Source organism: Ipomoea nil, unplaced genomic scaffold (assembly GCF_001879475.1).
Source record: "Ipomoea nil cultivar Tokyo-kokei standard unplaced genomic scaffold, Asagao_1.1 scaffold1264, whole genome shotgun sequence".
Lineage (NCBI taxonomy): Eukaryota > Viridiplantae > Streptophyta > Magnoliopsida > Solanales > Convolvulaceae > Ipomoea > Ipomoea nil.
In genome coordinates this window covers 35,810-179,988 of record NW_017617692.1, presented here as the reverse complement: position 1 = coordinate 179,988, position 144,179 = coordinate 35,810, and the positions used below count along the sequence as shown (strand labels likewise).

Here is a 144,179-nt window from a genome sequence, read left to right as displayed (position 1 = left end):
GTTCCTTGAATTTGATACTCATCTAGGTGATCTAGTCATTTCCTATTTACTGATGATTTATTAGGGCCTCATCAGTAAATTCTCTCCTTTTGTTAAATTGCAATTCATAGATACATTCATGAACTGCAATTCAATGATTGACATAAGTACCCTTGATTATTATTATTATTATTATTATTATTATTATTATTATTATTATTATTATTATTATTATTATTATTGTATAAGGACATTTTAGTCTTTATACCATCTTTTTCGTTTTCATTCCCAATAATTTTTCTATACCAAATAATGTAATTTGAATTTTTACTTTATTCACACTTTATTCTTTTTTCTACCAAATTACAATTCTTCTGTTAGAGTTATGGGATTGCATGATGTGCAAATTGAAATTTTACTTTGTTACAATGCATAGTTGAGGGTTGTTCCTCGAAACACCCCATTAGAGGTGGTGGTGACAATAGTAGTGATGGCATTAGTAGAGGGTGATGGTGATAGTGGTGGTAATGTGAGTGCGTTAGTTGAAGGTTGGCATTTCAATGGTGGTACTTATCTATTTGTTGGTGGCTAGAGGAGTGGAGGGTTGGGGTAAAATATACATTTTTAATATACTAAATACGGAGTATATATTATTTATGTTCTGAATGTATATTATTGATAATATATAAAATAATATACCTTCAATACTCAAATAATATATTTTCAGTATATAAATAATGTATTTTAATTTTAATATATTAAAAATACATTTTATTTATGGGTATCATGGTACATGGGAATATTGGATGATTGTCACGTTGATGGAGGTGGGAAGATTAGAAGGCTCTAGCCATTTGGATCAAGGTGGAAGGAAGCCTAGAGTTTCTTTGCTTTATTTTGATGGGCTTTTGGGTTATAAGCTTTAGTTGGCTTGTATATTGAGTTTGCAAAGTGTTTTTTTAATTAAGTGAGTAAGAAAACATTAAAGAAAATAAGTGAGGAAGAAAAAGGGCAAATTAGATCATGCACTAGGGATTGTGCGCATTGATCTAAAACGACGTCGTTTCTATAAGTTGAGGAGTTGACGCAACAGATACCGTTCCGTCCGTTCAGTTTCGTTACAATTTTTTTTTTTGTTTTGTTTTGTTTATGTGTATTATGTTAAGAGTTTATGTGATTATGTTAAGAGTTTTTGTGTATTATGTTAGGAGTTATGTGTATTCTACTATACAATTATGTACATACAAAACATAGAATTGTGCACCCTGGTGCACGATATAACGATTGAAGAAAAAGTTATTTTAACTACTTAATAGTAAACGTGACAAGTAAAATGTGTCGATGGAGCACTAATAAAGCTTTCATCATTTTGACAAAAATAATGCTCAAATATGTTAATGAAGTATGAAAATGCAATTGGTCTATCCAAATGAAAAAAATTACAATCACATTCTTGAACACTTCAAAATTATGTAATTAAATCAAAATTAACATGTTTCTCAGGTTATTGATGACGTGCCGATCATTTTATTGAAAATATTATTTAAATTTCTTTTAATAATTTTAAATAAAATAATTTTTTTTTAAAAAAAAAACACCTTCGTCTCCAGCAAAGACAAATTATTTTTAAATTGAATTTTATTTAAAATTTTAAAATAAATTTAAAATGATATTTTTAAAAATAAAATAACCGACACATTCGCGGTAACCCAATGAACATGTCAATTTTAATTTTATTGCATAATTTTAAAATGTTCAAAGACCTAATTGTATTTTTTTTTTTTGATTTGGACAACACAATTGTATTTTCGCATGTTTAGCATTATTTTATTTAAAAAAAAAATATAGCAACGCTGTAATTCTTTTTTTAGTGTTAGCTACTAACTCTATTACAATGTAGTATTTGTTCATATATATTTTTTCAACCTATTAAAGCACAAAGAATGAATATCACCTCCACTAGAAATCGAATTCATGACCCGAGATTCACATCATGCCATGTGAAAAGAATAGTGTTGCTTTCCCATTGTGAAATTCCATGGTTCCTCTCGTTGACCAACGTCGGAATAGTCGAACTTGGGATTTGACCAAACTCATGATTCAACCACCCACGTCAAAATTTGAAAAAACTCCTCTCTGCAATTACTTTCAACATCACATGATCCAATGCCATGTTATTATTTTATTTATTATTATTATTATTATTATTATTATTTATTATTATTATTATTATTATTATTATTATTATTATTTTCATTTTATATAAAATTAAAAAAAAAATTGTAATTGTGATACTATTTCTACTGTCAACTTTACTTTCTCTCTCAAAATTTAGATGTTGACATTTTCATTGAGACCTACAAAATAAAAGATAATTTTAAAAACTGTATTGATATAAGACCATTCTCATAATTATTGTTCTAATTAAATGGTTCAATGTATGGTCTTAAAATGCACTCTAAAATCAAATTGAAGGAATTTTCAAAAAAAAAAAAAAATTGAAGGAAAGTGTAAGTGTATAACTATATGAGTATTACAGGTCTTAAATTGTTTCGTAAAATTAGACTGAAAATCCCTCTGGACAAAATTCTCAACAAAAATTTGTTGATACGTTACTAAAATTGTAATAATTGTCATAGCTAGTAAACGTAACAATCATATCCTAGGCAAACAAACACCCGAACTCCCAAAGGAAGAATTCCTTAATCCTTAAACTTGTCTAATCACACTATCATTTAGCAAACATTGCATGATAGATGCATGCACCCTCACAAATGAAATATAATGGTCCCATGCATCATTATCCAACCATTTTTGAAACATTATGGAGTCTGACATTAAAGTGCATATCACAAAATTCCTTGATTACTTTTCTCATTTATTTTCTGCTTTCAGCTGCGCTGTTTCTTAAACTTTACAGGAACATATACAACAACATATTCTTCCCTAATTGCCATTTGTAAAAAGAAAAGAAAAAAAAAAAAAGTTGGTTGCAAAACAGCAACTAAATATTCTCCCCAGCTGTATGTGTGCTGTTAGGTTGGATTGATACTATGCCGCTAGCTTTTATAAAGACGCACTACGTACGTGTTCCACAATGCATGCATGCATACATGCATAAGCTTTCAATTTCTTTATCTTTAATTCCTTGGTGGATTAACTTTAACTATTCCATCAAGTTAATTATACTAATGTGACTATTATATATGGTGTTTGGTAAATAGATGTTAGCTGATCGAGTCACTACTGGAAATTATGGAATTTCCGACCACTTGAAAGTGATCTTAAATCAAGTTGAAACAAAAAAGTGGTCGAAAATAACAACAAAGGTTTTTTCGGATACCAAAAGTGGTCGGAACAAGGCTTTCGACTTGATTTAAGATCATTTTCAGGTGGTCGGAAATTCCATAATTTCCAGTTGATGAAGCATAGCACACCTAATGAGCTAGCCAAGTGATTCTTCTTCTCTCTGTTTCTTTCTGCTGTAATAAGCCTTGAGGGCTTTTTTTGTCTTTCACCCTAGAGTTAGTTATAACCGCTTTTCTTATCTGTTGTTCTCTTTTCTCTTTGTATAAAGCCTGTGGCTTGGCTAGCTTGTAAGGTCGAGATTCACCATATATTCTAAATAACATACTGCTTCCATTCTTACACCGAGATGAAGCTCTCAAACCCTAGCAACCATGCAACACTGTTTTGATCATGGTATCAGAGCAGAGAAGAAGCTACGCTGCTGTAACAATGGCGCAAAATGTAGCAGGAGGAGATGATCGTGGTAATCAGCCAGCCGGATCATTGAATCAAAACCAGTTGAATCAACACAGTGTTGAATTCGACGATCCTTACTATTTACATATCACAGAAAATCCAAACACCATCCTAGTTTCTCCAATTTTGAGTGAGACTAACTATCCATCCTGGAATCGAGCTATGAAAATAGCGTTAGAAGTAAAAAACAAATATGATTTTGTCAGTGGAGCCATTCCGAGTCCTAATGAGGGAGATCCAAGACATGCAGCATGGAGAAGATGCAACCGCATCGTATGCTCTTGGATCCTGAGATCTGTCAGTCCAGCCATAGCTGAAAGCATCATGTACTTTGACAAAGCTTCGGAAATATGGAGTGCACTCAATCGAAGGTACTCACAAGCTGATCCTCATAAGATATCTGAAGTACAAAACGAAATTTATAAGAATGTGCAGGGAAATTTGTCTGTGAATGAGTATTTTACCAAGTGTAACTCTCTGTGGCAACAATTGAGCACCCTGAGGCCCTTGCCTTTGTGTGAGTGTACACCTAGATGCTCGTGTACTCTCATGGAAAAATTGCAGAAAGAAAGAGAAGATGATTGTGTCATTAGATTTCTGGAAGGTCTGAGTGAGGAGTATGAGCCTGTTAAGTCAGGGGTCCTTGTCATGGATCCTATGCCAGATGTGGAAAAAGTGTTCAATATGGCTTTGAAGCTAGAAAGGAAAATCAAGGGAACCATTAATCAAAAGGCTACTGACCTAATTTCAAGCTAATGCAACTCAAAACAGTGGTCAAGCACAAGCTATAGATGAGCCAAATGTTGTGGCTTACTCATCATCAAACAATAAGAAAAAATTCAGCAATAATGGAGCAAAAAATGTGCCTAAGTGCACATTCTGTGGTATGTTAGGACATACTATTGAGAAGTGCTACAAAAAGAATGGCTATCCACCAGGGTGGATTCCAGGTTATAAGACTAAGTTCAAAAGCAATCAAGATGGACAGCATTCCATGAATACATCTGTGGATCAGGTTGGAGATATAGGCTTATCTGATGATCAGTTTCAAAGGCTGGTGGTCCTTCTTCAAAATCAGAATAAAGCCAATCAGACACCTTCCAATGCTGCTGTTGCTCTCACCAACCATGGACTCACAGCAGATTTTAAAGAGCTTGCTGAGAATCATAATGAAGGTAACCTATACATCAATGCTTTTCAGAATTCCCTTGATGTGTGGATACTAGATTCTGGTGTCACAGATCACATTACATGTTCATTAGAATATCTTGAAAGCAGTTATCAAGTCTCTGGAATCTCTGTTAAAATGCTTAATGGAAAAACTGCTGAAGTCACTCATGTAGGGAAGGTGAAATTGGATAACAATATCTTATTGCAGAATGTACTATGCATCCCAACTTTTGCTTTCAATATAGTATCTGCAAGTAAACTAACCAAACAGGCAGAATGTAGAGTCATTATAAGACCTGATTATTGTGATATTCAGGGACCTCTTGGAAGAGTGGATGGTTTTGCTAAGGAAGAGGAAGGACTCTACTTGATTGCTAGACCCCCTGTCAGATTGAGAAAACCGGATCGGAGCCTGATAAGGGAGTGAGATCACAGTGTAATAGCATTAGCATTGATGTATGGCATGATAGACTAGGACACTACCCTGTTAATAAGATCCCCTTCTTGAAAGGAATAAACATTACTCTTCCTGCTAGAACTGTTGACATGGTTTGTGAGATTTGTCATTTTGCCAAGCATAAAAGGTCAATTTTTCCTATTAGCAATTCCAGAGCTCAGAAATCTTTTGATTTATTGCATATGGATGTGTGAGGTCCATTTGTTGATGCTTCACTAAAGGGTGAACACTATTTTTTAAACATAGTTGACGATTTCAGTAGGTTTATCTGGTTGCACCTAATGAAGAATAAGTAAGAAGTTAAGAACATTTTCTAAAACTTCTGTAATTATGTCCAAAATCAGTTCTCTGGAAGTATCAAGGCTATTAGGACAGATAATGGTACTGAATTCATAATGCCTACTCTCCTTAATGAGAAAGGAATCATTCATCAGAAGTCATGTGTGTACACTCCCCAACAGAATGGGATAGCAGAAAGGAAACACCAACATGTGTTGAATGTAGCTAGGGCACTAAGATTCCAATCTGGTTTGCTTACAAAGTTTTGGGGTCACTGTGTGTTACATGCCATATACCTCATAAATAGACTCCCAACTGAAGTCCTTGATGGAAAAATTCCCTTTGAGTTAATGACTGGAAAGCCTGTTGATTACAGTCAACTCAGATCATTTGGTTGTCTTTGTTTTGGTGCCACACTGCCACATGAAAGGACCAAGTTTCAACCAAGGGCAAGAAAATGCATATTTCTGGGATATCCAGCTCACACAAAAGGTTACATTCTATATGATATAGCTGATAATTCTATTTTGGTGTCTAGGGATGTTAAATTTCATGAGCACATTTATCCCTTCAAAGAGGCAGCCTCTGCAAAGCCAGAATCCACAAAGGATGTGATGTTCAATCCTTCACTGCCCCTGGTTCCCACATGTATAGACAGTGAGTATCCTCTTTTGAGGCTAGAATTAGATGGCCATATCAGTAACCAAAGTGATGAAAGCAATGAAGACATCACAATTGCTCTTGATTGGGAAAATGGGGTGACCAATGAGACAGGAGTTGATCATAATGCTTATACTACAGTTGATCAGCAGTGTGATGCTGAAACATTAGATGATCATAGCTCATCAAGCCATAATGACAGTCAATGCCTCAGGAGATCAACAAGAACAAAAAGTGCACCTCTCAAATTACATGACTACTACTGCCAACACCTGTTTATTGACTGCTCAGAAAAAAGCACATCTCCATATCCTATCCACAAATACACCAGTTTTGATCCCTCTTTGTCTAGAGTTTCTACTGTCTCAACTCCATCTGAACCTCAGTCCTACAATGAAGCTGTTAAAAAAGATGAATGGAAGAAGGCCATGAAATCTGAAATTGAAGCCCTTGTCCAAAACAATACTTGGATACAAACAGACTTGCCTGATGGAAAAATGCCTATTGGATGCAGATGGATTTACAAAATCAAGTATAAAGCAGATGGATCTATTGAGAGGTATAAAGCTAGACTGGTGGCAAAAGGATATACTCAACAAATGGGGGTAGATTACACCGAAACCTTCTCTCCTGTGGCAAGAATGACAACCATAAGAACCTTCTTGGCAGTGGCTGTGGCTATGAATTGGGAAATCCAGCAGCTTGACATCAATAATGCTTTCCTGCATGGGGATTTGCAGGAAGAAGTTTACATGGTCCTTCCACCAGGTTTTGTGAGTGATAGACCTAATCAGGTATGCAAGTTGCTTAGATCTCTATATGGTCTCAAGCAGGCCAGCAGACAGTGGAATGCAAAACTCGCTCATGCCCTTGTGACTGATGGCTTTTGTCAGTCTACTGCTGATCCTTCCTTGTTCACAAAAAGGTCAGGTACATCTTTCACAGCTCTACTTGTATATGTGGATGATATCTTGATAGCTGGTACAGATTCAACACAGATCACAAAGCTGAAACAGTTCCTGGATCTTTCCTTCAAGATAAAAGATCTTGGCAACTTCAATACTTTCTGGGAATTGAAGCTACTAGAAGTTCTAAAGGCATTAATCTGTGTCAAAGAAAATACACTTTGGACATTTTGAAGGAGAATGGGTTTCTAGAAGCTAAGCCTGCCAAGACCCCTTTCACTACAGGCCAAAGATTGAATACTACTGATGGGAAGCCAATTGCTAATCCTGAGCATTATATATAGAAGACTTGTTGGGAAACTTCTATATCTGACTAACACTAGACCAGACATATCCTATGCTGTACAACAACTAAGCCAGTTTGTAGATAAACCAAGTGACATCCATCTCATGGCTGCACACAGGGTGCTTAGATTCTTAAAAGGATCACCTGGCAGAGGCTTATTCTATGCTGCAAATTCATCTGTTAAACTGCAAGGATTCTTAGACTCAGATTGGGGGACTTGTACTGAATCCAGAAAATCCATCACTGGATATTGCATCTTTCTAGGGAACTCTCTAATTTCCTGGAAAACAAAAAAAAAAAAACAAGCAACTGTGTCTAGATCATCCTCTGAGGCTGAATATAGGGTCTTGGCTACTACCACTTGTGAGATCCAGTGGCTTACTTACCTTCTCAAAGATTTGCAGGTTCACATTGATGAGCCTACCATTTTGTATTGTGATAACAAATCAGCAGTTTCTATTGGAGAAAATCATGTCTTTCATGAGCGTACTAAGCATATTGATATTGATTGCCATGTGGTGAGGCATAAAGTGCAAGAAGGGTTGATCAGACTCCTTGCCATCCCTAGCAACAAGCAACTTGCAGACAGTTTCACTAAGGGGCTGTCAAAACCTCTATTTGATGATTGTCAATTTAAGCTGGGCATGCAGGACCTCCATGCTCCACCTTATGGGGGGGGGGGGGTGATGAAGCATAGCACACCTAATGAGCTAGCCAAGTGATTCTTCTTCTCTCTGTTTCTTTCTGCTGTAATAAGCCTTGAGGGTTTTTTTTTTTGTCTTTTCACCCTAGAGTTAGTTATAACCGCTTTTCTTATCTGTTGTTCTCTTTTCTCTTTGTATAAAGCCTGTGGCTTGGCTAGCTTGTAAGGTCGAGATTCACCATATATTCTGAATAATATACTGCTTCCATTCTTACACCAAGATGAAGCTCTCAAACCCTAGCAACCATGCAACACTGTTTTGATCACCAGTAGTGAGTTAATGAGTTTGACTAGTTAATAGCATTAGCTGATATCTGATTACATGCAAAATGACTTTCTCAAAAAGCTGCTTTGATAAGCTTTTTGAATTTTAACGTTTTGGAGCAATAAACTGTTACAAAAAGCAAATTAATCAAACACTAATATTGGTTGTTTAACCAAATCAAAGAGCCAATGCCCCACACTGGAGTTCGAATTTGAGACCTCTTATTTGAAGGGTCACAACTATATATGCCGCTCGACCACAAAGCATTTGACAAATCAAATAGCTAATATTTGTTAAACAAGTCAAAATTAGTTGATAAGCCGATCGAATTTTACGTTTATTGTTTTAATGTTTTAACATTTTTCTTTATTGAATAAAAAAAATGGATGTGGATAGCCATGGCCATCCAAACCGTTCTTTGGATGGCTATGGTTGTCTAACGACAGCCACAACTGCTACAATAGAGATGAACAAGGATGAAATTGTCCTTATTGCAAATTGCACTACGTGTTCCCCAATGCATGCATGCATGCATGCATAATCTTTCAACTTCTTTATCTTTAATTCCTTGAATTGGTGGATCAACTTTAAGTATTGGAATGTTGACATCAAATTTTGTAGTATTTTCATATTATAGATAGGATAAATCTCTTATTGCTGGTGTATTAACATTTCACTAGTAGACCTCTTTTTGCTTATTTGTTATCTGTTGTTGCAAGTTATACTGATGTGACTATTATGCATGTGAACTCCACATATATTGTTTTAATATTTCTTTTAGCTTTTTTATTGAATAAAATAAGGCCATCCAAACCGTCCTGGCTGCCACAATAGAGATGAACAAGTATGCATCAAATTGTGGGTAAGTTATGGTGATTTACCTCCTTACCGTCATTTGTCTGCTAAGGTTATAAGATAGAGTTTACCAACTACACAGTACATTTTCTGGGTGTGGTGAGGGTCTTTCTCATCACTAAAAGAACAATGATGAAATTGTCTCAAAACCCCACAATACGATTGATAAGGCTCGATTATGCTGTCTTGTCCACAATTTGTCACCCAAAAATCAACTAAGCTACTCGTGCAGGCAAGTATTAGTTATACGGAATACTTCTTTATAGAGTTCGGGGTCTTATACGAAACCTTTTTTTTGTTTTTTTTTTACTGTTTGAAGGTGTAGTCAAACTTATACAAATAGTTTGAAGATTTATCTAATTCCTTTTCCTTTATCAAAAAAAAAAAAATCTAATTCCTTTTCCAAAACAATATAAAATAATATAAGATCACCACCTAAAAAAATAAATCACAAAAAGTGTAACGATTTTATGTATAAAAAGAATAAAAAAAAATCAAAGGATAATCACGGGACCTTCGTTCAAGTGGTGTCACGTTGCTGACCTTTAAATGACCAAATTGGGCATATCGCCAATGGCTTTTAAAGCCAACAAAGTGGTGTCACGGTACCGCTCCCTCCTTCCTTCCTAGAAGGTGTAGTTTAGTAGTTGACTCTGCTTAAATAAATAATTTTTTAATTTTTCTCTTGGTCTAGTCGTCTAGGGATCAAAGAAAGTAAAAAATGCGCTGAAATATGAGTAAAAATAGATTTTTTTTTTTTTTTTTGGTTCAATAGTTTATACTAAGATTATGATTGTAACAATCATAAAACATTTAAGATTTAAATATCTCTAATCTAACTAGAAAATAATTGCATTAAGAAAAGTTCTATTAAAATTGACTTTATTTTTTAACGATGCAGTGCGTTCTAGTTCATTGCCGTTGTATATAGCACCTATACGGCTATACAACAACATTGCACCAAATATATAAATATATATATATATATATATATATATATATATATATATATATATATATATATATATATATATATATATATATATATATATATATATAGATAGATAGATAGAGGCGGGTTCAGGTGCGGCAGTGTCTTACGGTACGATTATTTCTTACGGTGCGACAACACCAATAGTTCACCAAATATGCACCATCAACGTTAGGAAATACACCACACAAAACAGAGTAAACAGAGCCCTGCATCACCAAACACACACCATTAGGTGTGAGTAAAAACACCATACACTGTTCGGAAATACACCATTGGGGGTGGTGAGTTATATGGTGTGTTTTTTTGAGTCTGTGATGTATTTTGTGATGTTTTATTACATTTCATTGGGGTGTGTTTTTATTACACTGTTGGTGCATATTGTTAACACTGTTGGTGTATTATGAAATTTGACCGCACCGTAAGACCCCGCCGCATATGAGCGCTCTTCTCTCTCTCTCTCTCTCTCTCTCTCTCTCTCTCTATATATATATATATATATATATATATATATATATATATATATATACCAAAATACCCATCTCATAAAAATTTAGAGAACCAATGCTATTTAAGAAAAAAATTATAATTTTTTGTCATTAAGTTATATATTGAGTAATTATTGTTTTCGTATCTAGTTCCTGTATGTGCTCACGTTTCATCTTTAAAAGTTTATCCAAGTTGCTTTCTTTCATCTCTAGGTTTTGAAGAATTGTTATTTGTAATTCTTGAAAATTTCTCATTTTTGTCTCAAGACATTTTGCACTATAATTAGGGATGAAAATAGTAATTATCAAAGAATTAAGGACGAAAAAAATAACATAAATAAAAGGTTAAAGAGAAATACGAACGAGCACGAATAACAAGAATTAGTTTCTTGTAAAAAAAAAAAAAAAAAAAAAAAAAAAAAAAAGAACTAGTGACACAAATTAAAAAAAAAATCAATAACTCTAGAACAAAGATTACAATTCTCCCTTAATATTTACGACTAATTGGATAAAACATTATTTTTCTTGATAATAATATGAAAAAGATCCATGAGAGTGTATCTGAGAAGACACTAACAAATCTTTAATCAAACTACTCCATACAAATAAAATCAGTCTTGATCTATTTTTTGGGTGTTATTCATAATATCCGATCCATTGTCGAATCAATTACTAATCACTTGCTAAATTATAGTCTTGATCTATGATAACTTATTAAAAATGTTAATTATATTTTTTTAAAATAAAATTAAGGATCTCACACTAAACTCTTTTTTTTTTTTTTCTTTTCTTTTTCTCCAATACGAAGGGTTAATTAAACTTTTCCAAACGGTTCGAAGATTTATCTGACCTCTTTTCCAAAACAAAATAAAATAATATAATATCACCACATAAAAAAATAAATTACAAAAGAATATAGCGATTTTGTGCATTAAAAAAAAAAAATCAAATTCAACACCTTTAACATCAAACTGGTGTCAGGTTGCCGGCCTAAATGACCAAATTGGACATATCTCCAATGGCTTTTCAAAGCCAATTTATTATTATTAAATCACCCCTCCTTACTTCCTTCCTAGAAGGCTAGAAGGTGTAGTTCAGTCTTCAGTAGGTAACTCTTGGTCTGGTCATCTAGGGATCAAAGAAAGTAAAAAATGAGTTGAAATAAGTTACACTTGTGTAAAACATTCTTATGAATTCTTATTCGATAAGTTGTGTTAATATGCTGATGTAATATTAATTAGAAATAAAATATTTGTTATTTATAAGGAAAAACGTAATAATTTTTAGGACAAATTTAATATTTTTACATTTTGATGTGAAAGTATAATTTTTTTAATCAAAAATATTATATATTTTTCCGTAATAATTCATTTTACACCATAATTAGAGATCAAAATAGCAATTACAAGAGAATTAAGGACAAAAGAAGTAACCTAGACGAAACGTTAAGGATCGAGCAAGAACTAGGGATAATAATAACAATTATCTAATAATTTTGGGAGGGAAATTACAATTATCTCTAATATTTTTGAAGATTGAAAGAAAAATGCTATTTTTTTTTATAATAATATTAAAAGGGAGCCCATGCAGGCATGGATGAGAAACAACACCTACATGTCTTTTCTCAAACTATACCATACGAACAAAATCATAATCAATGAGAACAATAGTTCGGAGAATAATCTTATTATTGATTAATCTATAATATTTAATGTATAAATATGTATTTATAAGAATATAAAGAGTATGTCCTGGTCAAAATAAGAATGATAAATAATACAAGAAATTTTAGCATTTTCATAATACAGAGTCTTAATATAGCCTTCACGGTAACTACCCTAGAAAACATATGTTGAAGAAAGGTCTAGCCACTATGTTTAACTGAGTTACCATAATTTACATCCTCCTAGATGTCTTGGGCTGTGATGTGGGGACCCTTAAGGTTGGGGATTTAACATGTGGGAATTATGTGTTGAAAAAAGAAGGAATAAGGGTCAAATAAGTCATTGAACTGCACACAATAATGCAATAATTATGCCACTAAACCTTAAAAAAAAAAAAACTACAATTTAATTTCTAAACTAATCAAATTCATGCAATTAATCTAATTTTCAGATTTTTCAAATTTCTAATAGGTCACCACAAATTTAAAATATTTTTTCAAAATTATTATTTAAAAATAATTATTAAAAAGAAAAAAAGAGCGTCTTCCCCTGAGACGAAGAGTTTCTTCATATCTGGCCATGGAGACTTTAAAAAAAATTAAATAATTAGTTTAGAAAAATATTTTAAATTTGGGATGACCAGTTAGAAACTTGAAAAATCTGTCAATTAGACTAATTGCATAAAATTAATTATTTTAAGAATTTAGATTCAGTGATTTATTGCATTATCAAGTACCGTTAAATATCCTATTTAACCCTTATCCTTAAAAAAAAAAAAAAAAAAAAAAAAAAAAAAAGTGGGGGGAGGGGGGGGGGTGGAAAGGAAGGATAATTTCGATTTTCCAAGTATTTGGGAAATGAGGATTGTTTAAAGAAAAAAAAAAAAAATAGAATTATCGTGGTCGTGAGTCGTCAGATTTGAATTGAAGTTTCCAGTGTATTGATTTCCCGGTTTCTCCCACACTTCCTTTTTAAGAAAGCAATTGACCCCACAGCCCAACTACTAACTGGACTTATTCTTCTAGACGCATTTACGCATCTTTAAATCTCACGCGGAAATTCCCACCTTACTAAAACCCTCTCCTCTCCTCTCCTCTCCAACAATCCCACAATTCTCCCTTCAAACGTTAATTAATTCTCGTAAGTTCAAGAATCCCAGGAAACAAGAAATTCAGCAAAGCGAACCCAATAATATAATGTTGAAGAATCCGGGGTCTTTGTTCTCCTTCGGGCGGCTGAACAAGAAGCGCTCCGCCGCCGGCAGCGGCGGAGACGGCGGCGGTGGTGGTGGAGCGAGTCATAGCTCTGGGTTGCGCTGGAGGTTGAAGACGAAGAGCAAGAAACGGCCGTTCAGGTTTCTGGTATGGTTTGTAGACAGTGTTGTTTTCAAGATTGCTTCGTTCTTGGAGGCTGTGGTTTTGGTGTCTAGGCTCGCTTTCTTCTTCCTCTTCTGCGGCTGCCATATCTGATCCAATTCTCAGATTTTACTTTCTTGAACCTCTGTTTCTTTGGTCTTTCGATCAAATTTCTTCAATTCTATGTAAATAATATATATAATTAAGCTAATTTGATATCATCATCAGCTTTGCCCATGCTCCATCTTGTACTTTAATTTGTTTTCTACTTCAATTCATTCTTTGGCAATTACATTGCTTAATTATAAAGTCCCGCCCAGTTCATTCAATGCAGTGGAATATGCCCGGCAAATCTCATTTTCTACTCCAACTTTTATTCTCACACACATCATCTTAGATATATTCTCACACACATCATCTTAGATAATGTAGACACTTGTATTGAGACTCACATGAAAAAAATAATTTATAACATCATGGAGTAAAATTTAAGGAATAAGATTTGAGAATCAATGTAGTGAACTCATATGCATGTATGGGGTTAATGTGTTTACGCAAATTATTTTGTGGACCAGAGTTCCTTAAGGTGGACCCGAGTCTAAAAGTACACTATTTACATATTGAATATTCACAATTTATATATTGAATGTTTAAAATTTACATATTAAATATTGACAATTTAAATTGTAAACATTTAGTATGTAAATTGTGTATTTTAGACATGAGTTTATATTGCAAGGTGGGTCCGAGTCCATGGTATAACTGCTGTTTTGTTTCATTGAGCTATTTATCATGGATTCAAAACTTGACTGTTGGGTCCCGAAATGGGCCAGATGTGTGTCACAGTTTGATTTTTGTTAACATTTTATTAATTATTTGTTGATTCCATAGCACAGTGTAGCACATATTCTTTTTAGTGCGATTTAATTAGCTCAAGTTTTGTGAGTGAGTTAATACTAGATTTAGTCCTTTAACTTCACCTACTAAATCATTTTTAATTGTAATCTACCATTGACTTCACACTCAACATTGCCCGTTCACATGAGAAAAACTTACTGTGAATTGTAATTGGAAAGCATGCGTTTAATACTTTAGGACTAAATTTGATAGTTTTAAAATTAAAGTCAGTGATTAAAATTGAAAATGAATGACAAAATTCGAAATTCACTCTTTGTAAACTATAACATAAGAGTGGAATTTGCCCCGCGTACATCTTCATATAACGGCAGTGAGTTTCCTTGTCATTAAAGTATTAAAAAAAAAAAAAACTTAGAATGTTATTATATGATGACAAATTTATATTGGTTGAAATAATGGATATAGTTAGTTGTATTATGTTTGTGCAGAGTTGCGATTCAATATTTAGGCTATGTTTGGTTAATGGGTTTATACATTAATAATGGAAATCAAAATTATAGTTAGTTGTTGGTTGACAACATTTAAAATACAACAATGGATTTGATAAATCCTCCAATTAAAAATTTCATTCCCTAATTAAAAAGGAGTATTATTTTCTCTTATTGGTAATATAATTTTAAGTTTGGATTAGTATTTTTAGATTTTTGTTTTGATTTTTTTTTTTGTTTATAGTGATGCTTTCGATGTCATTATATTAGGATCAATTGTCTTGATTTTTTTTTTTTTTTTGTATTTTTAAAACATTTATTCTCATTATCAAGTCATACATAACCAAATATAAATATTGATAATCATTCTAATTTCACAAAACTCATTACCATTGTCAAGTGTTTAATTCTCATTCTGATTTTGATTTTCATGTGCGAATAAAACACACTATCAGTTAATGCTGGGCAGTCATTGTTTGCCGGCTTCAAAGGAAAATTTTTCATTATAAATTATACATATATATAAAATTAAAGGATGTGTTTTGAAATTAAAAAGTGTATAAATATATAATCTAAAAGACTAGAATATTGAGCTGTTAATAGACGTTATTATTACGGTTGGAATCGGATCGAGCGAGGTTGTTTTTGTACCAAATGGAAGGTTGAAGTAGCCTCTCAAGTAATGCTTGGTCGGAGGTTTATCCTATCTCTTAAATTGGAGATTTTCCATAACTTGAGCTCTACGATACACCATGTATATATGATTTTAAAAAAAAAAAAAAGTTGCTATTTTGGGTAACCTGATAATTACAATATTTCAAATTTTACTCTCCGTAATATTTTTGGTATGAGTCAATCAACTATGGATAATATAGGATAATTTACCTTCTTGTAATTCTTTGTTGGCAAGGGTCACAAGCCGAGTTTCATCCTTTGAGTAGTGGTTTCTCGTAAATTAAAGAATGATGTTATATTTCCATCCTAATTCCTCTTCTTACTTTAGGCGTCAATAAAATTATTTTTGTCCATTGACTACTATGAATTGGTCAATCCCACCCAACGTTAAAAAGAAAAAGAATATATTTATTAATCGAATATTGTCTTTCAAAAAAATAAATTTTTTTATGACGCTAACAATAGATATAAGCATGATATCTACCATCAAAATGTTACAGTCACATAAGAAATTAAAGTAAAATCATGTGAGAAATGTAGTATTACTCTATCATTAATAAATTAATCAAATCATTATAATTTTTATTATTTGGCAAATTAAACAAATAAAATATAATCTAAGTTATAAATTATATTTTGTACTACGTGGTCTTCGAGGATTAATAATTCCCGCGATAATAGTGATTTATTTTTATAAGAAAAGGATAAAATTAATGTATTAACTCAAAAACTGAGGATAATCTTAGGGATCGGACTAACCTCCCAAATAAGACGTACAAACTGAGAGCTAGAAACCTAACTAGAGCTTTATGTTTTAACTGGTTTGTTGACAATAGTGAATTTTCTTCTTCTACAAGAAATCATTTTATTTATATTATCTTACAAAAGTAGTTTTGGAACATAGTCTTGCGCACACATACCGTTGAAACCATTTTATTTATATTATCTTACAAAAATAATTATATATGGTACATAGTCTTGCGCACACATATACCGTTGGTCAAATACGAGTATACCCCACTACTATAATATAATAAAATAAGTTATGAATTATTTAGGTAGGCCGGTGACGCGGTAAGAAGTTAGTACATTTCATGCACTAAATTAAAGATGTAAATGGCATTTTGTAGGTTTGAATCTTCGAAGATAAGCGGGAAAATAAATCATGAGATATGTCTTTTTTGGTAGGATTTAAATTTTGTATCACATAACTATTAACAAAGTAAGGAGTTCTTGCCAATTATCATGTAGTGTGATGACATCCCGGTTAATCATGAGTATTTCAAAAAAAAAAAAAAAAAGTAAGGAGTCTTTACTTCATTTATCTTTTTTTTTTTTTTTTTCATTTTTTCTTCTCCATTTCTCCAGTTTTTCATTTCTTCATTCCACCAGTTTTACATTTATCTAATTTTCTGATTTTATTAAATACAAACATCCTATAAGCATTATTTGTACATAATAATAATAATAATAATAATAATAATAATAATAATAATAATAATAATAATAATAATAATAATAATAATAATAACAACAGCAACAACAACAATAACAACAACAACAATAATAAATGAAGCGTCAAAATCTAAAGGCATTGTTCACTCGTGTCTTTCTATTTCTCCATTTGGAGAAGTTTGTTTATGAATTCTCCAAATTCATTAAGCGGAGAATGGAGATGGAATAAGAATTTGGAGGAGTAAATTTAGTAAACAAGTTTTTCATTTTTCATTTTTCATTTTTCATTTTTCTACCTCTATCTCTCATTTTCTTTCTTTTTTTTTTTTTTTTTTTCCAAAAAATCCTCCATTTCTCCACTTTGATAAATAATCCCTAAAATTTATGAAACTATTTTAGATTGGTTGAGCACTTGAGCAGTTAAACTATGCTCTAGTGCATAAATGGTATTTTATACATTATTTATATAAAGTATGATAATTATATTTGATACTTGATATGGATGAGAATATAGATTGTTCTGTATTCAATCATAATGTCTGAGAGTACAAAGAGTGAATATATAGATACTAGATAGAATCCTAGTCTAACACGAATAATATAGTCCTAGTCTAATATGGATAACATAGTCCTAGTCTAATATGGATAACATAGTCCTAATATTCCCCATCAAGCACAAGGTTGGCTAGCCAAAACATTGAGTTTGTCACGGAGAGAATTAAAACGAATAGACGAAAGAGACTTGGTGAAGATATCTACTAGTTGATCCTTGGTTGAAATAAAGTGCACCTCTAACTCCTTTTTGGCTAATTTATCGCGAACAAAATGATAATCAATCTCAATGTGCTTCGTGCGGGCATGAAACACTGGATTGGCACATAAGTAAGTAGCTCCCAAATTATCACACCATAGTCGAGGAGGAGACACAGGTGGGATGCCGATCTCGTGTAGCAGAGAAACAAGCCATGTAACCTCAGCAGATGCATCAGCCAGTCCCTTGTATTCTGCTTCAGTTGAAGAACGTGCTACTGTTCGTTGCTTCCGACAAACCCAAGATATAAGATTACTCCCCAAGAACACAGCAAAACCACTAGTAGACTTGCGATCATTCGGATCGCCAGCCCAATTTGAGTCAGAATAGGCGTGAATATCCATCTACGCGGACCGAGAAATACGCAGACCAAAATGCAGGGTGTCTTTGACATATCGTAAGACTCTTTTTAGAGAGGCCCAGTCCGTAGTAGTGGGGGCATGCATATGTTGACACAAGAGATTAACAGCATAAGACAGATCAGGACGAGTTACCGTAAGATATTGGAGAGCACCAGCAAGACTTCTGTATTGTGTTGGATCGGCATAGGGAGTGGCAACATCGTCGGCGGTTTTCGTGGTAGAGACAGGCGTGACCACTGGCTTACAGTCCACCATGCCAGCACGTTTGAGAATATCCTTCATGTACCGTTGTTGAGATAAAAGCATACCACCAGATAACGGGACAGTTTCAATTCCCAAAAAGAAAGAAGGCACACCCATATCACGAACTTTAAACTCAAGTGCCAATTTATTAATAAGAGCAGTAACACGGTCTGAGTCAGACCCCATAATCAAAATGTCATCAACATACACCAAGAAATAAAGACGAACATTATCACGAAAATAGATAAAAAGAGACACATCAGTCTTTGAAGGCGCAAATGTAACAACCCAAAAAATTTATTTTATAAAACCAATTTTAAAAAATTCCAAAATAATCATTTTCACTCCATTAAATTTTTTTGCGATCTATTGGTGTTTGAATAAATTATTTTTGTCACATTTTAGATTAATTCGACACCAAAACTCATTTTATTCGAAATTCTTAAATTTTCGGGTACTTCGCGTACCAAGTTTTAAATCGAGAAATCAATCTGAGTGAAACCGAGAGAATTCAAAAAGACTTTAAACAAGGGTTCATCTAGATAACCTTTTGAGAAAATTCTTTTTAACACCAAAGTATTTAAAATAGCATTTCTAGTGGAGCATGGTGGACCACTAGACATCCAAAGCCTTTCCTATCTCATCTTTTACCCATAGAAATTACTCTTTTGCCCTCACCCAATCATTTGCTTTCTACCTAGGGTTTTGCACCCTATATAAACAACACTATTCATTTGTTAAACTTTGATCTCCAACCTTGCCTCTCCCAAACTTGTGTCTGATAGAAGCAAAAGAAGAAATTGCAGTAAGTTTTCCTTCACTCATTCTTCATCTTAGCTTAAGGTTTCTTCTCCTTTTAGCTTTCAATCTGTGAGGCTTCTTAGTCTTGACTTGTGTTTGAGATGTTTAGGTGGTGAAGGAGGTGGTGTTTGAGTAAAGAGGAGGTAGAGATCCATACAAGAAGAAGAAGCTACAAGAGGTATAACCCCATGGGCTCCCTCTTTGAGTTTTGGCTCTGTGAAGCCTTTGTTATTGAGTAGAAATGAGTAGGAATTATGAGATTTTGTTGTGTTTATGCTTGGAAGTGATCTAATATTTGTCTTTGAGTGGTTGAGAATGTTTTGGACTTGTTTGGTTTGATTTTGCAGATGAAAATGGCAACTGGTGCACACAGATCAAACTAGCGGCCTTAGCCGCGGCCCATCAGGAGGGCCGCCGGCTAGAGCCGGAGTTTCACGGGACTAGGGCACGGCCTTAGAGGAGGGCCGCCGCCTAGTCCCGGTATTGTAACGGGGCACATGGGGCGGCTCTTGAGGAGTCCTGCCCCAAGTCCCTGAGTATTGATCTGGGAAGAATTTGTGCAGTGGTCGGGCCCTTGTGGCTCAGCTACGTGTCATTTCGGGCCAGGTGTCACGGGCCCTTGTGGCTCGGTACCTCGGGATCGTCTCGACACACGTTTTGGCTTTGATTTTGTTGATTTTGGATAAAAAATGAGTATGTTATGAAGGATTTGTTGAATGATTTGCTACACAGTACATATTTTGCTAAGTTCACTGTATATGAGAAATGCTTGACTATGTGATCTGATGATATTTTTGTATTAAGTAGAGAAGCATGATCATTTGAGAATATGATTTAATATGAAATCATGACTAAAATGTGATATTTGATCAATGAGAATTGAAGCATATTTTGTTGGTAGAAACGTATAGAATTTGCAATGTTGCAAACCGAGCATGATATTATAATCTTGAGTATTTTATGGTTTATATACATGGTTTAGAAGCATGTTATAGAGTATTTTGCATCTCACATATGTCATATTTCAAAAATGCATAAGGGGTCAACGTTAGCCCAAGTATTACTTTAAAAAAGTCATGGGCATGTGGTATATCATTCTTTGTTGCATTGAGGAGTAATAGAGTTGTTGCATACATGAGATTGATGCATGAGAGATATATCTATGTATTACCTATATCGGTGAGGTTTTGGAGGATCCCGTTTGGACTATGTCCTCTCGGATGAATTTATGGACATTGCGGTCCCAGTATATGTAACGCGGCGTATTCCCACGTTACGAGGTCAGAAACTGCCCGCCAGGCTTGGAATCCTGGTCAGGGGGTGTGCACACTAATAGTTCGATACCTGATTCCACAGAGTGAGAACCACGAGATTGGTTCCGTAGATGATAAGAGATATTGGGTCGGATTTACGCCGCTCCCGATGAGGCAATTCACGCTACGGTGAAACCCTGAGCCGTCTACGAGTGAGAAGAAAAGAAAGTGAGTCAAGAGAGACTCAAGAGAAAAGAAAGTGAGTCAAGAGAGACTCAAGAGAAAAGAAAGTGAGTGAAGAGAGACTCAAGAGAAAAGAAAGCGAGTCAAGAGAGACTCAAAGAGACCTCCACAGAAAGTACTCTATTTTTACAACGAGTGTACATGTGTATATATTTATAGTATTGCACGAGATTGCATATGAGTATGAGTATAGTATTGCACGAGATTGCATATGAGTATGAGTATAGAATTGCACGAGATTGCATATGAGTATGAGTATAGAATTGCACGAGATTGCATGTACTATAATATTGCACAAGATTGTATTTGAGTAGAATATCGTATGTGTTTGTATAATGAAAATATTGATTTAAGTTTGTACATCGAGCATGAACGTATAGTCATATTTGAAGCCTTGTATATCCAGTTTATGAGATGAGAATTTGAGAGCATGAGAATACCTATTATATAGTTTACTAGCATGAGATTACTTGTAAGCATGAGTTGCTTGTTAAGTTTATTGTGAAGTTTACATGTTGAAGTATCTAGGTTGTTAAGTCTTATGTTTTGAAGCATGTTTGTTGATATTATAAGTTGCAAGCATCTAGAAAGTATATGATAGATCTAAAGATGTATATGAGATGAGTTTGTTGTTTACAAGTGAAATCAAATGTTTTCAAAGTATATTCTATAGTACTTTACAGGGTTGAGTGTGATTATACTTAGCTTCGTGCTAACGGGTGTTTTCCTATTTGTCTATGTGTTGCTTGCAAAACCCCTTTCAGGTGGGCCCAGCAGTGAGAAGTGATCGAGTTAGATTAGTCTCGTAGTTTGAGATGTCTAAACTCTTATGCTTTGTTGATGACTTTATTATCCAGATTTTAGACTTATGTTGATTTGTAGACTTTGATGATGTAGACTTTTGGGGTGACCTTTTTCCCCCTTACGATTTCAGTTATATTATGGATGTTAGATATTTAATTTATTTCTAGTTCTACCCCTTAGCCTGTGCAATCACCATAGAGTGGTGGTTGTGGCGGTGACATTCCCACTAGTTATCTTTTAGCTATTTATTTCCGCTGCTTAGTTTATGATAATCGTGGTTTAGATTTATGATTAAGAGTTAGAAAAGTGGGGTGTTACAGCAAAGCCCACAAAGACTAGAAAATCATGTAGCCTTGTGAACCATGCACGTGGAGCCTGTTTGAGACCGTAGAGAGATTTTTTAAGCAAACACACATGATCAGGTAATGACCGATCCTCATAACCAGGTGGTTGGCGCATGTAAACAGTCTCAGCTAGCTCGCCATTCAAAAAAGCATTGTGAATATCCAACTGGCAAATAGACCACCCACTCGATACAGCTAAAGATAAGAGAAGATGTACCGTAGTGGGTTTAACCACAGGACTAAATGTCTCAAAAAAGTCCTCTCCAACAACCTAATTAAAACCCTTGGCCACCAATCGTGCTTTATGACGTTCTATTGAACCATCGACCTTCCGTTTGGTTCTGAAAACCCACTTGCAACCAACAACATTCATACCTGGTTGAGAAGGAACAAGACTCCATGTATGATTATGAACCAAGGCATTGAACTCTGCGTCGATTGCATCACGCCACTCAGGGAACTTGACCGCCTGAGAGTAACAGGTAGGCTCAGACACCACGGTGGAAGTAGTGGTTAAGGCAACATGTTGATGCAGACCCGAGCTACGAGTGTTCATGCCATGCGACCGAGGAGGTGGAGTGGATCGCCGAGGACGCCCGCGCGGTCTGCCGCGCTGCTCAACCTACTGGTCCGAGACAATCCGCTCACTCGATGCGGACTGCTCGTGACCAGCACCGTCACCATGGCCAGAAGCCAACACGGGCTCGTCAATCTGCCGAGTGCCATCAACAAAGGTGGCCGAGACATCATTCCCTCGGCTCGTCACAACCGGTGTGGTGGCCCACGGTTCGGACCGTGGCTTAAGAACCTGCGAGGCAATAGGAGAAACAAAAGGAAACACAGCCTCATCGAACCGCACGTGCGACAGATAAAAACCTTGTTAGTGTTAGTATCTAAACAACGATAGCCACGATAAGACGAGGGGTAACCCAGAAAGACACACGGAATGAACGAAATTGTAGCTTATTTCGATTATATGGACGCAAAACAGGAAAGCACAAACAACCAAATACACGCAAGTAAGAGTAGGATGGGGGAGAACGATGCAAACGAAAGTGTGGTGACTCGTCAGACAAAACACGAGTGGGCATTTTATTTATAAGATAGACAGTAGTCTCAAAAGCATAGTCCTAGAAACGAGAAGGAACAGATGCTTGAGCCATTAAGGACAGTCATGTCTCAACAACATGACGATGCTTGCGCTCCACCCGTCCATTCTGTTCATGATAGGCACAAGATTGCCTGTGACGAATACCTAGAGAAGAAAGGGTGGGACCAAGCTTCTTATATTCTCCCCCTAAATTAGATTGAAAAGAAATAATCTTGCGAGAAAAACAACGTTCAACAAGTGACCGAAACTTATCAAATATGCCATATAATTCAGATTTGGCACGCATCGGATAATACCATATATACCGTGTGTAATCATCCACAAACAACACAAAATATTTAAAGCCATTCACAGAAAGTAACGGCGCAGGGCCCCAAATATCATAATATATTAATTCTAAAGGATTTGTACTAGTAGTTTCAACACGAGATAATGGAAAATGTGATGATTTTCCCAATTGACAAGAGGAACAAACATTGGGAAGATCTTTCGAATTAAAAGTACTTACAGACGAAGACTCTAAAATTTTGCGTAAGACTCGAGTGTGCGGATAAGACTCGAATGTGCGGATAAGACTCGAGTGTGCAGATGCCCCAACCGCATATGCCAGACAAAAGAGGAACGCGCAGCAACGAATGCAGCTGGAGCAGGAGAGGACGCAGGCCAGGAGTACAGGCCATCAGATGCATGCCCTTTAAATAAGACTTTCTTGGTCAAAATGTCTTTCACAAAGAAACAAAGTGGGTGAAACTCAAAGAAAACATTATTATCTTTGGCAAAACGCTGGACAGATAATAATGAACTAGAAAGATCAGGAACATACAAAACATCATTTAACTTAAAAGACCTAGAATTAGTGGCTAACGAAGCTGAACCAACATTAACAATAGGCAAACCTGTACCACTGCCAACACGAAGAGTCTCAGGGCCGATAACCCGTTGCAGAGGTCAACAAAGAAGGATCGGGCGTAGCATGGTTGGTAGCACCAGTATCAGGAAACCACTCATGTGGACCACCCGAGTCATCACCAGAAACGGCTACATTCGCCTGAGGAGCCGATGAGGGTGAAAAATGCTGAGAACCCGGAGCCCCTGAATATCGCCGTAAACAATTGGCTCCTGTGTGACCGAAACATTTACAAATTTGACACGGATCATCATAGCGCCAAAAACAATTGGCTCCCGTGTGACCGAAACCTTTACAAATTTGACACGGTTCATCATAGTGTCATAAACAATTAGCTCCCGTGTGACCGAAACCTTTACAAATTTGACACGGTTCCGTCGCCGCCGAACAAGTTCTCATTGTAATCATGGAACCACATCAACCAACAATTGTAATTAGCAACACTCTTAAGCGCTAAACCCTAGCTCCATGAGAGAAAACCTGGAAACTGATACCAGATGAGAATATAGATTGTGTTGTATTCAATCATAACGTCTGAGAGTACAGAGAGCGAATATATAGATATTAGATAGAATCCTAGTCTAACACGAATAACATAGTCCTAATCTAATATGGATAACATAGTCCTAATCTAATATGAATAACATAGTCCTAATAATATGAACACTACCAGTTTTTTTTTTTTTTTTTGTCATTGAAAGGTGATTGAAAATTGAGTGTTAATGGACGAAAATCTGAATAGATAGGTCAATAATTGACGGACGTGGCCACCAAATTTCTAATGATTCGGTGTTCAGACTTCAGAAAGTTTTAAAAATAAATCACGATTGTAAAAAAAAAAAATGGAGTTATTATTCGATATACAATCTAATTCGGGAGGTATGAACTATGAAGACAATTACAATCCATCACCTTAAGTGGAGCATCTTAATGGTCTTTTTCCAAACGTTCACTCCTTGATTAAGATATCTTTTAGTAGAATTTAATGATATACACTCATAATCAATTTGACCAACTACAACGAGGATAGAAATTCCCATCATAGTCGTGCGTATTAAATAATCAATTTTGATTCTAATTATAGTCCAATTAAAGGAATAACTAATGAGAAATCAACACCCTCCATCATAGTTAGACACATCAACACCCTCTATCATGAGAAATCAAAGGTTAGGATTTTACCCTTTCTAAACTTTCAAGTTTGCAACTGTGGACCACAGTCTAAAAACACATAAAATACATTTTTCTAACTCATAAAATACATTATCTTATTCCAAAAAAAAATTATTATTCTAATACATATAAAGTATATTATTCTGCCAAGGACCTTGTGGTCTAATGGCACCAAATTGAAGTCCCACATGGGAAGTTGTGGGTTTGAATCTCAGGCACTATTAGCTCTCTGTGCTTCAGTAGGTTCAAGAATTTTTTTTAACACATTCGTTGCTTTGGACCGTAGTCCACACAATAATTCTTGTCCACAAAAGGCGAAATCCGTCGTCCAAACACCCCACACTTTGCCCCGACAAAAATTATGGAGGGAATAAATCACAATAACTCAGCAACCCATTAGGTATGAGGATCAACCTAAGGTGTTTCTTCCTGTATTGAAAGCAGTCTTGAAAATGCTCTCTGGTTGGCATCCTACAATAAATCAATTTGTATTGTTTTCTTTATTACTGGATGCATCTTATTTCTCAAATATATTGATCAATTTGTATTGTTTTCTCATTTTCTGTTGTTTACTGCAGATCCTTGAGCCCTCCATTGATGAGTTTGATTAAAGCATTAAAGCAAATCATCATCCAAAAGGATATGTCTACAACAATCTAAAACCAACTTTCTGCAGCTACATCATACATCATAGCAGAGCAACTGCTAACCATTTTATTCCCGTTCTTCCCCGTGGGGGCTAAACAATCACGAGTCGCTGATTCGTTGCAGGCCGGGCATTGAAGTTCCCGCCAGGAAAGACTCGACGAGCGTGAGAGCTAGTTTGGGCCTATGCAGAGCGACTTCATGGCCTGCTCCTCGTACAGCAACAAACGTCAGGCCTTCGTATTCTTGTGTCCATCCCCCAACCTATTTCATGCATCAATCGTCGTAATAATTCTTTAATGAATGAATCAATGGCAACACAAAGTAGACCGAACATGTTCTGAACTTCTGAATCTAAGCAATTAGTTAGTCTAACCCATAGCCTTATAAACTCATATGTTCTCTCTAATTTTTCAATCTGAGACTCTTACCTGTCCATTGTCATACCAAGGGCGCCAGGGACTAACAGTGGGAAGCTTGAGAGCGTCTATGCTGTAACGTGTCGATGTGACAGGGATTACAGCGTCTGTATCACCACTGTTATCGAAAAACGAAAAACAAAAAAATCGTCACAAAATAGTTGTAAAAATCGCTTCAGAACTCAAGTCACACTGTTTTTAAGGAATACCAAGAAACTAGTATAAACAAAAGACAATTTAGTCTTCTCCTGCAACTCGTGATGTGTTACCATACTCGTTTTAACTTCATCAAGTTCTAAATGCAGTTTTGCCCTTATGTGTCGGGAATTAGACAGGTATAAGCTTACTAGGATACGTTTTGGGAGAGCATAAGAGACGAGTCGAGTTTTAGAGGAAAACCTGAATACCCAAATGCGAAGCCCTGCAGTTATAAGTTCTTGATAGACGTCCAACACAGTTGTAGGACAATCCTTCCAAAAGTCATATACCTCATCGCTGCAAAAAGGTAGTAAAACTAAAATATTCAGGATATTAAGTAGGGAGAAACTTCTGAACAGAAGGTCGATAACAGTATCAGATCAAAGCTTGGACGCCACCAATACCACGGATAGACACTCGGATGAACACAAAGTGGACCGAAACTAGGCTCTGACACCATATCATAATCTAAGATTGGGCCAAGGTCACTCAACTGGCCTATAATGCACATGGGCCAAACCAAACTAAAAGACTGAATCAATCAATTAGCTAGTCTAACCCATGGCCTTATAAACTCATATGTCCTCATTTGTAACTTGCTTAGTGCTTAATGATTTTGTTTTGCATATGCTTTTCTCATGATATGAAATATGGCCCCGTATTTAATACATATAGTATATGCTCAAGTGGAATTCGAACAATAAGAATCTCTTTCATTCCTCCAATTCAAAATCTCATCTGCAGATAAAAGTACCTGCAGGTTACCCATTCAAACGAGGAATTAGTGGTATGAACATGAAGAGCCTTCTGAACTTCGGGAAGGTTGAAGTAGATAGTCGAGTGCCTCTCTGTGCAGGGGTCGTAGATTCTCCTCAGAAGACCAACCTTCCTCTGTCAAAATAAAACGAGATTTTTACGAGATGTTTGGCAAGGAAAAAGTATAAATCCGAAATGAAAATCCCTATTCCCTATTGTGAGTAACCGGGCACGAGTATGTAATGTAATTATAAAAGATAAAACCATAAACGTGGTCATCTGGACTTACGTCACGTCTTTTTAACACCCTGCTCATTATACTAAAACTTTCTGTACATGTCGGGGTGAAGATGCTGTAGGTATCGATATCTCCTAGCTCGTCACTAGCAGTATCTAAAACCTTATTGCACTCCTCCGAGGGGTGGATGAACGATTGGTAGTCGCACAAAAGATTCGCCTTCTTAAACGTTTGATCAGAAATCATACCAGATGCCCACATAAACTGAAAAAGTCCCAAGTGGTCATGGTAGTCATCAGTCAAAGCATTTCCCACCTGTAACAAAGCAGACAACTTTATTCATTCATGAAAATGATAGCAACCTTATCATTCTCGGGTTTTTTGTTTTTGTTTTTCTTTTTTTTAATTTTTTCATTTCCCACCATACCATGAAACCCTTTAAGTTGATCACAACGTCTTTTACATTAGCGTTGTGCTTCACAATGGCCTGACTTAGCTGAGGAACATAATGCCCTGAAACAAAAAGAAACCGACTATCATACTAACTTACCTAATTGAGCCATTAGAGTAGGGAAATGGGGAGTTTGTGCATTTTTTTCACACAATACTTTAGCATTCAATTAACTCACCGGCATAGCTCTCTCCTGTGATATAAAACTCCCTCCCTTTATATTGTGGGAACCTTTCGAACCATTTTAGTAAAAACTCTAGCGAATCCTCAGCTGTAACACAAAAAGTTGACGGTTATCACTGCATTCTTGCAAACAAAGATTGAAAATATAGCCCGGAAAAGATAAGGTTTAGAGTGCTACCTGTCCTTTTATCGCCATGAGTAAGAATATCAGAGGAAGTATTCGAATACGAATAACCAACTCCCGCGGGAGAGTCAACAAACAATAGATTTGCAGCTGCAGAACAAAAATTTAAAATTGGCCAATTCTCCTCACAAATCACCAAAATAATCATCATCATCATATGCTTCTGAATTATTACTTTTCTCAGCAACAAATACAACTAAATTCACAAAAATTAGTTTTGAGTTTTGCACTCTAGATTGTAGTTCTAATGTGATCAAAATACCTAAGTTCCAAGAGTAAGGATTCCAGTATAGGGTCTTCCCATCTTTCTCAACATGAAAAGGCCCAACTTCCTCAGCCAATCCAAAAGCAATTGATGAACATCCAGGCCCTGCAAGACCACCAAAATGTCACTGAAATCTGCATTTACCATTCACAAAATTAAACCACACATGCACTAGTAAGATTCAAGATTTTCATAAAAATGACTTTAACTCTATGCTTGTGGATATCTGAAACACAACACAAAAGTTTAACTTTTTGTAATCAATCCAAAAAGACATCATCTTTCTCATAAACACCAGCTTCTTCAATTCAAGAAAACAAAAAGGTGGAGCCTTTCTTATCAACAGAAGGCAAAAACATCCTAGCAATGAGAGGGAAGACAGAAAGGTGTAGAGTACCTCCATTGAGCCAAAGAACAAGAGGCTTAGAAGAAGGGTCCTCCACAGCCTCAAAGAACCAATAAAAAAGTGCTCTCCCAGACTCCTGGTTCACAGTCACATACCCAGAATAGTGTGCAAAGCTGACATTGAAGCCAAGCCCTGGCAAATCCAAGACTGCGTCCAGTTTTTGCTGATCCACAGAAGAAGACCCTTTCCCACCATCAATACTGGTGGCCAGGAGAAGCACAAAGAGAAGACAACCCCAACTCAGGGCAGACATTTCCAGTGGAATTTTGGTGAGACACAAGTATCCCCCTTTCTTGAATCTTGATGAATCGGATTGACTGAAGACAATATATAATAATTAATAAGAAAGAGGGTTGTTCTGAGTCTTTGTTAAAGGTGACCTCGGATAATTTTTTTTTAAAAAAAAAAAAAGCCATGGAGTTTAGTGTTGATATTTTGTTTGTCGTCCCCACAAGTCCAGAATGCTCCTTCTCAGTTTCTCAGTGGTCAGGATTTAAGCATGTGGAAAAAGTAGCTTTCATAATAATTCATTTCTGTCCCCATTTGCTTCTGGCCCCAGGTTCGCAATCATTATTGTGTGGATTATGGTACACACAAGTTGTATGAATCATATTTTGTATATTGTAAAATAATGTATATTCAGTACAAAAATAATGTAAATTGTATTCAGAAAATTTACATTACTTTTGTACTGATACAGTACAAAAATAATGTACATTTAGTATATTAAAAATGTACATTTTGTTATGGTCCACATAACATTGGCCCACACAATAATTTGCCCCAAGTTGGGTAATCGTTATACCGTGCATCATGGTGCACATAGCAATGTGCGTCCTGCGCATCCTAAAACGACGTCATTTTGGTAAGTTTTGTATTTTCATGTATAAAATTCTGTGCATTCTATTATATAATTCTGGACATTCGAAACATAGGAATTTTCAGTTATAAAATTTTGTGTTTTCAGATATAAAATTCTGTGCATTCTATTATATAATTCTGTACATTCGAAACATGGAACTTTCAGTTAAAAAATTCTGTGTTTTCAGGTATATAATTCTGTACATTGGAAACATGGGAATTTTCAATTATAAAATTTTATGTTTTCAGGTATAAAATTATGTGTTTTCAGATATAAGATTCTGTGTTTTCTATTATACAATTCTGTACATTCGAAACATGAATTTTTTTTTTTAAAGAGTTAACAGCAGACACGCGAAAAAGTACAAAACGACGTCGTTTTGTGTCAGGGTGCACAATGCATTCATTGCATTGTTCGCCTTGGTGCACCGTATAATTTGCCCCGGGTTGGGTTCATGGCAAATTATTGTGTGGACCCGGGTCCACACAATAATGTAAGGTGGATTCGAGTTCAAAAAGAAACAATTTATTACATACTAAATATTTTCATAATTTACATTTTAAAAATTCACAATTTATAATGACTCTATATTGTATTCAAAAATTCTATAAACTTAGTAACACAATTTATATTCTAGATGTTCACAATTCTAAGACTAAAAATACACAATTTAGGACCAAAATAGACCTTGGTCCATGGTATAACAAGTGTAGGTTCATTTCTACCACCAATATTAACTACCTGTTTAGTTTGTAGAAAATATTTGACGAATGAATTTAAAATTTCTTTAAAAAATCACCGGAAGATTAATTATATTTTGTTTGGTTGATGAAAAAAAAGTTATTAGAAAAATATTGATTCTATTGTTGGTTTGAGTTTAGAATTGTAAGGAATAATGATTATAAAGACCAATATATCCTACAAAACAACAAGAACAACCACTACTGAAAATCAGCGATTTTCCAACCACCAGAAAGTGGTTGGAAATTGTCAAAATCGGGTCAGAAACCAGTGTTCCGATCACTTTTGAGATATGCAAAAATGCTTGTTGGAAATTCTAACAACCACATTAACTGGTCGAAAATCCTCATCGCATGGGAAGTTGGCAGATTAAGCTTTCCGACCACCAGGTGAGACACAAGAACAAATAATGAACAATCCCCCTTTGTTGAATCGGATTGAATGAAGACTATATAATAAGAAAGAGGGTTGTTCTGAGTCTTTGTTAAAGGTGACCTCCGATAATTTTAAAAAAAAATAAAACAAAAAACCCATGGAGTTTAGTGTTGATATTTTGTTTGTCGTGCCCACAAATCCAGAATGCTCCTTCTCAGTTTCTCAGTGGTCACGATTTAAGCATGTGGAAAAAGTAGCTTTCATATGTACACCATACATATGTAATAATGCATTTCTGCCCCCATTTGGCAAATTATTTTGTGGACGCCGGTCACTTTGTAGGATGGATCGAGTCCAACATACATAATTTACATATTGAATACTTACCATTTTGTAAAAGGTAAATTGTAAATATTTATTACGTAATTTGTGAACATTAAATATGTAAATTATGAATATTCAGTACGCATATTATGTATTTTCGAATTGGCCCCCATTTGCTTCTGGCCTTAGGTTGGGTTCATTTTTATCACCAATATTCAGTGGCGGACCCAGAAAAATAGTTGAGTGGGGGCGAAGTTCAAATAATAAAAATTGTCTATAAGTCTATAACAAAATGTCAAGCATCAAGATCTTCTAAATTAGGGACAGATTCATAAATTTTTTTCAATGGAGCGGCGAAACATTAAAACAAAAGAGATAGCTTAAAAAATGGAACACTTAAAAGTTAGCCATAAATATTGTTAGATATGAGCGAAAAATAAAACACATCAAAACTTTATAAAAATATTTATAACAAAATATGAAACATAATTAATTTGATAAAATAATTCTAATAAAAAACACATTATAAATTACACATCTCATTATTAATATATATATATATATATCACCATTAATTTGTTTTTTTTTTTGAAAGCCTCACCAAGTCACTATTATTATTCAAATTTTCGAAACCCCACCATTATTATTCAATTAGCCATAAAAACTGCATTCACGCCAGTATGGCGTAAAACAAATTCGAACCCCTTGACCTTCCATAATCCATAAGCTAACACACACTCAGCCATCTAAGCTAATCCATTTCTTGCTAACATTTGCTGTTTTCTTTTACTTATACGAAACCTTGTACTATATATATATATATATATATATATATATATATATATATATATATATATATATATATATATGTTGCAAGCATATTGAAAGTCTGTGATGTATCTACAGTTGTTTATGTGTTGAGATTGTTTGACTTAGTATGTGATCAAATGTTTTTCTAAAGTATATTCTATAGTACTTTACAGGGTTGAGTGTGGTTATACTTAACTTCGTGTTAATGGGTATTTTCCTATTTGTCTATGTGTTGTTTGTAAAATTCATTTCAAGTGGGCCCAGCGTTGAGAAGTGATCGAGTTAGACTAGTCTAGTAGTTATAGAAGTCTAAACTCTTATTACTTTTATTATGATCTTATTGGTCGAATTTATAGACCTATGTTGTTGATGCTGTTTGATGATGTAGACATCGGGGTGTCTTTTTCCCCCTTATGACTTTCAGTAAGTTTATGGATGTTAGTTAATTTATCTTTATTTCTAGTTTCACCCTTAGTTTTCTTATTAAGTTGTTTATGGACATTCCCACTAGTTTTCTTATTAAGTTGTTTATCCGCTGCTTAGATTATGTTAATTATGGTTTATAATTGTAATTAAGATTTAGAAAAAAGTGGGGTGTTACATTACGGGAGTCACTCTTTCCCCTGTTTACATTCTCACACTTGTTTAAACCCATATTTGATATTGCATGTTAGATTGACACTATGTGATTAAATACTTGAATCCTAGGAATCACATTCTCTCTCTATTATTTTCACAAACCTGCTACTCTACTTTATTAGTTTTATGATTAATCAACCATCCATAATTTTCGTTAGGATTAGCTTCACAAGAATAATTTAGTAGCTAGTGCTTGATACGCTCCACTTTCTTGTGGATCGATAACCCGATACTCCAGGTAATTATTTGTTTGAGAAATATACTACAACCACCCACATAATACAACTAATTCAGCATAACTTTGCCCAGCACCTCGTGCTCAGTTGGCACCTCTGTGGCCCTCCTTGAGGGAATGTCACACGATTTAATCCCCGATGGTGGGAGTATGACTCTTTGGACTACAACAGATGAAGAAAATGTATAGAACATATACTACTTTGTAATATCATTTGAGGAGCATCTCTCTCAAAGATGTTGTTGTGTATACATGGTCAAATTTGGAAATTTGTTTAAAGAAAAATAAACATTATTTTTAATTGATGAGGGTTGTTGCTGAGAGAGATTAGTTAAAAATAAAATATACACTAGTACTAGGATCCCGCTCTTTCATAAGGATCCGAAAAAAAAAAATCAAATACATAACCTTTTGATACAAAACTCATGTTTCACTAAATTAACTACCTCCTTTTAGGGTTAAATTATACATTTTAAAGTACATAAAATAAGGTTGCAATTGAGTCATTGAGACGCTTTCAAAAAAATCATGAGGAGAACCGGGAAATAATAATTTGTTATACTCATTTCAAAATAAAATAAAATAATAATAATAATAATAATAATAATAATAATAATTTGTTATACTTTATTCACCTCAGAGCATCCACATTAGTTGGGAAGATTTGAGAGATAATGTAAGAGTGATTAGGAAAGAGAGTGTGGGAGGGGAGAGAAAAAAAAAAGAAAAAAAAATAACAAAACAAAATTTAAAAAAAATAATAATATAAATCTGTCGCGTCAGGCGCGCTGTGCACGTGCCCGTGTAGACAATGGCTGTGCGCAAACGCGCACAGCCAATGTTTTTTTTTTTTTTTTTTTTTTTTTTCCTGACATTAACCCTTAACTTGCAGGATAAATATCTCCCCAAATAACCCCACCCCACATTTGTTATTATCCCCACCCAAGATAGTTCATCTGACATTATCTCCCTAATATCCACTGATGTGGATGCTCTCACTGCAATTGTACGCAATGAATTTATGTACGCTGTCCGAGTGTCCGCCTGTCTGACATTGAAGTCAACTTTATTGTACGGATGAGTAAATAATTTTTTCTTTGTTGGGACTTTTTAAGGGCAGAGAGAAAAAAAATTGGTTAAATAATACTCCCTATGTCTCATTTTCTATCTAATTCAGTACAGTTCACGAGTCTTGATTAAAGTTGTTTTTAATTCAATTTTTCATAATATTAAGTTTACTATTAGTATACAAAATTTATATATTTAGAAACTACACTAAAAGTACTATTAAACACAAAAATTTAAATTTAAAAATAAGTAAAAAATTATTTAAAAAATAAACAAAGAAGAAAAAGTTTGTTTGACCAATGAATAGTAAGTAGGACTGATAAAATGAGACAGAGAGAGTAATGTTTTGTTAATAATTAAAATGATCTAAACCAATGATATCGCTATTACTTTTCAGAAGGAAAGTTGCAGGTTCGAGTCCCATCCCAGTTTAGAATTGGTATAATTGTTGAATAGATATTATAAATAAATTATGGTGAAAAAAAAAAAAAAAAAAACTTGATTTCACATCTACAAATATAGCAGACTTGACAATCGATAATAGAGTCTAAAAGACGCATACAGTCACAGATAACTAATTCGGTATAAGACCGGTCACTACTAGAATTAAATAAACTATTGCAAAGAATTAAGTAGTTTCATTCCAGCTTCAAAAAAAAGTAGTTTCATTCCACGTGTACTTTGGAGAGGCCACGGTCTTTGATCCATGTGAGTACCTTTCTCATCGCCATGACTTCATCTTAGAGAGGAATGTATTGAAAATGTACTTTGGTTGGGAAAGTCATTCTATAACCTGTTTGGTTCCTGTAAAATATTTGAAGGGAAATGGAATTCAAATTCATTGGAAAACAAATTACTAGAAAAATAGATTTCATTGTTTGATTGGTGGAAAAAAAAATTATTGGGAACTCCACTAGCAAGTCTAGTTTGGGAACAACAATTTAATATAAAATGTACTAAAAATAGTACTAAAAAGTAATCACCATCATAAAATTAATAATTAATAATTAAATAATTTTGAAAAAATGGTCAAATAGACCCTTAAACTTTACTCAAAAGGGCAATTAGCCCCCTGAACTTTAAAAAAGGACAATTAAACACTTAAACTTGTTATTTTGAGTCAAATAAGCTCAATTTACCGGTAACCAACAGGTTACCGGTAAATTTTTGTCCTTAACCGCCGTAAAAAAAAAAAAACACCGGAGCAATTTCCGGTCGTCTTCTCCTCTTCTCCATGGGAGAAGACGACCGGTCTTCTGCATGGAAGAAGACGACCAGTCCAGTCGTCTTCTCTTGGAGGAGAAGACTAGAGGTCGTCTTCTCCAATGGAGAAGGCGACCAGATCTGGTCGCCTTCTCCATTGGAGAAGACGACCTCTGGTCTTCTCCTCCAGGAGAAGACGACCGGACTGGTTGTCTTCTCCACCAGAGAAGACGACCGGCCGATCGTCTTCTCCGGTAAAAGACTTTTTAAAAAAAATTATTGTCAGAAATTTTATTTTTCGGTCGGAATATCGCCGGAATTTCGTCGGAATATCGCCGGAATTTTAAATGACCTGTTATTTCAGGTAAATAACCGGCTATTGAGTTTAGATGCCTAAAAATAACAAGTTTAAGTGTTTAATTGCTCCATTTTAAAAATCAGGGGGCTAATTGCCCTTTTGAGTAAAGTTTAAGGGTCTATTTGACCATTTTCTCAATAATTTTTAAAGCGTTGATCGGTACTGATAGGGGACGGTAACAACCTTGAGGATTTCATTGTCAACATCATAGTAATTAATATCCTGAATTTGAGTATTTGTGTCTTTTCGTTTTATGGCTTTTGTTTTATTTCTTTTTATTTCTTACCAGCTTTTGTTTTATTTCTTTTTATTTCTTACCAGCTTTTGTTTTATTTCTTTTATTCCTTACCTACCTATAGCTTATATGAGTGGTTGGTAACAAAATCAAGCCAACTTCCCCTAGTGATGCTTCTACTCCCATAGGAACGTTTGGTTCGTGAAAAATATTTTAAAGGATATAAAATTAAAATTTCATAGAAAAGCAATTACTAGGAAAATAAATTTTATTGTTTGGTTGGTGAAAAAAATTACTAAGAATATTAATTATATTGTTTGGTTAAATTTGAAAATTTAAGGAATAACAAGTATAAAGACCTATATGTTCCTACAAATTAATAAGAGTAATATAATTAAGAAAGAAAGCAATGAATTATCAAAAAAAAAATAAATAAATAAAACAAAACAAAGGTAAAATAGTCAAACCATATCATTTTTACTTCCCATCTTCCATGAAAAATAAAATCTCATGTGAAACCGAACATAAAAAAAAAAAAAAACAACATTTTTCTCCGCTTTAAAGAAAAACTTTTTCATGGAAATTTTTTTCCATCTAACCAAACATCTCATCAGTCTTTCATTGCTTCTCTACTTTGTTGGACCACAATGGTGCATCTACACCACTTTTTCCCAATTTATTTATTTCTCTCAAAAGACGTAATTAAATAGGTGATACATGATTCCAGTACCAAAAAATCATAAATTTAATGATTGCTAACGTCCTTGAGCTCCTAGTACATGGTCTCCTTAGTGCGATTTATCTCTTATGTGTAATTTACTAACTATTATATCAGAGCAGAGTTTACACAGTGAACGCCCTTAGATAGTGGGGGTGGGATTCCCATGTCAACCAAAAAATCAAATCCTAATAATTTCTTATCTTATCCATTTTGAATCATACTACACCTTTGTGTTTTGTATAATATAATAACACCATAATTTTGCATTTAACTCTTAAAAAAAATGATAAGAAATTTTGTTTAGGGTGTGTTTAAAAACTAGAAAAATGACAAAATTGTTATAAATATGATTATTGTGGACATTATTATCTATATGGTAACAGTTGTAACTAATATAGTTATTATATTTTATATGTATTCATTATTACTTTGTATATTGTGATACCTTTGTATAAGTATGGTGAATGATGAATGAGAAGATATAGACCTTCCTTCTCCACTCTCTGTGTCTTCCTTTTTCCCTTTTATTTGTGTATTATTTTTTAACAAAAATAAATTATTTCTCAAAAAACATTTTCATTTATAGTGTTTAGTTTCATTCCAAAAAAAAACTACTTGGGTGTGTTTGGTTTATTTTCTGAAAAATAGGCAGAAAAGACAAAGGTCAAATACCCTAAACTTTATCCAGTTAACTCTAAAGACAAAATCAGTGACCATCGCCGATTGTCTTCTACCAGAGAACACAACCGATTGGTCGTCTTCCCATCTCAAAGAAGGCGACCACTGTTCGCTTTCTCCGGCGGAAGGCGACCAACTGGTCACCTTTTCCAATGGAAGGTGATCAGTTCGTCGTAGAGGAGATAGGTCAAAGAAGATGGTTGATACACAATGTTCGAAAGCGAAGAGAAGGACTTGTAAAATGACTTCTCCTCAAAAAAGGAAAAATTATTTTCTAGAAAAACAAGGTGATCTTCTCATTTGATTGAAATTGAATTTTCATGACTTTAATTTTTCAAGCCTTGCCAAACACTGAAAACTCGAAAAATGATTTTCAGAAATCATTTTTTAGATTTCCAAACACAAACACACCCTCAGTGTTGACGTTTTATAAATTCCAAAAATTGCAAGTTTGGGGATTTGGTTAGCTCATTTGAAATTATCATACAGAGAGAGAGAGAGAGAGAAGGGGGGCGGGGGGTGATGGAAGCAACAAGAGTGGCCAAAGGGACACAATAAACTAGATAGAATAGAGAAATAAACCAATGTTGCAAAAATCCCGCATAGGCACCAATTAATCGGCACCTAGGCGCTAGGCACTGGTCGGCCGCCTAGCGTATCACCATAATCGGTGGTCTAGGCGCCTAGCCGGCTAGGCGACCGACTAGGCCGCCTAAGTGCCGTCTAGGCCGCCTAGGCACTGACCGCCTAGGCCTCCTAGGTGCCGACTAGGCCGCCTAGGCACCGACTAGGCCGCCTAGGCACCAACTAGGTCGCCTAGTCAGCCAATTAACTATTGTTCCATTCTTTTTTAAATGAGTTATTTCACTCAAAACAACATCGTTTTGAATGAAATAATCCTAAATTTGTCAAACTCTAGGGAATGTTAGATTGCTGGGAATGTCAGATTACCTTAGGGAATGTTAGATTGCTGAGAATGTTAGATTACTGGGAATGTTAAATTCCTGTGTTTGGTTAAAATTGGGGTATATAATATAATCATGTTTGGTTTAGAATTATCTTTTATACACACTATAATATCCTTAACATATTTCATATATTTTAATAAATTTAAAAATTAAAATAAATAAATAAGATAACTGTATCATATATAATTACATGATTTTAAAATAATAACTAAAATCTTGAACTTGAGAAACAAAATTATTTTATATGCTAACACAACATATATATATATATATATATATATATATATATATATATATATATATATATATATATAATAAACTAACATAACTTTGGTTATCTTACATTACCTAAGATTTTGAAGGGAATCACATTCCCTTCAGGGGGCGTTTGGTTCAGGTTATATAACATAACCAAGGGAATGTGATATTCCAAAGCTCACATTCCAGTGTTTGGTTCATATTATCTTAGGGAATTTGACATTCCCAAGGAATGTCATATTCCCTCCACATAGGATTTTGAAGGGAATGTGATTCCCTTCAAAATATTAGGTAATGTAAGATAACCTTGGTTATCTTAAGGATATTATAGTGTGTATAAAAGATAACCCTAAACCAAACATGATTATATTACATACCCGAATTTTAACCAAACACAGAAATCTAACATTCCCAGTAATCTAATATTCCCAGCAATCTAACATTCCCTAACGTAATCTGACATTCCGTGAACCAAACGACCCTTCAAAATCCTATGTGGAGGGAATGTGACATTCCTTGGGAATGTTAGATTCCCTAAGATAATATGAACCAAACACCGGAATGTGAGCTTTGGAATGTCACAATCCCTTGGTTATGTTATATAACCTGAACCAAACGCCCCCTAGATGTTTTTTAAGTTAATATTTAATATTTTAGTATTAGCTATTAAAGTATTAAATAGTTTATAATTATCAAGTCTTAATAAATTTAAAAATTTTAAATAATATTTTTAAAAATAAAAAATAAAATAAAAAATACATTGGCACCGATTAATCTCCGCCTAGGCGCTAGGCGCTCTCCGAGCGCTCGATGGGCGCCTAGCAATTTTTTCAACCATGAAATAAACAATTATGAGTTATGAAAAGTCCAAAGATCAAATATGGCTAACTACACCCCTTAATTTTAATTTTTCCAAGAACAACAGAACATTCATAAGGAGAAAACACAGCAATAGAGTGGTAAATAACAATGCAGGATCTAGTTTATCCAAGGAGGAGCTTTTAATTGCTGGGAATTAGGCGAAATCGTTTTATCATTCAATAAAAGAGAGTTTACAAATGCAGCTCTCACTGTCTCCATTGAAAGAACTCAGTGCCGCTTATTCCTGTTGCTACTTCCCAAGCCTGTAAGACGTGGTTCGCTATTTCCTCGACCCCAACACCATGTTTCACCTACATTTGAATGATATCTGTAGCGTTAGGATCAAACGTTTATCACTATGTCAAAAGCTATAGCTCATAGCAAATGCACAACTTTATTTCTTTATACCACCGTCGCATTTTCGAGAGGCTGGGTGTTAAATTTGGCCCTTTAGTCTGAAGATTTTAGGCTTCTGCCCAACAATCCCCTAGCCACCTGGTGCTCCCAATCTCCGCCGAACATATAGATTACATGTTGAGTATTGTTAATAGTCAGAGCAAATATCAATTTTGGTCTCACGAGTCACGAGTATAAGAGAAAATGACATTTATGTTGAATTATAGAGAAATAATGTTTTTCGTACCTTAATTGTAACGTTAATAATTTCCGTCTATCAAGTTGTCTGTAAAAAATTTTTTTGTCTCTCAATTGTTCACATGTCACTTCCCTTGTGTGTGTGTTTTTGTTTCTCTTGTTGTCCTTATGATTTGCTTAATCTGGAACTGTCAAGGAGCTGCCTTAAGGGAGGGGCTCCGCTATCTTAAGCATTTGCTAGCTACCTACAATCCTCATATTTTGGGTCTACTTGAACCCAAAGTCGCTGGTGTGCCTGCAGACTCTATCTGCAAAAAATTAAAATTTGATAATTGGGTTTTCTGGAGTGATTCCATTTCTATTGACATTACGCATACTGACCCCCAATTTCTTTTAACTCAGGCAATTTTAACAAACCTTTCATGGAGGAAGATTTTAGGAAAGCTCTCTTTGATATGGCTCCAGCAAAAGCAGTAGGGCCAGATGGTTTTATAGCGGCCTTTTACCAACATCACTGGAGGATTGTGGGTAAACAAATTCCAGAGATGGCCTCAAATTTCTTTAAAAAAGGAGTCTTGATAGATGGTTTGAATGGCACCTGTATAAGTGTATAACCCTGATTTCCAAGGTTAAAAACCCTGAGCTTGTGACGCACTTTCGCCCCATTAGTCTCTGTAACATATCTTACAAGATAATCACAAAGACTATGGCGAACAGATTGAGGGATATCATGCCCAAGCTTATTGGTCCCTTCCAAAGTAGCTTTGTCCATGTGAGACATATAAGACAACATCATTGTTTATCAAGAGATCCTAAATTACATGAGAAAATGCAAAGGTCATAAAGGCTACATGTTAGTGAAGATAGACCTTGAAAAAACCTACGATTGACTCCTGATTAGGTTAGAAACATGATGGCATGTATTAGCACTGCCCCGCTTTCCATCACTTGGGATGGGGTTAGATTTAACTACTTTATTCTAACACGCGCGTGAAGCAAGAATTTTTTTTTTGAAACATCAAAACGAAATCGTTTTGGACTGTGGTCCATACAATAATTCGGATCAATGACTAGAATGTGCGGTCAACAAGCCCAAATTCCCAATATGTGTCGTATTTTTTTTTTTGACAACAATATGTAAAACTCCTTTGGGAGTTGCGTTTTTGGTGTATATTTTTTTTTTCGTGTATTTCTGTAAAACGCAAGAGGTAGTTGCGTTTACGTATTCGTATACGTAAAACGCATTACGCTCTTGCGTTTTCCAACGCATACGGTATCCCCCAAAACGCAACTTACTTTTGCGTTTTACATATTATACGTAAAACGCAAAACTAAGTTGCGTTTTTGACTTCTTTTTGTACCGGCCGTCTCCGGCGAATTCGAAGGACGGCGAGAACCACAAAACGCAAGTCGCATTAATTGTGCAAGGACTTTTTTCGCAATCACCACGTTGAACCAACTGTGCAACACCACATTCTATTAATATTTGTCTTTTTAAGTATACTTAAATAGCCGATGAACAGTACACAAAACGAACTACCGGCGCCGGAACCGCCTATAAAACGCAAGTGGTTTTAGCGTTTTAACGTTTTATTCAAATAACGCAATTCGGTCTTGCGTTTTTGTAAATTTCTCCGGCTAAAATACGCCGATAAACACAACGCATTTTGATCTTGCGTTTTACGTATTTTCAAGTATAATACGTAAAACACATCTCCCAATTGCGTTTTAACGTATTCAATACGTAAGATGAAAACGCATCTGGGAAATGCATTTTTCGTATATAATATGAAAAACGCAACTGGTGACGCAACTACCAGTTGCGTTTTAAGTATTTAACGAAAAAAAAAATACGGATTAAATACCTTCAAAAACGCAACGGGTAATAGAGTTTTGCATATTTTTGTCAAAAAAAAAAAAGTCAGCACACATTTTGGCAATTTCTCACCCCATTCTACACATTCTAGTCATTGATCCCAATAATTCTTGTCCACAAAAGGCAAAATCCATTGTCTAAATACTCCCACACTTTGCCCCAACAAAATTGTGGAAGGATAAATTATGATAATTAGCAACCCATTAGGTTGGAGGATCAGTCTAAGGTGTTTCTTCCTGTATTGAAAGCAGTCTTGAAAATGCTCTCTGATGGCAGGCATCCTACAATAAGTCAATTTTGCATTGTTTTCTCATTTTCTGGTATTTACTGCAGAACCTTGAGCCCTCCATTGAATTTGATTAAAGCATTAAAGCAAATTATCATCCAAAAGGGTATGTCAACAACAATCTAAAACCAACTTTCTGCAGCTACATCATTGATCATACATCATATCAGAGCAACTGCTAAACATTTTATTACTGTTTTTCCGCGTGGGGGCTAAACAATCACCAGTCACTGATTCGTTGCAGGCCGGGCATTGAAGTTCCGGCCAGGAAAGACTCGACGAGTGTGAGAGCTAGTTTGGGCCTGTGCAGAGGGACTTCGTGGCCTGCTCCTCGTACAACAACAAACGTCAGGCCTTCGTATTCTTGTGTCCATCCCCCAACCTATTTCATGTATCAATTGTTGCAAGTCTTTAATGAATGAATCAATGGAAACACAAAGTAAACCGAACAGGTTCTGAACTTCTAAATACAATCAATTAGTTAGTCTAATCCATAGCCTTATAAACTCATATGTTCTCTCTTATTTTTTAATCTGGGACTCTTAACAGTAAAGAAATGATACCTAATGCTTATGATTGCAGAATAAAACAAATACTAGTTAAAATGGATTGTTAGAAACTTAGAATACCTGTCCATTATCATACCAAGGGCGCCATAGGCTAACAGTGGGAAGTTTGAGAGCGTCTATGCAGTACCGTGTCGATGTGACAGGGAATACAGCGTCTGTATCACCACTGTTATCGAAAAACGAAAAGATCATCATAAAATAGTCGTAAAAAGCGCTTCAGTACTCAAGTCACACAGTTTTAAGGAATGTCAAGAAACTAGTATAAACAAAAGACAATTTAGTCTTCTCCTGCAACTCGTGATGTGTTACCATACTCGTTTTAACTTCATCAAGTTCTAAATGCAGTTTTGCCCTTAATGAAAGTAACACTTTAAGATGTGTCGGGAATTAGACAGGAAGCTTACTAGGATACGTTTTGGGAGAGCATCAGAGATGAGTCGGGTTTTAGAGGAAAACCTGAATACCCAAATGCGAAGCCCTGCACTTATAAGTTCTTGATAGACGTCCAACACAGTTGTAGGAGAATCCTTCCAAAACTCATTTACCTCATCGCTGCAAAAAGGTAGTAAAACTAAAATATTCAGGGATATTAAGTAGGGAGAAACTTCTGAACAAAAGGTCAATTTTTAACTTTACACAAATTCTAGGTTAAGTACAAATTCACATCTGGCAATGCAAATGTAAACAATTAGGCAGTCTTCATCAGTCGGTTTGATTCAACAACAGTATCAAATAAAAGCTTGGACGCCACCAATACCACAGATAGACAACCGGGTGAACACAAAGTGGACCGATACCATGTTATAATCCAATATTGGCCAAGGTCACTCAACTGGTCTATAATGCACATGGGCTAAACCACACTAAAAGACTAAATCCAATAAATTAGTTAGTCTAACCATGGCCTTATAAACCCATATGTCGCTCTCTTTTTTTTTTTTCAATGTAGGACTCGTAACATATATCAACAGCCATCAATGCCTCAGAAGCAATGTTCCATAGAACAGACTCCAGTAAGTGCATAAATGTGTTACCAAAGCTCAAGTGGCAGTGACAACAATGATATGTCATATGGTATACTTTCATTTATAACTTGCTTATTGCTTAATGATTTTGTTTAGCATATACTTTTTTCATGATATGAAATATGGCCCCGTATTTAATACATAGAGTATGCTCAAGTGGAATTCGAACAATAAGATACTCTTTCAAGTGGAATTCAAACAATAAGACTCTTTCAAAAATTCAAAATCTTATTTGCAGATAAAAGTACCTGCAGGTTGCCCATTTAAACGAGGAATTAGTGGTATGAACATGAAGAGCCTTCTGAACTTCGGGAAGATTGAAGTAGATAGTTGAGTGGCTCTCTGTGCAGGGATCGTAGATTCTCCTCAGAAGACCAACCTTCTTCTGTCAAAATAATATAACTCCATCGAAGAAAGAATCAAACAGAGATATGTCAACAGGTAAGCATCAACCTAATAAAACGAGATTTCTACGAGATCTTTGGCAAGGAAACAGTATAAATCCGAAACGAATATCCCTATTGTGAGTAACCAGGTACGAGTACGTAATGTAGTTATAAAAGATAAACCATAAACGTGGTCATCTGGACTTACATCACATCTTTTTAACACCCTGCTCATTATACTAAAACCTTCTGTACATGTCGGGGTGAAGATGCTGTAGGGATCGATATATCCTAGCTCGTCACTAACAGTATCTAAAACGTTATTGCACTCCTCCGAGGGGTGGACAAACGATTGGTAGTCACACAAAAGATTCGCCTGCTTAAACGTTTGATCAGAAATCAAACCAGATGCCCACATAAACTGAAAAAGACCCAAGTGGTCATGGTAGTCATCAGTCAAACCATTTCCCACCTGTAACAAGCAGGCAACGTTTATTTATTCATGAAAACAATCAAAACTTCATCGGTGAGTCTTTTCTCTTCCTATTTCATTCTTGGGTTTTTCTTTTTTATTTTTTCGTTTGCCAGGGAGAGTACCATACCATGAAGCCCTTTAAGTTGATCACAATGTCTTTTACATTAGCATTGTGCTTCACAACGGCCTGACTTAGCTGAGGAACATAATGCCCTGAAACAAAAAGCAACTGACAATCATAGTAACTTACCTAATTGAGCCATTAGAGTAGGGAAAAGTATCTTTGTTCGTCCAAGCTTTAGATGAACATGGAAAATACTCGAAGCTCTTAAAAGAACAAGGCTTTTACAAGAAGCTAGCTATTCCTAGACCCAGGAGGGCTATACCAAAACCTTGCACGGGAAATGGGGAGTTTGTGGCTTTCATGCATTAATTTCACACAATACTTTAGCATTCAATAACGAGATTACAAGTAACTCACCGGCATAGCTCTCTCCTGTGATATAAAACTCCCTCCCTTTATATTGTGGGAATCTTTCAAACCATTTTAGTAAAAACTCTAGCGAATCCTCAGCTGTAACGCAAAAAAGTTGACGGTTAATCGGTTATCACTGCATTCTTGCAAACAAAAGCAGAAAATATAGCCTGGAAAAGATAAGGTTTAAAGTGCTACCTGTCCTTTTATCGCCATTAGTAAGAATATCAGAGGAAGTATTCGAATACGAATAACCAACTCCCACGGGAGATTCAACAAACAATAGATTTGCAGCTGCAGAACAAGAATTTAAAACAGAAAAAATTGGGCAATTCTCCTTACAGATCACCAAAACAATCACCATCATCATATGCTTCTCAATTATTACATTTCTCAGCAACAAATACAACTAAATTCACAAAAATTAGTTTTGAGTTCCTGCACTCTAGATTGTAGTTCTAATGTGATAAAAAGGGGGAGGGGGGGTTTGGATCAAGGTTATCAAGGCGAACTTTCTAGGCGAGATGCCACCAACTTGCCTAGTCGACTAGGCGACCGCCTAGGCGATGACTAGGCGATGAGTATTAAATAAATAAAATATATAAAATATATACATATATATTGAAAATATCTTGTCTTGGGCAACCTATTTACTTCAAGTTGCCTTTAGTAGATGAAAAGTTTTTCCTAGAATAATGAGAAGTTTAGTATTTATTGTATATTGAAAATATCTTGTCTTGGGAAGCCTTTTTGAACCCTATTTACTTCAAGTCATCTTTGAGAAGATGAATAGTTTTTCCTAGAGTAGTGAGAAGTCTAGTATTTATTGATAACATGTCAGGGTGAGGTAGTGGGCTTTGCTCGGAACAGGAGGACAACTCCGGAGCTCGAATCGCGCCGCCATCGGAGCCTCCACGCCCCTCCACGCGCCGCCGCCGCGCCGCTGCTCCGACGCCACGCGTGAGGCAGATTCCGGCGTCTTCTCCGGCTGAAAATTACACCGGTCAACTCGCCTTAGTGTGTAGGTTCTGCCCATGTATGTTTTGTGGGGTTTTGAGTTGTATTTTGCACTTAGGCGAGGCGAGCGAACTAGGCGCAAGGCCGTGACCGCCCAGACGCCTAGGCGGCGCCTAGGCGACGCCTTGATAACCCTGGTTTGGATAACTATATACCTAAATTCCAAGAGTAAGGATTCCAGTATAGGGTCTTCCCATCTTTCTCAACATGAAAAGGTCCAAGTTCCTCAGCCAATCCATAAGCAATTGATGAACATCCAGGCCCTGCAAGACCACCAAAATGTCAGTGAAATCTGCATTTACCATTCACAAAATTAAACCACACATGTACTGGGGTAAGATTCAAGATTCATAAAAATGACTTTAACTATATACTTGTGGATATCTGAAACACAACACAAAAGTTTAACTTTTTTGTAATCAATCCAAAAAAGAAATCATCTTCAAGATAACAAAAAGGTCCAGCCTTTCTTATCAACAGAAGGCAAAAACATCCTAGCAATGAGAGGGAAAACAGAAAGGTGTACAGTACCTCCATTGAGCCAAAGAACAAGAGGCTTAGAAGAAGGGTCCACCACAGCCTCAAAGAACCAATAAAAAAGTGCTCTCCCAGACTCCTGGTTCACAGTCACATACCCAGAATACTGTGCAAAGCTGACATTGAAGCCAAGCCCTGGCAAATCCAAGACTGCGTCCAGTTTTTGCTGATCCACAGAAGAAGACCCTTTCCCACCATCAATACTGGTGGCGAGGAGAAGCACAAAGAGAAGACTGCAACCCCAGCTCTGGGCAGACATTTCCAGTGGAATTTTGGTGAGACACAAGAATCCCCCTTTCTTGAATCGGATTGAATGAAGACTATATAATAAGATAGAGGGTTGTTCTGAGTCTTTGTTAAAGGTGACCTCAGATAATTTAAAAAGAAAAAGGCATGGAGTTTATTAGTGTTGATATTTTTGTTTGTCGTGCCCAACTGCCCACAAGTCCAGAATGCTCCTTCTCAGTTTCTCAGTGGTAAGGAACAGGATTTAAGCATGTGGAAAAATGCATTTCAGCCCCCATTTGCTTCTGGCCCTAGGTTGGGTTCATGGCAAATTATTGTGTGGATCCAGGTCTACACAATAATGTAAGGTGGATTCGAGTTTAACGATACACAATTGTTCACAATTTACCTTTTAAAAATTCACAATTTGTGATGATCCTGTATTGTATTCACAAATTCTTAAAACATAAAAACACAACTTTATATTCTAGATGTTCACAATTCCAATATTAAAAATACACAATTTAGGACCAGGGCAAAGTGGACCCTAGTCCATGGTATAACAATTGTAGGTTCATTTCTACCACCAATATTAACTACATGTTTGGTTCATAGAAAATATTTGACGAATGAAATTGAAATTTCATAAAAAAAATATTACCGGAAGATTAATTACATTTTGTTTGGTTGGTGAAAAAGAAATTATTGGAAAAATACTGATTCTATTGTTGGGTTAAGTTTAGGATTGTAAGGAATAATGATTATAAAGACCAATATACCCTACACAACAATAACAACAACAATAATAAGAAAAATCAATGAGGGCAAAATTGTCCTACAAGTTTTTCGTATCTTAAGTATAATGTTAATAATTTCCATCTATCAATTTGTCTGTAAAATAAATTTTTTTGTCTATCAATTGTTCACATGTCACTTTTTAAACCCAACTCTAACCAAACTCATAAAAAACAAACAACCCCCCCCCCCCCGGGTTGCCATTGCTGACATGTAATTTTAGTATAATAAAAGTGTGTGGTGAGGTAGAATTTACTTCCTAAATCCGTGTTGACAGCGAGAAAACCCTTGTCCAAACCAAACAGATCTTCGCAAATCACAACAGCAGGAGAAACACTTGTTCGGTTACTCACAAATCTACCCCACAATATGAACAATTAAAAATTGAAAATCAGAAAGCATGCTTCAGTGATTGATCAAAAAATTCTTCAAATTTCTAAATTATATGCATAGAGATGAGTACACTAACAAAAATCTTCATAACAAAATTAGAGATTACTGTATGCTTTCGGGACTCGCAGCGACGGAGATCTGGCTTGAAGTGAGAAGTGGGGCCGCGAAGGACAGGCCAGAAGCAGAAGCATCTCTCCAACCCGGATAATCTCCTCAGTACCGGCGAACTCCTGGGCGGAATCGGCTGCTCCATCACGAATTCCTCCACAATCCGATCATCCGCACACCAAAATTGCATCGCATCATAGCTAGGGTTTTGATTCACCATCTTCAACCTCAGCCGGAATCTGACGCCATCGCCGGAGTATTTTCTGCCGAAAATACACAATCTTCAAACAGTATCATCCAAACCACAAACCTGTAAAACAAATAAATCTCATACATCCTCTGCTTTCGACATTCTCGAAAGCCGGCTCGGCCTAGGCTGGAAATCGCCTCTGCGCCTCTGGTGATGCGACGAAGGACGAATCAAAGCCGCTAAAGCTCGCTTCACTAAATCACCTTCTACTGTACCAATACGGACAAGCGAATTCTTCATTGCCGACCTTCGAGAGTTCAGCCGACTGGGGGAGTACGAATTGGGAGCAAATTTCAATTAGCCACAATTTTTAATTATTTGACTCTTCTGCTAAACAATTATTAATTAATCTAACATAGTTTAATCTCAAAAATTCGATAGTTATTAAACTTTAACTAATTTTAGAGTTTTTTCCCATTTTGGTCCCTTGACTATGGCTCATTTTCAATTTTACATTCCAACTTATAATTGCACCCAATGTGGTCTTTTGACTTTTGAAAATTACCCCAATTTAATCCTCCGTTACTTTTTTCATCTTTTAGGCGTTAAGTAGGAGGGCATTTTGGTCCTTTCATTGCCACCGCGCCTTCCCCAACTGCCATCCCCTTTACATATTCGTTTCTTCTTCACGGCTGAGCAAAAATAACACCAAGAACCCTAGATTACTTTGATTTCTTCTTCCTCTCTTGCGTACGATGTCAACACAGTGGAGGCAAAACACCAAGGTTTCTTATTCATCGTCATCATCTTTGCCAAGACAGAGGTACCACTACGGCGATGCAATCCCTACGCGTATATGCAATTGTGGCAGCGAATGGAGCATTCAAACCTCTTGGAGTAGCGAAAATCCCGGGCGGAGGTTTTGGGTTTGTGTAAGGAGCATTTCAGGTTCAATTTTTTGTTACAAATTTCTCAATTATTACTTGTTGTAAGAATTTTTGAATTTGTTGATAGGATGGTGTCGGATGTGGATTCAAGGAATGGTTCGATCCTCCCATGCGTTCACGTGTGAAGAAGATTATTCCCGGCTTATTAAGAAATAAGAAGCATGAATATAAAAGATGAGGAGATTGAGAGGTTAAAAGCAATGGCAGTGCCCTCTGTTGGTCGTGGAAGTAATTGTAATTGTGGCAAAAGGAGGATTTAGGTTTAGGATTAAATCGTTTGTAGTAATTGTTGTAGCATTTAGTATGTTTTACTTGTACCACAAAGCTGTTAAAACTGTGAGTAATAGTTGTAGACTCCCTATAGCATGATGTGTACTTTGTTTGTTGTGGCACTTGTTTATGAATGGAAGTTTACTTTGCTGGAATTGTGTTTAGTTTTTAGAATGCAAATGAAACTGGAACTGGAACTTAGCAATATGCAACTGTAAACAAGTGAACTGGAACTGGAACTTAGCAAATGAACTGGAACTTAGCAAATGAAAAGGAACTGGAACTGCAAATGAAACTGGAACTGTAAACAATATGCAACTGTAAACAAATGAACTGGAACTGGAACTTAGCAAAATGAAACTGGAACTATAAACAATATGCAACTGGAACTGTAAACTGGAACTGGAACTTAGCAAAATGATAAACTTCATTGATGGTGGAGTATTCAAAACACAGAAGCTTTACAATGCTAAAGGGAGTATTACCCACAAGCAGTTTGCATTAAACAAAACCACTACAATTACACCCACCAAAAGACAATGCTAAAGGGAGTATTACCCACAAGCAGTTTGCATTATCCAAAATCACTACAATTACACCCACCAAAAGACAATGCTAAAGGGACTATTACCCACAATGAGTTTGCATTATCCAAAACAACTACAATTAGAACAATCCAAAACAACTACAATCAGTTTTCACATAATTTGAAGGCCTTAATCAATCTCGATTGGTTCGGAGGCTGTGTTCTTGAATTTCGTAGTCAAAGAAGACGAAGACCTTGTTTTATACTTCCTCCCTGCAGGCTGAGCAAGTTTTTGTTTTTTCTTTGTTAAACCAAGGGTCTTTTGCCCTCTGAGAGGGGCAGGTGGAGGTGCAGTACTAACTTGCCTTCTGAGAGGGGCAGGTGGAGGTGCAGTACTAACTTGCCTTCTGAGAGGGGCAGGTGGAGGTGCAGTACTAACTTGCTCTTGTACAACAGTAACAACTTGCTCTTGAACAGTAGGTAATGGCATCTCTTCATGTGCTTCAACCTCAATCTCTACTTGGTAATCATGTTGAACTAATTATGAGCTTGCATCTTGAATAGGAATTTGTATGAAAGTAATCATGTTAGGTAAAACATGCAGTTTGTATGAAAGGAATGTTACTAAGTTAAAACTTACATCAAACATGGCTGCTGGTACATCAACCTCATCTGTTCTTGCATCTTGATTTGTTCTGCTGCTTTGTGGCTGGTTTCTTTGTGGTTGAGGGTTTCTTTGTGGCTGGTTTCTTTGTGGTTGAGGGTTTCTTTGTGGCTGAGGGTTTCTCTACAAACATAAAACAGTATAAGTAAATGTTATACATGGAAAAAATTATAACTAAAACTAGAATGTAATGTAATACTTCTGCTCTTGCATCTTGATTTGTTCTGTTGCTTTGTGGCTGGTTTCTTTGTGGCTGAGGGTTTCTTTGTGCCTGAGGGTTTCTCTACAACAGTAACAACTTACATGTTAATGTAATACATGGAAAAAATTATAAGTAAAACTAGAATGTAATGTAATACTTACAGGTTTCAGTGGGCATCTCCTACTATTATGGCCTCTTTGTTTACAGAATGTGCAATGTAATACCACATGACTTCTAGACATATGGACGCCATCCTTTGCAATCTTTTTAACAATGTTAGGACAAATCACTAAAGTCCACCCAGATGCCTCTTCTTTATTTTTAAATAATCTTGTCATCAGTATAGTCCTAAGCATCTCAAGGCAGCTTATCAATGGCATTTCCCTAGCCTTAACTATCATTGCATTGAAGCACTCACTTACATTGTTTACCAACATATCACAGAGTGCAGAACCACTAAAGTGTGACCTAGACCATTCAGATGGATGTTTATCTCCCAACCAAGTAAAAGCATCAATATCAAGGTCTTTGATCTTCCTCATTGAGTCTTTAAAAGAGTTTACTGTGGTGGCTTTTGCTGCTGACCATAGTGCATTACCATGAAAACCAGCAACCTTCATGTTAGCATATAAATGTCTTACACAGAACCTATGCACCACATTTTCTAGTTTTGAGCTAAAAGCAGGCAGCAGCCCCTTGCTTATCTGAAATGAAGGTGTATCCATATTCAGATGCTTCATCAATTCCCAAATCAAACTTAAGTAGTGCTAAGAACCAAGTCCATGATTCCTTGTTTTCACCCTCAACTATTGCATAGGCAAGTGGGAAGATCCCATCATTGGGATCCATGGCAGTTGCAGTCAACAAATAACCACCATACTTTGATCTCAAATGGCAACCATCAACCCCTATAATCTTTCTGCAATGTAGGAAACCCTTCATACAAGCCTCCCAACATATATACCATCTTAGAAATCTTGATTTTCCTCCTGTTTCTACAGTCTCACTCATCTTCACAATTGAACGAGATCTTGGATTTGATCTTTCAATCTCCAAGTAATAACTCCAAAACGTTTTGAAATAATCTTCAAGCTCACCATTAATAACAGCTCTAGCCATTGTCATTGCCTTATAAGCAACCTTAGAGGTGATATGGAAGTGGTCATCAGTAGCCACTCTCTCCCTGAACTCACTGACTCTCCAGCTTGAATTACTGCCTATGTCTTTTTTCCACCTCTTAGCTAGTCTGTTGGACCTTACAGATGAATTCTCCCACACCCAAGAGCAGCCATCATGAGTGTCATTGAATGAAGTAACCCTCCAGCAGTTCACATCCTTAATCCATCTCAGGGTTATTGACCATGGACAACCAATTTTCTTGCACTTCACAATACATCTTACCTTGTCATTCTTTTCAAACTTTATATCTTTCCCTTCTTTGAATGCATAACTCACTATGGCATCCTTAAAATCTTTTTTTTTTTTTTCTGAAAATGTCATTCCAACAGTGAAAGTAGGGTTCTCCATGTCACAACTTCTAAACTTTGGCCAAATGTCATCCTCTACTTCCTCATCACTTCCATGAGGTGTCTCATCATCAGAATAGTTCACTTGGACATTCATTTTATCATTTTCAGATTTCACATCTTGCAGAGTAGTGGTTAGTCCTATCCCATGGTATTCTACAGTGGGATCTACTGCTTTTTCAAAATGAATATCATTCTCACCTAGACTACGCAATTCTTCTTCACCATCATCTTCATAGTCAGGATCTTCTTCCACTTCAACCTCACCCTGAGCTTCATAATCAGAATCTTCTTCCACTTCAACCTCACCCTGAGCTTCATAATCAGAATCTTCTCCCACTTCAACCTCAGTTTCAGCTTCATAATCACACTCTAATTCCACTTCAACATCAGTCTCAGCTTCATAATTTAACCCTCCAATGTTGATCCACACTTCTACTTCCCTTTCCTTATCACTAAAATCAATTAAATCCCAGGCTTCACTATCTGAAATGACCTCAATTAAACCTTCACCCACAACAGTGTATACCTTACATTCACTCATTGTGTAGCCTAACTCTATGACTTTGTCTTGTAAAGCCATAAACCCCCATTCATCAACATCCATGTAGTCAAAATAATCAACATGACCTCCCACATATGTTACTGGCTCACTCATTAATATTTTACCACCATGCTTGAGCTTAAGTGTAAATCTATTTTCATCAATGTCATCTGAATGATTACAAAAAGAAATTATATTTTTACACACAGAAACTATAAACATGGATTATAAAACACATATACAATAGATAAGACTTGCAGTTCAATAAACAACAACAAAAAATCAACACAATGGTCCCCACACACTATATTTTACAAACAGAGACCAAACACTGGTCTCCAGTGGTCCCCCCAGCACCCTATTATGCAAACATTTATACAGTTACCCAACAAAAAAGGCAAACACACATTTCTATATATTCTGTCTGATGGTCCCCTCCAAAACCCATCGCTAATAAACCATATATACGCCTCACATTCACACTCAGACAATGTAACCACATATACACAAAGTAAGAAAGTGTTTCCACTACTGAAAGTACAAAGTAAAGGTGGAATAATACTGTAAACTTTGCAAAACACATGGAATAATTCAAAAAGTAATACTGCATCCATAAATAAAAGTTTGCGTACCATATATTGGCAACGTAGCACTCCCAGACCTCTGGTTCCCCATCCAGACCTTTGGCGAGTCGTCGTAGTCTCCTTCTCTTTCTCCTTCGTCAATTTTGTGAATTTTAGATTCTAGGGTTTAAGGTTTTCGCTAATTGCATAAAAGGAGCATAATCTGTGAATTTTAGGAGGGAAACGGCAGTTGGGGAAGGCGCGGTGGGAATGAAAGGACCAAAATGCCCTCCTACTTAACGCCTAAAAGATGGAAAAAGTAACGGAGGACTAAATTTGGGTAGTTTTCAAAAGTCAAGGGACCACATTGGGTGCAATTATAAGTCGGAATGCAAAATTGAGAATGAGTCATAGTCAAGGGACCAAAATGGGAAAAAACTCACTAATTTTACATGGATGACTATTTGTTTTTTACTTATAGAAGGTTAGCTTTATTTATTTATTTATTTAAACTTCATTGGTCCCACATAATACAACTAATTCAATCTACTTTTATCTAACACATTGTGCTCACTAGACTCATAAGATTGAATCTCCGTTGGTGGGGTATTGACTATTTAAATTACAACATATGACGAAAGTATATAATATTTTGTAATCCCATTTGAAGAGGCATCTCTCTCAAAGATGGAGTTGTGTATACATGATATAATTTGGAAATTTGTTTAAAGAAAATAAACATTACTTTTACTTGATTAGAATTGTTGCTTGGAGATTTTTTTTTTTTTTTTTTTTTTTTTTGCTTGGAGATATTACTTAAAAATAAAATATACATGGGGTACTAGAATCCCGCCTTTAATAAGGACTCGAAAAAAAAAAAAAAGAATAAATTCATAACCTTTTGATACAAAACTTATGTTTTACTAACTACATTTTTCGGAATTATTAACCATTTTAAAGTACATAAAATAAGGTTACAATTGAGACGCTTTAAAAAAAAAAAAAGGAAAAAAGTACAAATAAGTTACTGAATTATTTGAGAAACATCAATTAAGCCATCAAACTCAAATAACCCTCAAATAAGCTACTGAACACGGAAAAAAGAGTAAATAAGCCATTGAACCCGGAAAAAAGAACAATTAACATTTTTAACAGGTTAACTCCAGATTTTTGCTGACTGGATTGCCAAATGATTATTTTATTTACGTTTCTTTTTATTATTATTAATATTAATATTACCTACTTGGATAGTATTAAATTTAAAAGTAATTTTAATCAGAATAGTTGTCTTGTCGAGATTTGATTTATTTTTTATTTATTGTTTTTTTCATTGGATCTTTTGTTTAAAAAAATAATAATAAATAAATAAATTAGATCTAAACAAGATAAACATATTTTGATTATAATTATTTTAAAACATATTAGTATGTGGTGGATTATAATAATAAAAAAAATGTAAATAAAATAAACATTTGACAATCGAGTTAGTAAAAACCTGAAGTTAACCTGTTAAAAATGTTGATTGCTCTTTTTTTTGGGGTTCAATGGCTTATTTAGGAGTTATTTGAGTTTGATGGCTTAATTGATGTTTCTCAAATAGTTCAGTGGCTTATTTGTACTTTATTCCAAAAAAAAAAAAATATGAGAAGAGCAAGGAAATAATAATTTGTTATAATGGTTTCAAATAATAATAATAATAACAATAATAATAATAATAATAATAATAATAATAATAATAATGATTGTTATACTTTATTATATATAATCACACTAAGGATGTCCTTATCCCTGCAAACATCTCCCACTCTAAAAAATGGGTCCCACTTCCACATCATCTTATTTGCAAATCATCTACTATTCACACTATATTCCTGCAATATTCTCTCACTTTCTGAAGTGGTCCCACTTTCATATTATATTATAAATATAATAATAATATAATAATAATATAATAATAAAAGAGATTAAAAAAATAGAACAAAACAAAAAAGTCAAATAAAGCTGCCGTTGGCAGCAAAAAGCTGCCTAGCAAGCTGTTTAGCAAACTTGCTAATTCTGCAAGTTTGCTAGACAGATGACAGTAACAAATAAAAGAAAATAATATTGTGCTTCCATGTCATCTTGCAAAGCTTAAAGTTGCTGGGATAATCCCAGCCTAACTGCAATTATACGCAATGAATTTATGTACGCTGTCAGAGTGTCCGCCTGTCTCTATTTAATAACATTGAAGTTAGCTTTATTTTCGAACCTGCAACCAACTTGATTAGGGTTGCCCTCTTGAATCTTCTTGAGAACTTATCCAAATTAATTAGTAAAAAAGAAGAAACCATTCTATAAATAAATAATGTACTCAAAATGTACTCTGGTTGGTGAAGTCATTATATAAATGTTGATTAAATAATTATGGAGTAGCAAAAAAGAAGAAACCATTCTATAAATAATGTACTCTGGTTGGGGAAGTCATTCTATAAATGTTGAGTCCACTCCACTAGTCCAGTCTAGTTTGGGAACAACAATTTAATGTAAAATGTACTCAAGATAGTACTAAAAAGTAATCACCATCATACAATTAATAATTAATAAATAAATAATTTTTAAAGCGTTAATCAGTACTGATAGGGACGGTAACAACCACCTGCATGGGCTTAACTCAATGGTTTAGTGGGCAGTGTTTGGGGTAAGAGACTAAGGTTCGAACCTCGGCGGTGGTAGTGTGGGAATTATATCCAAAGTGGGCAGATTCCTTGTGCGCTGCATGCACTCTCAAATCTTACTTCCTGATGTTGCGGACTCTAAGCTACATGTACTCTCAAATCTTACTTCCTGTTGTGCGGGTCCTCCTAATACAAGTGTCTTCTACATCAAGATATCTTACTTCCTGATGTTGCGGACTCTAAGCTACATGTACATCAAGATTTTGTGTGTGTGTGTGAGTAAAAGTTAAAGAATATAAAGTGGGAGTACACATATAATTATCCTAGTAATTAATATCCTGAATTTGAGTATTTGTGTCTTTTTGTTTTATGGCTTTTGTTTTATTTCTTAGCTGCTTTTGTTTTATTTCATTTTTGTTCTTATCTACCTATAGCTTATATGAGTAATGAGTGGTTGGTAAGAAAATCAAGCCAAACTTACCCTACTCATCAACCCACCTACTAGTGATGCTTCTACTCTCAGTCTTTCAATGCTTCTCTACTTTGTTGGACCACACTGGTGCATCTACACCACTTCTTTCCCAATTTATTTTATTTGTCTCGGAAGGCGTATGGTAATCGAATAGATGGTAAATGATTCTAGTATTAGAAAGTCATAATTTTTATTTTTGCTAACGCCTTCAAGCCTATAGTATATGGTCTTCTTAGTGCAGTTTATCTTTTATTTGCTGGCTATTATATCAGAACGGAGTTGACGGTAAAAACGTTACCGGTAATAATATTAGAATAACAAATGATGTGACAAGGTAACAATAGATGTAACAATAGTTGTATTGCTTCTTGTCTCAGTATAGAAAGTACAGTGTGTCCCCTGCTCAGCTGAGGGAAGTTCTATTTATGCTAGGTCCTAACGGTAACAACATGAAGAGTCATCATTGGGGAGCTGAGCTAACGGCAAGAATATGAAGAGTCATGAATGAGGCGTTGAGGCTTTAACTCTCTCTCATCAAAGGTGGCATCAATGGTGGCTTCAAAGACAATAAAGGTGACACCTGTTGGAATTCCTAACCGTTGGAGTTCTGCCCGTTGGGTTCCCATGTGATGCTGAGTCAATGCCCATTTGTGATCCGGGTCGGGTGCCAGCCCTATTATCCTGTCAGGAGTTTACGCAATGCACGCCCTTGGATAATGGGGGTGGGATTTCCATGTCAACAAAAAAAATCAAATCAAATCCTAATAATTTCTTATCTTATCAATTTTGAATCATACTACACTTTGTGTTTTGTATAATATATAACATCACAACTTTGCATTTTACTCTTTAAAAAATAAAAAGATGATAAGAAATTTTGTTTAGGGTGTGCTTGAAAACTAGGAAAATGACCTCTGAAAATGAGTTATTCTCCATAAAACATTTTAATTTCTAGTGTTTGGTTGCATTACAAAAAACTGTCTTGGTGTGTTTGGTTCATTTTTCAAAAAATGGACAAAAAAAAAAGGTCAAATACCCTAAACTTTATCCAGTCAACTCTGAAGAAACCGTCGTCGGTCGCCTTCCACCAGAAATAGAATGCGACCAGTTGGTCGCCTTCTTCGGCGGAAGGTGACCAATTGGTTGCCTAGGAGATAGGTTAGGGAAGATGGCTGATACAAAATGTCCGGAAGACGAAGAGAAGAGGCCTGAAAAATGACTTCCCAAGTCCCATAAAAAAAAAGGGCAAGTTATTTCCAGAAAAACAAGGTGATTTTCCCCTTTGACCGGAATTGATTTTCTATGACTTTACTTTTTCAAGCCTTGCCGGGAAACTCGAAACAAAATCATTTTTTCAAATTTTCAAACACACCCTTAGTGTTGCCACTTTATAAATTCCAAAAATTGCAAGGTTGGGGATTTGGTTAGCTTATTTGAAACTATCACACACATAGAGAGAGAGAAGCAACAAGAGTGGCCAAAGGGACACAATAAACTAGATATAAGAGAATAGAGAAATAAACAATTATGAGCTATAAGCATATTGCAATGGTGTTTTTGTTGGCCATTATTTTTACTTTTTTTTTTTTTTTTTTTATAAAACCATTATTTTTACTTTGTTAGTCTTTGATAAATATTACATTATTTATATTATAAAAATTATAAAAAGCTGAGATAGTTCAATTGATAATTAGTAGAATTTTGTTATGAAAAGTCCAAGGATCAAATATGGCTAACTACACCCCTTAATTTTAATTTTTCCAAGAACAACAGAACATTCATAAGGAGAAAACACAGCAATAGAGTGGTAAATAACAATGCAGGATCTAGTTTATTCAAGGAGAGGAGCTTTTAATTGCTGGGAATTAGGCGAAATCGTTTATCATTCGATAAAAAGAGAGTTCACAGATGCAGCTCTCACCCTCTCCATTGAAAGAACTCAGTGCCGCTTATTCCCCGTTGCTACTTCCCAAGCCTGTAAGACGTGGTTCGCTATTTCCTCGACCCCGACACCATGTTTCACCTGCATTTGAATGATACGTGTAGCGTTAGGATCAAACGTTTACCACTATGTCAGAAGCTATAGCTCGTAGCAAATGCACAACTTTATTTCTTTATATCACCGCTACATTTTCGAGAGGCTGTGTGTTAAATTTGGCCCTTTACTCTGAAGGTTTTAGGCTTCTGCCCAACAATCCTTGGTGGAGGACTAGGCCCTTCACCGGCCTTCGCCCAACATGTAGATTACACGTTGAGTATTGTTAATAGTCAGAGCAAATACCAATTTTGGTCTCACGAGTATTAGCAAAATGCCAATTTTGGTCCACATTTAATTCTTACCAATTTTCATCCATGACTATTGTTTTAGTACCAATTTTTATCCACGACTATTGTTTTAGTACCAAAATTCATCACGTCGGTCACTCATTTGTTTAAAACATGTCGAAATATAACATTTTAAGGGTATTTTCGTCTTTTTCAACTTAAGATCCCAATTTGAGCATGAATAATGAGATTTAAGCCATAAGATCGATCCCAATTCGCAGTTTTCCTCCTCATCCTACCTTAATTTGAGGAGGAGAAATGTGAATTAGGATCGATCTTAAGGCTTAAATACCTTTATTCATGCTCAAATTGGAATCTTAATTTGAAAATGACGAAAATACTCTTAATAATTTCATATTTTGGTATATCTTAAACGGAAGGGGTGACTGGTGTGATGAAAAATTGGTACTAAAACAATAGTCATGAATGAAAATTGGTAGGAACTAAACATGTAAACCAAAACTGTCATTTTGCTAATACTCTTCGCACTAAAATTGCTATTTGCTCTTAATAGTCATTTGGAAGACAAGTTCCATTCATCTTGACAGGCAGTTTCAAACTTTCAATTCATTTCATTAAGGTTGTTTTATGATTCATGGTAACCTCTGCATCTGTTAAATCCACAATGTTCATATTGTGCCAATTCTACCGATTCTATCCTACATTAACAATAGTATGGATTCATTTGCTCATAGCGAGGTTCTAATCGCATATGGAAACTTTAGAATGGAAATCCCGGGCAATCAAAGTAAAACTAAACAACACTACATACAAAAAAACATATAGATACAAAACAAACCTGAGCAAAAACAAACGGGCCACCATCCCTCATGCGAAGTGCATCCCGCTCCATAACAGACAGATCAGCTCCCACAGCTGGTGCTAGATCAGTCTTGTTTATAACCTACAATTCACGGTGATTCAAGAACGACCAAATTAGCAGTATATGTATAGCGGGCTCGAATCAGCTCGAGGATCGACTAAAAGCTAAACGGATAAGAGTCGAGCAAACCACATACGAGGAGGTCAGCTTGGGTAATGCCCGGACCACCTTTCCGCGGGATTTTATCACCAGCAGATACATCGATTATGTAGATGATATAGTCGGCCAGCTCCCTGCTGAAATTTGCAGCTAGATTATCTGCAGCCAAACATAATAGTATAATCACAATAACGCCTCGAGTGTAATAAAAAACGAACCAAGTTAGTAGTAGCATTTACGTGCTATACAAAAACGTATGTATATACTGCAAAGTGCAAATTACCTCCACCGGATTCACACAGCAGGATATCGGCTTTAAACAAGTTCGAAAGCTCTTCTAGAGGCCCGAGATTAATGCTAATATCTTCCCGAATTGCTGCGTGTGGGCAGCCTCCTGTTTCCACCGCACGAATCCTTTCCTCGGGAAGTGCTCCGTGTTTTATCAAGAACTCTCCATCCTCCTTCGTGAATATATCATTCGTCACCTAAAATCAAACATTTTTTAGTTCGTTTAACCTTTATTATACTAGACTAGACGGGCTAGGAACTCTAGGATCATCAAACTCGCAGAAAATCTAAAACGTCAAGTAGAATACATACTGCCGCTAGACTGTATCTGTCCCTCAATGATTTGCACAATGCCAGCATCAAAGCCGTTTTCCTGAAACCCGAACAAAAATCAAGCACAATACCAAAAGAAAATGCAGATAATTAACACAATCAAATTAATCAAGTTGGCCCTGTTTGGTAAAATAGTTAGCCTATCAGCCAATTTTGGCTTATTTGACCAATATTAGCTGTTTGACTTAGTTAAACAATCAATATAAGTGTTTGATTAGTTAGCTTTTTGTAACAACTTATTGTTCCAAAATGCTAAAATTCAAAAAGCTGCGCAAAGTAGCTTTTTCGATTACCTTTTTGAGAAAGTCATTTTGTATGTAATCAACTATAAGCTAACAACTAATTTACCAAACACTTTTCTACAATCAGCTAATGCTATCAACTAGTCAAACCCACTAACCCAATCAGCTAACAGCTATCAAACAATCATTTACCAAACACCCCCAAAGCCTCTAAACTTTCAAACTGTGACCAGATTCTGAAAGAATCCCTCTTTTTTTCCTGCCTAACACTCAAGAAGAGTTGAAAATCTATGCTAAAGTAACCCAATCCAGAAACCAGTTACTGAGATTGCAGAAAAATTAACTACATAATCTCATTCAAACAAAAGAACTGAACTTTATTGAAAATTTCCAATTAATTTAAACAAGCCAAGCCACTAGAAGCATAGTGCACCCATAATTATCCACATAAATAACTTAAAAAAGGGAATAGATAGGGTATAATAGGACCCATTTCAAGAATAAATTAACAAATAAAGAGCAAAAGAGTTGAAATTGAGGGGAAATAGAGAATACCCAGTTCCAACAGGGCCACCAATCCCTACAGTGAAGGCTCTTTCTTTAAAATCCCTGTTGATTAGAGGGGGTGCTCTTCTGCTGAAGAAGCCAGGGGAGTAAATGGGTTCATGGGAATGAGGTGCCAGTCCATCATGGCTATGGTACACCTTCCCATCTGCCCCAACCCATGAATCCCTACAGCAAGTGAAGCAACCAAGCAATTCAAGAAACCATAAAATAAAGTTAAAAATGTGAACTTTAATTGCAGAGAAGAAAAATTGTACCCATGGCTATGATGATGATGATGATGGTCATGGTCATGATGATGATGATGATCTTGAGAAGCCATTTGAGTTGGTGTGTGAATCTGAAGAGTATCAGAAATTGAGAATAAACAGTATCTATACTGATTACTGAAGGATAAGATCTCTTTGGGATGGGGCTGAAGTGTAATACTCCAAAGAATGGGGGTTCATGTTTTATTATCACAACATCTCTTCCTTAATCCTTACCCCCATATTTTTCTTTTATTTAAATTTTCACCCACCAATTTTTGTTTATTGCATTGAGTGGTTACTAATATGCCTTGATGAAATTAGTTGTACTTTATAAGTATAAAACAGTGATTTTAGAGAATGTATTTTGTGTTATAAACCTCCTACTTAAGATATAAAGTTCTCTCCACCAAGCTACTTCAGCAATTAGTGTGGAAAGTCCGTATATGTTGACCTTTACAGTCAACAAAAACTATTTTCAAGTTCCAACAAAAACAGACCTAAGAAATAGACATCACTAGGAGCCGCTAACCCATATAGGCTTATAAAAAATCAACTAGATTAGCCAAACAGGTCACTAGATTAGTCAAATAGTTGTTCACCTCTTGTATAAATAATATTTATTTAGTCTCATCCTATCACTATAAACATCCAACATCCACTAGCAGATTCATTTTGAGAGCAGTGGAGGCAGTTGCCTCTACTCCCCTATCCCATCCTTTATATATATATATATATATATATATATATATATATATATATATTTATTTATTTATTTATATTATATTATATGTATAGATTCCTTGTATACATATAGTGAAATTTATAAATACTAAATGATAAGATATATAATTTTTCTCTAAATGTTAGAGGTCGAATCTACGCCTCCCATTGGCTCGACAATACTAATCTGCTACGGGCCATTCCACTAGGATATATGTAAAGAAACGAATATGCAAATTGTATTATTTCTTGTTCTATTATAATCAAAAGCATATGCAAACACCTATGTACAATAATACAAACATCACCTGTGTCCTATGTCATAGGCCAACATTGAAGTGCATGCCTCAAACGACACATGCTTATTTTAAGTCCCAATATCAACAATTTGTTAATATAATTTATCAAATTTAATCCCAAAAAAAAAAAAAAAAAAAAAAAAAAAAAACCCCAAATTGGATTAAGATATTTCCATAATCCAATCATGTTCCACTTCACAAGTTCACATTTGATGCATCCACTTCAATGCTGGCCTTCAAAAAACCCACCAAAACACATCATAGAGCACAAATAACAACAACACCTTGACTCGAATAGAGCTTAACCAATACTCAACTGAATCAGTCTCGTCTCGTAAAGTGCGGATACCAGTAAACACAACAACTCATGGTCACGTTTGGTGAAACAATTTCTTGATCATGTTTGCCATGAATTGAATACGACTTGACCAAGACTCGACTGAATTAGTCTTGTCCTGTGAAACGCAGATACCAGTAAACACAACAGTTCTCATCATGATCATGTTTGCTGAAACAGTTTCTTGAGAGCTGTGCTTCTAGAAAAGTAAGTCCCAAGTGCATTGCTCTTCCTACATGGCTCAGCCAGGACAAGTTCCTTCCCTCTACTATCACTGTGAGGAACAACAATGACTTGAGTTGGTGTAGTGTTGGCTTCATTGCCAATAACCACCACTACACCTTGCTTTTGTATGTACTCCCATTTGTCTTGGAAAAGATAGAAAAATCCCATGAAAGATAATTGTGCTGTGAAAATTATGGTCCAAAGGCTTATACTCTTTGATGTCTTCTCATGGTAGGCTTTCAACCCTGTGTAGGTGTTGATAATTCCTGCCAAACATAATGTTGTTCCAAATAGCCAATGGAAAAAGTACCACACACTTCTCCCCTTTATTCCCCTACATTAAAAACCTCAAACATTAAAATCCGACACTTCTAAGATGCTTTAATTTCATTTTGAGCTATTTAAAAATCGAATCCAAACTAGCCAAATTAATATTTGGTTAGATCTGGATAAAAAAAATATCAATTAAAAAGTTTAAATAGTACGAGTAAACATGAAAATTTGATTTTTGCTCGTTGTTGTTATATGAAACAGACATTTCTAATTTCTTAGTGAGCTCTGATATAAGACTCTTACCATGTTGGAACTCAAACTTTGTCAAATAAACTTATTGGAACATTGAAAATGCTAGTGCAATATAAGGAGGGGAGAGATGAAATCAAATTTTCATGTTTATCCCGACTTTTGCAGCTATTTATTGATTTTTCATCTAAAAATAACAAAATATTAATGAAAATGATCAAAACTGTCACTTTGAAAATAACTTAAAGACAAAAATAGCTAGACATGACAATAATTGATTGACTAAATCTATATTTGAGGTATATTTTAGAGATTTAAAATATCATTTTTTTTTTGTATTAAATTACATACGATAAAATTTTTACTCATAACTTAAGACCGGTGACTGACCTCAACCATCGAATAGTCTTTAGGTATTAGTTAATTGTGGGAAGAAAAAAAAAAAGAAGTGAATTAGTTACCTCTCAGGGCGACGAAATCCCATGACGAGTTGCACATAAATGGCTACATAAAGTGCTAAACCTATTCTTTGGTGATTGTTGTTGAATGTGTTGTCAAAGCTTTTGATGGATAATACTGCTCCAGCAGTAGCTACTAGCACTGAAACCACCTTTTTTTTCCACACAAAACCAGCCAATCCAATAAATAGAAAAAAAAAATCAAAAAAATTTAGAACAAAAAAAAACATAAAAAATTTATTATTAGTTTTTCTTATTTTTCATTTATGTGACTTTATAAATTACTGATAGATTCAGCTAGTAAAATACTGGTCTTCTCAATTTAATTATGGACAATCTAAATTATATTTTGACTTTTTATGGTCCTTTGCTGTTAGAGTCACCAGACGGATTTTACTCTGAATGCATTTTTGTGTAATGAGTACAGATTTTTTCGTAAATCAAATCTAGTAGACGAATATTAATTTAATAAAGGGAAGGTTGCACTTTTATCCATAAGTTATTGAAAAATAGTACTTTTGTTTCTCAATTATACATGTTATCACTTTTTGTCCTTAATTATTTGTGAAGGTTTTTTTTTTTGTTAAATCATCGAGTTTAATTAGTATTGGATTAAAAAAGCTATTGCACAGACAACTAAAGGACGATAAAAGCTACTTTGTAAATAATTGATAGATGAAAAATGATAATGGCAAAACTAATGGAGAAAAAAAATGTTATTTTTGTATAATTTTAGAATGTAAAAAGTCATTTTACGTTTAATAAATATAAGAAGTTATAATACTTAATTACATCACTATCATTTGATAAAATATTTAGTTAAGGAATTTAACCAAGTTGCATTTCTCTTTTTGTGATATCCCACCTAACGATGGTCTCACATAAAGGAGTTCAAAACTTTATACTATATCTCCAAGTCATTATGATAGTAAGCTATAATTATGCAGAAAAAGATTGAGCTCATCATGATTACATGTGATTATTCAAAGTCATCATTTCATTACAAAAAAAAAAAAAAAAAAAAAAAAAAAAAAGCTTCTTTGCCCTTTGTTCTATATAGAATTTAGGAAGAATGCTACAAGCCTCAAATTGTTAATTTTCCATAAATTCACCCATTCACTACTATTTAATTAAATTAAAAAATCATGCCATTTATATAAAATCTAAAGCAATTTATTTGTGACACGTTACATTATTCAAGAAATAGAACATGTTCATGCTTCATAGAATATTTAAAATGACTTTTGCATAATAAAAATCAAAGTCCCAAAGACTAATCAACAAGCATAATTTTAGAGAAATGCTAATCGGATCCTTGTTGATTTATTACACTGGTTATAACTCAAAATATTTTTCGAGTTACTGAAGAATTGCACTGTACTTACTATATGATTGCACCACACCGGATACAATTGCACTGCAAAGATCCTCTAGACATGTCTGGAAGTAGGTTTGGTGCAATCACGTAGTAATTGTGGGCAATTCTTCAGTAACTTGCAGGTTAAGGGTGGTTCGAGCCTGATTGTGATTCTCGTGAACTATATGGTGTAATTAAATCAACATGAACAAAAAAAAAAAAAAAAAAAAAAAAAAAAAAAAAAAAAAAAGGTACCTGTAGAATGGCATGAATATAGAAGAGGACTTTGAGTCTTATTTGGTTACATTCCTCCATCTTAGATAGTCTAATAGTAAGTATTCCAGCAGGCATCAAGAACCCCATTGAAGCCCACAACATAATCCCATGAACTTCAATATCAAATGTCTTCTGAGAATCCACCTGCACATACAACATAATAATATAAAGCACTGCAATTTCAGCAATTAAATTAATTAAAACTTCAAATCAAATCCAAATCCTAAAACCCACAAATTATACCTTGTTTACATGTTGTTTGATGCTGATTAATTGGCTGTTTTCTTGAAATTCTTTTGATGATGATAAGCTGCAGGCAGTGAAAGATGGGAGAAGAAGTAGAGTGAAGAATCCAGCAGTAGTGTCAAAAACCAACACTTTTTGAAGAAGATAATGCATTCTCCAGACGATCAGTCTCCAATGTTACTAAGCTGCAGATCAGATAGATTGAATTCCAAGAAATCTGCAAAAGCTGAGATGATAGACTCTCTGATTTGTATGAGATGAAGTGTGGATGGGTTGAATGGATTTGAAGGGGGTGGAGAACCCAACCACCAAAGCTTTTCTTTCTTTGTTGAGTGAGATTTGAACCTAAAAGGCTAAAACCATGCAATGACTATGTCTCCAAAGGTTTCAGACTTTATGACATGTTTTTTTATTTTTTTAATTTTTTAATTTTTTTGAATGACTATAGAAACTTGCAATTATTGTCCGAGAGTGTTTATCAAGTAAACTCGACTACAATGAGGTAAATGAGCTTAGGCTGCCCATAAGTGATTGACTCAAATCAAAAAAACCATCAATAGAATGATTTCACTGGAAGTCAAATTTCTAGCATTGTGATTGCCAACATACCAGTCTTATTAACTTGGTTGAGTTATGTTGTTCCTTTATGATACGTTTTGGTTTATAGTTTATTGCTTTTTTTTTTTTTTTTTTTTTTTTTTTTTGTTGGTATTTGTATTTTTCACTTTTTCAGCCCTTTGGATGGGCAATTGACTTTTTAAATGTAGGTGGTAATCATGGCATTTGTCTAGACTAGGCAAAAGGAAATTGCAATAGCATTTGATATTGAAGAAATTCCTTTTTGTATGAAGAAGCCTGCTTTGTGATGATTTGTGGGAAGAGCTTGTTAGCTACTGTTTCAACACATGTACCATTGGCCTGGCCTCTCCTTGTGTTTTGATGGTAAATTAAATTTTTTTGGGTGTTTACCATGTGGTATTTTGGGTCTTTCACTGTCCGCTTAATCCCTGCTCGCTCCGAGAGATATAGGAGCTGGCCCAGAGAGAATTGTCACTTACAGAAATCAAACTTAGGTTATCCCGAAATTCATCCCTACAAAGAGAACTCATTTGTCACTTGAGCTACCCGTTAAGTTTTGTTGGTAAATTACATACCTTTTTAGATAAGCTACATACATATATAGATTTACATTTTATCTCTCGTCTTTGTGTGTACGTCTCAATTTGGTCAATGATAACTGGCTCAAGTTGATTCAAGTACGAAGATTAAAATGAAAATTTGCATCCACAACAATATTTGTACTCGCAAAACTTTGTAAAAAAAAAAAAAAAAAAAAAAAAAAAAAGCCTTCTAAAGGTGACAGTAACTCGCAACTAATGCAACCACCTAAACATAGTTTCATTGCCCACTAAAGATAAAATCCCTCGGTCCCTCACTGACTTGTTTCAAGGATTCTCATAGTCCGATACTTTGACGCGATAGAACGGTGGAGAGATAAATTACAGTAACGCAACAACTTCTTATATTGAATGTTCACTGTCGAATACTCTCAAGGAGCCCACAACATTAAGTACAACTCTCACATTGTGATTACCAGATTTCGACCCTGTGTCATTACCTACCATTTACCACATGAATACCAAGCGCTAAAAATAATTTCATACCAATGAGGGAAGTGGTTTTATAATAACCAGTCAATAATAAAAGTACTTGACTATCCCCAAAAAACATTTTAAAAATAAAGAGAAGTACATATTAAAGTAACAAAAAAAAGACCATTTATAATAATTAATGACATTTTTTTGGAAAATTATATATTGTCGTTGTCACAATTAAAAAAGTATATATATATATATATATATATATATATATATATATATATATATATATATATTAAGGTAATGTGATATTGTGACCACGTTAAGTTGGTATATATGTAGGGCAGCATCTAGAATGATAGTGGAGTTGAAGTTTGGACATTTCAGCTTTTGTCTTCAATTCACATTTAAATAAAAGTGATCATAATTAAAGCACAACACAACGTTGAAAGTCATCACTACTCACTATCACAACCAAATTAGAGGGCTGTTGTATCATATAACCCAATCCAATTCAAGTCTATACAGTATGTGATTCTTTGGTAAATAGTTGTTAGTTGATACCTGTTAACCGATTAGGTTAGTGTGTTTGACTAGTTGATAACATTAGCTGATTGTAGAAAAGTGTTTAGTAAATTAACTGATAGCTGATTACATGTAAAATGACTTTATCAAAAAACTTATCGGAGTTGTTTTGAGTAGCTTTTTGAATTTTAGCATTTTAGAGCAATAAGCTGTTACAAAAAGTTATTTTTTTAAAAGCTAATTGATCAAACACTCATATTGATTGTTTAACCAAATTAAACAGCTAATAGTGATCAAATAAATTAAATTTGGCTTATAAGCTAACTGTTTTACCAAACAGGACCAATAGTATTATGTAATGTTGAAACCTATTTTTGAGTGACTTGATATTAAGTTTTTAGTATTTTACTCTGATCTGGCTAACATCTCTCGCTACTCTCGTTAGTCGTTTGTTGATGTCTCATGTTTGTCTCTGGGTTGATGTTTACAAAATTATATTCAATTAAGTAATTAAGTCAAACCAATCTAGTCTAGAGAATAGTTAACAAAAACATACGAAAAATGTTAGGATAAAAAGACTAAAAATGTAACATTATAACACAACAGAGAATACAAAATAAAAGTAAATAATTACAAACCAAAATAATTAGTGGTATATGCACAACTCAATAACTCAAAAATCACAATATCCCCGAGTTGAAAGAAATAAACATCGTAACCCAAATAGGGTCTCCAACCAAACCTAGCCCCCACATGCTCAAAACCAAATTCCTATCATAATGTAAGTCTTTGAATCTAATCTTACATAAAGCTTTAAAAATTTATTTACCATCAAACGCTAGAGATTATATAGATTCAATGTTTCATAGTAAGTCCAACAAGTAGTCAGTTGGAGGTCACATTGGCGCTACTAGTGCGCAAGACGTGCACCAACTAGCTCTGTTTTTTTTTTTTTTTTTTTTTTTTTTTTTTTTTTTTTGTTTTTTATTATTATTTTTTAATTTAGTAGAGCCCACAAAACCCCCCTCTATTGCAATAACTCTCACGTTCTTTGTCGTACTTCCTTGATCTCTCTGCAACCTTGCAAAAATTGAGCAAAAAATTACTGTTAAGGGTGCTCTTAGATTTATCTTCTTATGAGTTATATATTTTCGACTTTGAGTGCAATTTCAAGCAAGATCATTCAAGCAATGGATGCATGTTTAATCTTTGATACAATGATGGAGCTTGGAGAATTGCTCTAGCAAGATCAAACCACATCAAAAGCTAGCTTTTTTTGCAAGTCAATTTGTGTGTTGTGTCGGTTTGAAGTAGAATGAAGAATAGCTAGATAGCCAGCTAGGCTAGGGCATGTTAACAATGTAATCATGTTAGCATTTCCTGAGGCTGGACAGACAAACAATGTTTGTACTACTGTCTTTCTGGTCCACTTACAATTATCAATTAAATCCGTCTTTAATTTCCTCATAACTAATGATGATAGTTTCCTCCCCCTTTCATGCATTTGATCAGATCTTGGATGGATCCCCATATGCTTTCAACTTTTAATTTCCTCACTCTCTTTTGTCTGTGTGCCAACATTCTTTCCACTTTCTCTCACTGTATTTGGCACATAACAAAGGTCAATGACATGTTACATTTTGTCAAGATAAACCCCTCAATAGATCATAATGTCATATATGATATAACCTTTCCGTCATTTTGATTAATATTTAGTACAACGTTTCAAGGTTTTTTTTTTTTTTTTTTTTTTTTTTTTTTTTTTTTTTTTTTGATCATAAATAGATGTTCATGTAAAGTAAGATAAAAGGGGATATCTAAAACATGCAAACTTTTACTGTTACTATTTTTTTTTTTTTTTGAAAATAAAAGGCTAATTCATTAATTATAAGCAGAAATGTTTATAATACAGATCGTTAGAATGACAATACATTCTTTACAGTCAGACATCAAAACAAATTTCCCTTTACTCCTTAGCGACCCGCGACCCTAGTTGATCAGGGTTGGGTTGCTAATGAAATTTCACCTCATATTTTTATTTCCTACCAAGTGCAACCATTGACCTTTAATACAGTTTGTACTCCCGATTTCTGTTGACATGGGCAATTAACCCATTAAAAAAGTCATTTTTAAAAATAATTTTAAATAAAATAAAATTTAAAAAGGGAAAAAACCAACCCCCTTCCTGCAATCTTTATATCATGGACTAGGGTTCACAATGCATTGTGGACCTTAGTGCATGTGTATGTGTCTTATGTTGTAAGTTTTTGTGTCTTGTGTTATGAAATTCTAAAACTTAAGAGTATGAATTCTGTATCGGAAAGAAATTAGTAACTGTGTCTTATATGTTATGAATTTTTGGCCAACTATCATGTAGTATGATGACACCTCTATTACCATTCTAAATGAGTGGTCACAGAATCGAACCCCAGTGGTGAGACATTGATTCTTTGGTCTGAAAAAGATTGAGAAAGTATAGAACATATACTACCTTGTAAAGAATCATGAGTATTTAAAAAAAATTGTAATGAATTTCCGTATCTTGTATTGTGAAATTTTGTGTCTATGAATACAAATTATGTATCTAAATCAAATTTGAAAAATAAGTAAATATACAACATGTGTATGTGTCTTGTGTTGTGATTTTTTGTGCCTTGCGTTGTGAAATTCTGTACCTTACGAGTATGAATTTTGTACCTCGTTGTTTCAATCTAGAGTCCATAATGTTATGTGAATCCTGGTCCATGATATAAGATGAAGGCGAGAGGGGATTGGATTTTTCCTTTTTATTTTTGTTTTTTTAAAATTTATTTATTTAAATTATTAAAATACATTTTTAAATTATTTTTAATAAATTTTATTTTAAAATACTCACGATTCTTTACAAGGTTAACTCTACGTCAATAGAAAGTACATGTCAATTTTGATTTAATTGCCTAATTTTAACTTTCAGTGAGCCAATTACATTTATTAAAGTTGAATAGCTCAATCATAATTTTGTGTATACTTTAATGACTATTTTGACCTTTTTTTTTTTTTTTTTTTTTTTTTTTTTTTTTTTTTAAATCATCCATGTAATGGAATTTAGTAATCTATATTTTTATGTTTCCAACCGGTAAGTTGTGAAGTTAGAGTGCGATTTAAGAGGAAGAAAAAAAAAAAAAAAGTGGGAGGAAAAACTTCATTACTAACCGTGGTCAACAAGTTCAAGAATGAAGGCTAAATTGTGAAAAAAAAGTCATTAAAGCAATCATAAGGTTGCAGTATTTTCAAATTGCACTATGAGAATGAAGAACTACATGACAGCTATGCTTTATTTCTGGTGAGCAGTCAAATTGTGTCTGTTCAAGATTTTATTTACCAAACTTATACACACACAGTGATGCATAGAATTCAAATCAAATTATGGGTTAGCTGGTAAGAATCAGTAATTGGAATATTTCGCCCTCACGAGTAGCTCAGTTGGTTCTTGATTGACAAATTATAGGCAAAAATGCAGGATCGAGTCTGGCCGCCACAATAAAGGAGTTTTACCTTCTTGTGGTGACTCCTTGTGGGCATCAGGCATATATCGATCCTCCTACCTAAATGGCCACTGAATCACCATCATTTATCCCTACAGAATCCTATAAAGACCCTTGGGACGAGGGATTTCGTCTTATATGGGCAAGTAATTCGAATATCTCTTCATTTATTGATTTATGCAATATGATCATGTTGATTGCCATAAAACTTAAGCATCATCTGCTACACAGTTATTAAAAGATCCATTCAAAGACAAAACAAGAGAATTTAACTCTCACCAGTGCCTCCTAGGTTTCTATCATAACTTAGGCAGCTTGTATGCTCCTGCAGCAGAAATCAGTTGCCACCAACAATAACAGCTCTTGGAGTGTATGAATAATCTGTGTAAGAAATGATTTACATAATGGTGAGCTGGGGAAATCATGACAACAACCAATTAATGAGTCCATGGATCATCAAGAAAAAGAACATATTGAAGTGAGCTAATATATTTAATAGCAAGAAATTTAGAAGGAGAATTCAAACAATTGCATGTTGGGCAAGCATAACAGTGGCCAATGAAGAGGGCTAGAATACTGGACCATCAATGTATGTGAAGTTCAGAGAGAAACAGGGCCAAAGGCCCTTATTCCCATCCTGCAAAACAATTTTAGCTTATCATGATTTGAAATGATTCTTTGTTACTAAATGTCTTGCCCTTCTTGATTTGGAAAACGAAAATCGTTTCTAAAGAGGATTCTCGTTTATCATAGGTTCTCAAAAGGGCTTTACAAAATCATATCCATCAACCTAACAAAATGAAATGAAAAATGTGATTGATCATCATAGTTTTTGCATTGCAATATGCTGTTGAGATTTTGTCTCAGGAGAAATGTTTGTCCTGCATAGTTTCTTATCTCCATAACTATTCAAAAAGCACAAAATTCTGCAGTTTATCAAGCACTAAACAGTTTATCCAATTCTCATTCCAATAAAAATCAACAAAACAGAAAATCATATGACACAACTACAGATTCAAAAAATCTGAATCCAAAGACATCTATAATGAGAGATTAGGAGGGCGGACCTTAACGGTTCCATGGAGAACCAGAAATCCGGTTCAGATATTTGATTTGGTATCCGGTTTGTACAGGACGGAATTCCACGAGGGATTCCGAGGAAGAAAAGTATCGGAGATATAAGAGCAGGACGGGATAACGGAGAGGGAGTGAGACTTGGCGTGAGAAAAAGCCGATTCCGAGAGAATAGCGGCGAGGCCGAGGCCGCGCTTGCTGGGCGGAACGTAGGTGTGGAGGATATCCATGGTTGTGCCGCCGTGTTTCAGCTCGTACTCCAAATACGCTTTCTTGTCCTCTGTTTCGAACCTTTGCGATCTCTCGTTCCATATGATCTTTGGTGCTTCCGGCGCTCCTCCTCCTCCATTTCCGCCGCCAATAGCCGCCGCCGCCGCCATCACTCGAACCCCTTGACAGAATCGATCACCTCTGAACCGACGTCGTATTGAAAGTTCTTAGATTGTAATTGCCGACAAGTGGAAGATTTGATCGGCGATATTTTCTTTTTGAACTATCGTGAGTTGACTTTGACTATGTTGACCTTTTTTTTAAATTGTATTTTTCAAATTTATATTATAACCGAGCTTTTATGGCAATTCACATCTACCAGACTATCACAAGATTATGTGTCCTTATCCACAAAAGACAAAATTCTCTCATCTCTAGAAATTAATAGAATAGTAAAATCGTGGAGGGGTAATTACGGTAACTCATTTGGTTCATTAATTAGGTGAGAGAACTTGTGCTTGAACTTAATTATGTGGTCATGCTCACAATTTACTACTCAAGAACTAATTGAGTTGCTCGTGAACTTTAAATGATAAATTAATTAGGCCTTGAACTTTCAAAAAATGTATCAAACCAAGCAATTACTTACAATGAATCAAATAAGTTCAATTTATTAGTAACCAACAGGTCGAACAATGGTTGACCATGTTGTTTCCCTATGTAGGGAATGTGGGGGGAGGGGTTGGGGGCGTGGGGAAGGGATATACAAGCTATGGTTGCTTGGGATACTATATGCCTTCCAATTTCTGACGATGGTATGAATATTCATGACTTCCACACTTGGAATTTGACATTTCTTGCCAAGTTGTTGTGGGACATCCACTCTAAAAAAGATTCCTCGTGAGTGAGATAGATACATACATACATACTGTCTTTTCAACAAGGATATGTGGGAGTAGAACTCTAAGAAGTCAGATTCCCCTTTGCTTAAGAATTTGGCCAGTGTTAGGGACAAATTTCAAGCTAAATTTAGCTCCACCTCTTAGTGTGTTAAGAATGACTCCATGATGATTGAGTTTGATATTTTGCCGATCGCTTTGTTTGAGAGAAGACTTGCCATGAAAGAGATATTACTCTATTATATATTTGATATGACTTAGCTTGTTCACTCTATAACATTTCCTTGGAGGCTTCTTCTCATTTTTTTTTTCATTGTCGCTTTTCTTTGCAGGTCTGGGATGAAAGTGCAAACGGAGTTCGGTCTAGAAAGAAAAACTATAGGCATCTGTAGTTTCGTGGATCAATAGATTGCGAAATAGCACTCGGTTTCCTTTTAAGATCATTCTATTAGCCTTTTTTGTACTATCTATCACCTCTGGCTAAAAAATGCCGTGATTCATGGTGAAAGCCCTTTACTTGGCCCTACGTTAGTTATCCTTATTAAGAAATAAGTGTATTGAATTATGTTTGCCTTGTACCCCTCTCATTGAGGGTCTTTGTCCCAAAAAAAAAAAAAAATTGTTGTCTTCTTTTCAGAGTATGCCCTATGTATTTGTTTCTGTTCTTTCCCTTCTTGTTTGTCTTGTACTGATTTGTTCACTCTTCCCCCTTTTCTTTAGTTTTTGGGGTTTTTTTTTGTTTGTCTTTGTTGTTTTCTTGTGATGTGCTATCCACATTTTCTTGCTTGGTGGCCCTTTGTTTTTCTTTCCTTTGTCCACCTTTGGGTTGCTCTTTTTTGTTTTGTTTTATTTTTTGCTTTTTTGTTTTGTTTTGTTTTGTTTTTTTTTTGTTTTGTTTTTGTTTTGTTCTTGTTTTTGTTTTTTGTTGCATTGTTTATCTGATTTTCCTTTGGTGCGGATCACCCTATTTGCAGTTTCGATTGTCTCTCTCTCTTTTGTTCTGGCTCCTTCTTTCTGAGGTATGCCGCGTGTATTTGTATTCATGATTTCTCTTTCTACTTTGGTTTGTGTTTCTAACAAAAAAATAGTTTTTTTTTTTCTTTCTGAGGTATGCCCGTGTATGTATTTGTTTCTATACTTTTCCTTCTTGTTTGTCTTGTACTACTTCATTCTCCCTTCCCCCTCTTCTTTATTATTGGGGCACTCTTCTATCTTGATTGCTTTCTTGTGTTCTGCGATCCACCTTCTCTTGCCTTGGTGGTCCTTTGGTTTTCTTTCCTTTGTTTGCTTTTAGTTGCTCTTTCTTGTTGTCTTTTTTGTTATTGTTGCCTTTGTTTTCTAGTTTCCCTTTGGTGTGGACTGCCCCTTTGCAGTTCCTGTCTCTCTCTCTCTTTTGTTCGGTCTTTTTTTTTTTTTTTTTTTTTTTTTTTTTTTTTTTTTTTTTGGCTTTAATTTTGCCTTTTTTTTTTTTTTTTTTTTTTTTTTTTTTGGTTTGATTGTCCCCATGTTATTCCTATTTTGGTCCGAGTATGTAGGGTATTTTTTTTTTTTTTTGGTTTCTTTCTTGTTGCTGACTTTTTGTTCATGCTATTCCTGATTGATTGATTGCTATCTAGATGGCTACTAGCATGATTATCTTCCCATCTTTTTTGTTTTATAGGGGAGGTTTCAAGTTTTCTTTTATACTTAGTACTCACATTTTATGCTTTGTTAATTAGTAGTCATCTGGATGGACCTCTATTTCTCTATTTGATAAAATAGTACCCATCCACTTATTTATGGCCTACTAGTTGTTTAAGTCATTTCCCTTACCGATTGTAGGCGTTTAATTTTGTATCCCACCATTATCTTGATGGAACTTGAATTTCCTTTTGAATCAGAGTATGTCCCGTGTATTTGTAGTCTGAGGTATAATAATATAATTTACCATTACTCAAAAAAATCTGAATTAAATATTTAGAAAAAAAATAGCAAAAGAATCAATATTAGCCTTACATTGAAAAAATTGGATAATGTAAATCAAATCAATTAAAAAAAAATACAGTAGCATTTTCATAATTATCATCAACTTTATTATGCAAACTTAAACACTAAATGATGAGAACTGATTGTATTATATTTTCTGAACTTAATTACAATGAGATCAGATGATGTGAATATATACAATAGAGAGTCACAGTGTGACAAGGATAAGAAGTAGAGAGTCACAGTGTGACAAGGATAAGAAGTTCTAAACAGACTCAGATACATAGAGTCCTAATACTCTCCCTCAAGCACAGTCTATACTAGTAACCTGTAGTTTGTCTCTTAGGGAAGAAAATCTAGGTCCAGGCAGAGCTTTGGTGAAGATATCAGCAAGTTGATCCTTTGTGGAGATGAAGTTGACTTGAATATCGCCCGAAGCTACTCGATCACGAACAAAATGATAATCAATCTCCACATGCTTGGTGCGCGCATGAAAGATTGGGTTGGCACTCATATATGTAGCTCCTAGATTATCACACCATAATTTTGGAATGGAAATACTCAGAATCTGTATCTCACGCAGTAATGACATAATCCATAGAACTTCAGCACAAACATCTGCAAAAGCTTTGTATTCAGCCTCAGTGGATGACCTAGCAACAGTTCTCTGTTTCTTGCAAACCCAGGATATAAGATTACTCCCCAAGAAAACAGCAAAACCACTCGTGAATTTTTGATCCTTAGGACAACCAGCCCAATCAGAATCAGAGAAGGCATGAATGTCTCTAGATGAGCATCGTTGTATGCGCAAACCATGATCAACTGTTCCCATAACATACCTGAATACCCGTTTGAGCTGCTCCCAGTGTGACATGGTGGGAGCATGCATATGTTGGCATAACTGATTAACTGCAAAGGATAGGCTAGGTCGTGTGACAGTGAGATATTGCAGTGCTCCAGCTAGACTCTTGTACTGTGTGGGATCATCATATAGATCTGAATTGAAGGGGACAGTTTTCGAGATAGAGATAGGTGTAGAAAGGGGTTTTCATTCAGACATTCCAGCCCGTTTTAAAATATCATTCATATACCGTTGTTGAGATAAAATAATCGCATTGTCACTCTTAACTGTTTCAATGCCCAGAGAGAAATTTGGTTCACCAAGATCTCTAATTTTGAATGTAGCAGACAGTTTGGACAAGAGTTGAGACATAATACCCTGATCACTTCCCATTACAAGAATGTCATCCACGTACACCAATAGATAAACCAAAGCAGAGTCTTTAGAGTAATAGAACAGAGAGACATCTGTTTTGGATGCTTGAAAGCCAACTGATAGTAAGAACGTACGTAGTTGATTAAACCAGATTGGAAAAGGTTTTCGTTAATTGATCGTAACATCAGGATTACAGAGTATATCTAACTCTAACTAATCCTAACAAATAGATAAACTAAGTCAAGCTATCTAAGCCACACAATATAAAACATACAAAGGAAATAATAATAATAATAATAATAATAATAATAATAATAATAATAATAATAATAATAATAATAATAATAACTTATACTAACAAACCAGGCTCTGGGAGCTTGCTTTAACCCATACAGAGATCTTTTTAACAAACAAACATGATTCGGGAAGTTAGCATCAATATAACCAGGGGTTGCTTCATATAAACTGTTTCAGCCAGATTACCATTCAGAAAAGCATTATGAACATCTAGTTGTTTGATAGACCACCCAGATGATAAAGCTAGAGATAAAAGGAGTCTTACAGTCGTAGGCTTTACCACTGGACTAAATGTGTCAAAGAAGTCTTTGCCTGGAACCTGATTAAAACCTTTCGCAACCAGTTTAGCTTTATGCCTTTCAATAGCACCATCAGCCTTTCTCTTCGTACGAAACACCCATTTACAACCAATAATATTCATACCTGCAGTGGGTGGAACTAGAGACCATGTGTGGTTATGCAGGAGAGCATTGAATTCTTGGTCCATGGCTTCACGCCACTCAGGATATTTGACAGCTTGAGAGTGACATGTGGGTTCCGTGGGATGCACTTGAGCTGCTAGAGCAAAAAGAGGAGCATCTGTGTTGCTGCGAGTGGCCATAGAGTGAGTACGAACATTGGGCCTGGTGGACCGCTGTAACACCCCGTGTTACGGCCTTTAATCCTGGATTAATTATTTAATTAATCCCGCTAATAATAATTAAATATGATTAATTATGTTAAGTTCCCCTTTAATTAATTAATAGGGTCCACCGTAAACCGTGGACCCTTGCCTAAATTAGAGGCTTAAGCCTATTAGGAATAAGGATAGTAAACCTTTTACTATTCAGATCCTAATTAGGAATCCTAGATCTAGTTATCTATTAGGAATAAAGAAAGTAGGCCTTTTACTATTCAGATTGTGATTAGGATCCGCTTTAATTAATATGGACCCTTATCCCTTAAGCAAGTCCCTGAATCCTATAAGGAATAGAATTAGTAAACCCGTACCATTCAGGCCCTAATTAGGAGTCTTAAATGTATAAATAGGGAACTTAGGAGACACCCGGAACACCCCACACGCCTAGACGCTCCATTACCCCAGGAGAGCTCCAAGAATTCCCTTAGAAGAAATCAAGAAAGCAAGAAAGCTTAAAGAAAGATCCTTCATAGTCAAGGAATTAATTAAGGCTAAGAGCTAACCCATGTCTCAACAAAACCTATTTTCATAGCTATGATTTCCCCTTAGGGTTTCCCCCATATTATTGTGAATGGCGAAATTATGGTAATTATTATTGATGTTGATTTGATGATTCCATGGGGAATCTTGATAATCTTGATATTGGGAGTTTCTTGATAATTATGATGTTCTTGATGATTAATTGGGATTTTGATGATTATGTGTTGTTCTTGATGATTATGATGTTCTTGATGATTAATTGGCATCCTCGATGTTTATGTGTTATTCTTACCGAATCTTGCAACTAGAAGATGAATCGTATTCTCGTTGATATAAAAGTGATTAGAACCCTAGGTTGTATCGTATGATCTTATTCTTGGATTATCGGGTGGGAATTCGCATGTTTGGGTGTTGATTATGTTTAGAAAAGCATGATAGGTTATGTGCCGTTCGTTTCTCGTATTTGATCCGTTAATTGTCTACGTGTTGTCGTTAATTGCGTTGTAAAGTGTCTAAGCATGGTTTCGGGTTCCACAACGGTTCCCGGGGCGTAACGTGTGTGAAAAGAGTCAGTGGGGGGTAGGGGACCCGCCACCTACCCATTGCCGTAAACCGCCGCCTGGCAGCGGGCGGCCGGCGGGCGGGCAGCTGCCCGCCGGCGACCCGCTGCCGGAACAGTAGAAACTGGCGGGTGGCCCACCACCCACCGGCTACCCGCTGGAATTTTCCCCAACTCGGGACCCCGGCTTCCCCGTTGGATGTTTCCCCGACCCCCGTGGTGTCCCAACGGACCCCATTTGTCGTGCCTATGTCTAGTTTGATATTTCGGGTACCGTTCGTAGGTTTATGAGTCTATTATATTGCATGCTAGTTGAATTGGTATCCCGTTGACCTAGGTGGAAGGAGTATGAACCCTTTAGGACTATTCTTAGTAAGTGATGGATCACGCATAGGTTTTATTATACGTTTTCTCCCCATTCCTAATGTGTAATGTGGGTTGCATGTGCTTGCTATGTGTTATGTGTGCGTGTTGTCCCAATTCGGTTGCGATCGGATTGGTTACTCCTGAGCTGCGGTTCAGAAGCCAGCTACAGTCAGATGGGAATTCTTGGGTGTAGTCGGATGACGGTATCCTGGGCTGCGGTCCAGAAGCTGGTTGTAGTCAGATGGGAATTCCTGGCTGCAATCAGATGACTCTTTCCCGAGCTGCGGTTCGGAGGCTGGCTGTAGTTAGATGGGAATTCCTGGCTACAGTCAGATTACACATTCTTATGAGCTGCGGTTCATCGGTCGGTTGCGATCGACCCCTCCGTGTTGCGATACGGGGCAGGGTGCTGCGGGGCCGTGTCGGAGCTATATGCGCTGACCCTCATGTATGGGCATGCGATTGGTCCTATGGCGCCAACAAAGTGTGTTATGTGTTGTGATATGGATGAGTGGTGATGATGAGTGTCTTGGGGAATGTGACTATGGGATTTATATTGGGGATTGTTCATGTTGGGTTATGATTATTGTTATGCTTTGCCTTATCTGCCTTATCTGTTGTGAACTGCATATGCTCGTTATAACTGCTGCTTGTGTCTGGCCTTATCTGTCGAGTCATTCCCGGTTTTAAAGCTAGAGTTCGTAGGATATATTCTCATGCTCAAAATGGTTTTTGTATATCTATATATATATTGCTATATGTATTGTATTTCAACGCGTTGGAGTGGGTTACCAGCATCTCTCGCTGAACAGATATATTTGGCTTTCAGGCACAGAAGAATAAGTCACTGGAGAGCGCTAGTACTCGGAACGTAGAAGTAGTTAGTCCCCTTTCGGCCTGCGTGCCATATTATGCATTTACATTATTGAGGATATTAGTTAGTTAGCCTGTGCACCTGGGTTCTCCAGCTCAGGTGTGGCATAGCACCCCGTACACTTGTATTATGTTTTGGGATTTAATGAGATAATACCTTTATTTTATAAGTTTTAAATGTCTTAAAAATCTGGGGTGTTACAACCGCCCACGTGGACGACCTCGCTGGCGAGCAACAGGCTCCACCGGATCACCCGACGAGGCAGCCTGTCCGGGATCCACGGCTGGTTCGAATGAAGCTGGTAGCGGCGGTTCTGGTGGCTCATCATTGGACACGGCAAGAATAGGTGTGCTATGACTGAGAACAGATTCCGCCCAAGGTCCAGAAAACGGAGTAGATAGATCCTGCAAAGATGTTTTCTTAGCAAAGGGGAAAACTTCTTCATCAAATCTGATATGCCTGCATGTGTAAATCTTATTAGTATGTAAGTCCATGCATCTGTACCCCCTAAAGGATTCAGGATAACCTAGGAAGACACATGGAGAAGACCTGTATGACATCTTATGACGATTATATGGTCGAAGATGAGGGTAGCATAAACACCCAAAGACACGAAGAAAAAGATAGGAAGGAGGGGATTTATGTAACAGGAGATGAGGACTGGAGTTATTTAATACAGAAGATGGCATTCTGTTAATTAAATAGACAGCAGTCTCAAAGGCAAAATCCCAAAATTTCAAAGGAACAGAGGCATGAGCTAGAAGAGCCAGACCAGTTTCAACAATGTGACGATGTTTTCGTTCAACACGACCATTCTGTTCATGTGTATAGGCACAGGATTGTCTATGTTGAATTCCTAATTGAACAAACGAAGAATGCAACTTTTTGTACTCAGCACCTAAATAAGACTGAATGGCCTTTATTTTGTAATTAAAGGACCGCTCAACAAGAGTACGAAATTTATCAAAGATGACATAAAGATCAGACTTTAATTTCATAGGGAAGAACCATGTATAACGGGAATAGTCATCCACAAAGATCACAAAATAACGGAAGCCAGAAGTAGATAAAGTGGGTGCAGGACCCCAAATGTCTGTGTAAATAAGATCTAGGACTTGAGAACTAGAGGAAGCAACACGAGGGAGGGGAAAACGGGCAGATTTGCCTAATTGACATGCATTGCATAAAGAATTATGACAATGAATATTATCACGAGACCCACTAACCAAACAAGAATGAAGTATATGGCTAAGAACACGGTTATGAGGATGACCCAGACGATTGTGCCAAGTGGAAGCCGAGGCACGAGCGGAAATAAACGCTGACGGAGACGAACTAGGTAATGAAAGTGTGTATAGTCCCCTCGAACTATTGCCCTGAAGAAGTATTTCCTTGGTATTGATATCTTTCACAACAAAAAAAGAGTGGTTAAACTCAAAAAAGACTTTATTATCGGATGCAAACTTCTGAATAGATAATAAAGAATTAGACAAACGTGGAATGTGAAGTATATCAGACAATGTAAATGATCTAGAAGGGGTATTAAAAGAGGCATGGCCAACATGACTAATAGATAAACCCATACCGTCACCGACACGTAAAGTGTCATTACCAGTGTACTTCTCCGATGTAGAAAGGGCATCGATATTTTATTCTAATCTTATTGTGGTCCATGTATTAAGTGGTCTGGACAATTAAAATCCCATTGTGATAGGTAATGTGGATAAAATATGTAACAGATCAGGGGTTTTTATTCCCCTCTCTCTGGCTTTCAATAGGGCTATTTAAGCCTACTTAATGTATTTGGTTTATGGCCATTATTGCCATAATTCCAATAATCAATATTGGAATGTAAGTTATGCAAAGAAGGCAATATAAAAAGGCATAAGCATTTTCCTATCCTATCACTGTGAAAACTAACGTGAAAGACCAGAGGGAAAAGTATTCTGAATACACTCTACAAACCTGAAGAAAGAAGTTATGAAGAAGAAAGGGCTAAAAGCTTCATCAATCTCTCATGGAACTAGGTTAGTACTTTAGCGCTTCCGATTAAAGTATTTGGTTAAATCATTCAATGCCTATTGTTATAGTTTTCATTACTTTCTTTCAAAAGAATGTGAAAGGGAGAGTATATGTTTTTAAACTAATGACAATTTTTTATAGCCTCAAAGCAGTGATGTGATTGGGAGAATTTAGTCTCACCTCAGCCTGTATTCATTTCCCTGGGAGCAGAAGTCTATATAGAGCTTCCAATGCCTGCTTTAGCCTCATTGTTAAGCAGAAAGTAGAGAAATTATCAAGAGGCAAATAGATGAAGACTTGTGTGGCCTGGTACCCCGTAATGCTAATGCTGGCCATCGATTTTGCCTTTGCAATTACTAATGTGCTTCTCAAAAAAAATTATCATTGATGGAATGAACCATTTAGTCTTCATCACTTATCGGCAGTTTAGCCCCAATTGCTTTTTTTTTTCTTTTTTTTTTTTTTTTTTTTTTTTTTTTTTTTTTTTTTTGTCAAAAGGTATGCTTGTTTTGATTCATTTTGCATAGTACTTTCAGAAATTTGATACCCACTACCACTCTATATAATCCAAAGTTCACTTATATATGAATTTTTCTGTGTGAGTAGTGAAGACATTCTATATGAGAAAAAATTAAATTAATTCAAAGAATAGTCATAATCTCAATATGCAAAAAGTACGTGCTAAAATATATATTTTTATATTTTCAACCACATTAAAAGCCCTATTTTAGAAAAAGATTACTGAACAATTAGTATCAAAACAGTTTATCACTTCATCATGAAAATTAGTATCAGAGCATGTCACATGTTTAATTCTTAAACATTTAAATATGACAATTGGTATCAACAATTGGAATTAGAGCATACCAAGCAGTCAAAAAAATCTGAGCATCCAACATAAGATAATTGTGGTAAGTATATATGTGTTTTAAAATATTAATTTAAAATTCTCATAAAATATAAATTTAATTATTAAAATACTAACTTTGCTAGCTTTTTTTTTTTTTTTTTTTTTTTTTTTTGTTACAAAAGAATATATGCTAGCCTTACAAATATCTTCTTCTATCAAATATTGGCAACAATGTTTAATGGTTACAGCATATATCCTGAAATCATCAATCTTCGCCTTGTCATTATTGTCATATTCTTCCACAAATTTTGTGTGCAGCAAGTCTATCAGCTCTTGGCTCGAAAGTGGGATATGCTCTGAGCAGCCATATTGTATTACCCAACAAATGAAGCGGAGATCATGGAATCAGAAAGTGCATGTTACGGACAAATGATATCAGAGTTTTTGATAACTTCATCATGAAAATTTGTATCAGAACATGTCATATGTTTAATTCCTAGCTAAATATTTAAATTTGACAATTGGTATAGAGCATATAATGGAATAATTTGTATCAAGATCGATTTTATATTCATATCTTTTATAACTTTATGTGAAACAAGGAAGTTGACATCGGGCCGCCGGGAGTTTCCGGCGAAAGCAGGGTTGGTCTGCAACAACTCGGTTGTGAACGGCGGATCGGAGGTTTGCTCAGACATCGAGGCGGCGGAGTTAATGAATTCGAATCCTCCACTGCTTGCGCAGGCGGCCAAGACGGCGGAGCCCGTGGGCCAAAACCCGAAGAGTGCCTGTAGAGAGAGTTTGCTACTGGAGGAACTCACTGCGGAGGAAGCGGAGAAATGATTGACAAAACAGCCGGGTGTGAAGAAGAAGGGATGCCTAGTTTCGTGCTACATACGGAAACGCTGATGGTTTTGAGGTCACCATTGTTTACGGCAAAAGCAAAAAAATAGAAAAACGATTAAGCCCCATCGGCAAATTTCACCGCTCAGTTGGTTTTGAGCAGGAAATTGTGGCAATATCGCAATGATAATATCAAAAGCTGGTGGATTTTTGTGTTTTAAAAATCCGATTATTTTTTCATACTATCATTTTGTATATTAACACTCCAATGGATTTAGGAAATGTGTTTTAATGTCATTCTTTGGCCGCTCAAGAAATGAGAAATACATATATATTTTGTTCTATGTGCTCTCTGGATTCATATATGATCAAGAACACTGGATAAAGCTGCTTGCTTCTTTGATTTCGAAGAAATTAATGAATATCCCATGAACATGCAAAATCCAGTAACTTATATACAGTGTTGTTGGAGGGGTGATGGATCTGGAGAGCCATGAACCTCTCGTTTTTATTTCCCAGTATTGGGCTAAAATATATACTTTTATATTTTCAACCACATTAAAAATCATATTTTGGAAAAGGATTACTAGACAATGAGTATCAGAACAATTTATCACTTCATCATAAAAATTAATATCAGAGCATGTCACATGTTTAATTCCTAAACTTTTAGATCTAACAATTGTTATTAGAGCATACTATGTAGATAAAAATTTTGAATATCCAACATAACATAATTGTGGTAAGTATATATGTGTTTTAAAATATTAATTTAAAATTCTCATAAAATATAAATTTAATTATTAAAATATTAACTTTGGTAGCTTTTTTTCTTTGATCACTTTTCTTTGTTATAAAATGATATATGCTTGCCTCACAAATGCCTTCGTCTATCAAATATTGGCAACAATGTTTAATGGTTACGACATATATCCTGAAATCATCAATCTTTGCCTTGTCATTATTTTCATATTCTTTCACAAACTTTGTGTGTAGCGAGTCTATCAGCTTTTGGCTCAAAAGTGGGATATGCCCTGAGCAGCCTTTTACGCTATAAATTGTGCCCATCAAGTCAGTATATTGTATTGCCCAGCAAATGAAGCGTAGATCATGGAATCAGGAGGTGCATGTTGGGGACAATTGATATCAGAGCAATTTATCACTTCATCATTAAAATTTGTATCAGAACATGTCACATGTTTAATTCTTAAATATTTAAATTTGACAATTGGTATCAGAGCATATAATAGAATAATTTGTATCAAGATCAAATTTTATAATCATCTTTTCTAACTTGTATGTGAAACTAGGAAGTTGACAAAAAACATGTCATATCATTAAAATGGAAAGAAGAGACCAACTCCTATCTAGCTGCTCTGGAAAAAAAACTTAGTCTAAACCACAAGCTGGCCCAATCTTTCTCTGTCCGTTTAATGGTCTAGATACACCCGGTTAATCTCCATTTGCTATGGAATTGTTGGTTTTGTAAAAGTTTTGGGACCTTATTACATGTTGTTTATCACTTAAAAAGGAAGATTGGCACTAAATGTAGTCATGGAGTCTATTCCAGTACAAAAACGAGATGATCCTAATTCCCAGTTCTACTGTGCTATCCAATATGATTTTTTTTTTTTAAGAATGAGGTGACAATATAGTTATGTTAACAATGTTTTTTTATTTTTTTTTATTTTTTTTATTTTTAATCTCAATAGTAATGTGTTTCATTGAGTGGTCTATTTTTTCCATTCTTTTATTTTTACGTTCTTATTGGACAATTTCCTATTTTTTTCATCTATAAAGACATCATACATGTTGAGGTAATTTCGATACTTGTGGATACGTCCTTCAGTGTAACAATAGTTATAGCTCTAACAAGAAGCATTGATATGACACTCATATTTAGAGTACATTATAGCCTTCAAATATGTATTTCTTCTGTAGTTAAATTATTGTATAGAATCCTTTGGAAGTTTATTTCGAGCAAATGTACACGGACAAACAACACTGGTGTCTTGATGCTAATTTTTCATGTTGGAATTTATTTTTTTACTTCTTGTTATCAACCTCAACCTAACTTGCTGGGGCATAAGAATTCAAAGAAAGGTCAACAACAAAGAATATCACTTGTTAGCTTCTTTGGTTGAGATATCAATGCGGTATCTTTTGTCAGCCTTCCATCTTTCGTTCCATATGAAACTTGGGAGATAAAATAAAAATAAAAATTTAATGAAGCTCACATATGAGAGCTGGGAACTGAGAAGCCTGGTATGCATATATATGATTTTATATATATGAGTTCGAAGCCTTGTATGCATATATATGATTTTATATATATGAGTTCATGAGTTGATATACATACATACATACATACATGCATGCATGCATACATGCATACATACATACATACATGCACACATACATACATGCATGCATGCATGCATACATGCATACATACATACATACATACATACATACATACATACATACATATATATATATATATATATAGACTTGCGTTCAAATGAGGACAAGTATATTATAGAGGACTGTGAGGACAATTGTAGTGTGTGCCATTAGCCTATATGTTGTGTGCATGGCCGAATGTAGTCGTGTGCCATAGTTTGTATGTCGCGTGCATACATTTGTTAATTAATAGAGCCTGGGTTCGAAACCTGATGCTTACATGTATTCTTGTGTGCCATTATGTATTAAATTGTGTGCCTGATAGTAATTTGTTGTGTGCCCATTATTTGTCCTCACAGTCCTCTATATATTGTTGTCCACATTTGATATATATATACATATATATATATATATATATATATATATATATATATATATATATATATATATATATATATATAGAGGATCATATGAGAACACTTGCTTAGGTGAGAACATGAGAACAAATCTTGTGCATCAATCTAACTAATTTTAATGGTCTAGATTAAGGATGTGCGAACGCGGATTAAATGTGTGCAAACGCGGTTAAGTTTGTGCAAATGCGATTGATCTATATTGGTTATGTGACATTGTGAGATCAAATCTTGTGCATCAATCTAATAAATGTAATGGTCTAGATTGATCTAGATTAAGTGTGTGCGAATGCGATTAAATGTGTGCGAACGCAATTAAGTGTGTACGAACGTGATTGCTCTAGATTGATCTAGACCATTAAATAATATTAGATGGATGCACACGATTTGTTCTCACGTTCTCACCTAAGTAAGTGTTCTCATTGGAACCATCATATGAGAACACTTGCTTAGGTGAGAACATGAGAACAAATCTTGTGCATCAATCTAACTAATTTTAATGGTCTAGATTAAAGATGTGCGAACGCGGATTAAATGTGTGCAAACGCGGTTAAGTTTGTGCAAATGCGATTGATCTATATTGATTATGTGACATTGTGAGATCAAATCTTGTGCATCAATCTAATAAATGTAATGGTCTAGATTGATCTAGATTAAGTGTGTGCGAATGCGATTAAATGTGTGCGAACGCAATTAAGTGTGTACGAACGCAATTGCTCTAGATTGATCTAGACCATTAAATAATATTAGATGGATGCACACGATTTGTTCTCACGTTCTCACCTAAGCAAGTGTTCTCATTGGAACCCTTCTCTCTCTCTCTCTCTCTCTCTCTCTCTCTCTCTCTCTCTCTCTCTCTCTCTGTATATATATATATATATATATATATATATATATATATATATATATATATATATATATATATATATATATATATATATATATATATATATATATATATATAGGGTTGAATGCTTCCCGTGCGGTTGTACGGTTGATTAATGTGCGTGAGGTTTGTACTCAATGTGCGTGAGTATTGTGCTTAATGTGTCTGAGATTTGCACTTAATGTGCGTGGGTGTGTAATGTTAATGTGCGTGAGTTTTGTACTTAACGTGTGTGAGTCTTGTGCCTAAGATGCGTGAGTTGTGTGCTTAATGTGCGTGAGTGTGTTCTTCATCCACTGATGTGAAAATTATGCGTATCCACTGCTGCATTTTTTTCTTGTTTTTTTGTTTCGAAGTGGTGGAGGAATGAATTGTCTTGTTTTTAACAAAAAATCAGAACAGCCATATGTGCATTTACATATATCCATCCATTCACACACAATCAGAAAAACTTCACCCACCTTCTCTTTCTGTTCTGCTTCCTTCTGAGCTCGTAATTCTGAACTCAAGTCACGCACATTAAGCACAAACTTCACGCACATTAAGCATAATACTCGGGCACATTAAGTACAAAACTCACGCACATTAAAATTACACACTCACGCACATTAAATACAAATCTCAGGCACATTAAGCACGCGACTCACGCACATTAATCTACCGCACAACCACACGGGAAGGCACAAATGCACCTGATCCCTTCCCTATATATATAGGTGCGAGGAAGGGTTTTGTGCGGTTTTGCGAAGGACAGGGCCGGTCCTATAGTTTTATAGGCCCGGGGCAAGTGAAAAAAAAGGGCCCAATACGATATTTAGAAGTTAATTTAAATTTTTGTAATTAAAGTTTAAATGTTATATACAAGTACAAAAATACCAATACCAACTAAATTGAAATAAAATTTAAAATTTTTCAACATTTTACAAATACAATACTAATTCAAAACTAATTATGACAAAAAACTTCTATGTGTTTTCCTAGATGCAAAGTCATCAATGACCTCTTCAAGACTAATATTGTCTAAGATATCATTCTCAATACATAATATTGCCAATTCATTTAATCTTTCTTGTGACATTGAAGATCTTAGATATGTTTTCAATAATTTTAATTTTGAGAAACTCCTTTCAGCAGAAGCTACAGTCACGGGTATAATCAATAAAATCCGATAAGCAATAGAAACCGTTGGGTAGCAATCTGCAACTTTGACAAACTCAAGAATCTCGATTGCTGACATCAACTTTTCTGGCAAAGTCATCTGTAACACTTTTAATTCAGAAAAAAGATCATTTGAATCAACATCCGACACATTGTTATGAGAAAAAGTAATTGCAAAATTATTACAACATTCGATTAATTCATTATTATCTAATGACTTCAATTTTTTAGAATCATACAAGAATCCAAAAATATTTTCAAATGTCTTTAATTGCTCAAATCTAGTATTCAATGAAGCAATTGTCATATCCACAACAATTAGAAAATAATTAACTTTAAAGGATTCCTCATGTGATTGCATTTCCTCTTCATGATCATTTTCGTCAAATTATTTTTTCCTAATAATACGATGTTTAATAGGAAATGTAGGATCTACGTTCATCTCACATGCAATATTTTTGGCAATATTTATACTAGAAACAAACCCTTCATTTCTATACTTCTCAAAAAAAATCTATTACACCCTTAATTTGATTTTTAGTAGTTTCAATGCACATAGATTTTGATTGCAACCTTTTACTAACCATGTTAATAACAAATAAAATTTCATACCAAATAACAATTCCAAGTAAAAATTCAAAACTATCAAGTGCACTAACCAAGCTATCCACTTCACTCTTTGACTTGACATCATCACTAGATTTAGATAATTCTAACAAAGCTAACCTTATTTGAGGAGCTTGAAATCTAATAGCTTTGACACTTTTATTCGACTCTCCCAACGTGTATTGCATAAAGATTTTACAGTTAGGTTTGAAATATTATCAAGTAAAACTTTCCATCTTTTAGGAGAACTAGAAAATAAAACATAAATGCGTTGCATAACTCCAAAAAATGAAACTGCTTTAATACAAGAATGTGCCATATCACTAACAGTAAGATTAAGACTATGACAAACACATGCCATATCTTAAATCAAGATTTGATGAGAATGCAGTACTTTCCCCTCCTGTAATTGTGTAAAATTGGATTATATTAATTCCTTATATTATGAAATATTGAACTTAAATGCAGCATGTTCTAAAATTTATTTTCCATGATGTAAATTACATCATTCAGTTTCTAAATTCTAATGTGCAATAACACAATACTAATTACACTTATGAATTATGACTTAGCACTCCACAAAACTTCCTAAATCCTAATTACAGACATTAATTTACACAGTTCAAGCATTTTTCACATTCACAAAACTTCTTAAATCTTAATTACAGCTTTAATTTATAGACTACAGTTCAAGCATTTTTCACATTCACAAAACTTCCTAAATCCTAATTAGGACTTTAATTTATAGACTACAGTTCGAGCATTTTTCACATTCACAAAACTTCCTAAATCCTAATTACAGACTACAGTTCAAGCATTTTTCACATTCACAAAACTTCCTAAATCCTAATTACAAACTTTAATTTACAGATTACTGTTCAAGCATTTTTCACAGCAATCGGCATCAAATTAGGTATTTCCTTAGGCCTTAGCTGCAGCAAGTTGAAATATAAATTACAGAGAGTTAAAGCCAGACAGTAATACGAATCTAATTACACTCAACAGATGCACCTAATTGATTGGATTCCTTACTCTACCAGATGTCAATTTTTTTTAGCAATTCTGCTAAAATTCATTCAACAAATCTAATTACAAAAGATTCAAAACCAAAATACATCTTACAAAAGATTCAAAATGATATATTAGTTGAAATTAATTAATAGAATAATAATAGCAAAAGACAAATTTATAATTAGTTGAAATTAGAATTTATAAATTACCTTTGCCCGTTTGCCGATTTGAAATTCGGTGAAGCCGTGAGCTCGTGAAGCACTGAAGTGGTGAAGGTAATTAGGTGAAGCAGCAAAGGCAGAATCGTGGAAGCGGAACTACGGTCTGCGGAGGTCAGAACTGGTGGTCTGGCGGAAGGCCCGGCGCCCCGGTGAACCGTGAACGGAGAACAAATTTGGATTTGTAGAATAGTGAAGGTGATTTAATGGATTTGCAGTTTGGTGAGTTTGCTTCTGAGGAATCTGAGCTTTTATCAATGGCTCCATTTTTACCGTTGAGAGGAAAATCAATAGCAGCGTAGGTGCAAGGCGGCGTGGGCGGTGGGCGTCTCCTCCAGTCTTCCAACTCCCCGTCTTCGTCGACTTCTTCGGCTTCTTCGCAATACGCGAACTTGGCCGAAAACATTAAAAGAATTTATATATATATATATATATATATATATATATATATATATATATATATATATATATATATATATATATATATATATATATATATATATATATATATATATACACACTATATATCTATGGCCTATGGCCCCTATTAGGGATGGGGCCCTGAGCAAGAGCCCAGCCTGCCCTTGCCCAGGACCGGGCCTGGCGAAGGACCCACCTTATGCATTAAAATGGCACAGCTTAAGTACACAAACCACACATCTTAAGCACACAAACAAAACACCTTAAGAACACAAACCATGCACCTTAAGCACACTACAAAGCACCTCAAGAACACAAACCACGCACCTAAGATTTTAAAATGGTTGACCTTAAGTTTCACACAACTGACGCACCTTAATTATACAAATCACGCACCTTAAGCAGGAAAACAACGCACCTTAAGAACAAAACCCACACACCTTAAGTTTTAACAACTACTCACATTAAGCACAAAAATCATGTACCTTAAGCACAAAACCCACGAACCTTAAGCACAAAACTCACACACCTTAAGCACAAAAATCATGCACCTTAAGCACACAAACCATGCACCTTAGATTTGACCTAGATGCAAAAATGACCAAATTGCCACCGCGTTTATTTATTTATTTATTTTTTATTTTGATAATCCTGGACGCAGGGACGGAGCCAGGAATTTTGTTGAGGGGGGGGCGAAATAGGGACGGATTCACAATTTTTTTCCAGTAAAGGCGAAACATTAAAATAAAAGAGATATTTAAAAATAAATAAAAACATTACCTAAAAAATATAGGTGTAAATATTATTGGATATGGGCGAAAAATAAAACAAATCGAAACTTTATAAAAATATTCATAACAAAATATGAAACATAATTAATTTGATAAAATAATTTGAATATATATATATATATATATATATATATATATATATATATATATATATATATATATATATATATATATATATATATATATATATATATATATATATATATATATATATATATATATATATATGTATGTATGTGTGTATCAAATATTAAAAAAAACTATTAAAACGTGATTGTGTTAAAGTCATAGGGAAGGAGCCAAAAAACTATACGATTCGAACGCCTAACCTTTATTATAACCAAATGCATGCTCTACCAACTAATCTAACTCATTTCTTATGAACAATTAACAGTTTTTATATACTAATACTTAAAAATGTACTATATATATACATATATACATACAAAAATTATATATGGGATAGGGGTAGGGGTAGGGGTGGGGTGAGGGGGGGCAGCTGACCCCCCTGCCCCCCCTTTGGCTCCGTCTATGCCTGGACGTTGATTTAAACAAAATTAATGGCTCTTCTCTCGCATTTGAACCTAATTATATATCTTGTGCATCAATCGAATTAATTTTAATGGTCTAGATTAAGTGTGTGCGAACGCGATTAAATGTGTGCGAACGCGCTTAAGTGTGTGCAAATGCGATTGATCTATATTGGTCTTGGTGACATTGTGAGATCAAATCTTGTGCATCAATCTAATAAATTTAATGTTCTAGATTGATCTAGATTGAGAGTGTGCGAATGCGATTAAATGTGTGTGAACGCGATTAAGTGTGTGCGAACGCGATTGATCTAAACTATTAAAATTTATTGGATTGATGCACACGATTTGATCTCACAATCTCACCTAAATAGGTGATCTGATAGGAACCCTCCTATATATATATATATATATATATATATATATATATATATATATATATATATATATATATAATAAGGCTCATATGCGGCAGTGGCTTTAGGTGCGGCGGTGCGGCCATATCAGCATCGTCTATTCTGCTTAATCTAACGGCAGCGACTAATTTCTGAAGATTTAAAGATTTAAGTGCGTCCTGGTAAGTGGAGGGTGTTATGGTAATTGTAGTGGTCATTTATATCGGTTGCTTGTCAGTATACACCAACAGTGTTAACAAAAGACACCAATAGTGTTAGGAAAAAGCACCACAATGAAATGCATAAATACACCAAAAAACACACAACACACCCAAAAAATACACCATATAACTCACCACCCAATGGTGTATTTCTGTACACTGTGTGATGCTTTTATTCATACCTAGTCGTGCGTTCTGGTGATGCTTATCTAATTTGTGCATGTTTTTTTGGTGTTCATTTTCTAACATGGATGGTGTATATTTGTATAACTATTAGTGCGGTCGCACTGACCGCTCGGGAAGGCACCAACACGAATTCTCAAATACACCACAGTATGGTTAGTAATGCACCAATAACGAACATAAAACACACAACACTATGATTTGATCCATTCTGGTGCCCAATGACGACTTTAACCTTGCAGTTCGCGTAGTGTGAGAACGCGCGCGAAAATATCGGAAAAGCCTTAATGAATGTGATTCATTGGATTTATCTAATCTAATGGCCTACAATTAACCACACCGCCGCACCTAAGTGCACTACCGCACTTGAACCTTCCTCTCTCTCTATATATATATATATATATATATATATATATATATATATATATATATATATATATATATATACATATATATATATATATATATATATACATACATATATATATATATATATATATATATATATATATATATATATATATATATATATATATATATATATATATATATATATATATATATATATATATATATATATATATATATGCTTTGGATCCCATGAGAACACATGCACAAGAGAAAATTAAGAACAAAATTCAGTTTTACATCTGTAAAAATTTGATGATTTTGTTCAGATTATATATATATATATATAAAAACACGGTGACATTTTCAGAATTATCATTAACTTTACTATGTAAACTTGAACAAATAATTATGCAATCTTTAACAACTAAATATGCAAATCTGGTAAATTTTATAAAATCAAATTTTAAATCTAAAGCGTAATAGTTCTATTTAATTTTTCCGTTAATACCCGCCTCCCCAGACTCCTAGTCCATTGAACAACACCAAAAAACCTAGCTGACTCCTATGGTGTCAAGTGTACCAAATCAACTGGCTCCTCTTCACGGTTTATTTCATGGATCGCATCGGCAGAGTGAAGATCCAAATGATGGGTTCTGATATTCTAAGTGAAGTTTTCATTAAGATTATTGATTTGTGTTCAGTGATGCTGAAGGTTTGTTGAGATATTTGATGATATTAATCATCTATATTAATAGTCATGTGTCTCTTGGATTTTCCATATGTCTCTTGGGTTTCCCATGTATCTCTTGGGTTTTCCATGTGTCTCTTTGTTTTCTCATTTGTATTTATTTTTCATCATCTTGTTAGCACTATATATACAAGTGCTTGTATTGAAGTTGACACAAGACTCAATATATTAGTTTTTCCTCTTCTTCTTGTTTATTTGTATTTTACATGGTATCAGTCGCCAAGGTTTATACCTGTGCATAAACTCATCAATGACTGACGACGAGCAGCCGCAGGCATTAACAGGGCTGATTAGTGGTACAGAGATTTTTGATGATCAATTGAATGGTAAATTTGATCCACGGTTGTGGATAATTGACGCAGGGGCTTCTCGTCACGTTACTGGTGATTCCACTCGAATGACTGATGCAAAAGATATATTTCATTGCCCTGTTGGTTTACCCAACGGAAAAACAGTGGTTGCAACTCGAGAAGGCTCGGTTCGATTAACAGACAAAATTGTTCTTAATCATGTCCTTTATGTTCTGTCTTTAAGTTGCAATCTTATTTCTGTTTCTCAGTTAAATGATGCTATGCATAGCAATGTCCACTTTAACTCTTATATGTGTGCTATACAGGACCAATCGAGGGAACTGATTGGAACGGGTGTTAGACTGGATGGACTTTACTACTTCAAGGGAATCGATTCAGTGCAACATCCTACAGTAAATGGTGTGACAAGTTCAGTCAATCTTTGGCATCAACGAATGGATCATCCATCTGAAAAAGTGGTAAAACTACTTTCGTATGTTGGCACTGCTGTGGGAAGTTTTAATAAAGCTTGTGAGGTTTGTTTTCGTGCTAAGCAACCTAGAGATAAGTTTCCTTTGAGTAGTAACAGAGCATCTCGAATATTTGAGAAAATACATTGTGATTTGTGGGGTCCTTACCAACATCAATCCTCTTGTGGTGCACGTTATTTCTTGACTATAATAGATGATTATTCGCGAGCAGTTTGGATTTATTTGATGATGGATAAAACTGAGGTTTTTAAAATGTTCTTGTGTTTTGTGGCTATGATTGATAGACAATTCTCTAAATCAATCAAAGTCGTTCAGAGTGACAACGGTACTGAATTCAATTGCTTGTGTGATTTTTTTTCTGATACTGGAATTCTATTTCAAACTTCCTGTGTGGGAACTCCTCAACAAAATGGTAGGGTTGAGCGGAAACATAAACATATTCTCAATGTAGCGAGAGCTTTGAGATTCCAAGCCAATTTGCCAATTTATTTTTGGGGAGAATGTGTTCTTGCGGCCACACATCTTATAAATTGGACACCAACGCCGTTGCTTGGTAACAAAACTCCTTATGAAATTCTTTTTGGTAGTCCTCTATCTTACAACACAATTCGTGTTTTTGGGTGTCTTTGCTTTGCCCACAATCAAAAAGCAAAAGGAGATAAATTTGCTAGCAAGAGTCGAAAGTGCATCTTTGTGGGATATCCATTTGGGAAAAAGGGTTGGAAGCTGTTTGATCTCGACACCAAAGAATTTTTTGTTTCCCGCGATGTGAAATTTTTTGAGGATGTTTTTCCATTTCCCCTCACAGATACGACTACCAATCCTCATGAAGAATTTGTTCACGAAGATTTTTCTGTAATTGTTGAAGAAGCCGAGCCCAGCTCCACAAACGAGCCAAACCCTCAACTTGAGCCAAGCTCCACACCCGAGCCAACCTCTCAACCGGAGTCAAACTCCATACCCGAATTCAGCTCACAACCTGAACAACACACTAGTACTCTTTCTCCAAATAACCAGGATCCGAATGTTGAGATGGGTCGGGGTATGAGAAATAAAGTTCCTCCAGTGTGGTTGCGCGACTATGTTATTAATTCTACTGTTGCTAAAAGTCCATCCTCCGTCACACCGTCTCCACAGTCACCCTCAGGTACTCCCTATCCTTTAGCACATTATATAAATTGTGACAATTTTTCTCTACCATACAGAACTTTTCTCGCAGCAATTCTTTCTGAAAAAGAACCAAAATCTTTTAAGGAGGCAATGACACATACCGGTTGGAAAGAATCTATGACAAATGAAATCCGGGTCCTCGAAGACAATCAAACTTGGACTCTTGAACATCTCCCACCTGGGAAAAAGGCTCTTGGGAGTCATTGGGTGTATCGAATCAAATATAACTCAAATGGGTCGATTGAAAGACTCAAATCAAGATTAGTGGCTCTTGGTAATCATCAGGAAGAAGGCATCGATTACACAGAAACTTTTGCTCCTGTTGCCAAAATGACAACTGTTCGTGCACTTCTTGCCATTGCAGCATCTAAAAATTGGGAACTACATCAGATGGATGTGCACAATGCTTTTTTTGCACGGTAATCTCGATGAAGAGGTGTATATGAAGCTTCCCCCGGGCTTTGAGGCATCCGATCCTAAATTAGTGTGTCGATTGCGCAAGTCCTTGTATGGATTAAAGCAGACACCGAGGTGCTGGTTTGCAAAACTTGTTACGGCCTTGAAAGGGTATGGTTTCTTACAATCCTATTCCGACTACTCTTTATTCACCTTTACTCGGGGTGGAATTCAGATAAATGTACTTGTTTATGTCGATGATCTCATCATTTCTGGGAATGATTCTGCTGCTCTTAAGACATTTAAGGCTTATCTCAGTGATTGTTTTCATATGAAAGATCTCGGCACTCTAAAGTACTTTCTGGGTATTGAGGTTGCTCGTAGCGCTTCTGTACTATTTTTGTGTCAAAGGAAATATACTCTTGATATTATTTCTAAAGCAGGATTGTTGGGGGCCAAACCGGTTAGTGTTCCTATTAAGCAAAACCACAAACTCGGCCTAGCTAGTGGCCCAATTTTCTCTAATCCTGCAGCTTATTGGGGTTTAGTTGGAAGACTTATCTACTTAGCCGTAACTCGACCAGATCTCGCATACTCTGTTCATGTGTTGTCTCAATCCATGCAAGAACCACATGATAAGCACTGGGAGGCAGCTTTGAGAGTTGTCCGTTATTTGAAAGGTACACCAGATCAAGGGATTCTCCTACGAGCAGACACTGATCTAACGCTACAGGGATGGTGTGATTCGGATTGGGCCGCGTGTCCTATTACTCGGCGATCGCTTACGGGTTGGTTGATTTTTCTCGGCCATTCTCCAATCTCGTGGAAAACAAAGAAACAAACTACTGTTTCTCGTTCTTCTGCAGAAGCAGAATACAGGTCCATGGTAGCCGTTACTTGTGAACTCAAATGATTAAAGGGCTTGTTGTTAAGTCTGGGGGTTCATCATCCCAAAACCATAAAGTTATTTTGTGACAATCAGTCAGCCCTTCATATTGCAAAGAATCCAGTCTTTCATGAACGCACAAAACACATTGAAGTGGATTGTCATTTTGTTCACGATGCAATTAAAGATGGTTTGATCTTCCCTTCCTACATTCCTACCAATTCGCAATTAGCTGACATCTTCACAAAGGCTCTTGGGCAAAGGCAATTTGAATTTCTTCTTCGCAAGTTGGGCATTTCAGATCCGCATGCTCCAACTTGAGAGGGGGGGGGGGGGGTGTTGAGATATTTGATGATATTAATCATCTATATTAATAGTCATGTGTCTCTTGGATTTTCCATATGTCTCTTGGGTTTCCCATGTATCTCTTGGGTTTTCCATGTGTCTCTTTGTTTTCTCATTTGTATTTATTTTTCATCATCTTGTTAGCACTATATATACAAGTGCTTGTATTGAAGTTGACACAAGACTCAATATATTAGTTTTTCCTCTTCTTCTTGTTTATTTGTATTCTACAAGGTTCAATATGAATAATCCAGTGCTAAAGTTTGAGCGTTTATTAATTTCACATTATAATTATATGAATGTGTGCCATCAGACAGAATTGGTTCATTGTTATGAACCCACAAAATTTCGTATGAATGTAAGCTTTTGAGAAAGCAATTCCATTTTAGGTAAGCAAAAACTTGCAATACAATAATCAAGTTATTGGCAAAGATTTGCCTTAAAACAAGTTAGATAAAGGCGGAAATTTGTGGTTGCAAAAGAAAAGAAAAACATATATTTCTTATTTAGAAATGTATTCTAACCTTGATTTTGGAGCAAATAGTTGTTGGTTTGTTGCTAAAGAAATTTCCTTCTCTATTTCTTTCTTATTTCATGAGTTGTATTCCTGTAACTTTTTCTGCTGTCTGATATTTAGAGATTATGGTTTTCTTTTGCTACTATTGAGAAAGGAAAACTTGGAAATGTAGCAATGGGTTTAGGAATTTCGAATTTTTATGAGCAAAATTCATGCCAAATTTCTTTTTGTATTATGTTTTCTTATCATATTACCACTTTATTTGACTGTTGAAAAGTTTACATATGGTAGTGCTCCTAAATGAAATATCAGTGAAATCTTATTGAGCTTTTCCCTAAGAACAATTTCTTGGATTTTTCTCCTTATTTCCCTGTTGGGGCATAAAAAGTTCCATATATCTATATTCGCTTTATTGATTATTTATGACATGATTGAACACGGTGGAACTTGCTATCTTAGTGCTTAATTATTTGTGAATTTTAGATGTATAGGGCCTTTACATACCATCAAAGCATTATACTAAATGACATTTTGTAAAGATTCAGAATTTGAGAGACCTGGCGGGTGGAGAATATCCACCACCCGCCAGTTAGACGGAAGCAAGATATGTGAGAACCAAAGAACAATAGAATATATTATATTGAAAGAGTACAATAGATTGTCTCTCTTTCTCTCTCTTCTGTACTTCTATGGACATCTATATATACTAAACTAGATACTAAATTAGTCTAGGAAACTACTAATAAGAATAGGAAAGTAAGACAACTTTCCTAATATTCAACACTTGAGATTTATTTTTGGTTGTAAATATTCGTTTCCTTTTCTTTCCTGATCTTTTGGTATTTATTTCTTTATCTTTGTATTTTTCCTTTTCTGTCATTAGCTTTCTTGGAGCAGAGGACAACCCTCTTCGTGTTCTGTGATTTCTTTCCTTAACACCCCCCCCCCCCCCCCCCCCCCCCCCCCCTCAAGTTGGAGCATGTAACAGAGAAACGCCCAACTTGGGAATAAGAGACTTTTGATTGAAGGCACCAAGGGTAAAGATCAACACGAACACCATCACAGCAACATAAGCACCCTAGGATGGATGGCTTCAAAAGAGATTGCGCTATGTCTGACCCTTCCTTGGGAATGAAGACGAAGGCACCAAGAATGGAGCATCGTGACATCGTCGTCATTGTTGCTAGCGTCCCTCTTGTCAGCGTCGACGACCTCCGTGTCTAAATCTCTAAGACTGCCTAATCTATAGAGATTCCAAATATTATATTTATATTCCATAACATTACAAATATATCACATGAGCCATAGGACTTCACATCTAGAGTCATAACCTTCGAGATCAACACCCATGTCTCGAACCACTTGATCAATCTTCAAACCACGTTGTGCCAAATCAGTCCACCGTTCAATCTGTTGCACTAACTAAGCTTCCACGAAGCCAAAAACAGGCCAAACACCACAGCGCACCTGCCACTCACACCCCACACTGTTATCAACACTGCCTAACACCATAGTGTTCCTGCCTCTCACACCACAAACCATCATTAGCGCTGCCCAACACAGTGTTTTCCTGTTTTCCTGGTGCACACAATTGGTTCATCCCGAACCAATTCTTCTTCAACTATCGGCCTCCCATAACTGCCGTGGCATATGCCAGGTCCGCATCCCTCCTAGCATCCGTGCTGCCCATCACTGCAGCACCCTGTCAATTGGTTCATCCCGAACCAATTCTTCTTCAACCATCGGCCTCCCATAACTGCCGTGGCATATGCTAGGTCCGCATCCCTCCTAGCATCCGTGCTGCCCATCACTGCAGCACCCTGGACTGATTGACATTGAACAAGCTACAACAACTCAACTCATACCAAAATATGAGACTAATCCTATGGACCCACAATAATTAACCAAACAACACAATCCACAAGATATAATATATTTGTTAATGTCTTAATTTCCTACATAAGTACATCGACCCAATCAAATTAAAGGTCAACCAAACTAAAAAATTCTAGTACGTTTCTGAGCATCCAAAGCTCCAACAATATAATATAATGGTGTGCTCAATTGTAGCGACGCCGGCCGGGATCGGAATTTCCAAGCAGAAAAGGAATATATAGGCTCTGATACCATGTTAAAATTCAGAATTTGAGAGACCTGGCGGGTGGAGAATATCCACCACCCGCCAGTAAGGCGGAAGCAAGATATGTGATAACCAAAAAACAAGATAATAGATTATATTGAAAGAATACAATAGATTGTCTCTCTTTCTCTCTCTTCTGTACTTCTATGGACCTCTATATATACTAAACTAGATACTAAATTAGTCTAGGAAACTCCTAATAAGAATAGGAAAGTAAGACAACTTTCCTAATATTCAACACTTGTGATTTATTTTTGGTTGTAAATATTCGTTTCCTTTTCTTTCCTGATCTTTTGATATTTATTTCTTTATCTTTGTATTTTTCCTTTTCTGTCATTAGCTTTCTTGGAGCAGAGGACAACCCTCTTCGTGTTCTGTGATTTCTTTCCTTAACACCCCCTCCTCAAGTTGGAGCATGTAACAGAGAAACGCCCAACTTGGGAATAAGAGACTTTTGATTGAAGGCACCAAGGGTAAAGATCAACACGAACACCATCACAGCAACATAAGCACCCTAGGATGGATGGCTTCAAAAGAGATTGCGCTATGTCTGACCCTTCCTTGGGAATGAAAACGAAGGCACCAAGAATGGAGCATCGTGACATCGTCGTCATTGTTGCTAGCGTCCCTCTTGTCAGCATCGACGACCTCCGTGTCTAAATCTCTAAGACTGCCTAATCTATAGAGATTCCAAATATTATATTTATATTCCATAACATTACAAATATATCACATGAGCCATAGGACTTCACATCTAGAGTCATAACCTTCGAGATCAACACCCATGTCTCGAACCACTTGATCAATCTTCAAACCACGTTGTGCCAAATCAGTCCATCGTTCAATCTGTTGCACTAACTAAGCTTCCACAAAGCCAAAAACAGGCCAAACACCACAGCGCACCTGCCATTTTGATGATGGTTTGCCAGTTATCAGGATAAAAATGAAGAAAAAGAGGTAGTTCTTCTTTATTGAGCATCTCATTTTACTTGTTATTTTTTTAAAATTTTTTTTTATGAGGGTTCTCTTTTACTGATAAATTGATATCACAGGAGGAACCTAGTGAAAGCCTATTAGATTGTGATAAAGATTAAGTTGAAAGTTTAGAGGAAGAATGTGTTAGAGGTGATGATGAAGAAAGTGAAGATGGCTCTTTTATCCTAGATGGATATCTGTCCGAGGATGAGTTCTGTCAAGTTGATGTTTGAGCTTGTTTTTTATGGAAGTTTTGCTTATTATGGAAGTTTTTCTTATCTTACTACTATACGTAGTTATATTAAAAAAACTCATTATTTAAAATGTCTATGTAGGGCAATAGAATATCGTGACACCTTGACGCATTGAAAAAATGTCGAAGCTTCAATAATGCTGTAATCAATATTGCAAATCCATAAAATAAAAAATTTTCAAAATAGCTACCGTTATGTTGCAACATTCATCGATCCTGTAAGTAAAATACTTATTATACATTCTTTAAATATATTAGAACTAATATAAATATACAATCCATTTCAATAGGTGGTGAGTAATACAGCATAAAAGCAGAATGCTCCGCATTTAGTGCTTTTCCCTTGAGATCTCCATCGCCATCGCGCCACCCACCATGACGGCACCTTCGGGGGCCGCCGCGCCCCCTCCCCGCACTTTTGCGGACCTTCTATCATCATCTTCTGCATCGCCTCCTCTTCTCAGACCACCGGAGAGTTTTAAAGGAATGCGGGCGGTCTCCTTTTCAGATGAGGACGTCCGTAGCTTCTCACACAAATTTCGGTTTGCACTGATCGGGAAATTTGCGAAAAGTCGACCCCCAATGGCAGAGATCAGAAAGGCCTTCGATCTAATAGGATTCGGGGGCGCATTCTCGCTGGGACTTTTGGACCAACGCCACATTTTGATGAACTTCGATCATGAGGCAGACTTCCAAAGGTGTTGGCTCCGGAAGTCATGGTTGATAAAGGGAGCCATCATGCACGTTTTTAAATGGACGCCAGATTTCATGACCGAATTTGAGTCGCCCATTGTGCCGGTTTGGATCGCCTTTGAGGGGTTGCCGGCGCACCTGCAGGACAAGCGAGCCATTTTCTCAATAGCAAACCTTATTGGTTCACATCTGAAGGTTGATAGTTCCACTTTGCTGCATAATCGACCCTCGGTGGCTAGGGTCTGCGTGGAATTGGATGTTAGCACCGATCTCACGCACCATATTTGGATAAACAATGGATCATTTGGAGGATTCACGCAGAAAGTCACTTATGAATTCGTTCCTCCCTATTGCAAGGAATGTCGTAAATTCGGCCATACTGTCACAGATTTTAGAGCAAAGACGGATAACAAAAGGCAGGAGGTGAGAAACGAACCTGGGGTAGACAATCAGCACCCAAGGCCGCTAATTGTTCCGCCACGGAAAAGATGGCGTCCAGCTGCCAACACCATCCAAGAGCCACCGCCAAGCCCGACAGGCCGACAACCGGAATCAGAAAACTCAACAACACCGCTAATCATCCCAGATATCAATCCTTCTCTGGGCATTAATATTATTGACGATCAGGGGGTTGGACACACCTCCCAGACGGAGTCCATTCCAGGTCATTTATCGGATGGTGACGAGTTACAACACGCTCGGCCTTTTTCAAAATCCCTCCTTGAGTCCTGGAAAGAAGCCAGCAAAGCCTTTGCTTCAAAACTCGGGACGAAGCAGGACAATTTCGTAGTTGTTACCAAGAAGAAGAGCAGGCCACGGAAGGATTATTCATCTCAGGTCCCGGCAGTCACCACCCGCCTAGCAGCGGGAAAAATCACCAGAGTTTCTTTCTCACATCGTTTGAAATGAATATGCTCAGTTGGAATGTCAGGGGCCTTCTCTCCTCACGGACTAGGCTCAAACGACTTCTCCGGCGTGAGCGCATTCGCTTTGCTTTAATAATTGAGCCCATGCTCACTTCAGACAGGTTATCTTCTCTGAATCAGGAACTTGGCTTCTCTAACGGATATGCATCCTTGGAAACAAAAATTTGGCTTTTTTGGTCTACTGACTTTGAGCTTGACATTATGGCCGATACTGATCAGTTTGTCTGTAGCCGTGTCCTTTACAAACCCTGGCAGTTCTCTTTCATTTATGTGGCAGTATATGGGAAGTATTCTAGGGCGGAGAGGACAAGTCTTTGGCAGCAACTATCATCTTTGCTAGAGAGCTCTGCGCCTTTTATTCTAGGAGGTGATTTTAATGTGATCTCCAGTATATCTGAGTACAGGGGCGATGCACTGCCAGACAAAAATAACATTGGGGATTTTTCCAGCTTCATCCATGATAATAATTTGCTTGATTTGCCTGTAACGGGGAGTCTGTACACCTGGCATGGGAGGCGAACCACGGGTGCAGTCTGGAAAAGGCTCGACCGTTTTCTCTTGAACTCCCATTGTCGCGATTCTTTTACTGAGGTGCAAATTCAAGTGCTCGCTCGAACGACCTCGGACCATGCTCCGCTAGTGTTTACTGCTACAAATAACAGTATGTCTTGCCCGAAACAATTTAGATTTCAGCGCATGTGGCTATCACATCCAGATTTTAAGTTGGTTGTTCGCCAAAATTGGTCTTTGCCGGCTGATGGTGGCGGCATGAGGGCCCTTGCATACAAACTGAAGCGTCTAAAAATAGCTTTGAAAGTGTGGAATAAAGAAATATTTGGAAATGTTTTTGACCGTGTGAAGGTTTTAGAGGCCGGGGTGGCAGCGGCTAAACACACTTACGCTAGCAATCCATCTGAGGAGTCGCGAGCTTCGCTCCATGCTCTCCAAGCTGATTTGCTTATGGCACTTAAACAAGAGGAGTGTTTTTGGAGGCAAAAGGCAAGGATCAAGTGGTTGCGAGAGGGCGACGCTAACACTCGATACTTCCACGCAGTGGTTAAGGATAGACATCGCCGCCAAAGAATATCCAGTGTGAAAAATTCAGGTCTTTTACTTACCACCCAGGAAGACATACAGCAGGAGGCAGTAAATTTCTATACGACCCTCTTTTCGGCCGAGGACTGTCCGGGGTCATCCGCCCTTGTGGACTGCCTCTCTTCGGGGTTGACTGATCGCGAAGCACAATCTCTCCTAGCGCCTCTCTCCCGCGAAGAGGTAAAAGAAGCGGTTTGGAAACTGGACCCGGACAGCGCAGCGGGACCGGATGGTTTTTCAGGTGTTTTTTACAGAGACTGTTGGGACCTGGTTCACGAAGATGTTTTTTGGGCAGTGCAGGATTTTTTTGTTGGTGTCCCGATTCCCCGAGCAATGGCAAGTGCACAAATAGTCCTAATCCCGAAGAAGTCAAATCCAGACTCCTTTGCTGATTACAGGCCCTATTTGCCTGTGCACTTTCATCAGTAAAGTTTTCACAAGGGTAATCTCTTCTAGTTTGGCTATCGTCCTTCCGAATTTGATTTACAAGGAGCAAGCGGGTTTTGTGCAAGGCCGCAATATTCAGGATAACATCTTATTGTCCGTGGAATTAATGCAATATCTTGACAAGAAATGCTGGGGTTTAAATGTTGTTGTTAAGTTGGATATGATGAAGGCTTTCGACAGGGTATCCTGGCCTTTTTTGCAAGCTGTCTTATTTAAACTGGGCTTCCCGGCAATGTTTGTGAATGTGGTGATGCGTAATCTGGAAGCAACGAAGCTATCAGTTTTGGTTAATGGGGTGAGTTGTGGATTCTTTCAGCCGACTAGAGGCGTCAAGCAAGGCGACCCGCTATCTCCTCTCTTATTTATTCTGGCCTCGGAGGCTCTATCGCGCTCCCTAATTTTAAAGATGGGAGTAGGGTCGTTGTCTCCTTATGCCACGCACCTAGACTGCCCCGTAATAACCCACCTTGCTTTTGCCGACGACATAGTCATTTTTGTCAATGGCTCATCGGCCTCCCTAAAGGCCCTTGCAGATGTTCTTGATCTTTATCAGCAAGGATCAGGACAAAAAATTAATTTCCATAAGAGCTTTTTTGTTACTTCCAGGAGATGCCCAACTGCTAGGGGCAGTAATATGTCGAGAATTTTGGGAATGCAACAATCCTCGTTGCCGTTCCGATATCTTGGTGTCAGCCTTTTTAAAGGAAGGAATCGGCCTCTCTATTATCAGCATCTCTTTGAAAAGGTCGACACGCGTCTCCAGAGCTGGCAGAGAAAGCTGTTATCGCCGGGAGGCCAGCTAATTTTGATTCGTCATATTTTGTCTTCAATCCCGTTGTTTACTATTGCGTCGGTTCTCTTGCCTAGACAGACAGAACGCTCTCTTGAAACAAAATTTGCAAATTTCTTCTGGGGAGTGGACAATGGTAAGCCAAAGCAGCACTGGGCTTCCTGGAGGAAGCTATGTTATCCCGAAGATGAGGGGGGCCTAGGAATTCGTTCAATCGACACAATCCAGAAGGCTGCCTCCGCGAAGCTGTTGTTCAATTTGCTTCGAGGGGGGTCTTTGTGGTGTGATTTTCTAGAGTCCTTGTACCTTAATCGTCCTAGTTTGGCTCCCTCACTCACTTGGAAGAGGATGCAGCAGGCACATGACTTTGTGGATATTAACGTTGTTTACAAAGGTGATTTGGTGGTCTGGTCGCTGGCTCCTTATGGTGATTTTACTACTGCATCGGCATATGAAGCCCTCAGGCCGAAGGCAGGCAGAAGCTTATCGGCGCGCTGCATTTGGGGAGATGGGGTGCCCTCAGAAATCTCAATCTTCATGTGGCGGCTCCTACGCCAATTTTTGCCTTTCCCAGATGTCATTCAAAATTTTGGTGTTTGCCTTCCTTCCATCTGTCCTCTTTGTTCAAATGCCTCAGCGGATCTTAGTCACTGTTTGCTCGCCTGCCCAGTTGCCCAGCAGGTTTGGAGACACTTTCGCAATCTTTTTGGTTTGGGAAATCCTACTGCTGATTCAATAAGAGTTGAATGTCATTCTTGGTGGCTGTTTGCGGTTTCGGGATCGGCGACGGCTTGGTGCGCAAACTTAATACCGAGCCTTGCACTATGGACCTTATGGTGTTCTTACAACCAGGGCCTTCATGATGGCCGAGCTCCACCTGCAGTAGAAATCGTTAGGCGTGTTAAACGCGACTTGCTGGCTATCTCCACCACCCGTAAGCTTAAGTGATCAAGTTTGAGCGACGATCCTCTTCTGGCGATGGGTCTGGTGGCGCATTTTACGCCTCCGCCGAGACTTCTTTCGATATGGGTTAAATGGTTGACCCCGCCTGCCGGCCGATTAAAGCTTAACACTGATGCGGCTTTCACGACGGATCTTATGCCGGTGGGGCGTGCTTACGGGACTCTTGGGGCATTCTTCAAATTAGCTTATGCTTCCGCCTTGATGCTGCCTCGGCTTTGGAAGCTGAGACTGTCTCGCTGCGTTTAGCTTTGCAATGGTGTGAGGCGTTTGCTAAATACCCGTTCATGGTTGAAGTGGACTCGCTGGCCCTCGCCCCTTTAGTGTTGGGGGAGCAAACAAGGATTCCATGGAGGATAAAAGACGAGATTCTTTCTATTCGATCTAGCCTTGCTACTTGGGGCTCCACGATAGGACATGTCTATCGGGAAGCCAACCAGGTGGCAGATGCTTTAGCGACAGCTGGTTTGAGTTTTCCATCTTCCAGAATTTTTTATGACACTAGTTCTTTGCCCGAAAAGGCCAGGTTAGCAGTTTTGTATGATCAAAGGGGCTTTGCCTCTCATCGGGCTGTTCGCCGGCAATAAAGTCTGTTTTCGTTTTAAAAAAAAAAAATACAATCCATTTCAATTTATAGACTCAACCTGTTTGGATAAAGGGCAAAATTAGCAACTTTGACACAAAAACACTTGGTATATAAGATTTAGCCACTGTTTATAAAATGTTTATGCATAAACTAACAAACTATTTAACTAATTGCATTGGGGTGAAAACACAACAGTGGGTACTCCAAAGTTAGTATCAATTCAATAAACAAATTTAACAAAAAACACATACACACACACAAAATAAGTATGTGTCAATTTAGTACCTTAACTATACAATTTTTGTCAATTTTTGTCACTCCGGCCAAATTTTGCCAAAATACATAATCCTTCGTTTAGTCTATAATTTAAGGGGCAAAATCATTTTTTGATCCTTTCTCCTAATTTTGAAAATGTGGTTCAACGAGAATTGACCAGCTTCGACGTAGCTATGAAAGATGATGATTGACTACGCCGGAAGCCATGGAAAATCGTCTTGTTTTTTGTGAGGTTGGTTTAGTAGTGTACAGTTTTTTGGAATGCTAGTTGTGTCGCCTTTGAGGAGCACGACGACGATTTTGCCTACTAAACCAACCTCACAAAAATTGAGGAGCATGAGTGACCGAAATTGATAAAAATTGTATAGTTAAGATTTTAAATTGATACTTTTAAAAGTTAGGGATTGAAATTAACACGACCCCTATAATCGTATGATCAAAATTGAAATTTCTTTATAACATTTGTTATGAATTCATAAAAATTTTACATTTTAGCTAAAGAGATTTACTCGTGTCAGTTGAAATGGTTTCACACAAGATATTTATTTATTTATTTTATAAATATTTGTACGATGTTCTTTGCAATTCATGTTCTTATTTTCTTATCAAACCGGCACTAGATGTTTGTAACAAACGATTGCAAATACTTAGTACCGATCATGCACGTTCTCAGATCACCATTAATATCATATCGCGAATCATTAATTGAAATATCCAACAAAACTTACGTCATTCAGTAAACTCATAACATTATTATTCAAAATACTATTTAATTTAGGATTGAATAATATAATCTTGATAGAACATATAGAATAATAAAGTCGATTTTTTTACAACTAATTTATTTTATTGTATTACTGACTATATTATTTTTGTATCGCGAATCATTTGCATTTAGAGTACAGTGTGTATTACATATTTACATGTTGAATTTATTGTAACAACTTACATGAAATAAAATGAGGTTTTAATCGTTTTCTGGACGATCTTTATTGAGTAATTCACAATTAGGGGTGACCACGGTTCCGGTTCCGATTCCGTGGATGGCGAAATCGGAACCGGAACCTTAAAGTAAGGCTCCGATTCCGATCCGGTTCAGAACCGGCGGTTCCGGTTGGAACCACCTGTTCTAATCAAAATTATAAAAAAAAAAATTAAAAAAACACTATAATATTTATTTTTTTTTCGGTTTGGAACCGGAACCGCCGGTTCCGGTTCCAAGATTTCACAAACCTTAACCGGAACCTATAAGGTTCCGGTTAAGAATCGAAACCGTACGAACGGTTCCGGTCTGCACAGTCACGGTTCCGGTTCGAACCGAACCATCGTCATCTCTATTCACAATTCCAATATGTTCTGCAATTAATTAAAATACTTGGTAATTGCTCATTCATGGGAACAGACTACTCAAGATAATCTTTTAGTGTCACATTAATGCAATCTTCTGCTCTTCTTTCTGCCTCCCTTGCAATATCTTCAACTGGGCAACTGGTGGGCTTGCATTCTTTGCTACCACTACTCATTATGAAATTTCCGACCACCTGAAAGTGATCTTAAATCAAGTCGAAAGCCTTGTTTTGACCACTTTTGATATGCAGAAAATCTTTAATTTGTTGCTATTTCTAACCACTTTTTGATTTCAACTTGATTTAAGATCACTTTTAGGTGGTCGGAAATTCCATAATTTCCAGTAGTGCGCTACTATAGCAACATATTTATAACTCATTATTGATTATTTCTAATCCACAAATTTCTAATTCAGTGTGTCCTTTAATTTTGAGATGTCAAATTCTTTGCATGAAAGTTTGTGTTTATATATGTGGGCCGGGTATGTATGTTGAAGGGAAGTTCTATTTACACCACCCATTTTGCTATTTACACCCCCCCTATTTAATAGGTGTAATAGCTTTATAGGGGGTGCAAATAAAAAAGTGCTTTTTGCACCACCTCATTAAATGTAGTCAAACATTAATCTTTATTTTTTATTTTTTATTTAATAATCAATCTCTTATTATTATTATTATTATTATTATTATTATTATTATTATTAGTGACCAATTTATTATTATTAATTACACATCATAAATGAGGTTTGACCAAGTGGTGCAAATAGCAAAATGAACCCCTATTTAGCTATTTACACCACCTATTAATTATTAAAAGTTTCCACCTTTTTATAACTTCAAAATACTTTATACCTACTTTTGGTCAAAGGGTGGTGCAAATAGCAACACCCATGTTGAATTCAATTAATCAAGTAATTAATAATTAATATAAATGTTGTTGCTATTAATTAGTGGTATTTAATAAACAATTCAAAGACCTCATTATTAATTATATATCTGATCTATTCTTGATTTGGCCCTGTCAACTGAGCTATTAAATCACAGTGATTTACATTCTCCCAATTACTTTTTTAGGCTGTGGTGTGGGGCCCTTAGGATTAATGATTCAACCTTTTGGGAGAAAAAAAAAAAAAAAGAAACATAAGTTTTATTGTTGTTATTTTACGGATGACAGATGAAGAAACAACTTTAAATTTGGGTAGGACAGTAGATTTACATTTACTATCATAAATGTTTTTTCAACATCCACTTTACATTAAATATATATATATATATATATATATATATATATATATATATATATATATATATATACACGCACACAAAAAATGTAGTTTCAACTTAATACTTGGTGAAAACACATGGTAAAGAAGATTAAGTAAAGCTTGTTCTTATAGCAAAGATAAGTAATTAATACAAATATATATTAAAGATTAGATAAATATGTTCACACCATATGTTTAATTAGTACCAATACTCAAATATATATAAATAACGTAACATTCATAATTCAAATGACATTTCATGTCCACTTCTTCTTAATTTTGATGCTATAGTCTGAGCAATTTTTTCTTTCAGTCGATTGGTTAATAATTTCCACTGCCGATCGATCATAAAATCAATTAGCGAATACTTAAGGATAAGTCTACAAAGTGTGATACTATTGCAATGAATTGGAAGAAAGAAGAAAAGCTAGGAAGATTCTCTTGATCTATTCTTTTGCACTCTTTGTTGCTTGTGAACTCTTTTATACTATTGTAATGAATTCTATACATAGTTCTCAGATTCTTTAATATATTTATATTTGAATTTTATAACTTGTGTTGTAATTGTGTTTTCTATTGTCGATGCTAGTATTGTAGTATCTATATGGCTTGAACTCACAATCTTCCAAATGGAAGTCTAACCCGGATACCATTGGACCACATAATCCTGGTGTCGATGCTAGTAGTTAATTGGTCATAATTACTCATTTCATAGCTATCTTTATGTTTTAACGGGAGTTAGGGTATATAATTAAGAGCACCCACAATTGCACTTAACTATTGCACCTTGGGAGATGATATATTTGTTAAGGAGTTAACTCTTGATTTTTGCACAACGGGAGATGACTCTTAGTTGAGAATTTATTATGATTACTTGTTCTTACACATTAGGTGTTTATATCACGGGAGTGAATATTCACTTGCATTGTATTGTTTTAGGTTGGAGATTACGGGAGTAACTCTTCTCCTTGTTTGTATTCTCATATTTGTTTAAACCCAGATTTAAATGAAACCTTGAATAAAATATACAACTTTTATATGTTGCCAATATGAATTGCGGTGGAATTATTATTATAAATTTTAATAGCAAATGAAATGAGAAATAGCTACCATACTAGAATATGTCATAAAATAGTGGAGGCACAATTATATATTGAGGTAATACCCAAAATCGTCCTCGACTATAGTGGTTTTTCTCAATTTCGTCCTAAACGACTTTGGTGACCTAATATCGTCCCAGACTTTTGTGTTTCGCTCAATTTAGTCATCCATTTGTTATTCCGTCAAATTGGTGTTAAATTAAGGGACAATTCAGTAATGTCAATATTGATCTCTCTTTACTTTCAACTTGTGAAGTGCGAAATTCCTCTTTCTTGTACGAATTACACCCATATTTACTCTCGGACCTGCAAATCAAATTTTATATTCGCAGTTTTAGGAGTAATTCTGGAGTAATTCGTAAAACAAAAAGGGATTTCGCAGTTCACATGTCTATAAGTAAAGAGATGCCAATATTAAAATTACTGAATTGTCTATTTATTTAACACCAAATGGACAGAATAACAAATGAGGGACTAAATTGAGCAAAAATACAAAAATCTGGGACTAAATTGAGCGAAACACAAAAGTCTGGGACGATATTAGGTCACCAAAGTCGTTTAGGACGAAATTGAGAAAAACCACTATAGTCGAGGACGATTTTGGGTATTAACTCATTATATATTAGCCTAACATAGATATATCAACTATAACATTTGTAATTAATAATAAATACATAATAATTAGATGGCCAGCCCATCCCTACTGCAATTTTGGAAATTAACAAAGAGAGAGGGGATGGCCGAATCAATTATTCCATTCTTTAACGGAAAGCAGTGTCCATCATAATTCAAATAACATTTCGATCATGTCCACTTCTTCTTAATTACGATGCTATAGTCTGAGCAATTTTTTCCTTCAGTGGATTGATCAATAATTTGCACTGCCGATCGATCATAGAACCAATCAGCGAATACCTGAGGATAAGTCTACAAAGTATGATAGATCAATATGCATGCATATATGATGAAATTATAATTTTATTTTAATACACTAAAACATATTAGCAAATGAGTACCTTGTTTCCATATATACGTAGCGGCAGTGCAGCAATCCAAGAGAACACCGTGATATCGTGGGTGATGCAGTTTGTTACCCAAATTCCTCGAAAGGAGGGATCACTCATTGGTAACGCATGAATTAATCCCAATCTTAGAGCTGAAATGGGCCAGTTAAACAATTATTTATAAATTAATTGTGCAATATAATCAAGTCTTTAATGTGTACATATTTACAGTAGGGTGGGATTTGTATGCATTACTACTTTCAAACAATGAATTTATATAAATAAAATAATTCAAAAAAAATTAAATGAATACTAAAATTCAAACGAAATATATTTTTGTTCTTTAAATCCTTAAATTCACTAACCTTCAATTATTGAAGCCATTTCAGCCAAAGTGCAGTTTTTGCCCAGAAGGCAAGTCACATGGACAGGTGACAAATTGTAGCTAATCTAAAATATATGAAAATAAGGTGAATTAGTAAGCTAATGATTTCAAAATATAATAAGCAACCAACAAAATAGATAAGACATAAATATATAAGTGACAAACAAAATAAATATTTTTGTTAGGGAATAGGCCGGATTATAGTACCTCAAAGAAAATTAACCAATTATCAACACCCTCTCCTTCACCCTCGTCAAAGAAGTAGGCAGAAGGGCTCCCATCCAAGCACACTAAATTATTCATATTCAAATATATTATAATCTTAACTGCTAGACCACCAAGATCGATCAGGTAAACTTCTATTCTTTTGAACTTAATTGGTTCTCATGTATGTATCTCTTTCTTAGCTTTTTACATGCAAATAAATATAATGTTTAATTTCATTATATTATCTTTTTTCCCTTAGATTTTTCCTCTTCATTCTACTTTGTTTATAATTTGTAGGATGGAATTATCATGTAAATCCTTGTTGTTTTGGGTGATGCAACTGATGATTTGGTTAAGCTTAGCTTTAGCTTGCTTAGATGTCTATCCTCCTCCAAAAATTTCCAGAACTCTTCTCTCAACCGCTAATGGAGCTAGTAAAAATTTTCATTTCTCTTATTTCTCCAACTATGTATGGTAGGATCGGAAAAATAAGAGAAATGAAAATTTTTACTAGTTCCATTAGCGGTTGAGAGAAGAGTTCTAGAAATTTTTGGAGGAGGATAGACATCTGAACAAGCTAAAGCTAAGCTCAACCAAATCATCAGTTGCATCACCCAAAACAACAAGGATTTACATGATAATTCTATCCTACAAATTATAGACAAAGTAGAATGAAGAGCAAAAATCTAAGGGAAAAAAGATAATATAACGAAATTAAACATTATATTTATTTGCATGTAAAAAGCTAAGAAAGAGATACATGAGAACCAATTAAGTTCAAAAGAATAGAATTTTACCTGATCGTTTGAGTACTATACGTGATTGAAGAAATTAATCTAATACTTCAAGGACTCGAACTATATGTGATTGAAGAAATTAATCTAATAATTCAAGGACAAGCAAAGAGAGAGATCAGAGAGAGAGACGTTGCTGGATGAGTATGAAAATTAAAGATGAGAGGATTATTTGAGATATATTTATAGAGAATGAAAGATGGAATGTTGATGCATGGTAGGTAGCATAACCTAACAATTCGAGGACAATAATGTGGATGGATGATAACAATAAATATAATGTTTAGACCGTCAATCCCTATCTTAGGTTAGCCTTTAAATTATTATTATTATTATTATTATTATTATTATTATTATTATTATTATTATTATTATTATTATTATTATTATTATTATTATTACTATTATTACTATTATTACTATTATTACTATTATTACTATTATTATTATTATTATTATTATTATTATTATTATTATTATTATCATCATCATCATCATCATCTAAGAAACTATTTTCAATCCCAAACTTTACGTTGTTATTTCAAGGGTCATGATCCCGAACAATTTTAAGGCTTTTTACCTATCTGATTCAACCATTAAAAGGGTGTATGATAGGATGGAATTGTATTTTCATTCCTACCAAATTCCGTGAAATTTACAATTTCATTGTTTGGTTGGAGACAATTGCAATCCCTAGGTCCCCTTGAAATTTTATATCATTTTTCATTTTCAATCTCCAGTAATTCTATTTTTGCTTACAAAGTAATAAAATTTGAATTCTTACCTTATTTTTTTACCACGAAATTACAATTCCTACCCAAAGTAATATATGTTGGGTAGTGCTCTAAAAATGGTTTGTTTGTATTTTGACCACTACGGTTTAAAAATGTCATTTTCGATATGTCAAGAAATGATAAGCAATAACTTTGGCGTGTAACAAGTTACAATTGCAAATCAAGTACTATTGCATAGCTAAGTACTTCACACACGTATTAACCAATGGAGTAAAAGAATAATTTGTTTATTTATTTTGGATAAAAGGAAATCTGCAAACTAGATGAGTTGCTGGGCATGAAAAGAGGATTGTTTTACATATTTATATAGAATGAAAGTGGCGTGTTGATGGATGGTAACGTAACCTAACAATTCAAGCACAACGTGGATGGATAGCAATAAATTTTTAGACAATGATGTATGAATTCATTATGACACCTCCCCGTAAAAAGTATATATAGACACATTCACATATTCCAAATCAAATACTTCGATTTTTTAACATTATAAAAATTTTAATTCGCAATAATTATAAAATGAACCTCGTTCTTAAAAGTTTTTAATAATTATAATATTGATCCGTGTTTATTACTAAAATCCTTAATGATTGATGACCGCTGATGGACGGCTGAGATCAGCCCTTACTTTGTTCTCATTAGATCTTGCTTATATATATATACGACCTCGTTCGTATGATGAGAACAAATCCCTATATAAGAACTGTGGACAAATTCACACTATCGCACGTGCATTGCACGCGCATTGCACGGTAATTGGGTAATATTCGTTGTTATAATTTCTATTTGTATATCAATTCAAATATTTTCAAAGTATTATAACAAATTCATTCCATGCAACGCACGGGTGAAAATACTAGTATAGATTAAAAAGAATACCCCTCATAATAGGCTAATACTTCAAGAGAAAATGAATAAGGTATAAACTATAAAGTATCCACAATTTTGGGAAAAGCGTCAAATTGCCCCCTAAGTCGATCGAATAGTGTAATTGGACCCTGTAACTAAAAAAAAAAAAGTTTCATTCAAATTCCTAAACCTGTAAAATTGTTCAATTAAGTACAAAGTAACTTATTTAGCGGGTTAACTCTTCCCATGTTTGCCACGTGTCTTATTTAAATAGTTTTGATTTTTATTTTTTTATAAATAATTTTGGACTTATTTGAACAATTTCACAAGTTTAGGGGATCTGAATGGAGCTTTCTTTTTAATTATAGGAACAAATTGCACTATTTAGTCGACTTAGGAGGGCAAATTTGACTCTTTTTCCATTAATTTTAATTCTATTCCCATAATAATAATAATAATAATAATAATAATAATAATAATAATAATAATAATAATAATAATAATAATAATAATAATTAATTTCACTATTGGTCTCACGAATTTTGAAGTCTTATCACTTTTAATTTGATGCACTACTTTAAATTTGTTTCAATTTTGGTGCCTAACTTTGTTATTTTTAGCAGTTTTGGTATTTCTGGCCAAATTGATGGTGAAATGTTATTGACTTTTACATTTTTAAGGGTAAAATCAACATCCCAAGGAAATAAGAGTTTTAATATATTCAAACTCTTTTGATATTATTTAATTACACAAATTAGATGCTATCAATATTATTCAAAATATATTTAAATATTTTAATCAAAAAAATTATTTTTATCAAAATTTCAATGCCTACAAAACTATATAATGGTAGGTTGAACTTATAAGAAAAATATTAAGCTCCTTTAAAAAAAAATAATGAGTACCACATGTCCACATCATATAATGAAGCTTAGTAAATATCCCTCTCCCATATTAAATTAAATAAATAAATAAAGGAAAATAAATTGAAAATAACTAATAATTAATACCCTCATTAATAGCAAACCTTTATATGATATAGAGTAGTAGTATATAAATGTAGGTAATAGACTTATAGGGTAGAAAATAATGGCGTATGGAAAAAGTAAATGAGAGATTTTAATGCATTTCATATCACTTTCATTCTTGTTTAAATTATTTATCTAGATAAGGAATTTAATATTCAAAGAGTACGTAATTAAGTTATGAATCTTACTTTCAAAAAAAAAAAAAAAAAGGTTATGAAATCTTAATTTTAAATTTGTAAAACGAGATTTGTCTTACAAATTAGATTTATCGTCTTTTGAATTTATTTATTATAAACGAATTTTATCTTTTTAATTTATATATAGTTTTTTGTTTAGTTGAACCTGAATATTTTATTAATAATATGTAGATTGAGAAGATATTTATAATGATATAATGGCCTACAAAAAGAATAAAATAATTGAGATATTTTAATGCACTTTGTAGTTCATATTGCCTTTAATTTATTGTGGTTTAAAATAAAATATGGTAATGTCCTAATATATAATGGTCTAAAAGCTACTCCCCTATATAGTAGAATAGAATTGCCAATTGGTAGAAATTATTCTTCCCAAACTATCCCCAAAGTGCATTAAGCTACTCCGATCGTTATACCCCGCACCACGGTGCACATAGCACTGTGTGCTCTGCGCCTATCAAAATGACGTCGTTTTGGGAGGCACGGTAGGAAGTTGACGTGATTATATGTATTTGTTTATATAATTATGTGTATTTTGTATACAGTTATGTGCATTTATTTATATAATTATGTGTATTTTTTATACAGTTATTTGAAACGATGTCGTTTTGCATCAGGACGCACAATGCAATGCACACCCTGGTGCACGATATAAATTGCCAAGCTACTCCCTATATACTAAAGTAATTGGTAGACATTATTTTTCCAAAAGGTTGAACCCCAACTAATTAGTAGACATTATTGAAAAAGTAATTGGTGGATTTTACTCAAATTCTTGTCACATCATCACATATTCTTAAACTTGTTACTGATAAACTAGTTGATATAATAATATTCATTATATTCCGTTTAATTTTATATTTTTATGTGTCTAATTCGATTAACGATACTTAAGTTATTTTAATTTAATTTTTCATAAGGTTAACTTTAGTGTGTGAATATATATACATAGACAGATAGAGAGGGGGGAGGGATGTTATATTAAAATACTATTAAACACAAAAATATTCAAATTTAAAAATAATTTAAAAATACAAATAAATAAATAAAAAATTGATTTAATCAATGAATAATAAATAACTAAATATGATAGGTAATGAACAAATGAAGTAATTAATGGCTTCATTAAATTATGAATGGAATTTCTAGTGATTTCTTTAATTTTTACTTTTAATTTTCAACATGTCACATGACATTAGGTCTTGTGACCCAGACTTTGCCAGTTTTTATTTATTTATTTTTTAGAGATTGGAAAGTAGATGTTTTTAATTTTTGGGCATGTTCACTAATGCAAGATAAAACGTCTTTCATTAGGTCGATCTTGTGATCATTAATGTATTCATATTTGCCCCCTCTCAGTTATGTTAAAATTGGTGATTTTTCACCCTTTTATATTAGATAGACATTTTACTCTTAAAAATAAGTATTTCATTTATTTTTTTATCCAACAAATTATTATTTATATGTAGGGATGAGTACGGTTTGATTTGAACATAACTCGACACTGTAACAACAATCGAATCAAAATAGTAGGGACGGATTTGGTTACAATTTAGAACCGGAATAAAATAAAATAATTGTTGAATTTAGACTATTTTAAAAATAAGAAATAGAATTTAAAATAAATAAATAAATAAATAAAATAAATTTTGAATCTGTAGTTTAAAATCGACACCGGAACCCAACCGAACCTATTTATCATTTACCAATAGTGTTTGATCATTTTTACATTTATTCTAATTCCACATATAAGTAGATATGATTGCGGTTCGATTCCAGTTCACAGTTATGGAAAATGATAAATAGTAACGGAAACCTTTTAGGAAGGTTTCAATTTTGGTTTGAACCGCCAGTTCGGTTCCATTTCACGGTTCTTGGAAATGATAAATTGTAACAGGAACCTTTTAGCAAGGTTCCAATTTTGATTTGAACTGCCGGTTCAAAATTTATTTATTTACTAGTTTTTTACGCGCATTGCGGGATTGGCCGGGATAATGCCCAATATTTTTTTAAAATAAATACTTTAGAGTATATCAAGGCAAGATTATATTGGAATTGTTCATGCATAGATAATTGAATGTTGAATTTGCATCTTTAAATAGGTAATTCTAAGTTTACAAATGCAAGATAATATAGTCAGTATTGATTATAATTGTCAATAAAATAATTGTATAGGTATGGTTGAAACTAAATACGAGACATAAGGGAGAGCAAATATTAAATATATACTAATATTGAAAAGCTAATTGCTGATTGTCAAAGAAGGACATTGAAATGTAATTTCCAACTTCAATTTGTTGTGTGGTTTGGATACTCTTTTTGACAATAAATCCCCCAAGTAGTTAATATGATTGGCTTAATTATATTTTTTATTTTTTTATTTTTTACAAACAATTATTATTATTATTATTATTATTATTATTATTATTATTATTATTATTATTATTATTATTATTATTATTATTATTATTAGTATCATTATTATTATTATTATTATTATTATTATTATTATTATTATTATTAGTATCAGTAATATTATTGTTATTATTATTATTATTATTATTATTATTATTATTATTATTATTATTATTATTATTATTATTATTATTATTATTATTATTATTATTATACCCTTAGGTCATTTTACATGTTAATCTAAACAGCTAATTTTTTTAAATATCTTTTTACCAACCGTTGATATAATCGCTGGTCAAATTCGTTAATATAATCCGCTAACGCTAACCGCTAATTGCTGATTGTCAAACAAGGACATTATGAGGTAGTTCTCACTTCAATTTGTTGTGTGATTTGAATACTCTCTTTCTCAACAAATCCCTCAAGTAGTTAATATGATTGACTTTATTATTTTTTTTTAAATTTTTTCATGGTATTAATAAAATACTTGGTAAATAAATATATAGCATTATTTTGTATTATAACTTTGATATTTAATTAAAAAATAGTGCACAAAAAGATAATAGACAATGTAGTGAATATAATCAATTAATGAATTTGAATGTAAAGAATTTTTACATTGGAGAAATATAAAGACAATATAACTATTAAAATTATTTCTCTTAATTAATTTATTGATACTGAATATTTTTTTTAATAAAGACATTATAGGGACAATGTAACGAATATAATAAATTGATGAATTTGAATATAAAGAATTTTTATATTGGAGAAAAATAAATTTAATATAACTAATGAAATTATTTCTCTTATTTAATTTATTGATAATGAATAATTTATTTTGAATAAAGACATTGTAGACACATAATTCTAAATTAAAGAAATGCATATGTATTATTTTTTGTTGTAGCTACTAAATTGTTATTTAATTTAATAAGAGTAAAATAGAGCCAGTAGCATCCAAAAAAAAAAATTAAGAGTAAAATAGAGTACTAATTATGCCAACTTTAATTGGGATGAGGTTCGAATCTAAGACATTTCATATTGAAATCAATGAGTAAGTTAACGGTGAACTAACAGAAATTAACAGCAAAAGATAATATTTAACGGAAAAGTTAACACATAATCATATTCATTAAGGATAAATTAGGAAATCTGAAGGAAAAATTAAAATTTGATCAATCTGAGCCATTCATTTGATTAAAAAATTTGACCGCCATTTTTTCTACCCATTATAGGTCTAACTCTCTTGGGCTCTTATTAGTATAGTAGATTTTTAAATTCTATTACTTATTTTTAATATATTCTAAATTAAACAATTATTTTATTTTATTTTATTTTATTTCGGTTCTAAATCGTAACCAAACTCGTCCCAACTATTTCGGTTCTAAATCGTAAGTCTATGAGTGGTTTTGCTGTGTTTCTTGGATCCAACCTTATCTCTTGGGTCTGTAAGAAACAAAGAACTGTTGCTAGATCTTTTATTGAGGCATAATACAAAGCTCTAGCAGAAGTCTGTGCCGAAGTTACGTGGATAGTCTCCTTACTGTGTGAGATTAAAGTGTTAAGTATATATGTTCCAAAATTATGGTGTGACAATCTTGGTGCTACTTATATGTGTGCAAATCCCATCTTTCATGCTCGTATCAAGCACGTGGAAATTGATTATCACTTCATTCGAGATAAAGTTGCTTCTGGAGACATTCAAGTTAATTTTATCTCCACAAAAGATCAACTTGCAGACATATTTACTAAAACTTTATCTAGTCCTAGATTTTCTTGTCTTAGAGGCAAGCTACAGGTTACTAGTATACCATGTGCTTGAGATGGAATATTAGGACTCTTTGGATTTGAGTCACATTTTGACTCCCTATCCTAGTACTCCTATGTATATATTCCCCCAATCTATACGTACAATTGTAATCACTGTTCACCTAATATAGTTTATATAGTTCTCATCCTCATTATGGTCTATACTTTCTTTGCCCATTAAAGATAACCAAAGAAAGTGAAAATCTCGTAATGAGGCCATAGGTGACCAGGGCCATAGACTCGTAATGCTGGTACACCTATTTCAATTGTTTGTGATTGTTTGCTAACCCTACCACGAGCCTTTATTATTATTATTATTACACAAAGATATTTTAGTATTTATATCATTTATTCCTAGTAATTTTATTTCTGCCAATCAATTAATAAAATTTAAATTTCTACTTTATTCCACCTTATGTATTTCTCATTGAATTACAATTCTTTTCCCTCCTAATTCCCACTTTCCAACCAAACTTCCTATAAGTTCATTTTTAGGTGGTATACTTAAAATGAATTTACAGTAAAAATAAACCTAAAAAAATGAATATGTAGTACTTTACACTAAAAATTAAATGAACTTTCAGTATAAACATGTATGTTAGTAATTTACTTTGTATTGTGGATCCAGTATAATGATTGACTAGCGAGGCCCTTAGGATTGAGTTGCATTCCGTTTTTTGTATTGGGGGTAGGATTTATTATGTAAAAATGTGATTCTTTCAACAGGAAATCAAATAAATTACAGCTATAAATAATTATCACTTGGGTAAATATTAATTAACCCCTAATATCCCCTTAGATACCTCTTGAGTTAAAAGGTTTGTGTCTTAACAAACACAAATCACGAAAACCATGATTAACTATTTAACTTAGATTTCAAAAGTATTTTGCTACTCGATTAAATATATTAATAAGTCTTTTTTTTTTTTTTTTCCTACAACCACAAGGCACCTAACATTGCATAGCGAATATAATCACATTAAAATGAAATACCTATATGTGATAGTTTATAGCTCATTTGCTTTTTGTTTCATTCATTAAATGAAGATATGTAGCAAAAGAATGTTATTTTTAAGTTTTAAGTCAAGATCAGATCATTTGAACTACAATTAAATAAATTTCACCAACCTAATTAATATCTCCATATTTCAAATTGTTGAGCCACCTTGCCTATGCCAAGGATGATATGTTGATAGTAACCTGACAAAGACAATGTGGATGGATACGAATAAATGTTTAAGGATATATGCATGAATGCATGATTACACTCCAATCATATATGCATCATCTAGCCCCAGGCATATATAGTTCGGTGGTAGAAAGGTTGAGTACTATGTGTAGTGACCCAGCAACAATCTATGTTTGAATTCTCAATAGGGAATCTCAGCCTTAGAGCAAAAAGCAAACACGCAAACCCTACGTTACTGATGAATATCCTGTAATTTACCTTCTCTCACAATCTCCAGGATATGGGTGAATCGTTATTTAATGAAGAAATCTAACAGATTTGATACATTATTTGAGAAAAAAAAGAATGCGGTAACATTCTAATAATTTGATCCAACTTCATAAATGCAATTTTTAATACGATATAGAGTGCAATTTCCGAATAACCCAAACCTAAACCCAAAAAATAAAAAAAATAAAAAAATAAAAAAATCTAAATCCTAAAACCTAAAACGTAAATATTAAATCGTAAGCAGTAAAAAAAATTAACCCATGAACCAAACTAAAATGAGAAAGAGTAAACTCTAAAAGGTGTTCCTAAGTGCAATGTTAATACCTTTCTAATTTCATATAAAAAAATATTAAGTTGATTAATAATCAGCCATACAAGCAATGTTATAATATTAGAACATGCATGCAATAATTAATTTAACCCAAGCAATATATATATATATATATATATATATATATATATATATATTCTTTGGCAATTAAAATTTGTCTGTACAATTGAGCTCTAGAATAATTTATCATAGGTTTAACAATTTGTTGTGGTTCTGAAACAGATCAGAGCACATATATATAAGATTTAAGTTCTAGTGTAGGTGAATGCTTCTCGTGCGGTTGTGCGGGTGATTAATGTGCGTGAATTTTTTACTTAATGTGCACAAGTCTTGTGCTTAAGGTGCGTGAGGTTTGTTCTTAATGTGCGTGAATGTGTAGTGCTTAATGTGTGTGAGTTTTGTACTTAAAGTGCGTGAGGTTTGTGCCTAAGGTACGGTGCGTGAGTTGTGTGCTTAATGTGCATGAGTGTGTATTTAATGTAAGTTGTTGCTGAAACTTTAAAGTGCTTAAGGTGAGTGAGGGTTGTGCTTAAGATGCGTGAGTTTTGTGCTTAAGGTACGTGAATTTGTGTTCTGAATGTATTTTGTTTGTGTGTTTAATGTGCGTCTGTTATGTATTGTGTACTTAAAGTGCGTGAGTGTAATGCTTAATGTGAATCCACCCACACAACCGCACGGGAAGCACCACTCGCACCTGATCCCTTCTATATATATATATATATATATATATATATATATATATATTGGTTCCTGTGAAGTTAGGTCTTCCGTGTGGTGGAATTATTATAAATTTTAATAGAAACTGAAATGACAAATAGCTACCATACTAGAATATGTCATAAAATAGTGAGACACAATTATATATAAGCCTAACATAGATATATCAACTATAACATTTGTAATTAATAATAAATAGCCAGCCCATCCCTACTGCAATTTTGGAAATTAACAAAGACAGGGGATGGCCGAATCAATTATTCCATTCTTTAAAAGGAAAGCAGTGTCCATCATTTAGGGATGGCAACGGGGCGAGGCGGGGAGTATACTCCCCGTTCTCGTCCCTGAAACCCCAATCCCGTGATCGGGAAGTTGAAAATAGTCCTCATCCCTGCTTCCGCGGGAAATTGAGCGGGGACGGAGATTCTCGTCCCCGATCACTTCTTAGTAAAAATTTTAAATTATTATAATTTTTAATTTTAAAAACAAAACTCGTAATTTTAAAAATTAATATATATATATATATATATATATATATATATATATATATATATATATATATATATATATATATATATATAGAATTGTACTCGTGTGCGAATAAAGTGCCCATGAGGAAATATGCGAACGAATTCGCGCGCGACACGTGTCCAGATCTAATGGATTAAAAAAAATGCGGTGACATTTTCGTAAATAATTGAACATCAAAGTGCAAGTAAAATGTATTACAAGTGCATTTAAAATGTATTATAGGTACAAGTAAAATTTAAACTGAGCATCAATACTAAGTGCACCTATAGTTATAAGTAGTTGCACCTATAGTTATAAGTAGGTGCACCTAGGTGCATGAATGTTTGTGGGAAGTGAATGTTAACAAGACAAAATTACATGCACTTATAGGTGAAAATAGGTGTACCTATAGTTATAAGTAGTTGCACCTATAGTTATAAATAGGTGCACCCAGGTGAATGAATGTTTGCGGGAAGTGAATGTTAACAAGGCAAAATTACATGCACTTATAGGTGAAAGCAGGTGCACCTATAGTTATAAGTAGTTGCACCAATAGTTATAAATAGTTGCACCTATAGTTATAAGTAGGTGCACCCAGGTGCATGAATGTTTGCGGGAAGTGAATGTTAACAAGGCAAAATTTCATGCACTCATAGCTGAAAGTAGGTACACTTGTAAATGATTTTACTTGCACTTCGATATTCAATTATTTACGAAAATGTCACCGCTTTTTTTTTTTAATTTATTAGATCTGGACACGTGTCGCACGCGGATTCGATCGCATATTCCTTCCTGGGCACTTATTCGCACCTGAGTGCATCCCTATATATATATATATATATATATATATATATATATATATATATATATATATATATATATATATATATATATATATATATATGGGGGGGTATGCCTCCGCAGAGGTTTAGTTTGTGAAAAATAAAACATGTAAGAATTAGGATAGTAATTTGTGAAAAAGAAATGGAGTAGTTTTTGAAATGACTATCCAATGACATGTAGTACATGTCATTAATAAATTTTGGATTAGTTAGGAAATAAGTCAAAGTGGAATAGTGTTTTAAATTTATAACTTCGGAGATAAATTTTGAAGAGTTTGGGTATGTGTAGAAGTTGAAGTGACTAATCCATGGCATGTAGTACATAGCATTAATATTTTTTGAATTAGTTAGGAAATAATACAAAGTAGAAATGTTATTTGAATTTATTTGTTCGGAAATAAATTTTGATGAAGAGTTTGGATGTGTGTAGGAGTTGAAAATTAAATTTAAGGTGTAAAAAATGATAGTTGAAGACATTTCAAAATTGCTAAAATTATTCAGTTTCAGCTCCACTGTAGTAATTTTCATAATTATCAGAGTCGTAATTTATGGGATAAACAGGAGTTGAATGTCTGTAGGAGTCTCCTATTTCATAATTTATATGTGCATGCTGTTGATGAAATTCTGCTTCAAAATTTTTAATGTGTCTTGATTGAGAAACTAATTCGATTATCTCTTCAACCAAATTTTCTAATTTTTCTTCTTCAAAATCTATTTCTAATTGTTCTTTTAATTTGTCTAATATAAATTTTTCTTGGAATGTGAAAAATTTTAAATACTTGATAATTTGTTTTACCAAGTCTGGGTAGGGAAATTTTTTAAGTAGATAATAAATTTTTTCGTTGAAATTTGGAATATTTATTGTATACTCAAGAAATTCTTTATCTTTAAATTTTTCATCTAAATAGTATGTCGTAAATATGTTTCCAAAATTTCTTTCAACTTGAAAATTTTCATTGCTTCCAAAATATTCTTGAATAAATTTTTTATCCATGTTTTTAATTTTTTGTATAAATTGTCTTTTTAGCAGGCATTGTTTTGAGAATTTATATTTTCAAAATTTTAGTTTTTTCAAACAGTTTTTAAAGCTTTGTTCCTTCTTCTTCTCTTTACTACTGCCAGATATGATCTTTCTTAATCTTATCAGTTCATGTTAGTTTTTATGCTTACTATTTAATCATATTTTATCTAAAACCCTCACTTTTTCACCCCTAACCTACTACCGGATTTCTCCGTTTACAATCCTAACAACATCTATGAAACTTATTTGGGTACTCTTTTCCCTTCCTGGTACTTCTTCCCCAAAGGTTTTCTAGACTACATGGATTGCTTCGGCTCAAACAGGATTTACGTCTGTTGGATTCAGATATACATATGATTAAAAATAAGAATAAAAACTAACACAAAGTAAGAAGATTAAGTTGGGATCATACCTCTTAGTAGCAATTTGAAGAAGTTGGAGCAAAGAAATTTAGTGTGACAATTTAGAGCGTATGAACAAAGGGGTTTTCATTAGGATGCATAAAGTAGATGATAGTTGTGTGTGTCTTCGGAGAGATCATCACACCTATTTATACAAGAGACTGAAGGTTCTAGGATATACAGCTAACTACTATCTACAGGATGAAGATAAGAACGAATCTTATCTCATCAGCTACTTTGTACATATATTACATTTTTCACATGTTGTATTAAAGATGAAGATAAGAACGAATCTTATCTTTATCTTTTTACAACGCAGAGATAAATTGGATTTATCTCTTGGAAGGGACAGGCCCCCTTCCTTAGCCATGAAGTCTTTAATTTTGTCTGAAAGTTGGGACCCATGTACAGTATGGATACCAAGTTTCAATAGTAGCTGTCTTTTCAAATTTTCACCAGTAGCCTTTTTCTAAAATTATTGCTGTAGGAAAACTTCCTTGACGAGTCTTGAATTTGTTTTCTTCATCATTTTTTAGAGTGACAAATCTGATGAAGAATTTCTTGAATAGCGGCTTGCACTAAAATTTTTGAGTACTTCTTTGTGCTTCCTGTATGTCTGAACCAGCTTTGGTCTTGGGTGCTCAACTTGAAATGGGAAGAAGAACTTGGATGCTATTGAAGATTCACAATAGATCTTTCCTTGTTCATCTTCTCTTAAAATGTTCATTGTAGCAAATTTTGTCTTGGTCCATCCAAAATCATTTGCCAGAATTTTTGCCCGGACAATTTCCAGCTGTCTTTCCATAGGGTCTTCAATTTTAATCATTTTAATTTCAGAATTTTCTTTACAAAATTCTTGATATTCATCATCAATGTCTTGGAAGAAGATTTCCAGTAAATGATATGCTGGAATTTTTCTTTCAAAATCAGGATAGAGGGAATTGAATTTTATCAAGAAATTTTTTCTCACTCCTTTACTTTGAGCTTTATTGTATAATGGGGTAGTTAATTTTGCTAAATTTTGGAAATAAGGTCTTACATAATTTACTAATCCTAAAAAGGATTGTAATTGTTTTAATTCTTCCAATTTGTCAGGAAATTCTAAAATTTTTCTAGAGATGTGGGGTTGTAATTTAATACTTCCCTCTCCAATTTCAGCTCCTAGGAAGGAAATATAATTTTTTCCTATTTCCATTTTCTTTTTGGATATTATTAATCCATGTTTTTCAAAAATTGTAAAAATAGTGTATAAGTGTGCTTTGTGTTCATTTTCTATTTTTGAAAAGACTAAAATGTCATCAATGTAAATACAAGTAAAATTGTAACAATCTTTAAAAATTTCATCCATCATTCTTTGAAAAATTTGCGGTGCATTCTTCAATCCAAATGGCATTACTAGCCACTCAAAGTGTCCTAATGTGCATGAAAATGCAGTCCATTCTATACTATCTGGATGCATTTTGACTTGCCAAAAACCAAATTTTAAATCAAATTTTGAAAACCAATTTTTTCCCTGAATTTTGTTAATTAGAGTGTCTTTATCTGGAATGCAATACCCATCTTCATAAGTATTGTCATTAAGTCTTCTATAATCAAAGACCATTCTAGATTGACCTCTTTTCTTTTCTGCTTCTTTTTGAACAATAAAAGCAGGAGTTCTATGTCTTGAACTTGATTTTCTAATTATGCTTAATTTTAATAATTGTTCAATATGCATTTTAAATTCTTCTTGTTCCCAATTTTCATATTTAAAATTTGGTGATTTTATTGTGATGTCTGGGTTTATAATTTCTAATTTACAAATTGTTTTGTTTCTTTCCCAGAATTTAGTAGGATTTTCTCCTATAATTTCTTCTTTTTCTAATTCTTTTATTAATTGGTCTAAGTCATTGTTTTTTAATTTTCTTTTAAAATCATTTGTATCTATTAAGTGTAGATTTAGTTCAATCCCTTCTTTTAAATTTAGATTCTTAAGAATTTCTTCGTTGACTTGTGAATTTTCTTTAATTTTTAGAAAGTTGCAACTGCACTTTTCTTGGCTGCTAATGCATTTGCAGTCTTCTAATTTTTTAAATTTCTTTTGTTCTAGGATTCTAGGTTTGAAATTTGAAATTATAGGTATTAAAGAGCAATTTTTACTAATAGTCAAATAATCTTTATTTATGATTATTTGTCCATTGTTGTGAAGAATAAAGTCTAATCCCATGATTATAGGAATTTTGTGGTTGTTTAAATTTTTAACCCAGATTTTGGGCCAGTGATATGTATCAGACCAATTATTACAATTGGTTTGGAACTTTACTTGTAAATTTTTTAATTGTGAGTCTATAGCAATTTTAGTACCATCAAACTGTGTTGAGAAAACAGGTGGTACCTTAACTATTTTTTGTTTAATTTCTTCTGGTAATATTCCCAAATCTATAGTGGATGAGGTTGCTCCTGAATCTACTAAGATTGGTAAAATACATGTTAATCCATGTATTATTATTTTTCCAGGAATTACAATTTGAATTAATTTTTCAGTGTTACAAATTAAGGGTATGGGAGCAGTACATGTTTCTGCTTCCTTTGTGTTGATAATGTTTAGTTCTTCTTGGGATAATTGGGTGAATTTAAAATTTCTCTCTTCTGATATTTGTTTCCCTTTTTCCACCAAAATTATTAGTTTATGTAGTTTTTCTTCCACAATATCTAGTCTTTTTTCTAAATTAGTCACTCTAGTTTCTAATTGATCAATTTTATTTTCAGGATTTTTTATTGTGTTGGTTTGTTCTAAATTTGGAATTTCTATCTCAAAATGCTTTTTAATGCAATTTGAGCAAATTTGCTTCATACATGTCTGGCACTTCCATCTTTTGTTAAAAGCTGGATACCAGTTACATTTGTGACACATAATATTGTCACTTTCTGATTTAAATTTCCAATTATGTATGCAATTTTCCATTTAGAAAAGATTAAAATTATTTAATTTTTCTAAAAGGATTCCATTGTTTGGAAAATTATCTTCTTGAATTTCAACTTCTTCAGTTTCCATTCCTTCTAAGGAACAAATACTCCAAATTTCAGATTCACTAGAAATATCATATGTTATTTCTACCAAATCTTCATTTATTGTGGAAACTAAATTAGATTCCCTGGTAAATAAATTTTGTCTGTTTGGACAGACAGAAGATAAATGTCCAGGTTTGTTACAAGCAAAACAAGTAATTGTTCTCTTGTAAGTCTTATTAGGATTATATTTCCTAACATGTCTTGTCTTGTTTAGGTAAGGTTTTCTTGCATTTGATTTTCTCAAATAATTTCTCTTAACATAGTTTTTCTTTTGTTTGGTTTGTTTTCTTTGGCACCCATCATCAGGATGTTTTCCATACTGTTGAGGAGTGTAAATTTGTTTGCAAAAGCCTACATTCTTTTGTTTTAATTCTTTTTGAATTTGAATGTAAGTACATTTTTTCTTTAATTCACTAATAATGTGTTGAATTCTTATTCCTATATTGTCAAAAATATCATTGGCTTGTACCAGTTTCCATGATTCATGGATTTCTTTACCCAATGGTCCGGTAACTTGGTAAAAAGCCTTTCTCCTAATTCTGGAGAAAAATAATTTCCTGAAATACTTGCTAGAGCATAAAAGTCTTGGAGAAATTCTATTACATGATTCCAATCAAATAATTGAATTTGTTCCAAGTCTCTCATAGCTTCTGCTTGTCTAATTGTTAATCCAGTGTTGGCATCTCTGCCTGTGATAATTCTGTGTATCAAATAAGCAAAATTATGTATATTACTCCCTTGCACAATTAATTCTGCTAATTTGTCTGGAAAATTTGTTTTAAAGGCTTCCCATGCAGCCCTGACAATATCTCCCAGATAATTTTCAGCAATTTTTACCATTTCATCACCTTCTGTGATATTGAAATGTCTACTTTCAAAGTCCCTAATCATCATGGCAGTCCATTGCTCTAAATAATTATCTAATAATTGTGGATGAATATTAGCAATGTTTAAAATTATAGGATCTTTTCCTAATATTTGAATTTCATGAGGAGTTCTTTTTCCTAAAGTTCTCCTGTTAGGATTATTTTGGTTGTAAATTGTGACAGGTAGTCTAGGAGGATGTCCTACTGGGTAAGCCATCTGTTCAGGAGTAGCAGATGGATAATATGAGGATGTGGCAGAATTTTGATTTATACTGGTTTCTGCTGTATTCATAAAATTTTTTATTGAGTTTTCTTCTAGACTCATATTTTCTTCTTCTTCAATTTTTTCAAAATTTTCTTTTAATTTGTGGATATCATTTAGATATTTTTCCAGTAAATTATATTTTTCTGAATTTCTTATTTCTAATTCTTGGTTTAATTTTTCCATAATTAACTCATCATTTTTAATTTTTTGAAATTCTTCTAATGTGAGTGCTCCTGAAGTTTTTGAATCCATAATCTATTCTTCTTCTGGATCTTGTTGGTTAGAGTTTTCATAATTTTTGAATCTTAATAATAAAGATTCGTTTTCATTGGTATAAGTTACTACCTCTGTTGGTTTTAAAGTTTCAATTTCAGTAGTTAAGTTTTCAATTTTCCATTCTTCTCCTGCCAAAAGAGAAGAAGAGACTGGTTCTGGTCCAAAGAATTTGATTCCTTTAGACTCAATTGTCTTAATTATGTTATCAATTTTAATTTTAAATCTTGGGCAAACTTGTGTGGATAATCTTCCCATTAAGATTACGTCTAACACAATGTTTGATCCCTTAAAATTTCCAAATCCCTTTGTTTGGACTTGAATTTTTAAATACTTAATGTCTTTTAAGGCAATAGTATAATTTGGACATAAATAATGAATTCCAATATTATTATTCATGTCTACTTCTATTACCCCAATAATTTGTTTATTTAGTGAGGATTGATATCTAGTGTCTAAAACAGCAACTAAGACTTTTGTCCCGTTTTGTTTTATTAGTAATCCTCTTACTCCAATTGTAATTGATCCCAAATGTATATAATTTAAGTTTTTGGAAGAAATTTGATTTATACTTTCATTTGTTAATAATCCGAACGTCTCAGTCCTTCCTTCTGGTATTTCTAACATTTCGGATCTATGTGTTCTAATTAAACTGGAATTGTTTTCTAAAACACCAGTTCTGTATAACATATTTGGTCTTAATGTATTAATGCAATCATTTGACATAATTTCTAAATCTCTTTCTGTGTCAACAATTTGTTCTAATTTATAGGCATTTTTGTTTGAGTTAAATTTAAAAAGTCTGTTTAAATAAGAGGGACTGTTGGTTTGGTTTAATGTGCTAATTCTAGAAGAACTAGGTTCTTCTGAAGTTAATGTTCTTGACCTTCCCGAAAAAGGATTCATTATTTATTTAAATTTTTCTTGACTTCCTCTAAATTGTATGTCAAAAAGTTTTTTGTTTTGGATTTAATTTGTGAAGAAATCTGAATATTAGAAAATTTTTTAGATAGCAAATCTATGGAATTATTTATTTCAATTAATTTTGGATTTTCAATTATTTGTTTTTCTCTTATTACTAAGTCAAATTTTGTATTAAAATTTTCAATTAGTTTTAGTAAATTTGAAACTTTCTTTTCTTGCTGTTCCATCATAGTTTTTAAATAATCAATTTGTTTTAAAATTATTTCATTTGACTGATTCATATTAACAGATTAGCTTTGCTATACAATTTTCAATTTCTTCGAAAATGTCTTTATGAGATTCATAAGTGTTTTTCATTGTTTTATAAAAAAGAAGAATTTGGATCATAATTTTTCCCTTCAGTGTCTAACCATTTTTTAGATTCTAATGCTCTATTTTTATAAAATTTTTGGTAATATTTTAAATGTGAAATTTTTTCAGAAAAATTCATGCCGAAATTTCTGTAATATAACTTTTAAGTTTTTGTATTTTATTAAGGGTAAATTTATGTCTCCAATAAAATTCTTCATAATATTTCCAATTTTGTAAGTAATGATACTTATGCATTTCTTTGAAATAAATTTGAAGCTCTTGTTCAAGTGCTCTAAGTCTCTGAATTAAAAATTTTAAATATGAATGAATCATATAATTTTCTCATAATCGTAATAGGCTCTGATACCAAGATATGGGGGTATATATATATATATATATATATATATATATATATATATATATATATATTATTTTTAATTATAATAATTAATCGGGGACGGGACGGGACGGGGCGGGGAGTAGTATCCCCGTCCCCGCCGGGGAATTCCAAAAACTCCCCGTCTCCGTCCCCGATCCACGAAATTTTTTCCCGTCTCCGTCCCTGTCTCCTACGGAGATGTGGCACATTGTCATCCCTACCATCATTATTTCCTTTAAATAAGTAAACGAAGGTGAAATAATCTTCATACAGATCAACAAAAATCAGCATACTCTTATTACGAACTATTAAAGGTTATTCCATAAGGATTTTTTAAGGTGACAAATTAAAATTGGTGTGAGAATTCACACGAATCCTTGTCCATCAAATAGGGTGGGTCAAAAACAATTAATACCACAAATGGTCCTCTGACTATTAGGCTAGTACTCCTTTTAATTTTACCAAAACACGTACCTTGACTATCATTTTTTACCACAAATACTCATCCGTTAAGATTTCTATAGGTGTTAAATCTAGGAGTATTATTGTCAAATTAATCTATATATATATAAAAGTAAAATCCTCCTAACAAATTTTCCCCCCAAAACTTTTGTAGTAAAGTTTATTTGGTAAGTAAATGTCAAATGGAAATTAAATAAAATCTATTAATTGTTATATTACATAATTGGTAATATTATGTATGGTATTATATTCTATAATATAATTGAAAATATTATTGTTCAAATATAATAAAAATCTTATGAAATAATGTAAGCATAATAAAATAATAATAATAATAATAATAATAATAATAATAATAATAATAATAATAATAATAATAATAATAATAATAATATAAAACCCATATAAATTTTCCCCCAAAACTTAGCGGCATTTATATAATATCCTAATTTTCTAATTTAATTAATTATCAAAATATTGAAATTATATATTATATATTATTCATTTATGTGTAGACATACTTATTACTGTATGTAAAGTAAATTAGGTAAATATATTCTTCAAATATTTTTTTTGAAGGTCAATCTTGCGATTGTATTAATGAATCAAAGCCGAAATAGTGTCAGGTGGGATAGCATCCCAATACATAGCTTGATCCTGAGTAAATGCTAACGTAGCTAAAGTATGTGCATGTAAATTAACCTGCCTAGAAATATAATCCAAAGTAATACGATTAAAAAACGACATAAACGTCCTACACTGGTCAACTGTGACCCCAACGTACGAATGTATCGGCGTGTGATGGTGCCTGAATATCGCTGCCAATTCCATGCAATCCGTGAGTAAACTTACTGATGTGGTGTCCGTTCAAGTAGCCAGGACAAAGCCTCCTTGTATGCCTGAGCCTCCGCCATAAGTGGTGAAAAACAAACTGGTAATTTGCCATTCCTTGCTGCCACAAACGAGCCATCTGGCGCTATAATTACCATGCCGTAAGTAGCCTCGCCCGTGTCGTGCCGGAAACCCGCGTCCACATAACATCGTAGACCACCCCCTCCTGGACCATTCACGTGGTCCGTCGCCGGTGTCGGGTTGGTTCGGCCAACATGAGCAGTGCCGTACGCCTGTAGTGCCACGGTGGCTGCTTTGACCAACTGGGTAGGCCGCATCATTGATCCCTTCCAGACAGCTGAATTCCGGGTTCTCCAAATATAATATAATACTGCTACCATTAACCGGATCTGCTCCTCCGTCAAGACTGTCATAACCCCTTTGAGCCATGTTGTAAACGAGTCTGCAACAATATTAATAATAGGTAACTGTGTTATATTCCAAACAAGTCTAGAATATTCACAGAGCACTAAAGCATGCAACACATCTTCATGATCTAAACCACACATAGGGCAAGTTGGGTCCACCTCCACCCTTTTAAATATCAAGTTAAGGGTTGTTGGCAAAATATCACATATGGCTCTCCACAAAAAAGTTTTCCATTTCGGGGGTACTTTTATTTTCCACATTGCGATCCACTTATCAAAATTCGCTGGATTATTCTCATAATCTCCCACAATATGCTTGTAGGCATTCTTTACTGTATATGTCCCCTTTGGGTCACTCATCCAATACCATGAATCCTCATACTCAGGACTAACCGGGATCATATTTATTCGCTCCACATCTTCAGGAATAAATAAATCAGACAGAATATGCGGATCCCAGGTATGAGTCTGTGAATCAATTAGTCCTGCAACTCGCGCCTCTCTCAATTGTTGTGGCATTTCTGTTTGAATCAATGGGCTAGGATTATCTCGTAACCACGGGTGTCCCCATATTAGGGTTGTCTGTCCATTCCCAATCCTCCTTCGCACCCCTGAGACTACCATTGCATGGGCCGCCATTATACTTCTCCAACAATAACTCGGGCAATTACCAATAGTTGCATCTGTAAAACTGGTTGTGGGATAATACCTTGCCTTATAGATTTTGGCTACGAGTGTTTCCGGGTCTGTTAAAAATCGCCATGCCTGTTTACCTAGCATTGCTATATTAAAAGCCCTCAGCTCTTTAAAACCCATACCGCCATACTTTTTTGGTATGCACAACCTGTCCCATGCCTTCCAATGTATTCCCCTTTCTCTTCCATTTCCCCACCAATATTTATTCATTGTTCGCTCAATTGACTGACAAACTGTCTCAGGCAACAAAAAAACACTCATCAAAAAGGTAGGCATAGATTGTGCTACACTTTTCAATAATACTTCCTTACCAGCCTGAGAGAGTAGCTTTTTACTCCACGAACCAATTCGTTGCCTGATTTTTTCCTCCACATACGAAAAAACAGCTCTCTTATTTCTCCCTACAAAAGATGGTAGGCCCAGATATTTCCCAAAATTGGGTGCTTGCACCACCCCCAGACAATTCGCCACCTGTATCCTGTCAGCCTCCTGGGTATTTCTGCTAAAACATATATTTGATTTACTATAATTCACTACCTGGCCTGACAATTTCTCATACCTTGCAAGGCACTGCCTTATAACTCCTGCCTCCTGGATATTTGCTTTAAAAAATAGGAGACTATCATCCGCAAAAAATAGGTGTGATACAGGCGGTGCCCCCCTTGCTACTCTGCACCCATGTATTAAACCTGCCATCTGTTCATACTGTAATATCATCGAGAGAGCCTCTGCACAAATAATAAATAAATACGGAGAGAGTGGGTCTCCCTGCCTGAGTCCCCTGGTTGGTTTTACGTGCCCCCCTTCTATACCATTAATCATTACAGTATAATTAACAGTCGTTACACACATCATAATGAGCTTCACCCACTTCTCACTAAAACCCATAACAGTCAGCATTCTTTCCAGAAAGTTCCACTCCATTCTATCATAGGCCTTTGACATATCTAGCTTTAATGCACTCCATCCCACTATACCACATTGCTTTCTATTCAGATAATGCCCCACCTCCGCTGCGACCAGGATATTATCCGTGATTAGCCTTCCCGGGATAAAAGCACTCTGGGATTCTGAGATCAATCCCCCCATCAATGTTTTCATCCTGTTTGCTATCATCTTAGCCATAATTCTGTAATTTATATTCTTCAAATATAAATTAAGTATCTATATATAATTTTTTGGTAAGCAAATGTAAAATTGTAACTCTAATTTTAATTGGTAATTGGTAATATAATAAAAACCATAAATGTTACCCTTAATCATATCTAAACACCTATATATACATCACATTCTCTTCAATACAAACAGTACCAAGTTACGAAGAACCTAAGGGAATATTCTCTGCAACTGCATAGCAATGGTGTAGAGAACAGGGACCTTCAAGAAGAGGAGGAACAAGACCCATATTCTCTGCGTATCCAGAAGAGCTGTTGCACTACACCTACACATTTGGTAAATCTCTGTATCCTTTTTCAACTCTTTTTTTTTTTAAATAAAGAATAGAAAATCATATATACCATTGGTGAAATTTAAAATCTATCTACATATATTATATAAACTATGATTATATTGAAAAAATAAATGATAATTAATACTTAAAAGGTATTTCTCTAATACCTTATCTTAATCCATTAAAAGTTGTTTATTATTGGACTCTGGACAAGATTAAATAATGCACTATTCATAGTGATAGAAAAAAAAACTAACCATCTGATTATTAGTGGACTCTGAGCAACTAGATCTGCAGGTCATTTGCATGAGAGGGGACATCATTGAATGAGTTTGGACTATTAATATTTTTTTTCCTGATGTGACAGTCCTTCCAGCACCAATAGGAGTAACACAAGGATTTGGAGCCATGGCAATGTGTTGAGGATCGTGAGTAGTGCTCCTTGACAAAAGCCTAAAGCAACAGCATATGAATATGATAGAGATTTAATTATTTTAATTTTTATTGATAAAGATTATTCTCTAACCAAACAATTAGTAATATTTACGATTTATTGAACCAACCTTCATATTTTTGGTCAAATGGGTGCACATGATGGAATATATGTTCATTGCACGAAATCTTAATATTCATTGAGTTTCCAAATTGTATATTGCATAAGAATTATTTTACCATAATATGAATTGTAACCAATTTAATAAATCTAAATATTAACAAGTATGTATGGTAATTTTATGTATGTTAATATTATTTCATATGGACGTAATACTATAATATGATTTATAACCAATTTAAGAAATCTAATTTTAAGTATGTATGGTAATTGTATGCATGGTATTAAAAATAATAATTACGTATGGTATTATGTATAGTAATATTAGGTATGATATTATGTAATACGTAGTATTAATTAGGTTGTACATTTAGTCTTTTCATATTCTCATATGGACGTAAATCCATAATATGGTATATAACCAATAACCAATATGGTATATATATATATATATATATATATATATATATATAATTTTTCACTCCTTATTATAAAATAATAATTCAATAAAAGTTTTATATAAGTAAATAATCTGTAATATTTATCTTAAGCATAATTTGTCAAATTAATCAATTTTAATTTGATAATGATTATTTTCTAACCAAACAATTGGTAATATTTATGATTTATTGAACCAATTCATATATGTTTTTTATCATCCAGACTAATTTTAATGGTCAAATTAATAATAAATTTTATTAGTTATTAATTAGCATAATATTAATTTATTATGCATAATTACTGTATAAAAATAAATTACCGTTCAAATGAGTACACAAGATGATATACATGTTCATTGCACGAAATCTTAATATTAATTGAGTTGTCAAATCGTATATTGCATAAGAATTATTCTTACCTTACTATATACAATTACAAATTTATTTCGAAATTATGAAAATTAAATAAGTTAGAAATCTAATTTTAAGTATGTATTTCCTGTTTTTTCATTTTTAATTTATACGACTAATTTATTAATTTATATACACAATTTTTTGCTGCTTTTAATAAAATAATTCACTACATTTTTTTCAGTAAGTAATTCATCTAAGCAAATAATCCGTAATATTTCCTGATATACTTTACACAATTTAATCATTTTTTATTTTTATAATTTCTAATTTATTAAATAATATATATATATATATATATATATATATATATATATATATATATATATATATAATTTAATATAGATATAATTAGATAAAGCTTATTTTGTAAACAAACAATTGGTAATATTTACGATTTATTGAACCAATTCGTAAATGAGTCAATCTATACTATAATTAAAAACAAAATCCTATTTACTTGATTTCCCACCCAAACAATAGTAAATAGTAAAGGTAAATTTAAAAAAAAAAAGAATGGAAAAAAAGAACATAAATATTTGACAATAATATTCTACATCATCCGTTAAAAATGGAATGGAAATTAGGTAAACTGAAAAAATAACTGAATATTAATAATTGACTGAAAATTAAAAATGAAAAAAGGAACATAACTTAGGTTAATTGAAAAAGGAAATAAATATTTATAATTGACTAAAAATAAAAAATAATCCATAATTGACTAAAATGGAAAAGGGAAATGGTCAAATTATTACATTTTAATTTTTTACAATAATATTACACAATATAGTACATCAAACCATAATTATGTCATAAATCTTTTACAATTTTAAAAATGAAACAGAAATATTTCAATAATAATATTTTACATCATCAAGTAAACGTAAATTAAAAATGAAAAGGAAATATTTAAATAACAATATTCTACATCATCAATAATAAAGGCATATTCTAATCAATAATAAAGTTAAATTAAAAATGCAATGAAAATTAAAAATGAAACGGAAATATTTTAATAATAATATTCTACATCATCAATTAAAAATGGAATGAAAATTGGGTAAAATATCACTACATCTGATATTCTAATTGACCAATTGACTGAAAATAAAAAAGAATAATTGGCTGAAAATGAATATGATATTACTAATTAACTGAAAATATAAAATGAAATGAATATTAATAGTTGACTGCAAATAAAAAATGATCTATAATTAACTAATATGAAAAAAATAAATGGTTAGATCATTGCATTTTAATTAAAAATTGATGGAAACTAAAATTTGACGGAAATATTTCAACAATAATATTCTAAATCATAGATAATAAAGGCATATTTTAAACAATAATAAAGTTAAATTAAAAATGCAACGGAAATATTTCAATAATAATATTATACATAATCAATTAAAACTCGAACGAAAATTAGGTAAAAATATCATTGCATATGATATTCTAATTGACTAATTGATTAAAAATAAAAAAGAATAATTGGCTGAAAATGAATATGATATTACAAACTTACTTAAAATATAAAAAAATGAGTTAATACTCAAAATCGTCCTCGACTATAGTGGTTTTTCTCAATTTCGTCCTAAACGACTTTGGTGACCTAATATCGTCCCAGACTTTTGTGTTTCGCTCAATTTAGTCCCAGACTTTTGTATTTTTGCTCAATTTAGTCCTACATTTGTTATTTTGTCCATTTGGTGTTAAAGAAATAGACAATTTCGTAATTTTAATATTGGCATCTCTTTACTCATAGACGTGTGAACTCCTCGAAATCTTTTTTTTTTTTAACGAATTACTCCCAGAATTACTCCTAAAATTGCAAATATAAAATTTGATTTGCAGGTCCGGGAGTAATTCTGGGTGTAATTCGTACAAGAAATATGAATTTCACACTTCACAAGTTGAAAGTAAAGAGAGATCAATATTGACATTACTGAATTGTCCCTTTATTTAACACCAATTTGACGGAATAACAAATGGAGGACTAAATTGAGCGAAACACAAAAGTCTGGGACGATATTAGGTCACCAAAGTCGTTTAGGATGAAATTGAGAAAAACCACTATAGTCGAGGACGATTTTGGGTATTAACTCATAAAAAAATCCATAATTGACTAATATTCTACATTATATATTTTCACTCGAGTCACCCATCATGATGGACTGAAGGTATTAGCTATAGACGATGATGGACAAGATTGTGTTGCTACTACCAATGTCGAAAGATGTTTCAATAATGTGTACATACAATCGTTGATATTTCTTTTAAATGACAAATTTGCTATATATCTAGACAAAAAAATATATATCTTCCATACAAATGAATTAAGATAGTAATTCATTCATATAACTGAGTTGCTTGAGAATGAGCACATTTGACTAATTTATAAAAAAAAAAAATACTAAACAATGATAAATAAAATCTCCAAAATTACAGCACCGCATGCGTACATCTACACATTACCTATTAATTTGAGCAATTATTTGCTCAAATTTAAGCAATGATAACATCAAAACACATAGATAATCCAAACCATATGTTCAATTGCACTATATAATATTTGATGTTCTAATTTAAATAATTATATATTGATCCAAATATTCTTAATATATTACAACAAATCCATTCTGTGCATCGAACGGGTGAAAATACTATTATTCTAATAATTTTTCTTTCCTTCTTTGGTGTAATTACTATGCTAATGTATTTAAATATTGAAAGAGAATTCTATAAAAAGGATCCTTAACTCACTAAAATTCTATATTATTCTTAAAAACTAAACCCCCATTTCTTACTTACCCGCCCAAACAATAAAAAAAAATTACCAACTAATAATACTAATAATAATTAGTAAAAAAGTTAGTAGTAAAATAGAAAAAAAGATCTTTAATTCACAAAAAATAGAAAAGGAAACGAGATTCACTAATTAATTAAAACTAACAATAATCAGTAAAAAAAAAAGATCCTTAATTCACTAAAAATGAAAATATAAACGGAATTTACTGATTATGACTAATAATAATTGGTAAAAAAAAATAAAAAAAAATGAGTCTTAATTCAATGAAAATGGAAAAAAGAAACGTAAGGGTGTGAAAAAAAAGTCATAATAGGGATAACAGTAAAAAAAAGAAAATTCTACCAAAAATTAGAATAATAAAAAAAGTTTCTTAATTCACGAGAAATAGAAAAGGAAATGGAATTCACTGATTAATTAATAGTAATAATAATCAGTCAGAAAATTAGCAGTAAAATATGAAGAAAAAAAAAGATCCTTACTTCACTAAAAATGGAAAACTAAACGAAATTTACTGATTAATACTAATAATAATCAGTAAAATTGAAAATAAAAAAGGATTCTTAATTCAATGAAAATGAAAGATTTTTTTAAAAAAAGGGGTCATAATAAAAATAACAGTAAAAACAATCCTACAAAATTTTTTTTTTAAAAAGATTCATAATTTACAAAAAATAGAAAATGAAATGGAATTCACTGAATAATTAATACTAATAATAATCAGTAAAATTAAAAGTTAACATTAAAATAGAAAAATATAAAAGGATCCTTAATTCACTAAAAATAGAAAAAGAAACGAAAGTCACTGATTAATACATATAATAATAAGTTAAATAGGTAAATATAAAAAGATTCTCAATCTATACCATTATTAAAAAGAAAATCCTTCTTCCTTACTTTCACACCCAAATAATAGAAAAAGAAAAAAAATCTATAATATAATTAAAAACAAAATTCTATTTACTTGATTTATCGCCTAAACAATAGTAAATAGTAAAGGTAAATTAAAAAAAAAAAAAAGATGAAAAAAAAGAACAAAAATATTTCACAATAATATTCTATATTATCAATTAAAAATGAAATGAAAATTAGGTAAATAAATAAGTATTTGTTCAAACATATTTTCTCAACCAACACCTTCACTAAGGCTTGATCTCATGACTTCCCACATAAGAGAGGTCACTACATGCCATCTAAGCACAAGGTGCTTGGCAACAAACATTAGGTTAATTGAAAAAGGAAATGAATATTAACAATTGTTTGAAAATAAGAAAAGATTCATAATTGACTAAAATAGAAAAAAAATGGTCAGATCATTGCATTTTAATTTTTCACAATAATATTACACAGTATAATACATCAAATCACAAGTATGTCATAAATTTTACACAATTTCAAACAATAGAATGGAAATATTTCAATAATAATATTCTACACTATCAAGTAAAGGTAAATTAAAAATGAAAAGGAAATACTTCAATAATAATATTCTACATTATCAATACTAAAGACATATTTTAAACAATAGTAAAGGTAAATTAAAAATGTAGCGAAAATTAAAAATGAAATGGAAATATTTTAATAATAATATTCTAAATCATCGATTAAAAATGAAACAAAAATTTGGTAAAAATATCATTGCATTTGATATTTTAGTTCGCTAATTGATTAATTGACTAAAAATAAAAGAGAAGTAATTGGATGAAAATAAATATGATATTACTAATGGATTGAAATTTTAAAAGGAAATGAATATTAATAATTGACTGCAAATAAAAAATTATTCATAATTGACTAATATGAAAAAAATAAATGGTTAGACCATTGCATTTTAATTAAAATGGAAGGGAAACTAAAATTGAACGCCAATATTTCAATAATAATATTCTACATCATAAATAGTAAATGCATATTTTAAACAATAGTAAAGGTAAATTACAAATGGAACAAAAATATTTCAATAATAATATTATACATCCTCAATTAAAAATGGAACACAAATTAGGTAAAAATATCACTCCATGTAATATTCTAATTGACTAAAAATACAAAAGAATAATTGACTGAAAATGAATATGATATTACTAATTTATTTAAAATATAAAAGGATCGCTAATTGACTAATATTATACCATTATATATTTTCACCGAGTCACCCATCCTGATCAATTGAACGTGTAAGCTCTAGACGATGATGGACAAGATTGTGTTGCTACTACCAATGTCGTCTACAAAGAGGTTTCAACAATGTGTAAATAAAATCGTTGATATTATATTTTTTAAATGACAAAATTGATATATGTATAGACAAAAAAAATATCCTCCATACAAATGAATTAAGATAACAATTCATTCATATAACTGAGTTGCTAGAAAACGAACACATTTGTATAATTTATAAAAAAAATACTAAACAATGATAAAAAAAAAAAATCTCCAAAGTTATAACACTACATGCATACATCTACACATTAGCTATTAATTTGAGCAATTATTTGCTTATATTCATACAATGATAATATAAAAACACATAAATGATCCAACCCGTATATTCAATTGAACTATATAATATTTGATGTTTTAATTTAAATAATTATATATCGATCCAAATATTCTTAATATATTACAACAAATCTATTCCGTGCATCGCACGGGCGCAAATACTAGTTAATATAATTATGATTACTTCTTTTAGAGAATTATATGGTAACATAATTTTTTTTATATGGCAACATAATTAATGTCAAACATTAATAAAAATTAAATTAATGAATATAAAAACAAAATGGACGTGACAAATCACATAAATGAACAAATTAAAGAAAAATTTATTATTAATTAATGTACGTAATATTTTTTTTTTTTTGAATACAATATATGTAATTAGTACTTGATTAATTATAAATTGATTAAAAAATTATTACTGGAGTATAAAAATTTAAAAATAAGCAATTAATAAATGGATTTTTCTTTAATTTGTTCATTTATGTGATTTGTCACGTGGATTATGTTTTTATATTTACTAGTATTTGCGCCCGTGCGTTGCACGGAATGAATTTGTTATAATATTTTAAAAATATTTAGATCGATATACAATTGTATAAATTATAACATCGAATATTATATAATATAATTGAAGAGTTGAGTTGCACCGATTATGTTTTCTGATGTTATCAATACTTGAATTCGAGTAAATAATTGCCCAATTAATAGTTAACGTGTAGATATACGCATTCGGTGCTGCAACTTTAGAGATTTTATATATCAGTGTTTAGAATTTGTATTAATTGGACTAATTAGCTCGTTGTCTAGCAACTCAGTTATAGAAATTATTTATACGGAAGATATATTTTCTATGTAGATATATAGCAATTTTGTCATCTTTGTATATAAAAAACCATAATATCAATAATTTGAATTATACATTATTGAAAATCTCTTTGTAGACAGCATTGGTAGTAGTAACGGAATTTTATCCATCCTCGTCTAGAGTTAAAACCATCAGACCATCAAGATGGATGACTCGGGAAAAATTCACATACAATTAACTGTGATTAAAGACCGTTTTTTTAGTAATAACTCAACGTGAGTGTTTGACCCTGACTTTTGTTGATAGTCATGGCATATGCGAGCATCAACGTGAATTATTTTCATTAGAACTTGAATGACAATCTCGTATCAGAAGGGCGAAAGACATTTTAATTGAAGATTTTACTTTTATTAATAGTATAAA

The 144,179-nt window shown here is 34.1% G+C and overlaps 8 protein-coding genes and 3 long non-coding RNA genes across 15 annotated transcripts; 6 read left to right on the top strand and 5 right to left on the bottom strand.

Moving 5' to 3' along the window:
* Positions 1-25,921: 25,921 nt before the first annotated feature.
* On the bottom strand, positions 25,922-48,776 carry LOC109184578 (serine carboxypeptidase II-2). 5 transcript variants are annotated; one of them, XM_019334595.1, is made up of 13 exons: positions 48,251-48,776; positions 47,032-47,051; positions 31,149-31,199; positions 29,147-29,433; positions 28,747-28,854; positions 28,479-28,574; positions 28,296-28,388; positions 28,094-28,179; positions 27,718-27,981; positions 27,427-27,563; positions 26,874-26,969; positions 26,487-26,592; positions 25,922-26,319 (listed from the first exon to the last, which is right to left on the bottom strand). In XM_019334595.1, exons 1-13 carry the CDS (start codon positions 48,470-48,472, stop codon positions 26,158-26,160), a joined length of 1,728 nt encoding a protein of 575 aa, XP_019190140.1. In that variant the 5' UTR covers positions 48,473-48,776; the 3' UTR covers positions 25,922-26,157. The 5 variants fall into 5 exon arrangements, with proteins under 5 accessions (XP_019190140.1, XP_019190144.1, XP_019190141.1 ...); XM_019334599.1 differs by lacking the exons at positions 31,149-31,199; positions 47,032-47,051; positions 48,251-48,776 and adding an exon at positions 31,200-31,259 and having other exon boundaries at positions 29,147-29,472; XM_019334596.1 differs by lacking the exons at positions 47,032-47,051; positions 48,251-48,776 and having other exon boundaries at positions 25,926-26,319; positions 29,147-29,425; positions 31,148-31,205.
* LOC109184582 lies at positions 29,324-31,265 on the top strand. Its single transcript, XR_002054817.1, has 2 exons — positions 29,324-29,424; positions 31,148-31,265. It is a non-coding gene; the product is annotated as an uncharacterized LOC109184582 (long non-coding RNA).
* A 6,714-nt stretch (positions 48,777-55,490) lies between the features above and the next one.
* On the top strand, positions 55,491-72,943 carry LOC109184583. Its single transcript, XR_002054818.1, has 3 exons — positions 55,491-55,501; positions 57,962-57,968; positions 72,824-72,943. It is a non-coding gene; the product is annotated as an uncharacterized LOC109184583 (long non-coding RNA).
* On the bottom strand, positions 58,530-61,934 carry LOC109184580 (urease accessory protein G). The gene is made up of 7 exons (XM_019334601.1): positions 61,802-61,934; positions 61,536-61,712; positions 60,718-60,778; positions 60,401-60,602; positions 60,155-60,276; positions 59,935-60,039; positions 58,530-58,833 (listed from the first exon to the last, which is right to left on the bottom strand). Exons 1-7 carry the CDS (start codon positions 61,864-61,866, stop codon positions 58,750-58,752), a joined length of 816 nt encoding a protein of 271 aa, XP_019190146.1. The 5' UTR covers positions 61,867-61,934; the 3' UTR covers positions 58,530-58,749.
* LOC109184579 (cytochrome b561 domain-containing protein At4g18260-like) lies at positions 62,737-66,581 on the bottom strand. Its single transcript, XM_019334600.1, has 4 exons — positions 66,233-66,581; positions 65,969-66,133; positions 64,360-64,508; positions 62,737-63,710 (listed from the first exon to the last, which is right to left on the bottom strand). Exons 1-4 carry the CDS (start codon positions 66,386-66,388, stop codon positions 63,314-63,316), a joined length of 867 nt encoding a protein of 288 aa, XP_019190145.1. The 5' UTR covers positions 66,389-66,581; the 3' UTR covers positions 62,737-63,313.
* On the bottom strand, positions 72,279-92,503 carry LOC109184584. Its single transcript, XR_002054819.1, has 3 exons — positions 92,493-92,503; positions 85,095-85,100; positions 72,279-72,744 (listed from the first exon to the last, which is right to left on the bottom strand). It is a non-coding gene; the product is annotated as an uncharacterized LOC109184584 (long non-coding RNA).
* Positions 92,504-96,943: 4,440 nt separating this feature from the next.
* Positions 96,944-97,810, top strand: LOC109184576 (uncharacterized mitochondrial protein AtMg00810-like). Its single transcript, XM_019334591.1, has one exon. The coding sequence runs from the start codon at positions 96,944-96,946 to the stop codon at positions 97,808-97,810; it is 867 nt and encodes a 288-aa protein (XP_019190136.1).
* Positions 97,811-102,388: 4,578 nt separating this feature from the next.
* LOC109184575 lies at positions 102,389-103,615 on the top strand. The gene has a single exon (XM_019334590.1). It carries the CDS (start codon positions 102,389-102,391, stop codon positions 103,613-103,615), a length of 1,227 nt encoding a protein of 408 aa, XP_019190135.1.
* LOC109184574 lies at positions 103,612-105,156 on the top strand. The gene has a single exon (XM_019334588.1). It carries the CDS (start codon positions 103,612-103,614, stop codon positions 105,154-105,156), a length of 1,545 nt encoding a protein of 514 aa, XP_019190133.1.
* Positions 105,157-105,280: 124 nt separating this feature from the next.
* Positions 105,281-106,912, top strand: LOC109184573. The gene has a single exon (XM_019334587.1). The coding sequence runs from the start codon at positions 105,281-105,283 to the stop codon at positions 106,910-106,912; it is 1,632 nt and encodes a 543-aa protein (XP_019190132.1).
* A 5,185-nt stretch (positions 106,913-112,097) lies between these two features.
* Positions 112,098-113,851, bottom strand: LOC109184577. Its single transcript, XM_019334594.1, has 5 exons — positions 113,605-113,851; positions 113,094-113,176; positions 112,867-112,951; positions 112,514-112,653; positions 112,098-112,424 (listed from the first exon to the last, which is right to left on the bottom strand). The coding sequence occupies exons 1-5, from the start codon at positions 113,702-113,704 to the stop codon at positions 112,302-112,304; spliced, it is 531 nt and encodes a 176-aa protein (XP_019190139.1). The 5' UTR covers positions 113,705-113,851; the 3' UTR covers positions 112,098-112,301.
* Between the last annotated feature and the right edge of the window lie 30,328 nt (positions 113,852-144,179).

Coding starts and splice junctions, on each gene's coding strand:
- LOC109184578 (XM_019334595.1), bottom strand. CDS start 48,472: ATGGTGAATCAAAACCCTAGCTATGATGCGATGCAATTTTGGTGTGCG. Junction 27,564..27,717: donor GGGTGTTAAAAAGACGTGAC/GTAAGTCCAGAT, acceptor TTATTTTGACAG/AGGAAGGTTGGTCTTCTGAG. Junction 26,593..26,873: donor CTTCGCATTTGGGTATTCAG/GTTTTCCTCTAA, acceptor TTTCGATAACAG/TGGTGATACAGACGCTGTAA.
- LOC109184580 (XM_019334601.1), bottom strand. CDS start 61,866: ATGGCTTCTCAAGATCATCATCATCATCATGACCATGACCATCATCAT. Junction 60,277..60,400: donor GCTGTGTGAATCCGGTGGAG/GTAATTTGCACT, acceptor GTTTGGCTGCAG/ATAATCTAGCTGCAAATTTC. Junction 60,040..60,154: donor TTACCCAAGCTGACCTCCTC/GTATGTGGTTTG, acceptor CGTGAATTGTAG/GTTATAAACAAGACTGATCT.
- LOC109184579 (XM_019334600.1), bottom strand. CDS start 66,388: ATGCATTATCTTCTTCAAAAAGTGTTGGTTTTTGACACTACTGCTGGA. Junction 66,134..66,232: donor TCAAACAACATGTAAACAAG/GTATAATTTGTG, acceptor TTGTATGTGCAG/GTGGATTCTCAGAAGACATT. Junction 64,509..65,968: donor ATATTCATGCCATTCTACAG/GTACCTTTTTTT, acceptor TGGAAAAAAAAG/GTGGTTTCAGTGCTAGTAGC.
- LOC109184576 (XM_019334591.1), top strand. CDS start 96,944: ATGAAGCTTCCCCCGGGCTTTGAGGCATCCGATCCTAAATTAGTGTGT.
- LOC109184575 (XM_019334590.1), top strand. CDS start 102,389: ATGACGGCACCTTCGGGGGCCGCCGCGCCCCCTCCCCGCACTTTTGCG.
- LOC109184574 (XM_019334588.1), top strand. CDS start 103,612: ATGAATATGCTCAGTTGGAATGTCAGGGGCCTTCTCTCCTCACGGACT.
- LOC109184573 (XM_019334587.1), top strand. CDS start 105,281: ATGCAATATCTTGACAAGAAATGCTGGGGTTTAAATGTTGTTGTTAAG.
- LOC109184577 (XM_019334594.1), bottom strand. CDS start 113,704: ATGCAACTGATGATTTGGTTGAGCTTAGCTTTAGCTTGTTCAGATGTC. Junction 112,952..113,093: donor ATTGGTTAATTTTCTTTGAG/GTACTATAATCC, acceptor CATATATTTTAG/ATTAGCTACAATTTGTCACC. Junction 112,654..112,866: donor AATGGCTTCAATAATTGAAG/GTTAGTGAATTT, acceptor GGCCCATTTCAG/CTCTAAGATTGGGATTAATT.